This window comes from Arabidopsis lyrata (assembly GCF_000004255.2).
Source record: "Arabidopsis lyrata subsp. lyrata unplaced genomic scaffold ARALYscaffold_7, whole genome shotgun sequence".
In the NCBI taxonomy this organism is placed as follows: Eukaryota; Viridiplantae; Streptophyta; class Magnoliopsida; order Brassicales; family Brassicaceae; genus Arabidopsis; species Arabidopsis lyrata.
Window position 1 is genome coordinate 23,031,572 of NW_003302549.1, and position 138,206 is coordinate 23,169,777.

The window sequence follows — 138,206 nt, forward strand, 5'->3', positions numbered from 1 at the left end:
TCAGATTATGGTATGGTCAATGAATATGAACTATGTGTGGCTTGATCCCTTACAAGGGTACGTAGGCAGCCTTCCTTAAGGCGTATCTACTACTACATCAAAGACCATCATATTTGAAGACAACGCATCCTGTATTGCTCAACTCAAGGATGGTTACACTAAGAGGGATCGAACGAAGCATATTCTGCCCAAGTTCTTCTTCACTCATGAATTACAGAAGGACGGTCAGGTCAAAGTTCAACAGATCCGGTCAAGTGAGAATTCAGCCGACCTATTCACCAAATCATTGCTGACTTCAACGTTCCGGAATCTCATTCATCAGATCGGGATGCGCGGACTTAAGGATCGACAGTGATGCTCAAATCAGGGGGAGTAATGCGTGTTGTACTCTTTTTCCTTCACCATGGTTTTGTCCCACTGGGTTTTCCTGGTAAGGTTTTAATGAGGCAACATTCCCCAGCGCATTATAGAGATCCCGGTTTAGTATCGGGCACGGTTATGTCTTCCAAGGGGGAGTGTTATAAACCATATGGATGGACTCCATAACCGGCCCACGGCCCATTAGGGTTTTACCTTATTCTCTGTATCCTGCTATTATCCTTGTATATATATCCCTTATACTATTAATGAAAGACACAGTTCACAACACTTTATACAATTTTATATATATCAACATTTTCTTGTTTTTAAACTATAACTTTTTTAAGTCAACAAATTTCAGTTGAAGAAATTTTTACATTCCTCGTTGATCACAACAATTTTTGTAGGAACACCGCCAAATCCCACGAAAGCAAAAACTAATTAAGCTGATTTTGGTATCTTTCGTATAAACTGTCGAAACTGGTCAAAAAATTTACTACTATCAAGCAAACTGACGAAAGAAGAAAGCAAAAAAAAAAAAAACAAAATGTAATGCATGCACCCACAAAACTGTGATGACGTTTACTCAAAACTTAACTAGTATGTAAAAGATATGAATTAATTTATTTATTGCCAATTAGTTTTGAGTAAACATCATGGAAATTTATTACCAAAAAGAAAAATCTTCGACCTTGTTGAATAAAATCTGATAAAATCTCCATGGAATACAATTCTCTTGTATACAAAACTCAACTAAGTTATATATCTCTAGCTTTCATTTTCATGATAAATTTTGTAGGACAAAAGCAAACAAAAGAAAGCAACTGTGGCAGGCGATTCAAGTCTTTTACATGTAACTTCTAAATATTATAATGTTTCTTAGATATTATCAAGCCGCGATGCTATAGTTTTAGATAAAAAATTTTGAAATTTCTGAACTCTCTCATGCAATGGTAATTTAATATCTAGTTCAAAGGTTACTAAATACTAATATTCTTTTCGTGTTCTAAATTTTATTGTTTCAAAATGAAAGAAACTAGAACGGTACAAATTGTAGAAACTGATCATAATAATTGGTCAATGGAAATATTAATAATATTCTGCAAATTGAAAATGTTAAGAGATAGTATATATATAGTTGGGAATATATATATTTATATGTTTATTTCTTGGAAATACACGTTTAACAAAGAGAATTTAATAATAATAATATGTTTCAAATATGTTGAGTAAACAACTCTTTGATCTTCTTCCACGAACAAAAAATTTATTTTTGAAGCTAAAGACATAACAATGCAAGTATTGCCGGCGATTCGAGTTTCTCACTGGTATGTCGTTTAGATATTAAATTGTTATTTATGTTTTTGTTTAATTGAGTTGTGTAACGTACGCTAATTTTAGATGAATTTTTGTTAAACTTTCAACTCTCTCATTGATATTTATTATAATTTTGAAACGTTGAGTTAATTTTGTTTCTAAAGGAAAACAAGATGAGTGAAAACTCAACGATGGAAATTGATCAACAAAACGAAGATTTAAACAATTGGTTACCGGTGACAGCATCTCGGAAGGCCAAGTGGTGGTACTCCGCCTTCCACAATGTTACCGCCATGGTTGGTGCCGGCGTTCTTGGTTTGCCCTTTGCCATTTCACAACTTGGATGGTACATATTCTTTTGTTCCAAAACACATATAATCTCTCATCATCTTTTTTTTTTTTTTTTACATTTGATTCTTTCAATTATCGGCATGCAGAGGACTAAACTGTTTGTAACTCGAATAGAAATATAAATTAGGACTGAAAGATTCATCTCCTTAGTTATAATTTATTAAATTTTGTTTATCATAGGTTGACATATACATTCTTAGGATTAGAATGGATACTTGAGAGATGAATCTATTTCCTATATATGGTAACATGTATATTCAAATATAAATTAGCTAGGATTGGAATAACTAGTCTAACCGCTTGAATTAATTGTATTTTGGTACCAAAATATATAACATAATTATAGATAGAGAAATTTTTATTGTGTTCATGTTCTTGTAGGGTATCTGGAATAGTTGCAGTATTGGGATCATGGGTGATAACGTTCTACACATTATGGCAACTTGTGGAGCTCCACGAGGCTGTGCCTGGAAAACGGTTCGACCGATACCCGGAGCTTGGCCAACACGCATTTGGCCCAAAACTAGGTTATTGGATTGTGATGCCACAACAAATGTTGGTCCAAGTTGGTACTGATATAGTCTACAATGTCACGGGCGGAAAATCTCTTAAGAAAGCGATCGAGCTCTTGATCCCGAGTTTCGCGATGAGGAACACTTGTTACATTTTGATCTTCACCGCAATCCAACTCAGCTTGTCTCAAATCCCTAATTTCAACTCTCTCAAAGGCCTTTCTCTTTTGGCCGCGGTCATGTCCGTTTGTTATTCGATGATAGCCTTTGTGGCGTCAACAGTTGAAGGAGCACAACACCACCCGGCTAGCTATGGAATTCGATCACAATATTCTGTAGATATAGCGTTTGACGTGATGAATGCGTTGGGAACGGTAGCGTTTGCGTTTGCAGGACATAGTGTGGTTCTTGAAATACAAGCAACCATTCCTTCGACACCTGAGGTCCCTTCCAAGAAACCGACTTGGAAGGGAGTCGTCGTGGCTTACGCCATCGTCCTCCTTTGCTACCTAACAGTAGCAATCTCCGGGTTTTGGGCGTTTGGAAATCTAGTGGAAGACGATATTCTTATTTCCCTCCAAAAACCTAATTGGCTAATCGCGGTAGCTAACTTCATGGTGTTTCTTCATGTCGTTGGAAGCTATCAGGTCCATTATTACAACGACACCCTTCTTGAAATTATCTATGATAATTTACTTTTGGTTAATAACTCAAATTCTGAATAATTAGATAGTATAATGGTGTGGTTGATCTAAATAAACAGGTATTTGCAATGCCCGTATTTGATGGAATAGAGTCGTGTCTAGTGAAGAATCTCAAGTTCACTCCTTCCATATGCCTTCGTATTGTGGGACGTACTTCATACGTTGGTATGTAACCAAAAATGTGTATTTAACTAAAACGTACGTAGCTAAGTTCTTAATTAGATAGCGATTAATTTATGTAATGTAACATGTATCTATGTACATGTTTTTGTTCTTGCAGCGTTGGTGGGATTTATAGCAGTATGTATTCCATTTTTTGGAGGGCTGCTAGGTTTTTTCGGGGGTCTTGTTTTCTCCTCAACGTCCTACTTCGTAAGTTTATACCTAAACTAAGTTTATGCATGAGTATATGAATGGTATGCTAGTGTGTAGAACATTTTCAATATTACAAAATAATATTTTCTTTTGATTTTTTTGGCAGTTGCCATGCATTATATGGTTGGTCATGAAACAACCAAAACGTTGGAGCTTTCATTGGATTGCATCTTGGGTAAATAAGCTAATTACCTTTTCTTCCAAACATATATAGAATAGGTTAAAATGTAATGCTAATTGATATCTTAATTATGGAACATAAATTATTTACAGATCTCGATAATCGTTGGAGTTCTAATCGCGGTTTTAGCACCAATAGGTGGAGCCAGACAAATCGTCCTTCAAGCCAAAACCTATAAGATGTTCTCTTAGTTAAATTTGCAATGGTTTCTCAGTCTTTATTATTATTTGATAATGGATTATAAACAATGTTTTAAAATATTTAAGTTGGTTGCCTTAAATATATAGACGATGGTTTATGTCATTACCAAATTTTTAGTACAAAAATAAAGGCAAATGATTTAAACTCACTAGATTAACTTTTGCCGTTGGGAAGAAATCCATCTTTGGCCATTTCAGCAAGCACATCAAGAACCACATCCATATTCCCTTCTCTATGATTGATCTCCACAAGCACTTTGGCTTGCTCTGCTTCGCTCAGTTCACAGCTTCTTAATACATTCGCAATCACACTATTTAATTCATTAACCTTTCCTTCCTTGTGCAATGTTTTAACCAGAGCAATCACTGTCACAGTATGGAGAAGAAATCCGGATTTTACCATCTCTTTGTACAGACTATATGCTTTGCGGATATCTCCTCCTCTGCAATGACCATGGATCATAACGTTGTATGCTGTTCCATCGGGTTTATGGTTTTTCTCAAGCATGGATTCGAAAACTTGATCAGCTTCAGTCATCATGCCTTTCATACAGAATCCTTTAATAAGAGATACCACGCTTTTGAACTCGATGTTACTGCAGTTTTCTATGAGTGTGTGATATGTGACGTCGCTAGGGACTGATTCTTCGTAGAACAGCTTGAGCAAAAGTCTTTTTGCTTCTCTTGTTCGAGCTTGTTTGTTAAGCCCGTTGATCAGGACACTGTAAGTGACGACATCAGGCAATACGCCTTTCTCGACCATTTCGTTGTGCAACTGGATCGCTTTTTGCAGATCGCCTTCCATACAATAAGCATTGATCAAGGCTGTGTAAGTAAATTCATCAGGTGGAAGGCCAACTCTCAGCATTTCATCGAAAAGATCACAAGCTTCCTTTGTCCTTCTCTGTTCACAAAACCCTTGGATTAGTGATGAGTAGGTGATTGTATCAGGTTTAATACCTTTTGCAACCATTTTCCTTTTCACTCTAAGCGCCTCATCAACATCGTAACTTCTACAAAACCCAGATAATACTGTGCTGTAGCTCACTACATCCGGAGTCAAACCTTTCTCCTTCATATCTTCGAGAACTGCTATCGCATCTACCATTTTCCCAGCGATACAATGCCCATTAATCAGAGCATTATAAGTCACAACCGAAGGAGAAAACCCATTATCAATCATCTCTTTCAAAACCCGATAGGCTTCATTCATATACCCCTTTTGAGAAAACCCATCAACCAACGTCGTGTATGTACGCTCATTCGGACAAAGCCCTCTAACCCGCATCTGATCAAGAAACTCAGTAGCCCGGTTCATATTCCCAGCCTTACACATACTATGTATCAACGAAGTATAAGTAATAACACTAGGTGACAACCCATGTCTCAGCATCTCCGCATGCATCACAAGAGCTTGATGAAAATTACCTTCTTTACAATAACCTTTAATAAGCGTATTATACGTAACTTCATCAAGCGAATACCCTCTCTTATTCATCTCCGTAAGCACAAAACTTATCTCCTTCATCCTACCTTCTCTACATAACCCGTTAATAACGACATTATACGAAATCAAATTCGGCTCCAAACCTTTTAACGCCATTGATCTCAAAAGCTCAAACCCATCATCAATCTTACGCAACTTACAATACCCATCAATCAAAGTATTGTAAGTAACAACATTAGGTAAACAACCTTTCTTCTCCATTCGATCGAAAAACCGCAAAGCAACATCTAAATTCCCAGCTAAACAAAACCCTCTAATCAAGATATTGTAAGTAAACACATTAGGAGAAACTTGGCTTTGCAACATTTCTTTAAACACATTCTCAGCAAAACTAATGTTCCTCTTAGATCTAATCGTAGCATCTAACACCGCATTGTACGACAAAACTCCAGGCATAAAGCCATGAGCTTGAGATAAATGAACAATACTCAAAGCCTTATCAATCAAACACAAACGAGAGTAAGATTTCACTACCAAATCGAAAACAGAGGAAGTTGAATTACACAAATCGTAAGTCTCTTGTAACGAACGGAAGACGAGAGAAGCGTCTTCGTCGTCTAGGGTTTTGGCTGCGACATCTTCGGCGAGGGTTTGAGCTGTTTTGTAGAGTTTGAATCTTGTGAGGATGTGAAGAGTGATGCATTTGCAACGGAGAGTGAAGAATTGATGTGGGTTTGCCCAAGTTAGGAACTTGAGGATTAGTTCTTGATTGTTTTGAGATTTGAGGAGGAGATTTGAAGCTGCTTCTGGAGTGAAATTTGCAGAGAGATGATGAAGTTGATATGGATGACGTTTGAGAAAGGTTAAAGCTTTATCGGCGAGAAGTGAATCTGAAGGAGAAGAAGTGAAGGTTGAGAGAGATCGTCGAATTAGGGTTTTAGAGAGAAACATTTAAGAAGTTTAATTTAGGGTTTTAGGAAGAGAAATGCTCGAAGAAGAAGAAGAAGACGATGCCCAATTGATCTCAGCCGTCCGATCATTCTTCATCTGTGGCTTTTTTTTTTTTTTTTTTTTTCACTGAAAGATTCTTTATCTCTATATTATTAAAAGAGAAATACAAATAAAAATGGGTCGGGTTAGAATCAGAAAATTGACCCGAAATTCTGAAATCGGATCTTTGAAATTTTTTTGGAATATAAATTCGAATTAATAATGAAAAATCGAAATAAAATCAAATATTTATGGAAATCAAATAAAATCTGATTGTACTTATGGTAACTAATAATAAAAGCATATTCCAAACAATATTATACATTAATTACATATAATAAATTTGTTCATATATTTTTGGGACTAATTCCATAACAATCAACGTTTTTGTCATTATTCGCTCATTTTAGTCAATTATCATTAATTGAAAGATATTTTACTTGCTTCTAAAGATTTCTAGAAAATTTATCACAAATAACCCATCTGTTTTATAAATTAAATTGATATTTTTATTTTGGTCGTGTAAATTAAATAGATATTTTTATTTTGGTCGTGTAAATTAAATAGATATGAAATCCATGTAACTAATTTTAATTTAATTAGATTAAATCGAAATTATGATATTTTCATACCTATAGCTTACCAAAGAAGTTTAATTTTCAATTTATAAAAATTTCTTGAATATGATTTTAGAATTATTCAACAAGATGATAAGTATTTATTAAATTTTGTGAATCATGAAAAATAATAATTAATTTTTAATCATTATACTTCATCTTTCAATCTCTCATCTAACAAATAAGATACATATTCTATTATTACTATGTCCAAACTTCATTTTATTGTATGACTAAATAATATTCCCATTAGAACTGTCAAAGCGAGTTGATTCGTCCTGTTAAGTCCGTTTTGCGATAGACAAAAAATATTTTGACTTGTAGTTAGTCGGTCCGCACGACCCGCGGGTAGCATATATGAAATACAAACCCGTCCCGCGAATGTATGCGGATTTGCGGGATTGTCCATGGATTTTGTTTAAATAATTTTAAAGTAACCAAAATTAAAAATACTACTAAAATAAATAAATAAATCAAAATACTATTAAAAGTTTGTTTAAATTACCACATGTTGAATAAATTATAATTTTATCAATAAATACTAATATGCGGGCTGATCCGCCAACCCGCGGATGGAAACCGATTAAACCTATGACCCATTGCGAATTAATCCATGTGGCCCGCTTATTTGCGGGTTTAATATATTTTCCCAAATCTGCCCCATAATGAGATGATGTGGACTCGACTCGCGGTTTTTGACCTATTTTGACTGCTCTAATTCCCATGAATCGTCTAATTTTAGAATTTTAAAACACAAAATTCTATTTTGTAAATCATAATTAATATGATGGGTATATTTATAAACAATTTTACATTTTCTCTACAATTCGTTATTATGAATATTTATAAGTATACTACACGATTCGTTCTACTAAAAAACACACACAATATTAAACGCAACGTATGTAAACTAATATTCTCCCGCGGTGGACCGCGGATCCGATCCTAGTTATATAATACAAGGGTGAAATACAAGGGAGGAATACGTTTTTGGAATGCGGTTTTGAAATACAAAAGCCGGCGAAAAACAAAGAAATCCCCGGAAGCTAAAGCCCGATACACGGGAAACACAAGATAGAATACAATAGTCAAAAAGTAAAGCTCTCGAAATCACCGGGAAAGTCGGAGGAGAACACTAGTCGCGGAACTAAGAGCTCAAAAGTCGCATACTAGAAGACCTACAACCGGAAACGGAGTAGAACCAAGGATAGAGGAAACCGCGAAAAAATAACCCAACTAGAAACGAATATCCCGAACATAATAAGCAACGACCGCGAATCTAAAACCTAACCACCTAGTCTTCTACCGAACAAGTCTAAATCTAGAACTTTGCATCCCCACGAAAGGTTAGCCTTACAAGACCAGACAACGAACAGACCACGAGAGAAAACCTATTTATTAGTCTAATCTAGAGGCGGTGGAAAGAGACAAACGTAAAAGATTCAACGAACAAAGATGGGATAAAACGAAAGCTATCCAAAACCTAGCCAACACGACCAATCCTCGGAGCTTTCATGAGATAACAGAGAGCAAAACCATGACCCAAACTATTCCATAGGCAACACCAACAAAGCCTACCAACAACAGCTAGCAAAAGCCAAACACAAACACAAATATACAACTACTAACATCCGAAAAGAGGAGCGATAAGGCCATAAACCCGACAAGGAACAAAAACGAAATGTCTCTGTCACCTCGCAACCACCGGCATCCAAAACCCGACAGAGCCACAACCTATCATCCGCTGCAGAAGAACCACAACCCAAAGACACCACCACCAGCAAATCCTGAAGCAGAGATCTTCCGCCACCATTACCAAAATCGAGAACCATGCCTCTCCTAAATCACCACCTTGATAATCACTATCTCCTCCACAAAACCGATTTGTTCTCGAGAAAACCAGAATTGAGAAGAGACAAAATCAAAGCCTATGCCGCGACGAGGAGAGGAAACGCCAAACTAAAGCACCACACAAACCAACCTCAAGCCAGAAGCTCTATCGCAATTGAACCACCGCAACCTAGAACCCCATCACACCTTCTCTAATCTTCAATTAGAGCCGCAAACAAGAGCCCCCATGTCGCCTTGTCACAGCAAAGCCAACCACCGGGAAGAACAGAGCCTTACCGAGGCAACACTCCATGACCCGCGAACAAAGACGCCTCCATCGCCAAAAACAACAGATCTAAAAACAAGACTAAGAAGCAAGACAAAAACAAAAGACCCTCCCACAGCTCTGACGAGAAGTCCAGCCGCCGGAGAGGGAAAATCGAAAATCGCCAAAGTTTTCTTCACGGGCGGCTGGGGCTGGGATATTTTCTCCCCAAATCCAGTCTATTTGTCTCAATCATCATGAGCATATTTTTAGTCAATCTGTGGCTTTATTTCATGGGAATATATAGAAACTAACATAATTAAAAAAAAAATCAAATAACTAGTCTTGTTAGAAGGGTAGATAAAATTATCCAAAAACCTTTGATTTTCTCTTTTTTTTTTTTTTTTTTTATTTTTTTTTTTTCTCTCCTTCTCTACCTCCATTATTGCATCCACAACCATCTTTTGACAAATATTATGCCACCAATCTTTCTTTCTCCATAATCTAAACTACCAAACGCTTTCCATATTGATGAATTATCTCTCCTTCAAATTGTAGAAGATCTTTCTTTTTATTTCGTCAAATTTTAATCTTTCTTGGAATTTTCGTCGTCATGTTTTTTTTTTTTTAATTGTGTGTCATTCTCTTTTGTAACACACTACTTTCGCCAATTCCAAGTGATAGCATAAGATCTCTCTTCAACATGGTATTTTTTTGTATTACAAGTTATTTATTAACATCACATATAATTTCTTTCAAAAGCATGATTTTAATATTAAAAACACATAGTTTTTCTAAACGACACATATTTTTTTCAGTATAATATGCTATTTACTTTAATATAACACGTTATTTTTATATGTTAAATGCTATTCAGTTCATTTGTTTCAAAAACATGCCTTTTTAAAAAACCACATTATGTTGATGTAAATAACAGTGTAAATAACAGGTTATTCGGTTTGATATATCATGTTACATTTAAATGATACATGCTATTTTTAAAAAATTTACGAAAATTATTTTTTCCTCCGTGGGCACCGAATCTCTATCTCCTTATATTCAACTCCAAAACAAAAAAAATGGTTTTGTCAATTCACTCGTTTTGAAACGTGGATCCATAATCATTTTCCAATTAAAAAAAGTTTCATGGCTAATTACTTAATTTGTTTCAAAAAATTGGTTACTTTCTACTATTACCTTTATTTCATTATAATAATGAAATGCTATACTGTATCTAAAATTAAATTCGAAAATACGAAAAATTAAATTCTACTTTTAGTGGGGCATCTAATGTAGAGATAAAAAAACAAGATAAATATTTGATATCAAGTCGTGTTTTTTGGATATTTGATATCAGACTTGAAAGTTCTTCTCCAAAGTCGTGTATTTTTTTTTACGTTTATGGTTCTTATAGTTTCTAGAAAATTTAAAGGATTTAATTTGGAGTATAACTTTCTAGATTAGTATGTTATTTATTCCAAACTTCTATGTAAGAGTTACTATTTTGTCATGCACGAATTTTATACTATTAGATAAAATGATTATAAAATATTTGACAGCACAATAAAAAATTCCACTATGATTTTATAAACGAACAACATATTCTACCATCTGCACTATAATTTTTTTATTAGGATTTTATATATTTCTTAAAATTTGTACATATAGATCATGGAACATCTAATAAAACCAATATTAAAACTAAACAAATACTTAACAGTAGTATCATCAAAATATTTTAGAACTAAGACATTTTATCTTCATGAGTTGCTTTTAACAACATCGACCAAACTTATAAGGCGCATTAATTGAGCAGTTCATGGCTAAAGGAAAAATAGTTGTGCATCCTATCGTCTATACAATTTTGAGATCGTCTATACCAGAGTCGTGCCTAGCATTGTATAAACCATAAGCGGTGTTAAAAAAAAGGCCTTAATTCAAATACAAAAAAAGCTTTAAAGTAATAACCAACATAGTCCAAATAAATAATGTACAAGAGTAAAAACCAGAATATTAATTCTAAAACGTAACTTTTCTTCTCTTTTGTGTTATAAAATCAATAACCAAGCTCTCAAAATCAACGTTTTTAACCAATTTCCTTTCAATAGATAAAAAAGCCAAATCGTTCAATTTTTCTTGTGACATCTCGATCGAAGATAAGAATTTATTAACTTCAACTTTCAAAAAACATTTTCAACAGATGAAACTGAAACTATAGTCGTAACAATCTTCAACCTTTTTCAAAAATTCTAACACTTCAATTGGCCTTTTAGTTTCAGTTGGTAAAAAGCACTACAAATCTCAATTTTACTTCTAAACATTATGTTCCTTACCTAATCCAAATCAATTATGAATTTGAAATCCCTCTCTAAAATTTATTTAAAAAAAAACTGTAAGACTAATTACTAAAGAAACTTACTTGTGAATTGTGATTGTTGATGGCAATCAATAAAGAAGAAGAAAAAAAGCTTAAGACGTGAGAAATGGCAGGCAAAAAGACGTGAGAAGAATGTGAAAAGTAGTCTTTTAGTTGCCCTAATTTATTTTAATTTTAGTTTCTAATTTAATTCATAATATATGGTTAAATCTGTTTTTTTTTAAAGCCATCGTGACTTTCTTCTTTCTTTTACAAGTACAACACAACAATATTTTCTATTGGGCCTAATATAATTAAAATATATATGAAAATGAAGGCCTTAATTTTTTTTTCCAAAATAATGGGCCGGAAGCGAATGTTTCTTTATTATCCACATAGCCACGGGCCTGGTCTATTCAATTAGGAGGTTCATCAAAATTTTGAGATCGTCTATACAATTAGTCTTTATTGTGCCACCACAAATATGCCATTGTAGTCTTTAAACCCATTCAAAATTCGTTTCTCTAGGGCGACAAGAGCATCACATATGCCTGGATTTGATCAATTTTATTCCTGCCATTGTGTACTTCTTTATCCATATCAATGATAAATCTACCGTTAACGAAATCACTCACTTTGAAAAATTTACGACAAGTTTCGATCAGACCTTACTGTATGTATATATAAACTCTGATCAAACAGTGTCCACAACTATTCAAAATGAGTGATTTTGTGGGTGTTTAGTTTATCGATAACATGAATAAATTAGTTCACAATGTTATGAATAAATTTGATCAAACCTGAGTAATATGTGATGTTCTCCTTGCTTCTAAGAAGCGACTTTAAAACGGGTTTGTGGACTATTACGGCATACCTTGGATGATCCGATCCAGAATGGTTGCATTGGACGATTTCAAAAAGTTGATGAATCTCTTGGATGGAAGGAACAACTTTTTTCTGTTTAGCAAGAAGACTGCTCAATGCATCTTGCAAGGTTGGTCAATGTTGTTAAAGCAACTTATGAAGGTAAATATCATTTGCCAATCTCCGTCGCTGTTGAAGATGGTGGAAAAAGTTGTGTTGACATTGATTTAATAGATGGTGTTTGCAATCAGGGTTGCCTACATTGTAACAAATTCTTTGTACTTATACAAAATATAGAGATAGAAATAAATGATATGTTGACTATTTTAGATATACAAAAAACTATGAAACAAATAATAACGTGTATATATATATATATATATCTATACTAGTATAATCGCAGCACTTTTTGTGACGGGTGGGTAAAAAAGCTTTCGGGTATATCGGATATCCGACCCATTTTAGAAATTCCTTCACAAAAATTTGTTGGGTCGGGTTATATTTAACCCAAATCATACACCGGATATTCCATATTTAATAATTTAGATTTTTAGAAGATTTGATTAAGATTTATAATTATGATTCTCCTATCATCTTTGTTTGATTTGTTTTTAACTGTTTTGAATCATCATATAATACATAAAGTAAAAAAAAAAATCAATTTTTTTTCTGCATATACTGTGATTCGAAATTTTAAAAACGGACATATATTATCCAATTGACGAAAATGTGTGTTCAACGTTCTACATCGATTAAAATATTTAGACAATGATTCAGAATCATATCATAAATAATAGCATTAATAAAATAAATGATTTTTTTGGCGGGACGGGTTTTTGAATCAACAATAATAAAAAGATTAAAATATCATTAATCCGCCCCTTCAATACGGATTTAATCCTTATTTTTTTTAATACAAATCACAGGACGGGTTAAGAAATTACGGAACGGGTTATATTTCGGAAATGATTTATATGGCGGACGAATTTGAATCAATATTTATATACCGCTTTAATACGGGTTAAATCCTCAGTTTATTAATAATTATCTCGTGGACTCGTGGTATACCGTTACTTAATAACAATTGTAAACTATAATATAAATAAATATGTTATAAGGAGATACAATTTACAAAATATTTTTATACTAACTTTAAAATTAAATCATCCCGCGGTTAAAATCTAGTATATATATATGAATGTTTAAATTTTCCAATTTATCGTGTATATATGTTTCAAAATTAAGTATTTTCTATTAAAATAAAAAATTAAAAAACAAATCTTGCTTCAAATTTAAGTATTGCTTCATTTACATAATTATTTATATTTATAAGAAAAAGAAATACAATATTAGTCAATAATTTAAAGTCAGGAAAGTCATATGTATTGTTCTTACTATTTAAAATTACAAACTATGAAAATTATAGTCATTAAATAAAAACAAATTGTGATGAGAATCTCAATGTAGTCAAAATTTTCAAAATCTACCAATGTGCAATGTATTAAATGTTTTTTTTAACTGTTTGTTTAATTTTAGTATTGATTGTATTAGAGGTTTCACTCTGATATTTTTCCATATAAACAACTTTAAGAAATTTTTAAGAATCATATGTAGGAATTAACAATTGTTGACCATACAGATTTAAACCTTTTAGAGTATTTATTATTTTATCATGATAAATCTCAATTTAGTCAATATTTTCAAAATCAAGTTGACTAGGCAATATATAGAAAGATTTTTACCCATTTGTTTAGTTGTACAATTGATTGTATTAGAGGTTCAAAGGTGATATTTTTCTTTATATACAATTCAAAAGAAAGTATATAATATCTACAAGTAGAAATAAAATTAATTATTTGACTGTTTTATATATATAAAGAGCACTAAAAGTTTACTTTTTAGATTTTATCTTAAATATATTTATAAGAAATTTGTTCAAAATTAATTCTTGTTCAATCTAACAAGAAATAGATGGGTTTGCTTCATCATTTAGTAACAAAATGTTTAAATACAAAACAATTATAGAATTGGTCAACAATTTAAAGAAATATAAATCATATGTATTAGTCTTAAAAACATAAAACATATGAACACATTAAAAGCTAAATTTATTGTTTTAAAAAAAATTATATATATATATACACAATTATATATGAACTACAGTAAATGGTATTTTCGTAAAATAAAATAGTAATTAAAAGTTACATTTAATGATCCTTTAGCTAATAAGACTTATCTACGGAAAGCATTTTTAAATTAACTTCTCTATTGTGTATCTTTATCACTATATGACGCATATATCTGCTTATGTAATAATTTGTTTTCGAATGTTTTGTATACTGACTTTATAATTTTGACTAAATATCAACAAAATTATTTGCCGAAAAAATAATTAGAAATTACATAAATCTTGTGTTACCATCCCATATATAATATAGATTTTTAACCGAATCGAAATAAAAAATGTTTGAAAATTATTAAGTAAAAGTATTGTATCAATGATATTCACGAGAAATAAAAATTAATTCAAAATATCTCTAGAAATAAATATTTTAAATGATGTAGTTGTAGTAGGATAATATTTTAACCATCTAAATGGGTAATTGTGTTTATTTCCCCAAATGTAATAGTAATATTTTAACCAAATTAAAATAACATATATATATATATATATGTATTAAATTTACAAAGATTATTGTGCTAACGGTATTCGCGGGAAATAATACGGTAATTCAAAAAATTGGAAAAAATAATCTAATATATATATATATATATATATATATATATATATATATATATATATATATATATGTGTGTGTGTGTGTGTGTGTGTGTATGTGTAAAAATCATCTTTAGTCAATCCAAACACATGATAATTGGTGGTAGTTGTAGGATAAGATTTTCTACCTTAATGTTCTAGACACAATATAAATACATACTGTCTCCTTGGTAAAACATGTCACTAGAAAATATCATCTCTCTCTCTCTAAAAGTTTCATCTTCTTGAGAAAACTCTAAAAAATGGGCTCTCTCTCGAGCTTAAGTATGCTCACCACACAGATTTCCATACAGTAAAAGAAAGTATCACTTATCTCAACCCTAGTGATTGGACCAGTACTGTGCTCATCATAATTGAGCCATAATTCACGATTCCTCATCAGATACAAAGTCACAACCTTATATTGTCCCTTGTTTCTAAACCAATCTCACAGATTATGATGGCTTTGTTTCTGATGAAGGATTTTGGATTGTTTCTTAACACTGAGAAGCACATTGTTGGTTCAATTCCTGGGTTTGAGATAATTGACACTTCTTATACCGTATGAAAACATGTGTGGTGGGCTTACACGACCATACACATGCTAGAATTACAATGGTGGATACCTCTAATTTTTAAAAGCAACGTTGTAGATTGTTGTTTTCATAAATTTAGCTTGAATTTGTATGATGTTTAATTATTTGTTGTATCATTTGTTGTTTATTTTGAATGCTTTTGGTTTGAAGTTTACAAGTTCATGAAAGAGTAAGAGATATAAATGAGTAAAAACACAGCAAAACATTGTACTTTGGTATTCAAAAAATTGATCCATAATAAAACTTGTTGTAACATAAACATATGTTTTTACAATAACATGACCCTATTAAGAAGTTACATAGTAGAACATGTAGCAACACAAACAACCATTCCTAAGAAGGTTGAACCACATTCATACTTAAAATGAAACTAGAGAATGATTGCAATGACTTCTAACCATCAAGCTGAATCAATTCGATTATCAAGTACGGTTTAGGACTATGTCGCCTTCAAAAATCTTGCACTACTAAACTCTTTCTCAATCGCATGTCAAGCCGATTCTCAATTTTTTTTCATTTTGTGTTCACTATTTGAGGAACCTTTATGGGTTTAGAGTGTTCAAGAATTGGGGAACTAAGAGCAAACGCACAACGCGTCGTTTTAGCAAACACATTGTTGTTTTGAAACTTAAAATGCTTTGAAACTTAACTTCTCAACTCAAACCAGTATTTAAAATCATTTTTTTGTTGTCATTCTGTATTTTTCCATCACAAGTGGCTAGGTGAACATAAAATCTAACAAATCATATGATAGATAAATCATATGTATTTGTCGAAGCTAAATTAGTTAATAAATCATATGTCTATCATGGAAATCTCAATCTAGTCAAGAGTTTTAAATGTAGTTGACTATGAAATATATAGAAAAATATAAAACAATTTTGTAAGTTGAAATATATTGGTTGTATTAAATGGTCCAAGGTGATATTTTCTTTATATACAACATAAAAATATATAAAATCCATTAGTAATAGAAAGAAATCAATTGTTGACTCTTTTGAAAATACAAGTACTACAAAGCAAATTACAAGTTATAAATATAGATATAGCTTTAAATATATATATATATATATAATATGATAATTAGCTTTTAGAGTTTATCTTTGATGTATTAATATATATATATATATATATATATATATATATGTATGTATACAATTTTAAAATTGTTTTAGATTTAAAGAAGTATAAAACATATAATAATTATAATATATGGATGTCCACCTTTTATATCGTAATTATATTAATAAAAATTGTATAACAGTAATTAATTTATTAGCTAAATACAAAAGAATTGTCTATATATTGTTAACTAGGCAATCTATATAGATATATATTTTAAACTATACAAAAATACTGATGATTGTGGTATTTCACGGGAAATTAATGGTAATTCAAAAAAATATAGAGTAATAAAAACTTTTAGAGAATCTAAACACAAAGGCCTAAAGATACATGATGATTGGTGCCAGTTGTAGGATATGATTTTCTTCTTTACTTTTTACACACAAATTCAATATAAATACATTGTGTCACTTTATTAAGAAGTTCCACTTGAAACTATCACCTATCTCTCTCCTCTCTTTCTCTCTAGAGCGTTCATCTAGATCAGAGTTTTCTTAAATATTTTTTTTTCTCTGATTCTTTGTGGTTACGCCTCTAAGAAGGATCTAGAAACGAAAGTGATAGAGATTGTGGAGAAACACAAAAAGTATAAGGTTAAAGGTGACTGGAGATTGAAACTTGTTGTAGATGAATGTGTTGAAAGGAAAAGAAAGAGTGTTGGTCAACACTAGTATCCAATGGAAATTTGAGATTGCTCAACTGACCAAGACATACAAGTCGATATAAGAAACAATATGTCTTGTTTAGTTGAGCAATCTCGAATTTTGATTGAAAATCAGTTTCAACCAACAGTTTTCTTCTCCAATTATCACATAATATATAACATTAGTCAATTTTGAATCATCTTTATGCTTACAATTTTTTGTCTTTCTCCACAATCTTTGAGGCTTTCGTCTCAAGATCACTCTCAGAGACGTTACCACTGATAGTCTTTGATTGTTATGCGTTTCATAGGAAGAATAGATCAATGCAATGAAGAAGCATTGACACCTTCTCATGAAAAGAAAGTTGAGGGAACAATCATCACCGTCATCATCAGAAGCAAAAAATACAATGGCTGAGTAAAAAAATTATAGATATTTTTTCAATTAGTTAATAATAATCTAAGTGTAATCTTAATCCCTTTGATATTGAATCTTTGAAGCAATAGCACAATGAGGTTGCATTATTTTTTTTTAATCTCTTATTTGAAAGGTTGCATCGCAAAACTAAATCTCTCTAGAGAAAATCTTCAAGGTCTCTTAATCATAAAAGCCTAAATTTCTTGTCTTTTTTGGTTGTTGTTGTTGGGATGTTATATGCATGTATTCCTTTAACAAAACTATTTACTTTCAAGAAAATAAAACTTTTCACAAACAGAAAGCAAAATTTCACGATATGATGGTAATTGCTTCACGATGATCTTCTAGCTTACCAATGTTGCATGAGGTGCTGGTGAACAAAGAAGGGTGATGTTGTATCGAAGAGACTTGAGTTCTATCTAGTTTCGAATTCGTATTATAGTTTTCTTTCTTTTGGTTCTTTAAATTATGTCAAATTAGTTTTCTTTTTATTTCTCAACCTTTATTGGTTGGTCAAAGATTCATTGCAATCGAGTATATATATACTAAATATAGACCCGTGCGTTGCACGGGTTACCGGTCGAAATTGTCATTTTTAATTTTTATTTTTGTAAATTTAAATAAAATTATATAAAAATATGTTTAATTTTAAAAAATATAGTATTTTAATTATTTTTAAATATAGATTAATTATGCATAATCTGCAATATATAATAATATTTGTAAGTTAGTTTTTTATATGTTACAGTATAATATTTAATAAATGTTCATATGTGTATTATTGAATTTAATAAATTATCTACATCCATCGGAAGAGTGTATAACATTTTCTAATTTCAATATGGACAAGATGAAAACAAAATTGTAACAATATGAGACGGTCTATATCCACATCATGTAACTTTACTTGATAATATGAGAAATCCTCAAAACAAAAAGACAAATTCATAACGAATTAGGGAATATGCATTAAATAACCTAAGACTAAATAACCTGCATAACAAACTCTCTGTTGGATAAAATTCACACCTTCCTGGTACGTTACGGTTTTCAGATAGTAGTCCACTCGATATGGAGAGAGAGAAACGGGAGGAGATATGGCGAGAAACAAACTCCAGCAAGTCAGCTAGCCATATGGATTGACAAGCAGATTCGAAACAAACTATCCGCGATACGGGCTACGGGCGATCACAGATACAACTTAGGCTTCCAAGCTTGGTTTGCATCTAGACTCTAAGGCCAATCTCTTGTATTCTCAGTCTTCATATTTCTCAGCATTAGAAGTATAACAATGTACTAGCAAACGTTATTTTTTTCTTTAATTTAATTTAATATTTTATTCAAAAAAAAAAAAACGCAAAATTTCACGATATGATGGTAATTGCTTCATGATGATCTTCTAGCTTACCAATGTTGCATGAGGTGCTGGTTGAACAAAGAAGGGTGATGTTGTAACGAAGAGACTTGAGTTCTATCTAGTTTCGAATTCGTATTATAGATTTCTTTCTTTTGTTTCTTTTAATTATGTCAAATTAGTTTTCTTTTTATTTCTCAACCTTTATTGGTTGGTCAAAGATTCATTGCAATCGAGTATATATTTGAGCCAATTGCGCATGCTGTCAAATTATAGATTCATTACTGTAGGCTTTTACTATGAACATGTTGAGCCAATTATTGTTATGTGATATATTTTCATTTGAAATATTTTTTTTTGAATCAACAATTTAGTGGTTAAATAAACCATATAAAAGTAAAAATAAAAAAACATATAGCCGTTGATTGGTGGCACGCTGTAGGGACGGTGACATTATTACACACCCTTAGCAGCCTATTTTTGTCCAATCATGCTTTTATTACATTTTTTTTTAATTCCTACAGTGTAACTTTTACTTTTAGTCACATCTTCTACAATTGTTGTTGCCAATCATACTTTTAGAAATATTTTAAAGTTCTTTACAGCAAAATTCTCTGCAGCAAAAGCTTACAGTAAAAGTCCTTACCAATCGGCCCCAGAATTGGCTCAACATGTTCATAGAGACATTTTGTAGGTGGTGATAAAGACCATACTTCAGCAGTAAAATATGTTTGGTGTACTAAATTTACACAGAATACACATACTAAATTTACTACTTTTTCCGTTGAACAATAAGCAGGTAAAGCCCTAGTTCTGCTTCTCCATTTCACTATACGAATCTCCAATCTCCAATTCTCCACAGGACGATCTCTCTGATCAGGTTTTTCATCCATTTCCTCCTTATCCCCTTTATTAATCATCGCAACTAATAACAAAAACCCGAATCAATATAAACAAATTCCAATCATGTAAATATAGTAGATCTTTTATAATGATCATTACCTTGAGAAAGCCATTGCTCACGACGAAGACCTAGCTTGCTCTGTTTCAATTTGGCAGACCTGTTCGTCTCCAATCTCCAATTCGTCTTTCTCTGCTACTTTTTTTTTCATGTTTATTTTGGGGTTTAGGATTTTAGAACTTTTTTGATATTTCAACTTTATTTTTGGTTTCAATCGATCTGGGTATGCTTGAATCATTTGCTTTTCAAGGTTTTGGCTTCTGTATGCTTATTTTCATCATATTTCTGTTTTCTATCTTTGATATCTCTGTTATGATATTTTACTTGGTGCAGGTGAGGCGAGTGTTGGAAAGGCCACTAAGAAGCCTCTACATTTCAAAGGATCCACTATCCACTGAGTTATCAAAGGATTCATGGCTCAGGTATCTATGCATTATTCTTTTGCAGCCTTGTTATGGCATTTGCTTAACATAGAATTTGTTTTATCATTTTGTATACATTTGATGGTAAATGAGCTCTTTATTCATTAGTGGTTCTCTTTCTTGCAGGGTGGTGATTTTTCCAATGTAGAACATTTTCTAAAAAATTGTGAAATTATATTTTTCACGAAATTGCGAAACTACGTTTTTGAGTTTTGACAATAATAATAATGATAAATATTTGTTAAATGTTTAGTAACTAATATTTTAAATTTACTAGAATATTGTAAAGTATATAAATACAAATTAATGTATGAAGGGGGGAAATATATAAATAACTTTGTGCTCTAAAAATCTATATTTACTTCGTAAAGTTAATTTTTACTTACAACAAAATGTTAGTATATTTTTTTTTTGTTAAATATAATTTTATTTAAAAGTTTTAACCCTATCTATATATACATATTTGAATAGGTCAAAGTCAAGGAGACGAGTGATTGTTGACTTTGTAACTCTCCGTTAAAAGCTTGAGCACCTTCTTCATCATCTCTGGTTACTCTCCGTTTGGCGCCATGTCAGCCTTGTCTGTGATCGAACAACGATTGCTAAAGTGGGACAAGCTCGCGTCTTTAGTACCCAAACCAAAGAAACCTCTGTTTCCGATTGATCGTCTTAACGAGCTTTTGAAAGTCTGTGCTAATTCAAGTTATCTAAGAACTGGAGAGTCGATTCACGGTCATTTGATTGTTACCAACCAATCATCTAGAGCTAAAGACGTGTATCAGATCAATTCTTTGATTAATCTCTATGTGAAATGCGGAGAAACTGTTCGTGCACGCAAGGTGTTCGATTTAATGCCTGAGAGAAATGTGGTTTCTTGGTGTGCGATGATGAAGGGTTATCAAAATTCTGGGTTTGATTTTGAAGTTTTGAAGCTTTTTAAAAGTATGGTTTTTTCTGATGAATCGAGACCTAATGAGTTTGTAGCTACTGTGGTTTTTAAGTCTTGTTCAAGCTCTGGGAGGATTGAAGAAGGTAAACAGTTTCATGGTTGTTTTCTTAAATCTGGTTTGATGTCTCATGAGTTTGTACGGAATACTCTTGTCTACATGTATTCTTTGTGTTCGGGTAATGGAGAAGCTATACGAGTTTTGGATGATCTTCCTTATTGTGATCTTTCTGTGTTTAGTTCAGCTCTTAGTGGTTATTTAGAGTGTGGTGCTTTTAAAGAAGGGGCTGAGGTTTTGAGAAGGATGGCTAAGGAAGATTTGGTTTTGGACAACATTACGTATTTGTCTTGTTTACGGCTTTGCTCCAATCTCAGAGATTTGAATTTGGCTAGGCAGATTCATAGCCGAATGGTGAGGTTAGGTTTCAACTCTGAAGTTGAGGCAAGTGGTGCAATCATTAATATGTATGGGAAATGTGGTAAAGTCCTATATGCGCAGAGAGTTTTCGACAATACACACGCTCAAAACATTGTCTTGAATACAACGATCATGGATGCTTACTTCCAGGATAAGTCTTTTGAGGAAGCTCTGAATCTGTTTTCAAAGATGGACACTAAAGAGGTTCCTCCGAATGAGTACACCTTTGCTATTTCGTTGAATTCAATTGCAGAGCTTTCCCTTCTAAAACATGGCGATCTTTTACATGGACTTGTTTTGAAATCTGGTTATAGGAACCATGTAATGGTGGGCAATGCATTGGTTAACATGTACGCTAAAAGTGGCAGCATTGAGGATGCAAGGAAAGCATTCTCAGGCATGACTTTTAGAGATATAGTTACTTGGAACACAATGATATGTGGATTCTCACATCATGGATTGGGGAGGGAAGGGCTTGAAGCCTTTGATAGAATGATGATTGCTGGAGAGATTCCCAATCGCATAACTTTTATCGGCGTTTTGCAGGCTTGTAGCCATGTTGGTTTTGTGGAGCAAGGGCTTTATTACTTTAATCAGCTAATGAAGAAATTTAATGTTCAGCCTGATCTACAGCATTATACATGCATTGTTGGACTTTTGAGCAAGGCTGGAATGTTCAAGGATGCTGAGGATTTCATGAGAACAGCTCCGATTGAATGGGACGTTGTTGCGTGGAGAGCTTTGCTAAATGCTTGTTATGTTCGCCGGAATTTCAGGTTGGGAAAGAAGGTAGCAGAATATGCCATTTATAAGTATCCAAACGATTCAGGAGTTTACGTGTTGTTATCCAATATCCATGCCAAGTCGAGGGAGTGGGAAGGCGTGGCAGAAGTGCGTTCTTTGATGAATAAAAGAGGTGTTAAGAAGGAGCCTGGAGTCAGCTGGATAGGGATACGTAATCAAACCCATGTGTTTCTTGCAGAGGAAAATCAACACCCCGAGATTACGCTGATTTATGCAAAGATTAAGGAAGTTTTGTCAAAGATTAGGCCATTAGGGTATTCTCCTGATGTTGCTGGAGTTTTCCATGATGTCGATGAAGAACAGAGAGAAGATAACCTCTCTTATCATAGTGAGAAGCTAGCTGTGGCATATGGTCTGATGAAAACGCCAGAGAACTCACCATTGTACGTGACTAAAAACGTGAGGATATGTGATGATTGTCACTCTGCAATTAAGCTTATCTCGAAGATCTCAAAACGATACATAGTTATCAGAGATTCCAATCGGTTCCATCATTTCCGAGATGGTCAGTGTTCTTGCTGTGATTACTGGTGAAATATAAACCGAAGGTTGACTTAGTGTGGCGTAGAGCTCTTGCGCCTCTATTTGCGGCCTCATGAGTTTCGGTTATCGTAAGTTGCAATTCATTTTTTGAGATCCTTAGTCATCAATTTCTAGGTGTAAATAGTGTCTAATAACACCTTTTGCAGATTATTCATGTCTGTGACAATTGTTTCCAATCTCATTGGTTTTTATGCTCTCACAGAGCTTTTGATACGGAAGTTTGGTAATTTTATACAAGGTACTGAGACAACAATATTAACAGACACAATCTAAGAGCAAAAAAAAGAAAGAAGTGCAGATATTGATAGATTGTTACTTGACGAAATACGATTTCAGCCGAAGTTGTTCTCCATGAATTTCACAAATCCATAGAAATCGATTCTTCCGTCTTTATTTCCATCGAATGATCTGATCATTCTCCTGCAATTCTCAAGGTTAGATCCTTGCTTTAAGCCAAGGATTGTCAAAACTCTCTGCAAATCTATTGGATCGATAAACCCATCTCTGTTTTCATCAAAGACATCAAAAGCTTGCTTCACTTCCTCCAAACTCGGCTCTTTCTCTTCAAACAGATTCGAAAGCTCCTCGGAACTGTACTGTTTTTGAAGTCCCTCACATTCTTTGTCGGTGGAAAGCCCTAAGCTCTTCATAACCATCCCTACATCTTCTCTACAAAGACCATCATCATCACGATATTCTTCGTGTTTGATCGAAGTTTGGAACTCAAGATCTTTGCTCTTCTTCTCTGAAACACATTGCTGGTGTTGAACAAGAGGCCAAAACCTGGAGAAAAATGACTGAGCAAAAGAAACCCATCTGAAAAAACCGATGAGGAAGAAGTTGATCAGACCAAACAAAGGGAAAGAAAAAGAAGAAGACTGTTTGCATTTAGACAATGAACTCTTCTCCATGGTTATAAAGCTATATAATTGGTTTTCAGTCATAACTTTTGTTAGATGTTTTATTTGGAAAAGTAAAGTAGGCAAATGAATGAATCACAAAGAAATGAATGTTTTGTTGGAGATATGAGTTTGGTTCATGGCTATGTATATATATAGATGATGAATAAGTCAATGTGGACACAGTTTTGGTGGAGAGGCAAAAGAGAGGAAGTTGCAGTTGGAAGAAGAGACCAAGAAGAAGGAAAGGGAAAGGAGAAACTTTTTTTTTTGGTAGGCAGGGAAAGGAGAAACTTACAAAAAGACTTTAGTATAAATAAATTAAGAGGAAATTTCTTCAACACCTTTTGATGGGAGTTGTTTTTTTTGTACTTATTTGAAGGGAAGCTTGGTCATATGACTATTTTTTTCTATTAATTTGTACTTAGAAGTAGGATATGACCCGCGGTATACCGCGGGATTAATTATTTGATTTTTTTTTTCTTTTTTATAAACCGATGAATTTGGTGTGTATAATATTTTTCGTTGTACACTGCGGATCGATTCTTTTGTAACAAAATTCTTTTAAAAGTTTAAGTTGTATTTGTTTTGTTTAGTGTTTAAGATTGTATAATTGTATTTTGATTGTTAATTTTAGGAATTCACTCGTAGTGTACCGTCCCGTATTAATATCAAAATATTCAGACGAACTTTCGTATAAATTTTGCCAAGACTAGACAGTAAGGCAGAGATCACACATAGACTAAGAAAAACATAAAAAGCAAATGAAATTTTCTTATAGTTAATTTCCACAATTAAGTAATCGGTTCCTCACCATAATCCGTGACTTGTTTGACCAAACGTTGGAAATCAATTAAATGATGACTAATTCAATACTCTTATTTGTTGTGGGCATGAAAAAGACTAACACGAATTAATGTCACAATTGCAACTAATTTCCTTAGTAAATTTCCTGGAAATTGCAAGTCAACAAACAAGGTAGTGGCTTTCTTTTTCTTTTGGCGTTTTTCATAAACTTCTTTTATATTAATTTACTAGTTATCTCTTAATATAATATCAAAATGTTCTTTCATTGGTTGTTTTGGTCAATATGAGATAAATCTTCATGAAGCTGACTTTGTCAATCCAATTAGTGTGGGTTCTTTATCAAAACTATATATTTTAATCCTAGATTTATATATACAACAAATATCGAACAGTAGTTGGCAGCTTGCAATATCTTCTCTTCATGCATCTACACATTGCTTATGTTGTAAGTAGACTACTCTCCCCATTATGCATCAACCAAATTTTGACCATTAACTTGCAGTGAAGAGGGTGTTTGCGTTATTTTCTCGGTATTCGTGATCGCGGCTTGCTTTTCCGGGACTTGGTTCATGTCTTTTTGGGGTGATAATTAAGCTGGTTATAAGGATGACTACACGTCTACTAGAGCAAACCTTATTTACAATGGTAAACACTTGATATCGTGGTCATCTAAGAAGTTAAAGACAGTGGCTCGCTCTATTAGAGCATTCATAACAAGTCCAAGATTATGAATCTATGACATTGGAAAAGCCCAACACAAGTCCATGTAATTAGGTTATCTAAGCAAGTAGTCTCTTATATATAGTCATATAATGAGAACTTTGATGGAAACTTTGAAAGTTGTCTCAAAACAACTGTCTTCATCTTTATAAAACCATCAATTTTGAATCATTGTGTTCATGGTGACAACAAAGTAAGCTTTCCTCTTTTAGTTTCTTTGCATAATAAAACTCTTCATGATCTATCTAAGTTCTTAGTTTATTTCTATCTTAATAAGCTCTTTAAGATCATAAATCTTTTTACTTTGAGATTGCTTACACGCTCCTCCGCGGAAGCCAGAAACAAGTTTGTTTGCTGCCACTACTTCTGAAGTCCAATGAATTAAATCACTTTCACGTAAAGAATGATTCATCATATGAATGAGTCACATACAAAATCATGATCGGCAAAAATTAGATTTAAGCCAAAGATTAATTAGAATGGAAAATAAGTTATTTATTGCAAGATTTATTTAACTACAGTTTTGAGGTTTTTTCATTTATGATACAACAAACTTTTTCACTCTGCAACCCAAAAACTACTTATCCCTCACTGTGTCAACCATTATATATACACAAACATGTGTGCATATATATTTATATATAGCTATATGTACAAAAGGACTCACCTGCTTTCTTGGAACACAAGACTGAACCCAAAAACAATCAAATCAGCTGCTTAAATTTCTCTCCTTTTTATGAGCTCTCATGGAAGTTTGCTGACCTAGAAAGAGCAGCAGGATTTGCTTGCAACTCAGCTCGTCTTCCCGGAAGTTTTCCTTCAGAAAGACTGCTTTTTTCTTTGGTTGATGATCTAAAAGCTCCGAAAGTATCCGCATTTTCGTCTTTTTTGATCCCTAATGTTTCCCAGATTGAACTTTTAGCAGCTTCCTCTGGATCATCGACCCTCAGCGTCTTGGGAACCCACAAGCATCTCTCCGGTTTGCTTTTCTCTCTACCAAGTGACTCGGTTTCTTCGAAAGTGGCTCCTGGTTCAGCAGCGTTCTCATCACGGGAATGTTTACCTAGTGTAGGAGAATTTGGACCAGACCCAGAGGGTGAATTGGGTTGTGGCATCCAGGTGAAGCTGTTCCATGTCCCTGGTGAAACCCCCGGGCAGCTCCAGTAAGCAGGTGGAGGATAAAATGGTAAAACCGTCCATGAAACTCCGTTCCAAGCGTATGGCCAAGCTGGTGGTGGTGGTCCCGGAAAGCATGGAACTTTTGGTAATGGGCTGACTGTTCCGGCCTCTTCGTTTGACGGGTTTAAAGGTACCGTAATCTTCAAACCTTCATTGGGTTCTTGCAACACAGTTTGTGTCTTCAACATTGACTTCTCAGCAAGATTCAATCCAGAAGCCATTGATTCACAGAGCACCGAATCAGAGCCAAATGTGAGAAGATTTGCACCATTAGGATGTTGAAGATCAGTTCTTGCCGCCTTCTGCATAGCTTCCGCAGATGTTATGCTTACATGACGGTTATAATGAGAAGCCGGACTCTTATTCTTGCGTCTCCCTGCACCAACCGGAACATTCCTCATCGTTCCACCCGCTGTCCAATACCTCTGACATTTCTTGCAGAAATGGCGAGGCTGGTTAACATTATAGTTGTTGTAGTAACAGAACTTGGTTTCCATGCTACTACATCGCGGGCACGGCAGAATCTTGTCGGGTTTCTTTAGCTTCGCCTCTTGAGAGCAAGCAGTACCACCCGTCTCATTCTGTGACGACTCTTCATTCGTCTTCGCAGCCTTTGTAGTCTCCGTTTTTTCAGTTATACCCGATGTAGTATTAGTAGTAACATCATTAGATTCATGCCTCAATGACTCTTCCTGACACTCATTATCTTTATCTTCCTGAAAACAACATAAAAAGTGATACTCATAAGAACCAGACTAAGATCATTGTTCTGTTTCCTAATCAAACAAACAACAAACAGAATCTAGAAGCAGCAAAGAAACATCAAACAATGTATCCATACAAAGAAACTATATTGAATCAGAATAAACCCTAAAAGTTCTTCAGTAAATTCAATATGAAGACACAAAAAGCTTCACCAGCAAATAAAAACCAAATGAAACTGATTGAGATCTCAAATCACACTTAATAAAAAAAAAAAAAAAAAAAAAACTCATTTGATAATCCAGATTTACATTTTTAGAATCCCCAAAAGTTGTGAAAACCTAGTTCAACATAAACAAACCAAAAATCACAACTTTTTCATAAATACTAAAATTTTGACAAATCTAACATCAACCCATCAATCATTTCCATTTAACAAATCATGGGTAATCTTCAAAAACAATTCACAAATCCAAAAAAAAAAACTAACCTTTTTATCACTCTCGCTCTCTCCTCCACCGCGAGAACCATCACCACCAACATCATCATCACCTCCTCCTAAACCGGAACCACCCATCTCATCATCATCATCTCGGGTACACGAATCTGATAACCGAACAAGATTCTGATCTTGAGTTTCGGTTAAAACTCCGGTATAGCTAGAACAGGAATCAACAACAACAGCAAGCTCAGGTAAAGGAATCGTCTTCCCAAAGAGCTTAATCGCCGGATCAGCCATGAATGATTCTTTTTTCACTTCTCCAGCGAGAAAAAAGCGGAAACTTTTGAGAAGACAGAGGAAAAAAGTTACAATTTTTATTGTTTAAAGAGAGAGAGAGATAAACGACTGTCTTGTTATCGGTCTGAGTTTTTTTTTTTTTTTTTTTTTTTGATAGATTTGTTTATTGGAATGGTTTTGGTCTTTGCGAAAGAAAGAAAAAAAGATTACAGATTTTGCTTTTTGCGTTTGTGATCTTTCGAATTGTACAACCTTTTGATTCGCCCAGAGTGCCACGTCCTCACACGTGAGGATTCTTAGCCACAAGTTTTTTTTTTTTTTTTGTGGACTTTTTGTTTTATAGAAAAAGGGTTCTCTTTTTCGTCTCTTTTTGGCTTTCTTTTTATTTTCCTTTTCAATCTGGTCAGTGGTCAGCACTTTTTTTACTTTTACTTTTTCTCCATTTTTTAACAAGTCTGGGAATTTTTTTTTAATTCGGTTTACTATGAGTCTATAAACAAACGTTAAAAGCCTTTGGTTCAGTGGTTGATTAATAATCATTAAAATATATAATCATAATAAGCTTGTAAAAAATTAGAAAGATTAGATATAGTATTTTTTCCGTTTCATAATATTAGAATTTTTGGAGAAATTTTTTTTGTTTCACAATATAAGATGTTTTTAAGTTTTTAAGTAAATTATAGATTAATTTAAAAATTTTATGATTATTTATATTTTGTAGTTTCTTTCATGATTGGTTGAACTTTTAAAAGTGAATATTTCTTAATTTGCGTGATTTTAGCTAAAATAACTTTTTTTTGAAATGGAGGAAGTATAAGTTATTAACACAATGATTATATTTTTGTATCTAATAATGTATATTGGTTGAGTTACCATAAATACGAGTATATAGATCGAAAAAACTTAGGAAAAAAAAAATTCTATATATATCGACAAAATTAATACGAGACTTTAAGAGATAAAAAAATGTAAAAATAAGATAAAATAAAGAGATTAGAAAGGAACAAAGTATGCACTAATATGAGAGAAAGTAGCCACAACCATCAAACATCAAAAACGGTTCAAACCCGAAAACTGAAATTGATCTGACAATGAAGAAAATCCATCAACCCAAAACTCGAGATTAGAGAGATATATTCAAATCTTTTTTTATTCGAAATATTTTAAATATTATCTTTAATAAGTTTATGGCGTTCGACCTTTTTTTTTCATTTATATTCCAAATTATAAATTAAGTAGTAGAACGCATAGCAAAACAAGTATGGTCTCTTACCATTTTTGAAGCAATTGTCTCTTCGTATTTACCAGATTAGATCCAGTCTTTTGTAATGGCTGATAATTGCATAAATGATTATATCTTATGCATTTCTATTAGACAAAAATGATATTTCTCTAGATTTTAACAGATCTCATATCAATTATCTAATTTTAAACAAAATCATCTAAAAATCTATTAAAACTCAAGTCATTCAAATTTTGTTTAATTTATAATTGCTGAATTTTATCTCCATCGATTAAACTTTCAGAATATCTCATAAAATTTTAAAACTTAGTTAAATAATTTTTTTGTAATATTCATAAATATAATAAACGTCTAATATTATATATATATATATATATTAAAAATTATCATCAGTTATCGACATGTTTTCTAGTTATATTAATATTTCAAGAAAAAGCATTTATGAAAGAAAAAAAAATTACATGATATAAAACATATTAATAGTATTTAGTTACATTAGTTTGGTACTTCTAAAAATAATATGATAACAATCGAAATCCAAACATCGAGTTTTCTTTTTCAACAACTCTAAACATTAGTTTTTTTATATTTTTGAAGCGACAAGTAGTGAATCTTCAGTTTTTTTGCTCTCTTTTTTCCTTTTTCATGACATAAATCTTCAACATATCAGAGATACGTGGCTGTAATAAGTCCATGTTAGAAGTTGTGGTTACTAATGAATGCCAAGTCGATTTGGAAAAAGTGCAATAATATGTGGATAAGTATTTGAACGCCAAGTCTAACATAGAAAAAGTGCAATTATGTGGATAAGTATATATGGTACCTTTATTTCAGACCACCCCAAATCCCAAATATATAATAAAGTTTTTGCATTACATTTATTATATTATCCCACTTGGAGGCACGACTGATAAAGATTCTTAAGAAACATATTTTATCATTTTCCGACTATTGTTCCCCGAAGTAAAGAAACATTATTCAGTTTTGTTTTTTAGATTAGCATCTTTCGTATAAAAAAAGTATCCTTGATATATCACATGACATAAACATTTTCGAACTAGAACTTGAATGAACTATATTGTAAAAGTTGGCTAAGTTTATAAAGAGACTCTTGGTGAAAAAGATAATTTATTGCTAAACTAAAACATGGTGTTCGACGAATAATACGAGATTGACTATAACAAATTTTCATATGGTTACTAGGAGGAAAACATTGTATATTTCATCACTGCTAAGTAGGTAGATTTTTTATCCTCATATTTGTAGAAATTTGTGGATCAAGTTATGCTTTAATTTATCTGCTAATTTGTTCAAAATTGAGAAAAAAAAATTCATTTCTCGGCTATTTTTTTTTTCTTTCATATGTATGAATTTTTTGACATAATATCAAAGCAAAACCATATACTGATATACATACTAGTATTTTGGTTTGTTTGATCCCTCACATACTTTGATCTCTCTTCTTTTTTATGTTTCTTTCTTTCTTCTGATCTTATATTGTGTCAATTTTCTTCTTGTTGGTCGTTGATAACGTTTGTTCTTTTACTTTGTAGAATGATGGGATATAAACAAGTGATTTTTTTTTTTTTTTTTTTGTATATTGATATCTTTAAAAAAGTGCCGCATGAACAAATTAAGATTTTTTTTTTTAATCATTTTATCAAAAACTCAAGACAATGAACACTACGTGAAACTATATACAACATGACATGGCCCACAACAAAAAGACAAAGCCCACGAAGACGTCAGTTCATCACGGACTCGATGGTAATTACCTCATTACCTGCATAGTCTAAGATCCTAAAACAAACATTATTTTATTGTTCGATCAAAAATAACCAGAGATATAGCAGTTAACATTCTTTTGTATTAATCTTGTTCACTATGGTCTCACATGGAAATCAAGATCGGACCTTAAGTCCTGACCAAATAAAACTCTCAACTCAACAAGGTTTTGGGCCTTGAATCAAAACATTTCTAGATATAACTGTTACGGTTGAAACTCGAACCAGTTAGGTCTTGCGGTAGTATGGACCTGACCTAACCCTTATATCGACTGAGTGTTGCACAAGTTTAAATAAATTTGTTTGGCTAGGAAGTTTCGTTTGTTTAAATTAACAGTTGGTGTGACATTAGTGTTGAGGAAGATTATACTATATCCTAATATACTCCTATCAAACAAGTCTAGATAGTTTCAACACAACATTTTATTTAACAATACAATAACTGAAAATAGTAGAACAATGGAGTTTAATTCAGATAATCTAAATTACAAGGAAAATACGAAATAGCTAGATACTAAAATAAACCAACAACATAAAAATGAAATTAATCAACCAGTCATGCAACCAACACCATATCGAGTGGTCGGAAAAACAAGAAACAAAGCACTACAAACAATTCCAACCATTATTGGAAAACTCTCCATAACTTGATCCATCTCTTTCTCTTTCCCTGGAAACAAACATCCAGTGACTCTTCGATCCGAAAACGCAATCGCCATAAACACCAAAACGCTCATCACTGCATGAACAAAGTCATTAACCTTCAACTTATACCTCTCATCAGTCACCGGAATCTCCGCTTCCGCAATCACATCTCCGCCTCCAAACTCTGGAGGCGGCGGTTTCATGAACACCGCGAGTCCACGTGGCGTCACGAAACCGTAGTAGATTTTCCCATCTGAGGCTTTGAAACTGTCGGTGAAATGGAAGAAGAAACAAGACATTGCGCAAAGAAGCAAGAGGAGATGAATCATGAGTGTGTTGATTCCGTTACAGTCTCCGTCACGGTAGATTGATGGAAGAACCATTTCGAACATCAAGAGAGTTCCTGTCGGAAGGAAGTTGACGAGCATTGATGTCTTCGAAACCGTTTTTTGAACTCCTTGCGCTACCATGCGACGTTTTCGACCTCTTCCTCCTCCGGCGGCGGCTCCTGCCGGAAGTGTAGGCAGTGAAGAGATTGAGACGGGTTTTGGTGAGCGAGACGGTGGTGATGGTGATGGTTTTTGCGGCGTAGTCGCCGTGTAAACTCTGATTCCGACGCTTTCCTCTGTTTTCTCCATTTTTGTGTGTTTCTCTCTTATTTTTTTTTTGTGATTAAACAGTTTTTTCGTCTGTCTTGTGATATGGTTTGATGAAGAATGAGAGTTTTGTATTTATTTTAAAAATCTCGGCGGTTATTGACGGTTATAGAGTATCCATCGGACGACGGTTTATGTGGGAAATGTTTTCGAATTTTTGCATTCTAGCTCTCTGATAACAAACCACGTGGAACCAATAAAATTGGTGTAATGGGCTTCAAGTCCATGATTTGGCCCAACCAAGCCTGGGTTATTAAAGAAATTTTTTCCAAAAGTATTATTCAATAAAATGAAACATTACTTAAGAGATGATTCTGTTTGTCTGTTGTCTCTAATATGTAGGCTTGATTAAGAAACTATAAACCATATTTATATTCGAATGTTCTTGTGGAAAGCTATTTAGAGATGGACAAACCTCCAGTACCACAGCTTCGTTAACCCTGTTAGTGCGTAGGATGTAATTATATTAAGTTTATTAGACTATATATATAGCTGTAACCAAAAGATAGAACCTTCAAGGAGGCTTTAAACCTAAGTGTCCCTTATATATTAGAGAATTTCACTTCACAATTTTGAATGGACTTTTCTCCGAATGGCCACCATACTATCTGTCCCGAGTTCGGAATGTTTTTCGACTAATGTTAGGGGTAGCTAAATCGCTTGTTACTGGACTACCAAGTAAAATGTTTGCGCCTTTGGCCCAAACCCAGACTTTCCACACATGTGTGTTTTTTGTTTTCATGGTGGATCAAACTTGGGTGAGATCCTTTGATGCATCCAGTACATCTTCAAATGCATGTGATGTATCAAATTCCTGGCAATCTTCTGGTGTGTCTTTTTATTAATTTCACCCAACATCAATGACACTTTCTTCAACTCAGCGAGCACTACACTAACACTTTTGTTTGTTGAGATGTGGAGCTCTGTGAAAGAGTTTTACTTTATGTAGTTGGTACAAAATTTTCTAATGTTAAAAGGGGAGACAAAACACTTTAAAATTGCTAAAATATACTATAACTTGGGAAATTTTCTCTTAGGAAATTCAAAAGTTACGTGAGAGCTTTTCTAATGGGAATGATTTTTTGAACGAACACCAATCTTAGGGTTTGAAGAAGCAATAAATTGAACTTACCTAACGAGTCGTAATTTCACCGGACATGTCACTCTCCATGTACTACTAGTAGCCCATAATAGGTCAAAGGAAGAGCAGTGTCTATTATTTTATTATTTTAATAAATACTGTGCCTATCTATGAAAGCTATTTATAAGGTTTTGCAATGTTTGGTGATGGATATTTGTCTTATGGTTATTTAATTTCTACCCTAGCTAGATGAATTACTTCTTTTTTTTAGATGAATTACTTCTTTTTTTTTTTTGTCATCAGATGAATTACTTCTTATGTTTCTTAAAGATAAATGATTTAGTTTTTTTTTTTTTACAGCAGCTAAATGATTTAGTTTGTTCTTCACAAATATATATATTTTTAAAACTCCGTCGGTCTCCCAATGGTTCACCTACTCATAATCCTTCTCTAAGTTGTCTATTTTAGTTTCACCCTGTTTTTTTTTTTTAAAATTTATATTTTGCCACAAGAAGCTCATTCGCTAAGCAATTGTATAGTTACAAAATGTTTCTTTTGGCAATAGAAATTTACATTTTGTCTAAAAAAAAAAAGTTTAATAGATGTTTTCTGAATGATCTAAACCATTTAAATCCATAGGATATAAAGTCTAGTTAAATCGATAAAGTTAATTAATAAAGAGATGTTAGAATCGAGTTGATATCAGAATTAGTTTCTAAAAACATGTGAAATATGTGTAGATAAGTGTATATAGGAACACATGTGGAGGTACGAACGCATCAATTACATCATCGGCTTTGAGATTTTTTATGATACTCTTACTAAATATGTTTGTATTGGTAATACTGGTTTAAGTATCATAAAAAAAAAATTGCAAAATCAAAAATTAATATATTAAACATAGGATTATAAAAGGAAATATTACAATAATTTTTTTTTCTCTTCTTTCCCACAAAAACGCGTTTTTCCGACTAATCCCGAACCGCCACATCATCAGAGACTGGTATCACAAGTATCACTCCAATGATACTGTTTAGACCCAAATCAGTTGTTTTACCCATTAATTTAATGTTTTTGAGCTTATGATACCCATAAAAAATCTGCTATGTACATGGTCTTAGAGCATGTTTATCAATAAAACCCTATGAGTATCACAAGCATTTTTTTAGTATTAAATTAATTAATTGTTTAATCAATGATACTCAATCAGATTTTTGTTAAATTAGTATGTTTATTGGTGAAACTCAATGGGTATCAGTAAAATAAAAAAAAAATTTATAATTTATTTTTCAAAAATTAAATAAAAAAGAAAAATCAAACTATTATACATAAATATACAAAAATTTTAAAAAGTACAAAGTTATTATATTTTATAACATGCGTAAATTACAATTTCTTAAAATTTTAGTATGAAGTTGGGCCAAATTTTTGCCAAATATGCTCAACCAAATCAGCTTTCAATTGTTTATGCATCATTTCGTCACGAATTTGAGCTCGATTGGCCATCATATTATTCACATTTGTAGATGTTTCTGTAGAATACGTATAGTCAACTTGTGAAGTCCCGCTTTCTCCTCTTTCTGCAAATTCTTCCAAATCATATTGAGTGCATTGGTCTCGTTCGTCTTCTACTATCATATTGTGTAATATGATAGATGCTCTCATTATCTTCCCTATTTTAGCTTTATCCCAAGTAAGGGACGGGTTTCTGACAATTGCAAATCGTGCTTGCAAGACTCCAAAAGCACGCTCGACATCTTTTCTGACGGCTTCTTGATAAGTAGCAAATAATGGCGATTTCGGATCTTGTGGCTGAGAAATTGATTGGATGAAAGTTGCCCATTTCGGATATATACCATCTGTTAGATAGTAAGCCATATGGTATTGGCGACCATTGACATAGTACTTATTAACCTTTGGAGCTCGACCTTCTAATATATCATCAAAAACAGGTGAGCGGTCTAGAACATTGATATCGTTAAAAGTACCTGGGGGTCCAAAAAATGCGTGCCAAATCCAGAGGTCTTGTGAAGCAACAGCCTCTAAAACAATTGTAGGTTTTCCATGTCCACGTGAATATTGCCCTTTCCAAGCCGTGGGACAATTCTTCCACTCCCAGTGCATACAGTCAATGCTTCCTATCATCCCCGGAAATCCCCGAATCTCTCCAATATTTAGTAGTCGTTGGAGGTCTTCTGCTGTAGGCCGTCGCAGGTACTCATCTCCGAACAAATATATAATTCCATTGACAAAATGTTCTAAACATTTATTTGCAGTGGTTGCACCGATGCGGAGGTATTCATCCATCGCATCAGCTGCAAGACCATACGCCATCATCCTAATTGCGGCTGTACATTTTTGTAGGGCAGACAATCCCAACCTTCCGGTAGCATCTACTTTCTGTTGAAAGTATGGAACTTCATTGGAGAATCGCTGAACAATATGCATGAACAATGGCTTGTTCATTCGAAAACGTCGGCGAAATTTACCATCGGGGTAAACAGGATGATCACTAAAGTAATCATTCCATAATTGGATATGGCCTTCCTCGTGTCCTCTTTCTATATGTAATCGTTTTTTCTTTCTTTTTTGGCCGCTTGTTGGTGAGTGTGATTATCTACACAATCTTCATAAATCTTTTCAATTTCTTCATCAAAAGTTTCCTCTAGAATTTGATCAAAATTATCAACACTTATAGAAGTGTGAGGATGATGATACGACATTTTGTTTGCTTTGTAAAAGAAATTTGGTAATGAGAAAGAGAGAGATATGAAAGAGAGAAGACTAAAATTGATGTGGTAAATTGAGAGAAGAACGTCTTCGGTTTTATAAAGAAACACAAAGTAAAATCTTGTCCACATAATAAGTTTGAATAATTTTGCAACCACATAAAAAAGTTCATCATTTTACAACCACATAACAAAGTTCATCATTTTACATCCACATATCCAAGTTCATAATTTGACAACCAATTACACAAAAAACCAACAGACTTTTTGATGCTAGAAAACAAAAACAGAACCGAGGCTTGTGATGTTTCCACAAGCAAAAGTAAACATAGTAATCCGAGGCTTGTGACCACAACTTCTGATGCTTGTAAACTACAGCCACAATCATCCACTTCCACCTGCATCACGAGAAACAGAATCAGAATCATATACATCAACTAAAGCAGAAGCAAAACCAGAATCAAATCAACCAAACAGAAGCAAAACCAGAATCAAATCAACTAAGCACAAGCAAAACCAGAATAATAACAACCTATTTCATTGCACATTTGAGTGATTAGCTTGTCCTTAAGCATCAATTCTCCTTCTGTCAATGGCTCAGTTTTGAGAAGAAGACTATCAAGTATTTTCTCCCTTGATAGTCTTTGCTTCACATTCAAATCCTCTTTCTTAATCACCCAAACCTCCTCTAGCACCTTCAAGCTTCTTCCATCTGTTTCTTCACTCTTCCCATTTTCTCTCTTTCTCTCTTTGGCCTTAGCCGCCTTGACACCTGAAGGTCTCTGTTCTGGTTCTTCTTCCACAGGGTTACTAGTCTTGGAGCTAGAAGAAAAGTTCATCCCATCACCGACCTTAGCTCTTTTGGAACTCTGAGTTGTTTTTTCAAACAACTCACATCATTTCTGGTCATGCCTGAGCAGTCTCCAAGCATGTTCCAGGGTGAACTTCATTTGATGATCCTGGAAGTAGAGTTGGTAAGCCATCTCCATGACATTATCTTCATTCTGGCCACTCCTTTTATTCCTTTGGGCATACTCAAAGCAGCCAGCAAACTTACTGACACTCTCATTGAGTTTCTGCCATTTTTGCTTACATGTGTTGGGTTCTCTCTTTGGCAGCTTAGCCACAACAGGACTAGCAGCATACAGTGCTGCTACACGCTGCCAAAAGGCCCCTCCCTTCTGCTCATTTCCAACAACAGCATCTTTCGATGTGTTCAACCAAGCACCAACAAGCACTTTCTCTTCAGGGATACTCCATCTTATAGGTGCTGATCTCTTGGTGGGTAAATGTGACTGTGGTTGGTAAGAGGGTTGTGGAGTGTTGCTCTCGGGTTGGCTGTTCAATAGATCAGTGAAATTTGGAGAGGAGCTCAATGGAATGGTAAAATCCATATTCATTTGTTTACTAGAACCTAATCAGTTTAAGAGAAAGAAAGCAAAAGAGATCTAATCGGTTTAAGAGAAAGAAAGCAAAAGGAAGATCTAATTTGTGTGTTGTTAATGAAGTGTGTACTTATTAACCAAACATGAACAATAAATGACCAACCTATAATATGACTTCAATTCGGGTTAGGTTAGCAAATTTAAGTCACTGCCCTAAATGTGAAGTTATGATTTGTATTAGTAACTGTTTATATGTCTCCATCACCATGAATACCAAATCCACAGATATTTATATTTACTTATGATTTGTAACTTATATTTACTTTTCTTCACTAAGTTTTCATATGTTTTGTAACTAAGTTTAATTTGCTTCAGTTTTGTTACTTAGTTTAGTTAACTTCAGTTTTGTAACAGTTTATGAGACTAGCAAGTAATTGATTGCTATTTTGCTATTTAGCTATTAGAGTTAAACAAACACATTACTACTATCTATATGCAGAGAATTCAACCAAGTTATGTAGCTATTTCTAATATACTGTAAACACAGAAACACAAGCACCAATGTAAGCGGATCAAGTAAGAATAACAAGTGAAAAAAATAAAGAAAGAAGAGCTGATACCTCTTAACAAGCAGCAAAGCCTTTCTTAATTGTAGCAAAGCCACTCGTCTCTTAGTTCTCTAAAGGCAGCGTTTCTCAAATCTTCTCCCTTTTCAGCACCACCCTGTAAAAGCAGAGTTAATAAACTTATGAACAAAATTGATACCATATAGGATCATAAACTGATGATTCTCCAGCCTAACCTACTTCTCAGTTTCATATCATCACTGCGGATTTGAGATCCTTTATTGTCATTGCATTTGGTTCATACCACAGTTATATATTTTCAAATGAACAATCCCCTAAACTGTGAAATTCAACACCTCTTTAGCAAAATGATAAGAACTTTATCACTCAATACACTAGAAATGAATCAAAGCAATCCAAACCTATCGAAATTCTCAGAAACCAAAGGACTGTTATAAACCATTTTTGTAATCACAAGAGAGCTAATAGAAGATTCACCTGAGGCATCTACCATGTATATGGAACATGAATCTTATTAGAGCCGTTAAAATCTGCAAAACCAAGACCATTTCAAATCCCAGTCAAGTCGAGAAATTGTTCCAAATTAGATAAATCGATGAGAGAAGGAGAAGAAAGAAAGAAGTTACCTTTCTACATGGGCTAACGAGACAAATCCCAACTTTTTTTCGGTTACCAACCGGCGGAGACTCAACTGTTCTCCCTGGCGGCGATACGGCCACGGATTAAACCACCAGATTCTTCGAAAAAGCTTCGATTCTGCTGGAATCGACCGGATTAAACCACCGAATCGATCGGAATCGCTTCGATTATGATGTCCTCGTCTTCTTCGCCAGAGAGAGAGAAAGGAGGAGAGGAAAGAAGATGCTTCGAGAAACTTGAAATGTTTTTTTTTAATTTCCCCTGATAATTTTTTTCTCCCCCAATCAGAATATGACACCTAGTGAGATGAACCGTATCAGCAGACTCACTTCAGTGAGACGGATCAACTCAAATTCAGCCCAATCTCAATTTTTAAATAATAAAAAATGGGCTGAAACCCATCAGGGTTCAGCGATAAACATGCTCTTAGTATCAAGAAAAATATGTATTTTTCTATATATATTAGAATCCATATCCGAATTTATTTATTTTTTAAAAGAAAAAGATTAACCAATCTACTTATTTCCCATTGATTTTGAATTGTAATTGCACTATAGTATAGACTATAGACTATATATAGTTAATTTTCTTTTATTTTTGGTCAAGAAGATAGTCTAAACCATTTTTTGTTTAATAAAGTACAATTCTATTTTGCACTGCTATCTATACTCAGAGAAACCGCAGCATTGCAATATACAACAGATGAGACAATAGTGTTGAAGAAAAAAAGGATATACGATTGCATTCTAGAGAAAATCATCCGAATAAAACATGAACAGTAGTGGACAATATTAAGCTAAAAGAAAAAGAAAAAATAATGTACTCGTACTTTCTATTGGTTAAAATGTGAGTTATTAAATTAGATATGTAAAAGTGTAAATATGATATCGACTTCACATAACTCGACAACTTATTCAAGTACACACTTCCTTCTTTATACCATAGTCAGTACTTCCCTTAAATAGTATACAAATGTCCTATTTTCCTTTTCAATTCTCCACTGGTTAGAGGTGTGTACCCTATTAATATGTAATTTGTAGATAACGTAACTCAAGGCTTATCAAATAAATTATATATATATATATATATATATATATATATATATATATATATATATATATAACTCAAAGTCTGCTAACGTAAAAGTAGGTTGTTGACAAGTTTTATTACAAAACAGAACAATAATTGATTTTTTTATCTTTTAGAAAATGGTTTGGTTATCAATCATATATATGTATCACCATATCAGTATGTTATGCTCTTATTTAATAAGTAATTAATGATTTAAATTCAATGAAAATAGCTTGACTTAAGGATAAATAAGAAAATTTAGTGTAAAAATCACATTAAAAATGTAGAATGACACTTTTTGTGAAACAAAATTAAAATTTTAAAATAACACTTTTTGTGAAATAGGAGTACAAAAGAAAAATACTTTGGTTTAGTAAAATAGAAGATCATGAATACTGAATATTTTTTTTGGTTGGCTTGTTTGAATAAAATTCCGTAAACAACCAGAATAAATTCGTTGGGGTCTGAATGTTCCTTCCGTCTGCCTTCTCTGTAATTCTCAAAATGAGTCGAGGCAACACCTTTTCTTTGACTGCTCATATGCTGCGGAAGTGTGGCAGTATTTTACGAGGAAGGCACATGTTTTTCCATCTTACCTGTTTGAAGATGGAGTTAGATGGCTTAAGAATCCTTGTCATGACAAAAACATAGCTTTGATTCTTAGACTTGCCTTCCAAGCTTCTATGTATTCCATCTGGAGAGAAAGAAACTCGAGACTGCATACTGCTTCCTCAAGACCAGCCTCTGCTTTGGTATTTGAGATAAAGAACATCCTCCGTTGCCATTTGGATCCACTCTCTAGAGCTCAACGAATTACTCCTCCGGCTCCTACTCTTTTGGGTTCTTGGTTTGATGTATTTCAATAGTTATGTGCTCTTGTTTATCTTTCTTGTTGCAGGGTCATTTTCTTTTCGTCAAGACTCTTGTTGTATCCAGTTTCTAAGTTTTTAATAAAAGGTATGAGTTATTAAAAAAAAAAAAAACCAGAATAAATTCATGTGCATAGTGTAGCACCTCCTACGTGCATTATATATGCACCTTTCATTTTCCGGGATTAAATCTAGAATCTTATACATATAAGCATGCTTCATGGGTCATGGCTTCACGCTCCTCTCGAGGAAATAAAATATAAAACTTATTATTTATTCAAGAGTCAAGAGACTCAAGACTAATTGATAAACATATAAAACTGTTATAAATGTACGAAGCTATTGGAAGACGAGCCTATGCAGCAAAACCAAAACATTAATGAGCAATTGGAAACTGGTAGAAAGATCTATAAGTACGAAACACCCTTTACTTTAAGAGAACAAGACAATGCCACTTGCAAACTTGAAAGTTCATTTCATCTTTTCTCCAAATGTTTTGTTTTCCTTTGATAGTTTTCTCCAAAAATCTTGGAACAACAACTACATTCACAAACGAGAGAATTTTCACAACACCTCTTTTGCTCTCATATTTTATTTTATGGTTATTTACGTTCATTATTAGTATTATTAGTGGTTACGGAATCTTAGATAATACTGGAGAGGAGTGAATATGAAGGTGTGAATGGATTGTCTCATCTAAAGCCTTGAATGTGGGAAAAAGGCCATTGTTGTTCAGCCAAGGATGACTTGCCGGTAGCTTTGTATATTTACTCTATATTCGGTTTATATTATGGAGATTATGCTTTATATATATATATACATAGTTTTAATTGATTTTTTTTCGTACGTACGTAATCTAATACGAAAAAGTATTTACTTATTTATATGTGTGTTGGTGAGATGTGTAAACAAAGCAAGCCCGGCAAGTCATCTCTGGCTATGCAACTGCCTCTTCCTCTCATTCTAGGCTTACGATGACACGTAAAAAATCCCATAGATCTAATGAGAGTTTAATTAGGGTGATATATATCTATTTCGTTTAAACAAATACATTTTTTCTACATTTTGTTTAAGTTCTGTAAACTATATGTAAATGTTGAGAGAAAGTTATCTTAATTTAGTAGTCAAATGGATTTAATTTCGAGTTCTAGGTGGAAAGTTCATTCTCATGTCTTTGTCTGTTGACTAATTCATAAATATCATAGCAAAATTATTTTTTAATATCAATGTTTTTTCTCTTTCTTTTTTTCTGTTTCAAGAATTCTTCTTGCGCGTCCTTATTATTGTATGTCTAAAGCACGACTCCATTACATGATCTTATTAGTTGATTTGGAAGTATGGCAAGTTTCTAAAGTTTAACATACATATATATATATATATATATATATATATATATATATACATTTTATATGATTTTCCAATTAAATGTGTCGTTCTAACTTTTTGTTCTTTCTTTATTGACAGCTAAGATATAGTACAAAATCAAAAATCAACTTCGGCTCAACATGTAGGAAAGTACTGTTATGTCGGTTAATATTATTATAGTTATTTATTTATATGTTCTTATATTCACATTGATCTGGTGAACCACCCCATTTGCCCATTTGAATACAAGATTACAACATGAGGCAAAAGACAGAACTTCACAGACACACACACATGTACAAGAATAAATCCAAGATTCACAAGCGAACACAACAATTGTTCAGAGCCAGCTGAGATTAAGTTAGGAAGCCCATAGGCTTACTTGGCGAGTTTTACTAAGATTAAAGCGAACATAACAATTGGTGCAGCAGCCATTGTAAAAAATTCCTTGATCTTAATGGTTGTCACTATTGACTGGCACTCTTTGACATTGTCATCTATCTCATGAAGCTGTAACAACGACATACTATTGGTTAAAGCGATACCAAGGGTCAAAAAAATCATCTCAAACTATTTAATTAAGAGCTACTGGTAATTTATTTTCATTCAAGTATATATAATGATTCAATGAATATGAAGTAAGAGAAAGTCTTGTTCAAATGCACTAGTTTTTAGCCAATTCAATGGTGTAGTGGATAAAGAAAAGTAGTCTACTTCATGGAAGATCCCTAAAGTATCATTTATTTGCCACTTAGTTCAATTAACTTTGTTGGGAATTTTGAAAGAAATATATTTACAAAATCTAGAGGACCTATATGAATGAATCAATGAATGTGATACAAGCCAAAGCTTTAGACTTTGATCTCGTAATCGTAGCAAATGTTTAACGTGAGAAATAGAGAGATTTGTAATCTACCTTCCTCGTAACCCTAAGCTCTCTTGGATATTAAGGTTAATTCTTGGAAGTTAAGTTCTCATTAGCATAAAGACCTATATTTATATAGGCCATGATACAACTTAGATTCTAACCTAAACTAAAAAAAAAAAAAACACTTTAACATAGAAATGAAATTATGAATACCAAACTCATAAAGTAAACCACCAAAACTAATTAATTAAAACATCCTAACCGGTGGCCTAATCAACCTAAACGTAGTCTCTTATCAGAATGTGAAGTAAGAGAAAATTCTACCATAGATTGGCTGCGTTGGAGAGACTCTTTCTGACTTTGCAAGTTCTCGAGTATTGAAATACCAATGTTTTCGGTCTCCATCATTTTTCTTCGACTCTGCTTAATTATCTCTCTTGTTCGAGCCAAACCCTCGGTTGATTTCATCAATCTTGATCTTTGATCAGCTGAATCCTTAACTCAATAAAAAAGAGACCAAGATTTGTTTTACTATAAAGATCAAGATTAGATTAAATTGAACAATACTGTTGTCCTAACATACCGCCTTTTCAGCTTCAAGAACTTCTTCTCGAGTAGTAACATTCAAGTTTTCAGATGTGTTCCTCTTGATATCACTCTTAAATCTTTTTAGACTAGATTTAGATTCCCTTAATTTTTCAAGGAGGATGGATTTAATATTGGGTGGAAGGTTACTTGCTGCATGATCCATTTTCCAAATCTGGTGAAATAAAAGACAGAAAATCATCAAAAGAAAAAATGGAGAAGACTTCTATATCCACTAACCAATTTTTCTGCATTTTCCAGATCAGATGTTATTTCAGACAGCTTCTCCTTCTTCTCTCCTGTAAATTAGTTAGTAAAGTATCATCAATGTATGGCACAATACCGCATCAAATACAAACCAAAATACCTCTAAAATTCTGAAACATGTAAAGGTTGTTTTAAATCTAATTTTTTCTACATTTCTCTAAGAAAACTAATGAAAAGTCTTCAAGATCACAAGTTCAAGTATCGGTGACGGAGAGGAAACGATAATTTAACTACCTCAGTTCTCATAGCTTGAAAAGATTTTATGCCTCAGCACCAAAACGTTTCGGTTACTAAATTTTAAAAAAGCGAAGGAGAGATTTGAGATATCATTTACCTCCTTTGAGTGAAAAAGCCAAGTAACACTTCTTTGAAAGATTTACTGAGAGCTCTCTATATTGCCGATCGTATTCGTGGAACACATTACTCATTGTGCAGAATCAGCAAACGCAATAATGATGCAAACTCAATTCTCCGGTACACTCAAACCTGATAGAAAAAAAAAAAACATTGTAATAGCCCACAACCATCAATAAGAAAGACTATTGTACACTAAAACAACCCAAAACCAAACTCAAACCCTAACATATTGTGTGATATGAATGAAATAGAGAAAAAGAAGCCACATAGTCAAATTAACTGATCTCAAGAGAAAATTTACAAATAATTAACGAAGTTTTCAGGTGATCACAGAAACTAAAGAGTAGGCCGGAGCAGAAGCGAATTAAGCACAAAGTTTGGAATATTTCAATCTTTACGCAAATTTTAGAATTATTTATATAGTGTTTGAACTTTTTAATTGTTATTCTTCAGTTGAATATGCGCTTGAAGTAACGCAACAAAAATAGACGTGGATGGAGAACCATTTTTTGATCAACCAAACCATTTTGTGTCTTTTTTTTTTTGATCAACCAAACCACTTTTTGTTTCAACCAGCTAAACTTTTATTAAGTTGACAGTATTAAATAGATTATCCACCTATCACCCAATAAATATCATAACACTTGATATAAGCCTAAGGACCTCTTCGTTTTGGTTCAAATTTTAAAAGATTAAATCTTTATGACCCGTTCTCTTCTTCTTTTTATAAACGATGAATTTATTATAATCGTTTAGATTCAAGCTCAATCAAATAAATTTATTTTGTCAAACAATTTTGTAGACAATGTCCTGAAGATGAAGAAGAAACAGTATCAAAAACAATATAGAAAACTTTTCAGAAAAAGATTCAGAGAACAATCTCGTAGGCTTCTTTCTTGCGCTTTTCGATCGACAATGAGTTCTCGGCAGAAAAGAACAAAGCTGAAGATCATCCTTCTCGGAAATAGCGGGTTACGATTAAACTTTTGTCTAATATGTTTCAAGATTTCTCTTAAAATCTAGAGTTTTCACTCTCACCTTTTATGCCGATTTTGTTTTCAATTTTCAATTTCTTTTTCTTTGGAATGTAACTATTATTACTTTTTAAACGTTTCCTCGGTTATTTTTCTCTTTTCTAACTCTTTATGCAGGGTAGGCAAAACATCATTGACGAAACGGTATCCTCTTTAAAATTCATATTCCAAGCTATTACAATTCTCTCTCACTGATACCCTAACTTGTGGCCTAAGATACATTGGTGAGGAATTTAAGAGGCTGCATATGAATACAGTCGGAATGGATTTCACCAACAAGGAGCTTTGCGTTGACAAAGAACAAGTCACTTTACAAGTAAATGTCAAGCACTAGCTCCCTTTCTTCACAACTTATCTTTTTTTTTTTTAATTCAAAACTTATGTTTTGTTTACAGATTTGGGATACTGCTGGACAAGAAAGATTTCACAGTATAACGTCAGGGTTCTATCGAGACGCAAATTGCTGCGTTCTTGTATACGACGTTAATATTCTCGAATCGTTTGAATCTCTCGACATCTGGCATGCCCAGTTCGTCGAAGAGGTGCACTACCATCTCCTCATTGCGATATATAACTATTTGCATATTTGATGTGGCGATATTTTTCTTGATTATTGCAACACATGTTAATAACTTTCAGGCAGATCCTATCACACCTGACAAGTTTCGAATTCCCTTTGTTTTGATGGGGAACAAAACAGATGTAAAAGGCAGAACATCCCCAGTTGTAAGCTTTCTCTATGTATCTTCTCTTTGCAGTTACCCCCGGTTCTAAATTCTAACGTCCACGGGTTTATCTTACGCAGGTTGAAAAAGAGAAAGCAGTCCAATGGTGTGAGACAAAGGGGGAAATAGCCTACTTTGAGACCTCGGCAAAGGAAAAGAGCAATGTTGATGAAGCTTTTATGGAGGTTGCTCGAAAAGCTCTCTTATATGTGCGTCGTACTACAAAGATGTGAGTGTGTGTTATGCCAAATAAAAAGACTACGTAAACATATGCGAACTGGGGGTGATTGAAACAAACCACCCTGGTTCAATTAAACTTTAAAACCTAGGGCTGCATGTAGCGTTACACCTATATTATAGGAGTTCAACTCCTATCCACTTTTATTTTCGTCGACCTCTGCCCAGTTCATCATGTACTTGTCCTAAACTTCTTGATTCCACCTAAAGTATTAAATTCTCCATAATTAACAAAAATCAACTATTCTCCCTAATTGCGATTAAAAATCCTCAAATCGCGATCACTGTAGACCAACCCGAGGTATAGACCCGACAAAACTTTGCAACCGAAGTGAAGCCTTCTTGTTGAAATAGAGTATTCGATTGTAGAAAACAAAATCGAATTTGCCCCAAATCATTTTAGGGTTCTTCTTCTTAGTCTCCATCTTCTGCTGGAGTTTATCCCAAATCATGAGCAACGTTTCTGCCTCTAGTATTGGATGAATCAACTACATGCAGCCCTTAAACCTATCAACATTTTGAATAAACGGAAAATCCTACACTAAACCCTCCACTAATCTCAACGTCTTTAGAAAAAGTCAAAAGTCTTGTCACTTATAACTCTACGGTTGGTAAGAAAGTTGCCAACACTGGATAATTTACCTTCTTTGTACATCCATTATTATTTAAACCATTCAAAAGTTATCATTCTTGATTATTGTTAAGAACGATTTTTGGGTTCACCCATAGGGGCGAACCTCTTTATTCACCATTTTTAAGTAGTCAATCAAAATTTACCACATAATCTAATTAAATAAATAAAAACAATTAATATTATCTAAAAAAATAATTCATTAAAACCCTCTCAATTGAATTAATTGTAAAATCTAAATCCTCACATTTCTTTTATAAACCCAAACCGACATATAATTTCATGTAATTGTATAATCTAAACCCTAACCACTATTTTATAAACCCAAACCGACATATAATTTTATTTATTTGTAAACTCTAAACCCTAACCACTCTTTTATAAACCAAAACTGACATAATTTTTTGGTTTAATTATAAAATCTAAACCCTAAACCTCTTATATAAACCCAAATCGACATAGAATTTTGTTTAATTATAAAATCTAAATCCCAATCACTTTTATAAACCCAAACCGACATATAATTTCGTTTAATTGTAAAATCTAAACACTAATCATCATTTGTAAATCCAAACCATCATATAATTTTGTTTAATTGTAAATCTAAACCCTAATCACTTTTTTTATAAACCCAAACCGACATATGATTTCGTTTAATTGTAAAAATCTAAAACCTAATTCAAATTTATAAACCCAAACCGATATATAATTTTGGGTGAAACCAAAAATTTTTCTTTAATGAATTTATTTATTATTTATTTAGATAATATTAATTTTTTAATTTATTTAGTTAGATGACATGGATAATTCTAATTGGTTAATTAAGAGGGGGTGAATGAAAGAGGTTCACCCCTAGGGGTGAACCCAAGAATTGTTCTTATGTAAAAAACTCGTGTCATGCGCAGATAAATCTAATATGTGTTATTTAATTTTATGAGAAAATGATTTTAAAAAACTCATAGTTTTTATATTAAATCATGAGATGTCAAAACTAAAAATTTTAAATGCGCTAAAATATTTTAAATTAAAATAATTAATAGTATATAAACATCATGCAATAACACAACAATTTAGTCTATAAATAAACTTACAATTAAATTTCAAATATTTTAATGATTTATACATACAAATAAAATTGCATTTACGTCATTAATAAATTTATACTTATAGATTTGCGATTTTAATTTACATTTTTGTAATATATAAAAGCTTCTATGTAATATCATGATTTCTGGAATATGGTGGTGCATGCGGATATGTTTACAAGAATTAATTTGGCCACCTATGTCACCAACGTGCACTTATCTTTTCGGTCAAACATTCTGAGAAAACTCCACAGTTAAGCGTGCTTGAGCTGGAGCAATTTCAGGATGGGTGACCTTCTAGAAAATGATTGTCGGAACCGTATGAGTGAGGAAATTTTTTGGAAAAAAATCATGTGGTGATTTGTTAGGTCCGGTGAACAAGTATTTAAAGTCTCCAGAATGTAGCAGACCGGCCGTCGGACACGGGTGGGCCCATGTGCAGAAAGATGACTTGGGGCCTATTAAACATGGTGGTCAAGATGTTACATTCTATTTTCATATTTAATGTTAAAAACTAAAAATTATCAACCAAGAAGTTTGTTTATATAAATGAATGCCAAAACAAAGAAGTAATTATATACTATCCAGTGTATGTGGAGAAAATCAAAATTTTGATATTTAAAATGTTCATAGTGACTAACCATAATTTAAATTGCCTTGAGAGAATTTAAATGAAATTATCTTCCTATATTATTTGTCAACATATACCCTTACTAATATAGTAATATCACTTAGGATTTCACGTATTTTTTCTCAACACTCAGATATAGCAGCGACAGTGAATCAGAGGAGGAGCAAGCAAGAAGTTGTGCCTGTTAAATCATAATTAACATATCTCATTTGTTGTTGAAGTGTTATAATATTATTCCAATATAAGGGATTTACAAATTTTGGCTCCATTGAACAATATGTATTATTTAAATTAATTACTGAACAAATACAATGTATATGTAAGAAAAAATTAAAGGGACAGATTTTGAGCAGCAAGTATGTTACTATTGGATTCATAAGTAATTTAGCTTCTTCGTAAAAAGGCTTACTACATGAAAATACGTTCAAAAGAGCAGTAGCAAGTGGCCAACACGGAAATGAGTGCTTTAACTACGGAAAATAGCAGTTGACTTGAGTTGTATTTCGATTTGGAGGATAAGTTTAAAGTAAAGATTTCATATATTGAGAGGTTGTTAGTGATATATTGTATTTTAGTATTTTTAACCTCGTGTATTATGTACGTTTTGTGTTTTTTTTTTTTTTTAATCGTGTTTTTGTTTGTTTTAGTATTTTTTGTTTTGATGTGTTTTTAGTCATGTCCAATTTTTGAGACGATATGTTGGAAATGAACGTTTTTGAACATGTTCGAGACAAGAACGTGCAAAGAAAAAAAGAGACCGTTTGACCCTCTCAATGGATCAAACGTTCATCTACACGACATTCCAACTATCCAATTAGAGAGTTTGCAAGACCGATTGATCCCTCCTTGAGATCGATCGATTGGTTCATCCACGTATCTAACTTATATTCATAGAGTCTGCATGACCGATCGGTCCCCTCTTGGACGTCCACTTAAAATATTAAAACAGTGTTTGAGACTCTCCCATACACTATTTTGAAATCTTTATTCCGATCGTGTTTTCCGATCGGTAAAACTTATTCTTTTTTTTTAATAATTATCTTTAAACGCTTAATGCAATAGAAGCTGAGATCAGTGACCTGCATCACATAGGTAGACGTGTTGAAAACGATATCTTTCTTTGGAGGTACTCAGGGGATAAATTCAAGAAAACATTCAGTACAAAAGCAACCTGGAACATTATTCGAATTCCAAATCCCAGAACAGATTGGTACAAGGGTGTTTGGTTCTCATATGCAACACCCAAGTACTCTTTCCTAGCGTGGTTAGCAGTTCATGATCGTCTCTCAACTGGAGACTGCATAAAACATTGGAATTCAGGGCAACGGTTGATTGCATTTTGTGTGACAGAAACGAAGAGTCAAGAAACTATCTATTTTTCACTTGTCAATATTCATCAGCAGTATGGAGATCATTATCACAAGGCCTACTTGGAAATGACTACTCGACAGACCGGAAACAACTAGTCACTATATATTACCTTCAAACCTGCCAAAAATCATGAATTCCTTATTAGGTACGTCTTTCAGGCAACCTTGTACCATCTTTGGCGAGAAAGGAATGCTAGAAGACATGGAGAAATCCCTATACCTCAAGCTCAACTAATAAAAAAGATTGATAAAAACGTCTGCAACCACTGGTGGCTTTGAGGAAGGTCTCGTTTGCCTCAAGAACGTAGCTGCAACAAGTGAATCTTCCAAAACTCTCTATTGTAATATCAAAACATCAACAAAACAAATGCATTTATTGTAACACGTTTTTTGGTTGAATATAATTTTACATTCATTTAAAAAAAAAATTATTATTATTTTCAAAAACCAAATTTTCTTACTTTAGCGTAAGTATGATTGTACGGTTGAAGGGAGCGTAAAGAATGAAAAACGAACTTAACAAAGTAATTCATAGTGCCAATGCAATATATTGAACAAAAAATTGTACGTCAAAGTTTAGGAATCCAACCACACATAAAGATTTTTTTGTTAAGAATAAGGAATTGCAAAACTGCGGGATTTACACATTTTATGGCGGTCAAAGCGTTACAATCAATCAAGAGTATAAGTTTTATTTCCTAATTTTACTTTTTAAAAATTCTTTATTCTTAAAAAATTATCTTTAAACGATTTTTGGTCTTCAACTCCTTCTCTCAATATGTCTGAAATCGATATAGTGAATTGGTTGAAGCCGCGTCTTCATTTAAACGTTCTCAAAATCAATGTGATCTTGAGAAATTTCCTATCACGTGACTTAAATTTTTTGAGTAAGATTCGATTTCTCAAACTAAGCTAACATCACAGATTTTAATTAAAATTACATAGGAATTAGTATGTACGACAAAGCAAACTTTAAGGCTAAGTGTTGACCATGATCCTGTTATCAAATGATTAAATTATATAATAATTTAGTATATCTACAAAAATTGGATCGCCTAACTTTATTTTTTTTGACATTGGATCGCCTAACTTAACAATACAAAATTTACATTATCCTCTTTGTAGAAACCAATGAACTCTCGACTCGTGTCTTGTTCCCTCTCGAAAGCCCATGTTTCGGCCAAGGAGGCATTAGTCAAACTTCAAATCCCAACTTAGAGTAATTAACTAAATTAGTTCCTTTCAACTGTTTTAATTATGATAATTAAGAATAGTTTTAGAAGATGCTTTACCATTTTCTCTTCACCATTGCTATTGAACCACGTGTTTATTTTGGAATTGTTTGTACGTGTGACGTGTCCATGAGAAGGTTGGCATTGCCAATACGATTAAAACTCTTGCCGTTTCAAAGAACAAAGCGACACGTGTGTTTTGGGCTCACCAATACCTAAGATATTTATAGGAATTTTTTTTAATATTTCCTGAAAACGAAATGACGACTGCTAAAACAAAAAAAAGAAAGGATTAGCTTTAAAATGATTGATTTGATTTCATTAGTAGCCAAGATTACAAAATATCTCAATGAGAGTCCAGCTATTGATTGCTTTTAAGAAGGGGTACTTGTGGTCGACTGGTCGTATATCCTCCGTTGATTAATAAAGAATTTAGTCTACAAGTCACATGATTAATACACTAATAGTATACACTACACATTTCAGTGAATTCATGATTGTGTTATATGAACTTTCACCAAAAGTTATATTCTTTCCCTTTAATAAAAGTTCCTTTTTTCATAGTTCATATCTATTTTTGTTATGATCTCTACAAGTGTCGACTATATTTTCAAAACATTTTGGTATTGGAAGAGTATCAAAACTAGGCATGAGCATTAAAACTGGAATCGGAAAACTCAATCCAAATCATCCCTAAAATAAAAGGTTTGGTTCAGTTTCAGATAACCAAAAATGCTTGAATAAATTTTAAATAATTTATTTTTGGTTTTCATTTTTTTTAGGAGAGGATCCAAAACTCGAACGAATACTCAAAAAAAACTAAAACTCGAACGGATACCCATAAAATCCGATAGTACATTACACATGATATAAGACCTATAATTCTTATGTTACTATGGCATTGAAATGTTTAGTGTTTGTTTCATTTTTGTGTGTGAGTTAATGTTTATACTCAAAAAAATTCTCTTCAGTTTGGAAGATCCGAAAGCAAGGAAAAATAAATTTTACGATATGACATCAAATGTTTTTTGGTATTTCGAGTTTTTCCGAGGTTATTGGATATTTCGAGTTCAATAACCGGACTAAAATATGGTTATGTTCTATGTCGATTTTAATTATCTTTTGAGAACTAATCCGAATCCGACGAAATCCGAACCAAATCGAATTTTTTGGTTCTGGGTCCTAAATTTTTTTACCTAAAATCTGAATAAACCGATCCGAAAACCCGAATTTCCAGACATAAAAAATAAATAAAAAATATATTAGAATGGATGACCATTTTTGTGAAATCAACGAAATGCGTTAAAGGTAGAAAACAACGTAGTATGTAAAGAAGGCAACGACACCAACTACAAAAATGATTCGAAAGTATTATTCTCTTAAAATCAATGAATCTGAATTGGAATAAAATAAATAAATAATAATTTTACGCTGTATTAAACTTCATATCCTACTGCGATTCTTCTTTAAATATTGTTGAAAAAATTCATACCTTTTTTATATCTTAAAATAATGAGAATTTTTAAGAAATGCTCTAAGATAACCAAATATTTTCAAAAAACAATGTGTGGAATAAAAAAAAAATAAGAGATGTTTTCTTCAAGATCTCTTTTGGATTTTATTTATCATCAAAAAAGTGACAAAAACACAAAACTAACGACGGCTATTTATAAGAATCAGGACTAAGTCCTCTTTTAAAATTGACCAAGTCTTTTCCTAAGAGAAACAACAAATCAGAAACAAAACCAAGTAGGATTCTACGTACTTGTGTTAATGAACAGAACTAAAGCAATGAAAAAGGTCTAAACTAAAACAACAATCAACACCAAAAAAGAACAGAGATTATATGTACGTAAGAGACACAACCTGGAGCTTCTATTGATTGCGTGATTGTTGGCGAATTCAACAAATCATATTGCCTAATGCCTGATTCGCCACTTATGAATATGTATAATACACATAAGTACTCATCATGTATACAACATCTACTATAAAGATTTGAAAAATATATTTCTCAGTTACATGAAGAATGATTAGTTATATGGTTACACATTCAAACTAAGACTATAAACTCGTAACTACACCGGAAATAAATAAATGCACAATGACATGCACACAAAAAAACGGAAAATACATATTCAACAACACCTCTTTTAAATCAGCAAAGATTCACATCTAACCTTGATGGTACCCATTAATAGAGGATATAATCAATTACAAGAAAAATCAAAATCTGATTAGAATTCGAAAGAAAGTAAATCCGACCCGAGTGAATTGACAAAAACTTAACCCAAAAATAATATCGATTCTGCCACACGCTATGTCTTGAAATGGTTTGTATTAAGGATGTCTTGAAATGGATCTTGAAAATCTTCCAAGAATTGTTAAAATATGTCATGATCAATAAATAAAGAGTGATAAATGACTACTTTTGAATGTATGCATCTAACCTTCTAGAGTCTTACATTCTTTTTGGTTCTCTCTTTTTTAGGGCAATTTGTCAAACCTATATATCTTACTCGTTTTGAGAAAATCAAATTTTTCTTTTAAGAAAAAGGAGTATGAAACACATTATTATTATTTTTTTGATAAAAAAAAAAGAAACACATTATTATTATTAATTCACCTTCCAATAACGATCCAAATCTCATTCCAATACATATATACATGGATTTTATATATAATTTATAATTCAAACGAAATGAGGCTAAGAAAAAATTAAGTGCACACATGTTGTAGCAATGCAAATGACAACCTCGTATGAACAAACACGTGATTCGATCATGAAAAGAAAACACTTGACATATAAATATGGCGAAGGTAAGTAAAAGTTGTTCAAAATGTCTTTCAAAGTCTAACAGAATTTCATCATCACCATCCTCATCATTCATCATCATTACCCATTTTCACATGGAAATCGTTTTTCTATCGAATTTTTCATTGAACTTTAAAATATCATTTTAGATATTATTAATATAATTTCTTATAACGGTAGACATTGGAATAAGACAAAAGGACCAGTTGCTTTAATATATAAAAATATACTTTCCAAGGTTCATGCATGCATACATTTTTCACGAGATGGATAACATTTTGTTAAACAAATAAAACAAATTATCTCTAACCATGTGAACTTTTTTGCTTTTGTTCTAATACTTATCCTAAATAACATAACACCAATAATAGTGACCCATACCGTAAGAATAGTAAATGTAAAAAAGTCATTCTTTTCGTTAAAAAGAAAGACTAGTAAAAAGTCATTAATTCTTCAACCATTCACACTGAATTATTATATTTACAATATATATAATTAACCTTACGTATTAGTACCAAATTTATAATTCCAAATTACCATAATGAATAATCACGTAGTTTCAATTATAAATTGTTACCAAATCAATAATCACAGTTTACTAAAAAAGTAAAATCTAACCGTTGATAATGAGATAAAGAATGGACAAAAACATCACGATTTAATGTGATAAGATTGTTCTTATCACATTAACAAAAAGGGCCAGGGAGTTACAGGTGAAGTGTTCCTGGTCAAATTGAAACTTGGAAATAATAAAGTTTTTGAAATAGAAAGGTTTATTTTTAATTGAAAACGATATTTGAGAATCACACATCTTAAGTTGCCTAACAATCTACGCATCTTCTTCTTTCCTCTATCCTATTAAGTAAACTAAAAATAGCATTTTCTGATTTATAATATTATTTGATAGTTATACGAGATTTAAACGCGAAAACCCATTTATATACATATAAAATTATTATTAGAAGTAAGATAACAGATTTTCTTTTTCTTTATAGTAGGTGAAAACTCTTGAATTTCGATACAAATAATTGTTCTAAAGAAGAACTTAATACGGAAAAAATTGACCAATAATTGGTCAATATATTAAAAATAATAATAAATTTAGTGTTCTTAGCTTATTTCTCAAATGAAAAACTAGTATATAGAGAAGAGCTTCGTTGCTCAAACCCTTTCCTCTCTCTTAAAAACCCCAACTTTCTTCTCTCTCTTCAAAAACCCTTTTCTTCATAAAATTCTTACAAGAAGATCAAAACTTGTATTGTTTCTTAGAAACCCTATTAGGATAAAATGGATTATGAGGCATCAAGAATCTGCGAAATGGTTGAAGATGATGAACAAATTGATCTACCACCAGGATTCAGATTTCACCCTACTGATGAAGAACTCATAACTCACTACCTCAAACCAAAAGTTTTCAACACTTTCTTCTCTGCTACTGCCATTGGTGAAGTTGATCTCAACAAGATCGAGCCTTGGGACTTACCATGTAAGTTTCACACCTTATCTTTCTATTTCCTCAGTCCTTTTACAATTAAACTCATAGATCTGATGATATGGCTGGTTTTGATGGAACAGGGAAGGCTAAGATGGGTGAGAAAGAATGGTATTTCTTTTGTGTGAGAGACCGGAAATACCCGACCGGTTTGAGGACAAACCGGGCGACAGAAGCCGGTTATTGGAAAGCCACAGGCAAAGACAAAGAGATTTTCAAGGGAAGATCACTTGTGGGTATGAAGAAAACTTTGGTTTTCTATAAAGGAAGAGCTCCTAAAGGAGTTAAAACCAATTGGGTTATGCATGAATATCGTTTAGAAGGCAAATATTCTATCGAAAATCTTCCCCAAACAGCTAAGGTAATAACATTAAGAGATTTTGTGTCTTTTTGTTTTGTCTTTTTTTGGACTTAAAATTAATTTTTTTGTTTGTGAATGTAGAACGAATGGGTTATATGTCGTGTTTTCCAAAAACGTGCCGATGGTACAAAGATTCCAATGTCAATGCTTGATCCACACATTAACCGAATTGAACCAACCGGTTTACCTTCGTTGATGGATTGTTCTCAACGAGACTCCTTCACCGGTTCGTCGTCTCACGTGACCTGCTTCTCCGACCAAGAAACCGAAGACAAGAGACTTGTCCAGGAGTCCAAAGGAGGTTTTGGTTCTCTGTTTTACTCTGATCCTCTGTTTTTACAAGACAATTATTCGCTAATGAAGCTGTTGCTTGACGGTCAAGAACCTCAATTTCCCGGTAGATCATTTGACGGTCGTGATCCGTCCGGTTTGGCCGGTACAGAAGAATTGGATTGCGTTTGGAATTTCTGAGTTGTATAACTTCTGTTGTAGATTTGTAGTCATGTGTTCGTGTGTGTGAATGAATATTCTTGTTACATTTTTTGTAAAAAAAAAAGGAGAAAAAAATATGCTAGAAAGTCAATTGCTTTTGTTATGTAGCATTAGTTTTTTTTATTTTATTTAATAGACTTCCAAATTAATTAAATAATGTCTTGATTTATTTTGCCATGTAGTACAATGCCAAAGCCAAGTTAATACATTTAAATTAATTTTATTTTTAAACACATAGAAGGTAAGAAAATAATATGACATTATTAAATACACATTAATGTTTTATTTATATTGGGGTGAAGTAATAATTTAATATTAGTAATTTGAAACTAGAGTAGTTAGAAGCCAAATTTGTTTACTGTTCTTCTCAATGAAGAAATTTTAAATGACATATGTTAGGCCACCAACCAAAGAGTTGATATTATGACTTATGAGTATATTAACAAAGTTTCATAGATATTTTATCATTATTATATTGTTATGTCAAACTTAACATGTTTAGGTGATCATCTTGTTTTCATACTACCTAAATTATTAAACCAAATTTCTAGTTTGGATATTTTTTATTTAGCAAAGTCATAACCCCTTCCCAAGGCAACCCTAAGATCGATCACTTGTGTTTGTAAGAAAAATACTTAAAGTTACATTAAAATGAAACATGAACATGTGTGATATAATTTATAAAGAAGTAAAACACATGTGCGAATTAATTTTTCAACGCCGCCAATATAACATGAACAATACTCAACTTTATACCAACGTTCTCATCGGATCATATTATTATGTCTCCAATCTTCTTGCGTTCGATCTACTGGCCATTGATAAAAAAAAAAAAAAATTGGGTATAATGGGTTTGTGAATGTTGTTTATTGGTTTGTGTGTTTGTGAATGTTGTTTATTGATAGAAGGACACTACAAAAAAAGAGGTGTTTTGTGTCATTTATTTTGTATATTTACATTACTTATAAATGATGCAAATAAGTTTTGCATCACTTATAAAAGTGACTCTGAAAGTGGTGATGCAAATATTTTGAATCGGTTGCATCAAATATTTGCATCGATTATTATAATTGATGTTGTTTTGTATCATTTGCAAGAGACGATGTTAAATTTGCATCGGTTAATAAAAATGATGTAATTATTTGTTACGGTTATAGTAAGTGATGTTAAGATTAATATCATTTTTGATAACTGATACAAATAATTGTATCATTTGTAATAATCGATGTTAAATATTTCTATCAATTATAAATAATTGATGTTAAATTTAATATCAGTTTTCATGAACAAATATAGCAATGATATCATTTTCAATAAAATAATAATATATAAAATTAATATTAATAAAATAAAATTAAAAACAAAAACTTAATTTCATGGAAGAAAACACGTTTACACGTTTACAACTTTACATTGTTGAAAATTCAAAAACAAACTCTAAAACCATAAACTACTTTTGTTCCTTAATTAATTCTCAGAAATATCAATCTCGATCACATCCTTGAATTCATGCTGAAAAATCTTTTGGGTCTTTTTCATCAATGGTGCATCCCATGCATCTCTAAATCTTCTTCACGATCCTCACGGTCAGATCCTCATGGGCCTCATAATCCTAGCAACCTCAGTAACATCATCGTCCGTGTGCTTTATTTTCTTAACCGTCTTTCTGTTTCTTTCCGGGTCCTTCAACGCCTTGATGATAAAAGACTGGATCAAAACAGCACAAAATAAGTATGGAGATCAGCCTAAGATCAGCATAAAATCAAAGAGATAACAAAATAGAACTTCTAATTAATCTTTGAAAAGACACATATTTCTAAAGCCACAAACTCTTGTGGTCGTAGATTTATTCTATGAGTAGCTTTTAGCCTTTTACTTTTGTAAATTGAATGACCCAAACAAAATTTAGAACATTAAGTGACCTACAGTTTTGCGAAGAAGACGAGCCACCAAACCTCTGCTTCTTAAAGTAATCATCTTGGCGAGAAGAAGTTATTAACAAAAAAATATATATCTTAGATATTTGTATTTGGCAAAGAAAGTGTAGATTTTGTAGATTAAAGAAGTTAAGATTCCGGAGAGATTTGTATTTTGATTTACTTAGTTTTGGTGAAAAGGAAAATAGATATTTTATTTCCAACTAAGATTTTAAACTGAGGAAACAAAAAAAGAGGCGGCCAATGAAAAAATTCAAAAAGAAAAGAGAATTTTTTTTTATGATCGTCTAAATTTTGTTTTGTGTAATTAAAGATTTAGTAATAAATAGAGGATGCATGATCAGTGGATGTTAAACCACAAAATTAGTTTTAACGTAATTAGTGTAAACTTATTAAAAATTATATCATTTTTCAAGTGATGTTAATATAAATTAAGAAATACATCGATTGTTTAAATGATGTGAATTTATAAATTTGTATCAATATGTAAAAATGATACAAATTGATCTAGATTTGTATCAATTTTAATGAATTGATGCCACATAAATTAACAATAGCATCAGTTACAACAATTGATGTTAAATTATATTTTTTGTATCAATTATTAATAAGTAACTCAAATTAGTATCGTTTAACTTTTTGATGCAATTTAAGTGATGCAACCTAGCCTTTTTTTTGTAGTGGGACTAATGGGTTTATATAAAGAAACATTGCAGGATTTGGTTTAAGGTGATGAAAAAGGGATGGAGTTGTTACTATATGAGTTTGCTTAAGCTCTCTCTCAATCGTTTGGGTCTAGAATGTAAAGGATATAAAAATTGGTTTCAATCTGTTCGCTTCAAGCTTTATAAATATAAAGGATATATAGATAATTTGAATTTATTCTTTTTTTTTTTTTTTGGCAAAGAATTTGAATTTATTCATGTATTGAAGTAGTTGTCTTTTTGACTTTGGAATTATGATCTAGTTACGTGAATATGAACTTCTTGCTTTGGAAGTTACGTACGTGTACGTGGAGTCTCTGTTTTTAATTGCGTTGGCTTGTTCTGTAATTCTAAAACTTTACTTGGATAGTTCACTTGGAGAATTCTCAGAATTGAAAAATCATTTCTTGTAGTGTGTTCCTAATGTATTTTGGTACACAGGTAGTTGATGTTAATAATGTGTGTAGGAGGGTCACAGTCTAGTTGATCCTGTAAGAGGGTCACAGTCTAGTTGATCCTGACTTCGAAAACGGGACTGCAGTTCTTGCTAGTAAGTTTACTGATATGTTGTGTTTTTATCGGTTTTGAGTCTTTGTTTTCTTTCCTACATCATATGTTTTATAGAGTCAAAGTGTGTTTTTAGAGTCTTTTAGTTTTTTATCGAGTCTTTACAGGTTTTAGGTTGCTTTGGAGGAAAACGAGCTGTTTTGGGATATAAACACACATTTGGAGATGCAGTTTTATTTAGAAGTGTCAGACGTTTGGCCTCAGATGGAAGACTTCCCACCGTTAGATCTTTCTGAATTTTTGACACAAGCTAGATGAAGATGTTAGCTTGATTTTACAAGTGGTTTGACGGAAATCTAACGGTGCATCAAAGAGTTACACCCGAATTAGTGAAGACAGGTCAATCTGGCGAGCATTTGAAGCAGGTGTAGAGCTTGACCCCAGGAGCTTCGGGATCGATCGATCCCAGGAGGGGATCGATTGATCCAACTCTCGTCCGTCGAAGAAAAATCATCCGCCAGCTCGGGATCGATCGATCCCAGGTGGGGATCGATCGATCCCTTCCCCAGACGTATTTTTGGCCCAGATTTGACCCGAGTCACTCCAGATCCGACCCGGCTCGTCTCCTATTGTTTAAAACCCTAAGCTCGACTTTTGGAGACATTATCTTTGATATTTTTGAGTTCTAAACTTTGTTCTTTGGTTTGTAAACAACTTTGGGCAAAGGAATCCATCCTCTTGACACTTGGAGAAGATTTCTAAACCCTATCTTGTTATTTCTACAATTTCATCATGTTTTCTTCATTGATTTTTGTTATCTCTTTTTCTATGTGTGAGTAGTTCTCCTATTGGGTTCTAGGGTTCTAATAGGAGATTCAATGGATTGATGGATTGATTGTTGTTTGGAATTCTCATTCTCTAGGTTCTTTGATTCACATGTTCTTAATGCTAGAATAGGATTGATCACCCTGTTGTAGATTCTAGGTTTTTCTATGCATCAAAAGTGTTCAATAGAATGCCTGAAAGAATGTGAATTGAGCAATGTATTTCTAGCCAACGAAAGTTGAAGTTAGGACGCATTGTGAACTAAATGAACTTGTTTGATAATGCAAATTTGACTAGGAAATTACATGCGAAAGTTTAGTAATCGAGTAGTCAAATTTAGTGATTAATATCTTGAAAGAGAATTAGTCTAGTTGTGTTCATGTTCAAGAACGGTTCTTAATTGTTGAATTCCTTGTCTCATGTTTCCATTGTTTATCGATCTCTGAAATACCCTAATACCCAATGTCTTTAATTCATAAGTTTAATCGTTTAAATTACTTGCATTTTTATTTTAAAATCTGAAAACCAAACAAACAACCTTTTAGCTTTAGCTAAAAACGAGTCTCAGAAATCTTTAGTGTACCATTGGTTCTTGTGGATCGACCCCGTATATACTACCTTGCGGTTAAGTGTATCGGGTAATTACTCGAGCAATCATTTACCATCTTTTATGACAGAAATACTTATACTTTGAGAATGTATAAAACTAACAGTCTTCTTTATTTTGTGTACATAGTTTGCCTCTGGATTCAAGTGAACAAAGAGATCAAACAAGAGGCATCGTTTGGAAGCTTTTGTCTAGCCATCTAGAGGAAAAAGTAAGGGCCAGACACTATATTTTTTTTTTTTTCTGAAGGGTTTTGAGTGTTTTACTAGAGATGAGTTTGTTTTTTTGTGTTTTCGCAGCTTGTCGCAGCTGAGATTTTCTTTGTGAAGTTGAACCACCGGGTTATCCGACAGTCCAGAATAAGACGACGAACTCTGGCGAAGACGACGAACACGAGCGTAGATGACGATGACGACGAGACTCAAGAGTAGATCGATTAGGATTTCGATCTTTATATTAGAATGACTTGTACAATAAATTTTAATTTGTATGGAGTTTAATTTTAAATTTAATTTTAAGTTTCTTTTGAATTTTAAATTTAATTTTTTCAAAAAACCAAAATTTGCAACAAATAAATAAATAAATATTTTATTAAAATTGGGTCTGAAATTTCGAAGGATAATGGTAGGAATTTGGTAGGAGGCGAATCGTAGGAAACTGGTAAGATAATTTTGGTAGGTAATTGGTAAGATATATTTCGTAGAAAAGTTGAAGGACTCAATTTCCTACGAAAATTTGGTAGGAAAATGGTGAAAGAGGCCCTACCAATTTCCTACGAAATTTTCTACGTGATTTCCTACGAAACGGAAATTTTCTACGAAACGGAATTTCCTACCAAATTATATTTCCTACGGGCGATTCCCTTCAAATATTTTTCGTAGGAAATTGGTAGGAAACGTCTATTTCCTACCAATATCCTACGATTTTGGCCGTAGGAAAACACTGCATTTCTTGTAGTGGCCATTGATAAAAAAAAAAAAAAATTGGGTATAAAATTGCATATTCCTCTAAATAGTTTGAGATGGTCCTGGTATAAGTCCACGGTTCTCTAAAGTTTGCGATTGACCAAACAAAAAATAAAACAATAGTGATAAATGGTATAACATTTTTTTACGTTTTAAAAAGACATGATTCCTCTTTTTATATATTATTTGTCATATTAATTATGTTTTTGTATTTTTAAAAATGATTGAATTATATACGACGACTACGTGAAAAATATTACTAATATTAGTTTTTTTTTTTCACTGTTTGTGATTATTTTTTAAAAACTTCTAAGTCATTTTAGTCTCCTTTTTTTTTTAATAAATGTAAAATTTATTCAAGCAAAAAAATATGTTTTGCGTTAAATGCATCTCCCAAACCTGAGATGAGTAGCCGCAAAAAAAAAAAAAAAAATGATCTGGTGTTTCCATTAGATCTCGACATAATATACATTTGGAATACACACCCGCATTTCAAGCACACATTCTATCACCCGCGTAGGCTGTAGTCAATTTATTATGTGTAGCAGGCCAAACAAGAAACGAGTATTTGGGAGTGGCATGAGAAACAAGACTCCGTTGTTCCATACCTTTGTTTGCAAATTGCGACACAGTACTACACACTTGATTCCATGTGTCTTTAGACAAAAATCACGGTTTGAAATTGCCTTCTTTATTTCGCCAGAAAGCTAGATCCATGTCAAGATATAAAGTCCCCTTACTCTTAGTTTCTCAATCTCTTCTTCTATATGATTTTGAGTATTTTAACCGGAGGTGGTTTACCAATGCTGAAGTGTTGATACCTAAATCAATACAAAATCTACTACAAAATAAAAATTCTGAAATTAGCTAGTGTATAAAATTTACTACAAAATGTTTTAACATTTCAATTCAACCTACGATCGGTACGTCATTTATAAACCAGGAAATCGACAATTCTGGTAAGAAAAGGATTATGATTGCATTTGGCTTATCACAAACCGAACCGAACCAAAGGGAATTAAGAGAAAGGGTAATATCGTCATTTAGCAGAAACCCTTTCTTCAGTCTTCTCCTACGTTCTCTTCTTCACTTCCCAAATCTCGCCGACAATCGTCACCGGAGAGCTTCCGTCGACCGGTAAAATTCTAATCCTTTCCTTCCGTTGAAAATGCATTTTATGAATCATTTTTCGATGCGATCTATATATCTCTTGAATCTGGAAGTTACGATGTTGTTGTTATCTGAATATCAAATTTCTATAGAAGATTCGCAATCGTTCTCTGTTTTTCATGAATCTAATGCGAAATTTGAAAGATTAGGGTTTTTGGAAATTCTCTAAAATGATCTGTATAATGGCTGATTTAGGTCAAGTGTTTGATATCGAAAGAAGATGTTGAAGTTTCTATCAAAAGTAAGAGTTGAGTACAACACATTGGATCCAAGACTTGCTTCTTGTGTTGAATTCTTAGCTCAATGCAATGCAAGGAAGGCCAAAGAGTCGAATCCGAATTGTCAAGTTTTGGTGAAACGTAGAACTGATGAACAGCCGCCGCAGATCACAGTCACGTTTGTTAATGGTGTTGAGGAAGCTTTTGATGCAGCTGAAACATCGGCTCAGTCGATTAGAAAGATGATTCTTGATAAAGGTCAGTATCTTGAGACAGAGCAAATGTTTCGTGAAGCGGGTGAACAATGGCCTGTGATTATCCCTGATGAAGAACTTCTCCAAGAGGCTCTTGGTGTTAAGGTCTGTGATTGTACATTTTCATTTGCTCGTTTGAGTGTAGAAAGGAGAAATCTTTGGAAACAGAATATGAAATTTACGCTGACATGAATGGTCTGCAAGCAAAAACATGTCTAAATCATTAACATTTTCGAGCATTTTCTTCAAGCGTAGTGTTTTCGGGTATGTTACTGACCTTTGTGTTTGGTTTTAATGGTGTTTTGCAGCCGAGAAAAGCAGAAGACAAGAAGTAATGCTGCGCCATCTACCATCTATATCTCTTGGTGTATTCTCAATGAATTGACAAATCTTGCTTTTGGGAATGTAAGATAGATATGTGTCTCAAGCTTAGGGTATCGGGTTTGGACAGATAGATTTGTATTGTTTTCTTGTTTATGTGAACCGACAATGGATGAACTTTTTGGTCAGAAACCAGGACTATGACATTGTTATGGAAGCTCTGGGAATAAAAACCAATTTTTATGGGCAGATATAATCAACAGGCCGGTTCGAGTTTGGGCAACGATAGTATACATAACTTACACATTGAATCCACGAGTACATAAATAGCAGAAGAGTTTCTTGCTTATATAGTTTACAGACAAAATCTCGAATATAAAACGTATGTGTGTATATATATCAAACAAATCCTCGTTCTTCATTCGTTCATTACCTATCTTCCTTTCTAGGAGCATTAGGATTACCCATCATATCCATCATCATTTTCTCAGGTGAATCTTCCCAGTTCGTAAATGTTTTCAAGTCGATCTGCAGATAAAACAAAGGTGCCAAATTTGAAAACCTTAGTGCATTGCATAATAGATGTTATGATCTTTTGGTGTTTTTTGTTTACCTTTCGACGTTGGTTAGTGAAAAGCTCTTCTCTTTTCTGGTATGCTTGTTGAATTTCCCTAGCCTTATTTCCACCTAACCCCCATGCTTCAATATCTAAAACCAAAGCCTCTACTGGTAAATAACCCTGCAGCAATAATGTATAACAAGAGATGTTATAATAAGATTCAAGAGCACAAAATTTGACAAGCATAAACACATATATATACTCATTTTGTTCTTTATTGTGATTTGGTTTTTCTTGAATCTAGATGTTTCGGCTTTACCTGGTTTGGGAAAAGAGAGCCTGACTGGTAAGTTTTATCAACTGCATGATGACGGACTGTGATTTTAGCAAAGTCTTCATCAATGAAAATTCTCTCGTTTCCAAGTGTTCCCCCGAAACCAATTCCAACAGGCTTGGGGTGTGCGTCGTAGACTCCACCAGAGGGATGCAGATGGCTATACGCAAAGTTTTTCTCCTTGCCTGAAGATTATTAACACATTAGTATGAAAGACTGAACTAATGGAAAAGCGAGTATGCCGAAAAAAAATTCAATTTTGTGCAATACCAGAAGATGAGAATGCGTGAAAGACTGGACTAATGGAGAACAAATTCCCAGAGCTTCCATAAAACGCGTCTCTGTTTTCAAAACCATGCTGCAAGATTGCACCAATAACCCACTTCCTCTCGCTTGAAGTACCCTCATGTTCGACTTCACAGCTTGCAGAAATTATCACTAGGATCGGAGCATGATACCCTTCAACGTTGGACCACAGTCGATTCATGCCTTTCCCGTGATGGTATGAGCTGAAAGAGATATGAACATAACTTAAACACACAGTAGAGACAGAATGTTCAACAAACAAACAAATGTACACATGAATGGCAATTTTAAATCAAATTCAACACTTGAAAGATGAGTCAACAAGTTGTCCAGAAGTAAGGCAGTAGGATACCGGTATAGAAGATGTTCATTGGTTTCATTGCTATTGCAGGGAAAGCATGAACTCAAAATCTCCTCGCTTAGTATACTTTTGCTCGTCAAAGAAATCGCCCATGCCCTTCCACATGTTAGAAGGGTGTTTTCGCTTGTCTTGGACGCCGAATCATCTACAGCAGTGGACTTCGAAGGTCCAGAACCATCCTGCAATTCATAAATTCAAACTTCACATGTCTCAGCTTTCTTTTAAAACTTCAATACAATTTCCTACGTAACCACACAAACAATTGTACTAAGAAAGACTCTTTAAAGAAACGACTTCTCAGGTTAAATGCAAAGCAGCAAGTAAAAAAGAATACCTCAACACTTGTCAAATTTTGAAGTCTCGAATTACAAAAGTGAGAAAGGCACTCAGTGAGGCTAGGAACTGTCATAAACGCCCACGTTAAGAATTTCCCGATAGGAAGTTCGAGTTCTAATCCAGAAACATCAGTCTCCCAAACATCCAAACTCTTTCCAGATTCAGAATCAATGCAAGAAACAACTGCTGATAGAATCAAATGACTTATATCCGGAAGAAACAAACAACCCTTCATTTCAGCGACTTTAGAACTTCGACCATCCCACGACATTGTCCAACAAATCCACAGAAACACAAGCAATTCTCTAATCGAAATCGACCCGTTAATCTTACAATCAGCTTCATCAGATTCAAACTCAAGCTTTGGAGAAAAGCCTGCATTTTTAGCTGTCACATAGTAAACTCTCAACAAAGTGTTGAAAGACATAGAAGCCGACATTCTTCCACAACATTTAACATAACCTCTAGCAAACTCAACCCAACTCAATCCTTCTTTATCAGGCACGAAGAACAAATCTACTAAAGATGATCCTAAATGCTCCAACAATCTGGGAAACAAGTCTGCAACTTTTTGACCTCCTTCAGTAGTAATTGAATCGTAGCTCAATCCAAAACTTTGCTACAAGAAGAGACATCAAAATTGAAGCAAAGATTCAATTTTTATAACCCTAAGTTAGATTATTCACGATTCCATCACAAACCCAGATTAACGGAAATCGAATTATACCTTGAAGGATTGAAAAGGAACAGTATTGGTTTGAGAATCGGAAAGTTTGGAGAAAGATCGTTGAAGCAGAGGAAGAGCTCCGGTTGAAGCAGCAAGGCTTTCGATTTCTCGTTTCTCCGATGATTCTTTGTTGTCTGTTGAAGATGAAGCACCCATAGTGGTGAAGATGATCGGAGAAGATGCAAAAATTCGAAATTAGAGGGAATAATCAGAGAAATTGGAGTCCATGATTGGAAATCTTATTATATGATCTTTAAGAACAAAAAGAGACGTTTTTGAACAGTTCCATAGAATTTTTCACGATTCGCCACGTAATTAGAATCAATTATGGATTGATCCGGTTCCGGTTCGAGAAAAAATTTGAACCGGACTGATTAGTAAATGGGTTTAAACCGAATACCAATTAAATTTAGACTTCACAAAAAATTCGTAAATAGAAATGTCCAATGATTAAACCACATAATTTACTTTAGAAAATTACTCAAACATCAGCTTGTTTTTCTTTTTCTTTTTTTTTCTTAAGCTTTTATAATATCATTAGAAAATGAAAGGTAAGGTATTACCTAAGATAGAGTAATTTTGACAAAAAAAAAAAAAAAACCAAATTACAACAATGTTAAGAATATTGAGGGAGAGAAAACAAATTATCAAATCTGGATAATCATTAGCTTTCTTACTCTCGTCCTATGTCTTTTTTTCCGATGTAGTATTGCGGATCTCTTGGTCTATCTTTTTGAAGATAGTTAAAGGTAGGTCGGCGCAATCATATTTGTTATCGAAAGCAGAAAAAAAAAAACATTAGAAGGATTCGAACGTGGAATGTTGTTTAAAGGAGAAAGTCCTTACCAATAGACTAAGAAACAACTTCTACCCTAAATATATAAAAAAAATATTTTGGTGTCTAAAGCCTTTGTTTTGTGGGCTTTAACTAGGCCTGGATATTTGGATCCGCGGGTCAGATTCGGGTAAAACCCGATCGGGTACGAATATGTCGGATATGGTACTCTGGGACCCAATTAGGTAAACTGAAAACATCGGTTCGGATTCGGTTTGGGTAAGGTCGGGTTGGTCGGGTTCGGGTAAGGTCGGGTTTGGTCGGGTTCGGGTTCGGGTTCGGGTTCAGTTCGGGTATGGTCGGGTTTGGGTAAGCAGATATAGGACTCATCAATATAAAACTCATATAACCGTACCCGCTTCAAACCGGTTTTTTTCGGGTCGGTTCTGATTCGGATACTCGGATTCGAATTTTTTGCCCATGCCTAGCTTTAACCCAGGGCTGGCATTGGTTAAAAGAGGGATTAATTGGTTATTGGTCGTTGTACTTTAGTTTATACGAATCATCACGGTCGACCCGTCTAAAAGACAAGTAAAGCACTTGCTTTAAGCCACAAGATATAATACTTCAAGAAAGGCAACATATTTTATATTATTTTTGGTCTGTAGTCAAATTCGAATCCTTCCTTTGCCATTCATGTAATTTTTTTTTTTTTTTTTTTTTTTTGTTAAGGGAAGACCTTAAGCATAGCACCCTTCCAGTATGTGCAATGGAAGTCACCAGCCTAGGCCACTCGTCTTCTTGATCACGAGCTGACCCCGTCCAGGTAAGTTCTTTTTTTTTTTTTTTCAATGGGCACTTTCCTTTATTTTCTTCTTCGGTACACTTATTAGTTATTACTTGATTGTTTGATTCTTTTTTCTTTGGTGAAAAAAAAACCTTTAATATCTAGTTATTATAATGATTTGTTTATTATTCAAAAACAAAAGACAAACCTCAACAAATCAATAAATTTGTTGCAAATAATTTAGAAGAGTTAATTTTCATAAGGAATAGAATGTTTTACACTTCATTAAAAACAGGTAATGATTTTTATATTGTTTAATATTTTAATATTTTTTATTGTTAATATTTATATAACAGGCCACCTAAAACATAAAGATCGATCCTGCGAATCATCTAACACAAAGCATCTATATATTTTTATGGTTCATCGAACTAACCCAAAAGGTGTTTGAGATCGACTCTACGAGCGTTGGATGGACTTTCTCGACAAAAAGATTTGAGATCATGAAAAGGAAAAAAAAAATCCAATACAAATAAGATTTGCGCGAAATTTTTGACTAAATCAAGTGTAACTGAGAAGGATTTTGGCAACTCATGGGAAATTATTGTTGTCCGTATGAGTACAAAGAAAAACCCAATGGGCCGACTCAAAGTCAGGTTATCTAGTCTTAGAGCATCTCCATCGGTACAACTTTTGAGAGTATCTCCTAATTTAAATAATAGAAAAAATTCAAAAAGGAGAAGAGAAGGTGAGGAGAATGTCTCAGAGTTTCTCACTGCAGAAACTCTGAGACACTCATATGCATATGTGTCAGTTTTTAATTGGTATAATCTAAAATAACAGAAAAACAATTAATTACAAAATTAAATTACAATAAAATATTAATATATTTTTCTTTAGACACTCTTTTTGGGTATGAGAGCGATGGAGATGGTCTTACAATCTTATTGTCTCGTTTGATGCTAAGACGATCACTAAGAAGCCCCATGAATTAGAATTTAGCTTTGATACCATAAAAACAAAGTTTATATATAGACCGTCTGGATTTTTTATTAGCTTCTTTTTTATAACTATAAACGTTAATATCATTAGAAATAAAAGTTGGTTGTTACAAAGTAAACCTTTTGGCTTTAAAAGCTTGGCAAAAAAAATTAAAAACAAGATTTCAAGATTGGGAAATCACATAAAGTAAGCTCATGATATCGAGAGTTACCAAGAGGCGAAAGCGCTTGTAGTACCGTCTTGCATTGATGATGTTTCTGATTTCTAAGTTTAAATGCTTGAATATCAATGTGAAAGCGCTTGTAGTACCGTCTAAGTATTTTCGATGTGAAGTATATATATCAATGTGAAGTATTTGTACAATTTTCGATGTTTTGACAGAAACTACAATGAATAAAAATAGCAGGAAAAAAACTAAAAACTGCAGAATAATCAGACAATAACAAAAACAAAAAGAAAAACGAAAACCCAGAGCGGAAACAAGAGAAGAAACACCAATTTTGAAATGCCAAACTCAAAAATTTGCTTTATTTCCACAACTCTAGAGTTTGGCATTAAAAGTGTAGAGTTGGGACTGTCCCATCTTTTTTCCTGCAAAGTATTCATGTCTCTTTATCAAATTACATCATTCTATATAGTAAACCGAGTAGAACCGACCCTATATAGTAAACCGATCCTGATCAAACCGAACTTTTTTATTTACCAAATCGAACTGAAAAATTCGACATCATGATCCTTCCATTACCAGATTACTAGAAATTCGAACTAAGCAAACCTAACCAATCAAATATCTAATGTACAAAGCCTAATCGTTAAGAAAACCCACTCTACTATTTTCTTATTTGTTTGTTTGTTAAAGACTTAGACTATATGTTCCGGTCAATACTTTAATCTCACACGATGGATCGGTCAGTGGACTTTTGTTGAATAGTGAATGTTCGTGTTTTGGATATTTTATATATTCGAACCAATCCAAAGTTGCTGCATTCTAAAATGAAAATCTTCATGGGTTATAGTTGAATAAAACTTTAATTCCTACAAAAAGAATATTTTTACTATCACATTCAAAGTATATGATTACAAAATTAATTATTAGGATCAACTTCAAGGAAACGAACAAAAGAAAAAACAAACCCAACATGATCTACAATCGTCAACGCGCGTAGCCAGCTCATGATCAATCACATAACGCGCTTTTCCGTCGTTTTATCAAATTACCTCAACACTCTAGCCGATTTCATTGACTTCAACATCACCATTTGACTTCTCAATCTTTCTATAAGTAACTGATCACGGTCTCGTATCACTTTGCATGCATCTAAAACAAACTCTATCTACTTACTCAAAACACACTTGCGATCTTATCTAAAACACAAACCAACAAAAGGAAAAAATGGGTTTGGTCCGATTCTTTTGTTCGTTCCTAGTCTTCCTTAGTTGTCTCATCGCGGTTTATGGTCAAGGTACAAGGATCGGGTTCTACTCGACCACATGCCCCAATGCCGAGACGATTGTTCAGACCACTGTGGCATCTCACTTTGGTTCAGATCCAAAGGTTGCACCGGGGTTACTGAGAATGCACAACCATGATTGCTTTGTCCAAGGTTGTGATGGTTCAGTGCTTTTATCAGGACCTAACTCTGAAAGAACCGCTGGCGCAAACGTTAACCTTCGTGGTTTTGAGGTCATTGACGATGCCAAGAGGCAGCTCGAGGCGGCATGTCCTGGTGTTGTCTCTTGTGCTGATATCTTAGCCTTGGCGGCTCGTGATTCCGTTGCTCTCGTAAGTATACAAACTAATACAAATATCATACATAAGCAAATTAAAGAATTAATCTCGATTGTTTTAAATGCCAATATGTTGTGTTTGCATTTAGATATGAGTAAGAAAAGAGAATTAAAAAGGCAACACAATTTTTTTTTTTTTTTTTGTTTTATCATTATTTCTGTGTTTTGTGTTTACGTTTACAAATAAACTAGATTTTAACCCGCGGTACACCGCGGGGCTATATTTTCTTAAAAAAATCAAAATGTAATTTGTTTGATAGATTATTTTGATTGTTAATTTTAGAATTTCACCCGTGGTATACTATCTTTTATAAATATCAACCCAAACCCGTCCCATCATATTACCCGTCCCGTGAAATTAAACATCATTTAGTTATTTTTCTTTTTAATAATACTTTTATTTAAAAGCTATATAATTCAAGTCAATTTAAAAATTTCTTTTAAATGGTTCCCATAAGATATATATACATATATATTAAATTTGTATAGAGTTGAAATAATATTAATATTACAAACTTTTTATATAATTTAAATATTATAAATATTTTTAAAAATATGCAATATATATTTTTTGTTATTGAATAAGAGGATATTATGTGTAAGAAATGTAGAAAATAAGAGTTTAATATTTTTATTATGGAGTCGCAAGAAAAATCTTTTATTTCTATACATGTTATTCGTTTATTAATAATAAAAGAAAACAAATCCTTTAAATTAGATATTAACTAAAATAAACGCACCATAATTACTTATTAAGTAACAACCAATAAATTTCACCAAAAAATATGTAACAACCAATAAATTCTAAAGGCAGTAATTAAAGAATGAGATATTAAAAAAAAATATCAAATAAGATATAAGAATCTTAAAATAATTGAATATCTAAATAATTTAATTGTTAGTGTCGATTTTAATGCCTTCATTAATGTGGATTTTTTTTTTTACAGAGAAATATTTCCTAAAGATTATCACATTAATGACTCAGAAAATTAAGGAAGATATGAATTTATGATTCTCGAAATCGTGTTGGTAATATCTTTAATTAATATTTTTCAAATTTAAATAATTAATGTCAATGGCATTCATCCGTAAATACATTCCAACTCCAGGATTTATTTGCTAAAAGTCATCCAAAAATGTATATATATATAGATTTTTTGGTTAAATTACTAAAAGTTGTTGTATATTTGTTGAAAGTAGTTACATCCTACATGTTACAAAACTTTGATATTAATTAAAAACATATATATAATTGAAAATAGAGATATTTTTTATATATATAATTTTAGATTTAAAAAAATTTACATGCAACATTTAAGTTTATTTTACTTGGTGACATCTATAATATTAAATAAGTATTGGTTACAAAAAAAAGGTAATAACAAAAATAAGGATTAACGTTTTTGTTTGGCTTTGTGTAGACGAACGGACAAAGTTGGCAAGTTCCAACAGGACGTAGAGATGGACGAGTTTCCTTGGCATCGAACGTTAACAATCTTCCTTCACCAAGTGACTCTCTAGCCATTCAACAAAGGAAATTCGGCGCTTTTCGCCTTAACACTCGCGATCTCGTCGCTCTTGTTGGTAAGTAATCTATTAGAAATCAGAATAGTTCCAAATAGATTAGTGTTGTGCACTGCATCATGCATGGTTCATATAAATATAATCAAACTCGTATGAATTTAATAGGAGGACACACGATCGGAACAGCTGCATGTGGGTTTATCACGAACAGGATATTCAACTCGACCGGAAACACAGCCGATCCAACAATGGACCAAACATTTGTACCACAACTTCAAAGACTTTGTCCCCAAAACGGCGACGGATCAGCGCGTTTGGATCTTGATACGGGAAGTGGAAACACTTTTGACACATCTTATTTCAACAATCTCAGCCGTAACAGAGGAATTCTTCAATCCGATCACGTTCTTTGGACTAGTCCTACCACGAGACCCATAGTGCAAGAGTTCATGACTTCTACAAGCAACTTTAATGTCCAGTTCGCAAGTTCAATGGTTAAGATGAGTAATATTGGTGTGAAGACTGGGAGAAATGGAGAAATTCGTAGGGTTTGCTCTGCTGTTAATTAATCAGTGATTAAGGTTTTATGGCTAACTTGTTCAAAGGGTTTCTTTTTTTATAGTTTGATTTTAATTTTAAACCAATAGAATAAAAAGGATATGAGAGATACCCAAAAGTGGGTTGTTCATTATTTGTATTCCATTTCTTTCGGTTTGATTTGGTGGAATTAATAAGGTTTAATTTCGTTACATGAATATAATTGGTGTTTTATTTATTGTCAAGCTTCAACAATTGATGAGTTCAACCTCCCAGTTTGATAAGCCTACATTTCACCTATCGGCGAAACACCGTAACACGGAGTACTTTCAGGTCGAGATGTTTCCGTCAGCCTTCCTCAAAAGACCGTTCTCTTGATACTGATTTATACATACATAAATCATTGTAACACTATACTAGTCATCATGGGGTCCCAACACACATATATGGGAAGTATGGAAGGATATAGTAATCAGCATAATCATAGTTAGGTAGGGTTGATACTCGTTTGCATATAATCCATTCCATATGCCCAAACAATCATTCCTATTCCTATTCAATTTTTATACTAACCGATCACAAGAACCAAATCCAATATTCGATATGGCTGAGCACGATCGATCTTCCTTTGATTATAACAATATCAACCCTCTTGGTTGAGCACGACCAAACCTTCTTTCCCAAAATAAAATTGCATTTAATTACAATAGTTAACGGTTCAGTATCACAAACCAGCCATTAGAATGCAAACTCCACCGTCGAATACAAAGATTGCCGAGTCACAAAGCTACCCTAAGAGTTTCGGCTAGTCTTATCAAAACATAGATGAGCCTCTGCTCGGTGTACTGAAAATTGCGTGAGAACCGGGTTTTCTCTTTCTCTCTTCTTCTCACGGTCTTTCTATCACTGTATAGTGTATAGAGTTTTTGATTTCGTGTGTGAGAACTCAGAGGCATATAGAAGAAACCTTATAAGGCGTGACCATCTCACACTATTTGATTTATTTTGTGTGGGAGACTAATGTGCCCTGTATCCCTCATAAGGCATATCCCTTAGTATAATTAGTTTTCCTAACTTAGGCTTGATTCCTGTTTCTAGCTACTTGGTTTAGACCCGCCAATACTATTGAGAACCCCACAGTCCAAGACTTGGTGTACTTGATTCCTAATAACTAGAGATCGCATGACAACAAAGTGAAACTGGTTGCAAAAGGGTTTCTCTAAGTACTGTACAAGGTGAACATTACTCAGATATGTTTGCCTCTGATTAAAAAGTATTGTATTATTCGACAAAATCTTACAATTAAAGAAGTTGAGGAAATAGTACCACCAAGAGTTTGAGCTGAAGTCAATGAGAATGAAGAACATGTACAAATTTCGAAAACAAAAAACATTATACGGTCGGAAATAAACAACAAGACGTGATATTTTCTTCAACAAAGTTTCCATATGATTCCAATTCATGCAAAAAACACATTGTGATATTACACGAAATGAATCATCATAATCATATAAGGATATAAAAGTAAATCATAACACAAACAATAGATAGATAACGAAACAGAGTAGCACCAGTTACATGGTGACCCAATACAACTTCAAGGTCTTATTATGAACCAGTACAAACTCAGACTCTGCAGTAATACAGAGATTCAAACAAACACAACACCAACATCGAAAGATATTATGTAGAAAGATATGTGACTTAGCTCTTTATTTAGTAGTTATTTGAAGCTAGGCAAACACACTTTCTCAATACACTCTCAAGTACTGAGAGGTTTTAGTCATCGTCTTCATCACGACGTCTCTGGTGGTGATGCTTGTAACGGTGCTTCTTCTTCTCCTCATCCTCATCAGAGTCATTGTCACCCTGTAAATTTTGTATAGAGATGATTAAGTTAAGAAAAAACAGTATCATTTGTAATATTCTATAAAATGACATCGATTCAATCAAATATCCTACAAGCTGTCCAAATTCAACCAAATACCGAACCAGGGAAGTCATATGGGATCCTAGAACTAGCTTTTGATTCAAGCAAACTCAAGAAAATCCTTTTCAAAATGTGAAGCAGAGAGATAATTGTTGACATGTATCCAGACAGAGACTTTAAAACAGGGTTCTTCGTAATGTATGTTCATAGATAGCTAGATCATGAATGAAGATAAAATTATCGCTAAAGATATAAACTTTAAACAAGGTTCTTTATAACGGACGTTTATAGAGATGGCTAGATCATCAATGAACCTGAATTCATCACTAAAGATATAAACTTTAGATGATTAGATCACTCTACACTATGATCAACAAAGGGTTTTAACCAATCAAACTTATTTTCCACACAACTTAAATCATCAATGAACATGAATCATCACAAAGATATCAACTTTAGATCAATATGGAGATCGATCACTCTAAACTATGATCATCAATAAAGGGGTTTAACCAATCAAACTTATTCTCCACACAATCTAGATCCCAACTATGGAAAGTTCACTAAACAAAAAAAGGTTCTTCAACTTACATATTTCTTGCGGCCATAGCTCCCTTCCTCATCATCACCAGAACCAGAACGGTTCCTACGCTGCTCATCATCATCATCGTCATTTCCACGGCCATAGCTAGGCTTCCTGTAACTCCCCTCTTCCTGCTCCTCAGACCTCCCATAGCTAGGCTTCCTATAACTTCCTTCCTCCTGTTCCTCAGATCTTCCATAGCTAGGCTTAATGTAACTCTCCACCTGATCCTCAGACCTCCCATAACTAGGTTTCCTGTAACTTCCTTCCTCTTCCTCAGATCTTCCATAGCTAGGCTTCCTATAACCTTCCTCTTCTTCCTCAGATCTTCCATAACTTGGCTTCCTATAACCTTCCTCTTGTTCTTCAGATCTTCCATAACTTGGCTTCCTATAACCTTCCTCTTGTTCCTCAGATCTTCCATAGCTAGGCTTTCTATAACCTTCTTCTTGTTCCTCAGACCTTCCATAGCTAGGCTTACGCTCATACTCAGTCTCCGATCTCCCACCATATCCAGATTCAGGTCTCCGACCATACTCAACCTCAGTTCTTCCACCACCACCAGATCCATACTCCGATTCAGTCTCCGTCCTTCCACCATAACCAGATCCATAACTCTGTTCAGGTCTCCGACCATACTCCACCTCCGTTTGTCCACCGTATCCAGATTCAGTCTCCGTCTGACCACCATAACCGGATCCATACTCCGATTCCGGTTTCCTCCCATAACCGGATCCAGATCCATAACCAGGATTTGGTCTTTCACCTTGAACATGGCCACCACCACCTGAATCGGGTCGAAATGCGGGTCGTGGCTTGGGTCGAGAATAGCTACTGTACTCAGTGTTAAGAGCTTCATCTCCGTAAGCAGAAGGCTCATGGATCTGAGTAAATTCAGGTCTCTCGTATTCGAAATCATCATCGACACCAGATGAGAGAGGGTAACAAGTCTCATCGGAAGGTGGAATCGGACGGCCGTAAATCACCGTGATGTCGTAACCACCACTGTACGGCGTTGGATCAAACTCATCGAAATCGTCGACATCGTCTTCGTCTCTTGTGTAGTACGGCATCGTTTTAGAAGAAGCTTCTCTGTGTTTTTTACTTTTTCCTTGGATCTAATCAAAATGATAAAATGAGAAATTTATACGCAGAGGAAGATGATGAAGAAGACGAAGAGTTTAAAAACGCTGCGTTTTGAATTATTAATTGTGGATCCCATTTTCCTGGTGTTTACATGGAGACCACTACGATTCGGGAAAGCTGTGCCACGTGGCTTTATCTTAATTGGTATAAAAGCAATTTGATTGTACCGATTGCCGACGGATCGAACCGGGAGTGGGCAAATGTATGATTTATAAGAAATTAAGGGACTATATTACAAATAGGAATATAATTTATGAATTAGTGTTGTCTTGATTTTGTTGGTTTATGATTTTGGAAAAGAAAAAAATGTGTCTCATATTTTTTGGTTTATGGTTTTTCCCTTTTAAATTTAGGTTTATTTGTAGATTTTAATTTCCTTTTTGAGTATTTTTTTTAAGGCTTGTATATATTATATTTTAATTATTTATAAATTATAACCATTTTTTACCTTTTAAAAAAGAAAAAAGTCTTTTGGGCTATTTTTAAACGGGAAAATCCCATAAAGAACCTTCAAAGTGACACCAACTCCCACTTTAAACCTTTAAAGTTTTACACTTCCATTTTAATACCACAAGGTAAAAACATTAGCAACATAATACCCCAAAATAGCTTATATATTCGTGGTCCCACAATATATAACGGAAAGAAAATTTCCGGAACAAATAACAAGAGTTACTCCGTTTGATTTATTGTCCATGTGCTTGATTTTTTTAATTAAGAGGGATAATTTAAAATTAAAAGGGATAACTAAAATAATAGAAATAATAAAAAATAATAAAAAGGTTAAAGTAAAACCCCCAAATCGTTGGGATCTAGGTTTCATGAGAAAAAAAAAAAAAACAAAAGAACAAGAGAGGGAGAGAGCCGGCCGTGAGAGAAGAAAGAAGAATCCAAGAACGTAGGTCGGCCATTTCAAGTGTTTGGCGACAAGGCGTATGATATGTCTAACAATGACCCTCAACGTCCATGACTTTGAATGTTTTTGTCTTTCAATTTCTGTTTTGGGATTCATAGTTTTTGTTATCAATTTCTGGGTTTTGGGACAAAGTCTGTCTTTTGATGTATGTTCCGTGAACTTCCCGTATCTATGAATGAAGTTTTTTTTTTTTTTTTTCGGCAAATCAAATATATTGATATCATAAAAGTTTACAAGGTACATAATAGATACAAAACAACCATTGTACGCAAATGTATGAATGAAGTTTATTATTTTAAAAAATTTTCTTCTTTTTTCCTTTTTAATTTTAAATTATTCCTTTTAATTATATAAAGTCACGTTTGATTAAAAAAATACTCAAGAAAACAGATTTAATCAAACAGAGGTTAATGGTGTTAAGTGTTCTGTTAACAGATTCAAAAATTCTGTTAAATATTGTGAGCCTACAAATATATAAGTCATTTTGGGGTATTATGTTGCTAATGTTTTTACTTTGAGTTATTTAAGTGGAAGTGCAAAACTTTTAAGGTTTAAAGTGAGAGCTGGTGTCAATTTGAAGGTTTTTTGTGGTATTTTCCCATTTTTAAACAAATCTTCACTGTTTGCTTCTACTATTTATGTCGATAAAGTATAAACAAATCTTTGGATAATGAATACAACTAATTTATTTCCACAATATTTATCAGTGGGGATGGTTTATGTAAGCTAGATATAACCCTAATTTATCATCTTTCTTCTTCACTGCTTGCTTCTACGTACTATTTCCGGCGACCATGATCTCCGAAGTTGAACTACCGCAGAAAGAGAAGAGAAATTTGAGTTCTGAACCACCGTCGTTTTCATCGCTCCCAGACGAAATCATAGAGAACATTCTTGCACGTATCTCTAAATGGACTTACCCTAATCTCTCTCTCGTCTCCAAAACATTCCTCTCTCTTCTCTCTTCCCCGCAACTATACAAGACGCGATCTCACATCGGAACCACCGAACCATGCCTCTATCTCTGCTTAAAACTGCGTTATGATTCATCTCATCCCCAATGGTTTACTCTTTGGATGAAACCTGATGAAAACCTCACCAGTAACGGCGAGACTATGCATGACTATTCGTTGATTCCGCTACACTCTTCTTCCTATTCTTCACCCGTACTATATAAGAATTCCACCGTATCTGTTGGTTCGGAAATCTACGTAATCGGTGGACTCCTCCAGGCTCCGTCTTCTTCTGTTCGGATCCTTGATTGTCGGATTCACATGTGGCGTGATGGGCCTAACATGACGGTAGCTCGATCCGAGCCAACCACTGTTTACCTCGATGAGAAAATATATGTCATAGGAGGTTGCAAGAATGATGAGTCTACCAATTGGTTAGAGATATTCGACATAAAGACTCAGTCTTGGAGAGCTTTGCCTGGTCCTGTTACTGATCAAGAGTTACGTTGCAAATATATTAATGTCCCCGTTGCTTTTAAAGGAAAGCTTTACGTAGCGGCAGAGACAAAAGACTACACTTACGAGCCCAAAGATGGTACATGGAATGTCGTAAGAGAGAAATCGATATTCAAAGATATAAGACATTGGTGTGTGATAGAGGATGTAATGTACTCTTGCACTTACGTTGGGTCTTTAATGTGGTATGACTTTGAGGGTAGAGAGTGGAGAGAGATCAAGGGTTTGAACGAATTTAATGTCGGCCTTACATGGTATTTAAAAAAGAGGTCTGTCCATGGAATAGTTAACTATGGTGGGAAACTTGTAGTTATATGGAGGCAGTGGTATAATGATGACGGCAAAGGATGGAATACTAAAGTTGAGTTCTCTAAGATTGCATTAGAGAAGCGCCATAAAGATGAGATTTGGGGTAAGACGGAGTGGGTTAATACTGTGCCTGAGATCCCCAAGTCATATTACTCCTTAACTTGTGTAGGCGTGTAGCTGAAATTTGGAAGTTATAGGTAATGTTGAGCGGGTTAATGTTTCTCGCGAGTCATAAAAATTCGTTGCATTGTCGTTCTTTTTAGCTTTGAACGTGTTATATATGTTGTTCTTTTTACATTGGTTATTGTGCTTTTTTTCATTTGAAGAATTTGACTTGCAAGTGAAGTTAATATTATAATCTTTAACAAAAAATAACTTATCACTGGAAGAGTCTGAATTGGAATTGCAAGAATGTATTATATAGGACACTAGATAGTCGTCTTTAAGAGATAGCCTCTATTTCTGCTTGGAATAGTTAGGTATGGTATCTGGAGCAAGACAGTGAAGAAGGGAAAACTGAAATTTGGTATGCTAAGACTGCCTTAGAGAAGCAAAATAAAGTGGTATGCATCAACAGATTACATTTGGGTAAGATGAAGTGGGTTAATTCTGTCCATACAGTTCCCAGGTTGTGTTACTTCTGCTTCACTTGTCTGGCCGTTTCAATTTGATGATTTGTAAATGATGGTATAAACAACATTATGAAATCATCCCGTCTTTGTTCTTTGAAGCAACATTTTGTTGTTGTTTTTAGGGTAAATTGCATGTTATGGCAGTTGACCAAGTTTTAATTTCAAGTTTTGGCAAACTGAGAATGGCCTTTCATGTTTTGACATTTTGGCGAAAATCTGACCATTTTACCCCTACCAACGGACCGATGTACTGTTCACTGTACGGTTCAGTTAAGCGGTTCAGTTACGTACACTGTTCCGGTTAAGCAATATATTTCGTTCTTAATTGATTTGTGCGGGAGTACAGTGACAAGTTGGGATTAAAAACATTAAAACACAATGAGACATCAGTATTTAATGCCCAAAAAGTTTAGACATGACTCATGTCACAATTAATGCAAAAGTCATCATTACTTTTTCTAATATTAGTTTATATGCGTGAATAGTTGTAAGAGACAAACATGATCCATGAAACAAACAAATTTTTCTGAACGAATGTGATTCTGCATCGGTTTGATCTTCTTGATTTACAAAGTTTGGAGCCAAGACAAGCATTGAACGTGTAAGTAATGAAATTGGTTAAGAAGTTTTTTGTTTTAACACACTAGGGTCTTGATTGTGTGCTAAGATCAACATTGTTTTTATATAAAAACCCAGAATATTTTTATTTCCACTTTTTTTAGTTGAAATTGCTAAATGAGGATAGATTTATGTTTATAAGTGTGTAGTTGGGAATTCTTTTTGTTTTTTGTAGATATAATCATGCTTTCATTTGCATTTAATGGGGTTCTGCTGAATTTATGATGCAGGTTGGTAATGGATATTCCCGTATTTACTATGGTGGGTGAGTGAAAATGCAAAGAAGAAGAATGGAAATTTGAACCATGGGAAGGCTGGTTTGGTCGTTGTGTACGTGTTAGGCAAAACATGACGTACACGGCATTTGTACGTACATTATGCGAGGTTTTCAGTTTGAAGTGCACTGAATGCAATCCAATAATTAGTTACTGGATGCCGGGAAAGATGTCAGTGATGATAGAAAGTAAACGCCCTCCTGTATACATTGACAATCAAATGAACCTGGATACATTCTTTTTGATTCGTGGTGGGGATCCTAGTGTCACCTTGTTTGTCTCTTTCATTACAACCGTCAATACTGTCCCTAGGACCGATGGTGAGAGTTACCGTGTGTGTGGGAGTGCAACGACACCAAATCCCATCCTAGCGGCTTCAAATGTAGATGGAAATAATGAGGCCGTAGATGAGCATGACGACGTTGAAGACGATAAAACAGATGAGGATGAAGAAGAGGAGGAGGACAACGAAGATGGTGCTGGGTATGATGATTATCAGGGTGATGATGGATCTATGGGGGGAAGTACCCTCGATCCTACTATAGACGGTAGTGAAGGCAGTGGCGAAGATTACGATTACAACAAGTGGAACGATTTAATTATTGAAGAATATGGAATAGGGAATGTTGAGGAGGACGTCATTCTCACTCAACAAACGGTTCAACATCCAGGGGAATTCAGTCGTCTATTGGCAGAGTGTACGTACACAAGTCATGGAGGAAATAACTCGGTTGACCGTACACCAACGGTGACTCCAAGACGTACGTGTCAACATGGTTTGTACCAATGTACGTACACAACAGAATGTGTACAAGATACAGGCAGCAAAGGTAACACCGATACCAATATTAATGGTATAGACGATGTCTCTGGGGATGATGTTATCGACCGTGGTATTGGAGATTCCCCAAGTGGGACACTGAATGATAATCGGCTAGTTACTGCACCTGGCGGAGATAACATTTCTCATTCGGGTGACCGTACACCAACGGTGACTCCAAGACGTACGTGTCAACATGGTTTGTACCAATGTACGTACACTACAGAGTGTGTACAAGATACAGGCTGCGAAGGTAACACGGATACCAATATTAATGGTATATACGAAGTCACTATCGACCGTGGTATTGGAGCTTCCGCAAGTGGGACACTGAATGATAATCGGTTAGTTACCGCAGCTGAGGCTTACGAAGTGTATAATGACTTTTCTACATTACATGGTGGCGAGTTGGAGATTCTCGATAATGATGCTACTCCGGTATTCGATGATTTAGCCAATTTACGAGATGATGAGACACAAGTCGAACTGAGTACGACAGGTGAGACTTTGTATGTCGGGAGTGTTTTTATGAACAGAAAAGTCATACAACAAACAATGTCTTATCTCGCAATCAAACAATGCTTTTGCTACAAGCAACGTAGGTCATGTCCTACAAGATTGGAGATGGTCTGCGTTGATGATACTTGTCCATGGCATTTGACAGCTCAAGTTGTCAAGAATTCAGAATGTTTCAAAATCACATCGTATGATACCACCCATACGTGTGACATCGACACTCGTAAGAATTATAATAAACATGCTAGTTATAAGCTTCTCGGAGAGGTAGTGAAGAGCAGATACAGTTCTACGCAAGGGGGTCCGAGAGCTGTCGATTTACCACAGTTGCTCCTAAATGATCTCAATGTTCGGATTTCATATTCTACCGTTTGGAGAGCTAAAGAGGTTGCAGTGGAAAATGTAAGGGGGGATGATATAAAAAGTTACAGGTTTTTGCCTACCTATTTGTATCTTCTTAAATTAGCTAATCCGGGTACGATAACTCACCTACACTCTACACCTGAAGCTGATGGTACGCAGCGCTTTAAGTATGTTTTTGTATCTCTCGGGGCTTCTATAAAAGGTCTGAAGTATATGAGGAAGGTAATTGTCGTAGATGGAACGCAGCTAGTAGGACGTTACAAGGGATGTCTCCTCATTGCATGTGCCCAAGACGGGAACTTCCAAATATTTCCAATAGCGTTTGGTGTTGTGGATGGTGAGACTGACGCTTCATGGGTGTGGTTCTTTGATAAATTAGCTGACATTGTTCCAGACAATGAAGATTTAATGATTGTATCGGACAGACATTCTTCAATATATAAAGGCCTCAGTGTGGTTTATCCGAAAGCTCATCATGGTGCATGTGCAGTACACCTTGAGCGAAATATCTCCACCCATTATGGTAAGTATGGTGTATCTGGATTATTCTTCAGCGCTGCTAAAGCTTACAGAGTGAGAGATTTTGAAAAATACTTCGAACAGTTAAGGGCTAAGAGTGCTGCATGCGCAAATTACTTAGAGGAAATTGGATTTGAGCATTGGACAAGAGCTCACTGTTGGTGTCGGATCCCGCACCAGAAGTCCGCGACCAACCAAAGATTGCCACGTAGTCAAAATAATGGCCCATAAAGGATGAAGCCCATTGGACCCATGGGCCGAAGGAGCGGTCGAAGTGGTTGTCACTACCTCGAGAATCCGAAGTGACTGCACTGTGACACGAGTTCGGTGTAGAAGACACGGGTAAGCCGGCTCAAGGACACTTGGGCCAAAAAGGCGAGGCCCATGAAGATCAGAGTCAACTCAAAATTCAAACGTTGAGCATTAAAGTCAAAGAATCAAAACGGACACATTTAAGAAGGAATAATTGTACTTAATTACTCATTTTAATGTCGTTTCTCTATGTATAAATATAGAGGCCAATGGCCATGTAAGGGGGATCTTCCTCTCAAGAGAGAAATATTATAGCAATTTTCGTAGCAATTCACAAGTTTTTATACATTCATTTTTATCCCTCAAGAATAATCTTTCCCACTTAATAAAATACTTGAGTGTGTGTGAATCCGACATCCACACTCACTGTAAAGGGGAACGCTACAATATCATGTCTAGCAACAATTCGGAGTCTATGAATAATGTCTTAACAAGAGCCAAATCATATCCGATTGTGTACATGATAGAGTTCATTCGAGAGGTCCTAATGCGATGGTTCGCAGCGAGGAGGCAAAAAGTGGCTAGGTGTAAGTCTTTAGTGACGCCTGAGGTTGATGAGCGTTTTCTCCAAGATTTGCCTGCGTCAGGGAAATTAGCGGTTAAGATGTCTGGACCGTGGAGTTATCAAGTTACAAGCAAGTCAGGTGAGCATTTTCATGTCGTTCTGGACGAGTGTACGTATACGTGTCTTAGGTACACAAAGTTGAGAATCCCATGTGAACACGGTCTAGCAGCTGCAATCGAGTTTGGAATAGATCCGAAGGTTGTTGTAGGATGGTGGTATGGACTTCAAACGTTTTCCGATTCTTTTCAAGAACCGATTCTACCTATCGCGGATCCGAAGGATGTTGTCATCCCACAACATATATCGGATTTGATACTAATTCCTCCATACTGTAGACGACCACCAGGAAGACCAACAACCAAACGGATTCCATCTAGAGGTGAAAACCGGGTAAGTGCTATCATTCAAACGTGTACAGATTTTTCAAACATTATGTTTTTAGTATAAGATACGTAGATTATTAACTTATTGTTGTTGTCATTTCAGAAAAAGAGACAGAAAAGACTTATTCCGAATCAGTGCACACGATGTAGACAAGCAGGTCATAACAAGAAGACTTGCAAAAATCCTATTTAGTTCTCCTCATAAGCTTTATGTCTCCGCGATGACAGTATACGTTTATGTGTGGACAGTGTGTACCAAAGTGTTGTGACGGTGTACGTACGTTTAATGTTTGCCATCGTATAACTATGTACGTTTTCTGAGTGTACGTTTTTGTTAGTGTACGTGTTTGTTGTGTCTGTGTACGTATAATCTTCATGCAATAAACGGTTACAAACGGTTACACACTTTTGTATCTCAACCGTTGGAACACTTTCGCACTACCCACCGCGTCCGTTACGGAATTTCCTTATTTAAGCCACATCTCCTCCTCAATTTTATCCACGTTCCTTCAAACGAAAACCCTTTCACATTCGGCAGTTACATCAATCAAACACAAAGTCTTTCGATTGTTCTTGCTAACCGTGTGATGGACGGGTATCACACCATCTCCGAATTGTGTCCTCAGATCACTGGGTGGACAATTTGTGTATTTGTCGTGAGAGTGTTTAAGAAGTTTGTTGCGCCCAACATCTTCGAACTCGGCCTTATCTTGGCAGATAATTCGGTAGTTTCCCTGTGCCGTGTTTGTGTTTTTTTATCATACGTTAGGTTCAATTCTATATAAATCTGTTATATATCATATTCTGTAGGGATCCCTTTCCCGTATCGAGGCCACCATTGATCGTCGCCTTGCTCCTTTTTACATAGACCGAATCAAAGAAAATGAGTGGAAAATTGTGACCACTTTCTTGGTCCGTAACGTCGCTGACCCAGTGAGAGCAACATCTCATGACTACGGCATATGGTTTATGGATCGGACCGTCGTTACTAACGCCTTACGAAGGGACCCAATATCGTTTTACGATTTCACTCAATTCGACTACATTTTGGAGAAAACAGTTGATAAGAAAGTTTTAGTCGGTGAGATGTTTTTTAAGTTACGTTTTATTTACACATTTTTGAAATTAGAAGTTTGTTTCTATTTTTTGGCCCTTGATGTAGATGTCATTGGAGCGTTGTTGGAGGTTGGCCACTTGACCGGAGACTTCTACGGTCTCAAGCTTCCTTTCAAGATCAAAGATAGATAGTAAATGTTCTTTTCACATTTGATTCACTTACACTTTTTAATCTAAACGCTGACTTGATTCTTCTTTTAATCTAATGTAGCAACGAAGTTTTGGAATGCGAAGCACACAATGAACAGGCGTTGGAATTCCAAACCTTCTTTCGGAGTCTAGGTCAGCGCAATGTTGTTGTCGCACTCGTCTTCTGGCGTTTAACCGACAGAGCTAATCCTAAGGTTGTGAGTCATGGTCCTGTGTCAAAGGTCTTTGCCGATCCGGACACACCGGAAGTGGAAGAGATCAAGCAGGTCATTTTTTAGATAGGGGGATTTGTTTTCCCCAGTCTTCTTATTATTAAAGACCAGATTTATATTAAGTATTGTAAAACTACATAAACTTGTTGTTGTTTTCTAATTACTTGCATTTGTATAATAAACTATTGGGTAACTGTACGTACATTTTATACGTACAGTGTCTACAATTACAATTAATTTGCCAGTGTACGTTTTACTAGCTTTTTGGTTCTTCAATCAGCAAATTGTACGAAACCCGTGTTCGTACACGAAAACATACATATATCATAATTGTTGTCCTCAAACAACAAAAATTTCATTCATTCATAATTAAATGCCCGAAGAAGGACATACATTCAAGAAAGACAAACTATATATTAGATGCGGAAGCAATAAACTAAAAAGTAGAGCCCGAAGCATACACATGAGCCGGAAAATTGTATGCCTCATCCGTCATTATCAAAGTCATATCTAATAGAAGACACACATCTCCCTCGCGTACCAGTAAAAGAAACACGCTCTGCAGCCGGAACTGTACGTGCAACGGCCAAGACATGCCGGTGTGTGCACATACCTCCATGAACGTTGCCAGAGCCGAGGACCTTCGGTGTGAAGCTGGCTTATGTGATACATCACCATCTCCCCCACTGCGTGAGCTGCCGCTAATGTGGGTGTCATCGCCCAGAACATATCGCTGACTGGAAGAAAGTCGACATGGTTGCCAGTACAAGTTAGGAATAAGCCGGTCGCGAAGCAGGCGAGAGGGTTGGATGGAGCGACGGAGTTGAGTAGTGTAATGCTGTGGGCCACCGTTAGGAAGCTGCTTGCCTGGCGGACACCTTCGAGGTATATAGCCGGGATCGCACCCCTTTCCAGCAAGAGGCTGAAGTAGGCCCTGAAGGGAGACTCCGGCTGCACGAAGTGAGGCCATGTGATAAAGTCGTCCATCACTATTGCGTTTACGTCACTTGCTTCGACCAAGTGGCGGAGGGTCTCGATGGGAGTCTGGGATACGGGCAGGTAGTTGATGAGGACGGAAATCGGGTTTGGCAATTGTATTGCAAGGTACATCTCGGTTGCAGGGGTTGCGGGGAAAGCCATGTTGTTAACAAAGGAGGTTTAGAAATAATCTTGCAGTTGATGAAAGAAGGAAGTTTTAGAATAATGTGAGCAAATAAATTTGTGTGTGTGATATCGTTTATATAGGGCCTAAATATTGAGTTCATGTACATGGCTACATTTGGGGGGGGGGGGAACGCATTAATAAAGTGTCATTATTTTAAAGTTCCTCTTGTCTGACAAATGCAAGTGTACATTAATTGCAAACCGTGTACGTAAAGTAAGGAGATTTATGGGAAAAGATAGAGGTCATTCTATGAATAGAGCTTGACAGTATGCATTAAATAACCACTCCAAAACTTGTAGATATGGGTTATTACAGGTCAAATCAATCAGCATTGCATCATCATTTACTACCATCTCGAAAGTCGCTTCTCATATTTCTAGTTTCAAACCAACTAAAATACGTGTACACAGTAACGTATACCCGTGTACGTATGTCTACCCTTATTACGTTCTCTGACTAAAAGTTTGAGTTGATGTCTGTCGCCGAATTAGGGGAAAAGATTGAGTTCATGTATATGGCTAAATCTGGAGGAAACACATTAAAAACCAAATCTCTTTCTTTTGCAATTTCGTTTTATCTGACAAAAGACAGTGTACATTAATTACAGGGATGTGTACGTATATATGTACATTAATTTACGTTTTTTTTTTTTTTTTTGAAAAGATAGAGGTCATTATCAATGGCTAAATCATGTCAGTATGTATTTACTGATAATTCGTAAGCCTGTGTAGACAAGGCACCATTATCTAACATTAAGAAACTTGTTTCTCAATTTAATATAAAATATTACAATTATTTGTAACCATTCATAAGATTGAGTAGTATATGAGAAACAAGCAAGGATGTAGATAAAAAGATATTCATTACTGATAAGCCTATTTACAATTGCAAAGGCCACATATTATAACATAAAAACTTAGAAATTCAGATAATATTACGTAAGAAATCCCTAGAGAATTTGACTAATTCTTCTCGCACACCACCAGAGGTAACATACGTTGCACACATTCTTGAAGGGTCCAGATCTGATGTAACACATCATTGCGCAAGGAGGCGTTTGAATACCACGTTCCTCAGGGTACGAAAAGGTTGCGCCGTATGTGTTGTTTAACCTAATTCCATAATTTTTTATTTCTTCTAGGAGTTCCTCACACATGTCACGTGTTTCTTCTGATTCCAAAGCGTAATGGTTGTTTGCGAACAGGCGTAGGTACACACCACCCATGTGAGCATTCCCGTCGCATATGCACAGAATAGCGCAGGCCAGGGTTGCATCGGCGTGCCTTGGTACATTCCGCTGTAAAAGTACAATGGCGCCCTTAATGTCAGACTCATGGGTAACTAGACGCAGTCCTTCATGGTAAATAGCAATCGGGTTACCAGCCTCTAGACACCTTTTGAAAAAGGGTCTATATCGACCTTCAGCGTTGATGTCATTCGGATCATGGCCTGCCGCATGGAAGTCATCGGGATCACTGCACATGCTATAAATATTAGCATCTTTCAAGACATCCGGCCTGTAGACAATGTTTCTTCCACCACGCCCTGATCTTAACAGAGGTCCGAGGTACCACCAACATTTTTCAGCCATTTTTTTGGCTATCTTGGCTAGCAAATCTTCTGGTAGATTTGGTGTAGACATTTCTTGGAATTTGGTGTTTCAAAACAATGCAATTCCTACTCTTAAATAAAGAACAATGAAGTTAGTTGGTTAAGTTATGGTTGTAGTTAATGCAATCTTACGTAAGTGATGATGCAGTGGGGGAGGGTTGTCAAATCAATGTAAGTAAAGAAATAGATATCTTATTATGAGAAAAATCGACTTTGTGTAAAAGACGTACGTTATATAAGATGTACGTACACATGTTGGTTTTTGAATAAGTGTACGATGTGCAGATTGTTTAGAGAAGATAGTTATAACGATTACATAAATATTTTGAGGATCTTCATAATTAATTACGTTGTTCTAACTAGGTTGTTGAAATAAGGAAATAAGTACTAGGAAATAAAAATAATTCAACATCCAGGGATGATTACAATAAACGCCGATTACCACACTCGCGCTTGCCGTGCTCGTAGATTTCTGTTGCGTACACCTGACGGTAGGTGGCCATATCTGCTTCTTGAATATTCACCAAGTCTGACATTGGGTTACCAAACGCCAGCAACTCCAAGAACTTCATTGCGTAAGGCCCGCAATCTCCTGTACTTGGGTTTTGAGCGACCATAACATTTCTCTCATAGGCAAAAGGTTCAACTGAGTACTTCGCAGGCAATACATCCGCGCACATCGCTCTCACTAGGTACGGCATCATCTCGCAGACAGGCTGCATCTTTGACCATGCAACAGACTCCCGTGTGTGTTCTATGAGAGCGTCATAGACAACTATATTCCGGGCTCTGAGGTGGATTGCCAACCCAACCCAATGATCACCTTTCCAGTTCATCGGAGCATATACCACGTCGACATCCTTGAACCACCTAAGACTAGGTTCACGGTGTATGTGTATTCCATTGGCCATGTCGTATAGCCGGTCGCCCCATTTGAACCCAAGCTTATTTATACAATTCCCGAAACTGACAGCACGCTTAGTAAGCTCATAAAGCAGGAAGGAGTCCAAAACAACGCATCGGTTTGCTATCATTTGTTGACCGTTCTTGTGCCACATCAAGATTGCGAGCATTTCCAAGACCTGAAATGATAATAGCATAGGCAGTCAGTGTACGTACAATTCAGGCATATTTAAAAAATGTACACAAATGTACTATTTCAACTTACCATATTATCCACCCAATGTCCTTGTGCTATAAGCATGGAGAAAAACTCGTTGTCCACTTTGCGATACCCGAAAAGAGTGTGCTTCCTGTATATCCAATATTATAGTATGACTGGTTGTTATAGAAAACCAATGTATCAATTAAGGGATAATTTTGATAATGCACGATACTTACAAATTCGGACCGCGGAGGACATTGGTTAAGAGCTCTAATTTGGAAGCATCAACCTTCTCCAAGGGGTTGTAAGGGACATTTCCAGCCGCTATAACCACTTCTGTATCTTCAGCTCGTCCAGGAACATCCTCCACGAGGACTGTTGTTTCCTTAAAACCTTCCGGAAGGGCGTCATCCATCTCAACAATTATTTGCTTCTTCACTTTTTTGGGTACAACCGGCGTAGGAATTTTAACTGCTTCGACTGCAGCATCGTTGTTTGGTTCATCCTGTAAAGAAGTAATATTGTAAACAGCATGATTAAACAATTTCAAAATGTAATGATAATATTTACTGGGAAGATACTCACAATATTTTCTAGTGTACCAACTGTCGTGTCTGCTTCATCTAACCCTGGGTTTGAATCCTCTTGTTCTTCCACCCCGTCGATAATCCCCTGCTGCTCCAACACTCCCTTTTCAAATTAACGTGCAGAATTATTTAAATGTACGCATACAATCCTATGTACGTATGTTAATAACTGTGTATAATTTTAAACCAAACACGAGATTTTTACCTCCTTTACATTAGCTGCATCCACATCCATGGAGGCTTTCGCTGCCAACTCCTGTAACACCTGCATAATAGAAGATTATAAATTTAAACAAGCCTACACTATTTTATTTAAAAATATAGTTAGCTTACATTCCTAACTACTGCAAATGGTGAAGGGGGATCCCCTAGGGTGCCCTCAAGTACTGAGTCATCCACTTTACTCTCTGCAACTACATTGGGTACATCTCCCGCATCAACCTGTGGCAGTAGTTATCAACTTCATCGGCTATATACTCTATTTTGTGATGTCTGAAACAATCATTACTTATACGTACACGGGAAATAAGAAAGACAAATGTACGTACACTTACACCGGGTTCCTCGGTGTATTCAGCCTGAGAAGATGTATCTCTATCATTATCCTCAGAAATTTCTGGTTGCTCCCCAACATTTGCTTCACTCTCAAGACCGGCACCATGTTCTTCTCCCTGAAACAAATATACCATACACGTCATTCAGTGAGTACACATATGGAAAACTACATTTGACTATTAGCAGACCATATACCTGTCCAGATGTTGCAGGTAAACCTGATGGATTTTCTACCATCTCTGTGTCAGCAGTTGGTTTTTCATCTGTCCCTCGCTGTGTACCAACTACGACAGGCTCACCACCATCAATTGGTCCTTTATCCTAAAATATAGTATACCATACACTTCTTAAGCTATATGTACGTGGAGAACTGAAAATAATTGATAATGGTACACTTATGGAAAACAGTATGTGACTATTAGCACAAGACATACCTGTACAGAGGTTGAAGGTACAGGAGATGGAATTTCTTCCATCTCTGTGTCAGCACTAGCTTTTTCCTCGGTCCCTGACTGTGTACCAACAAGGACAGACTCACCACCATCACGTGCTCCTTCATCCTGAAACATAGTATACCATACAATTCTGAAGCCTATGTGTACGTACACAACTGGAAATAATTGAAAAAAATATTTGTACACGACATACCTGATGGGAAGGTGTAGGTCCACCAACTGAAATGTTAGCTACTCCAGTGTCAACCATACCTTCGTCTCTGTTCGAAAAATCTCCTCCATCATTTACAGAAAAACCACCTTCATTGTTGGCTTCATCCTGTACCATAGCAGACAAGTTACAGTTATTAATCTTCATGTACGTACATTTAAAATACTATATATAAATGTACGTACATGCCATACCTGGTCATCTTCCTCAGAGGAAGAGTTACCATCAGAAAGCTGAGTAATCTCAGCAACTGACGTCATTATATTCTTCAGCCTTGAAGACTTTCTTGTTCCAGACTTGAAGACTTTCTTTGTAGACATCTTTTTAGATGCCTTCGTCACACTCATCGGTGCCTTAACCACCGATTTATTTGGGCCCTGTGAAGCATGGGAAGTTTTGGTTGGTTCTGTCTTTTTGACCTTTGGAACTAAGGCAGCACGAATCTCCTTACGGACAAATTTCTTCAAGTCTTCTTGCATTTGTTTATTTTGTGCTTCCTGCCTCTTGAAACACCTCCTAAGTTCAACTACAAACTTCTCAAACTGGGGATCTTCAGAACAATCCTCAGCAGTGTCCTCATTTTCTTCTTCCACAACAGATTTCTGTTTTTTCAAAGCAGGTGCATTCGGGGCTGGTACATTTCTTTTCCTCTTCTTCACACCTACGATAGACCAGTTTAATCATTGATTGGTCTTCAAGGGACAATAATCAGAAAGTATAAAAACAACATTTACACTCACGTATCTCTCCAAGTTGTGGTGGGCGCTCCTGCTTTGGAAATGCAGCATTACCTCCAACCCATTCTTCCTCCTTCCACTCATGACCAGCTAACAACAGTCGCTCAATGTAAGCAACTCTTGGATCCTCAACTTCATCATCCCATGACAGGGATGGAGGACAAATATTGTCCTCTGGTTTCACAAGATAGGTTACCTCAACCTACACCAATAAGTTTGTTAACCACTTAGAGAATGTACACTTACTTTTTAAATAATGTACGTACATAAACAATTGTACATACCTCTTCAGCAGCCTCACACTCCAAGATGCTGGATGTCCTGATTGCCCGCAGAGAGGCAAGATGATGGATAGACCTCTGAGTAAATGTCCTGTTAGCTTCATCATCAGGTACTAGCTTAGCAAGGGATGGGATTGTTTCGAACGCAAACAGCTGGAGTGCTAATGGGAATCCATGTAGTGCATAAGACCCATCCTTTACACACCTTATCAGTTTTTGAGCATCTGAAGGGGTTTGGAATTTTGCTATCCTCTCCAAAGTACGGGTAAAAGACACCCTTCCCCAAGGGTATTTGCAGAAGAATTGCACGTCCTTCGTCATCTCAATAGTGAACTTAGAAGGCCTTATGGGGTTATTATGGCACCCTATCACACCATCTACCAAAATTATAAGAGATAAGGCCAGCTGCTTCCACCCATCCATGGTTTCCTCCTCCTTCAGCCAGACCACCAAATCATTCACTGTTGGATTCGGCTTCTCCCCAAACTTCTCCTCAAACAGAGTTTTCCAGACACTTTGACTACCAGCTTTAACCTTTAGCACATCCCTCACGTCTTTCTTGTTGGGATATGTCCCACATTCTAGACCAGTTACCAGACTAAATTCTCTTAATCCGAATTTTATTGGATGACCGCCGAAGACCATCCACATCTCATTCACTTTACTCGTCACTAACTGACGACATATTAGTCCAAGAACAAGCTTACCTGAGAAGGAAGACTTGTTAGCAGGTATCCTAAAAAGGTCCCCAAATGGAGACTCGAGAAGAAACTTCATCTCCTCTTTTCCCTTAAGAACTTGTGCTATGTCAGAAAGGTACTCCGGTTTGGAGTACGCGTTCATCTTCGTCTTCACAGGGTACCGGTCTAGGGCAAAGAGTCTAGGTGGTAACTCTTCAACTATAAGATCTTCAGTCGGAGCCACGCTTGTACTGCCTGCAATTACAAGTGATATACAATTAAGTACGGATGTATGAATTCGTGTACGTACACAGTAATTATCAACATTATATACTCAACATCTGAATTTTGGCGGAAAAAGAGATTTCCAATTCATCTTCTCAAATTTTCAAACTACAGATTTAGCAAAATCCGGCAACTTCTATCCCTTTAATTAAACAAGCTTTACGATTCCGATACACCCAAAGAAACTACAAACGAAATAATATCAGAACTTACCCAATTCCTCCGGCGGCTTTGTCGGAGAGAGTTTCCTCCTCGGGGATACTCTGAGTACCCGCTTCTCCTTCTCGGGGCCTTCCCGCGTATGCTGCTTCCTCGGTACTTCGTCGTTTTGTTTATTCCCAGCCATCTCGAAGGTTTCTATCTCGCCGGAGGTTTCTCAGGTCGTCTTCGCCGGAAAAACTTCAACTTTCTATTCGCCGGTTTTTGGAGTTCAATGCGATGCCTCAAATCAAGTATCCAACAATTCGAACGGTGATGTCGAAAAACGAAGATGGATGAATGAATTTCGAACTGATTTCAACTTCTCTCTCGAATCTCTCCGTCTCTCTCTCCTTCTTCTTCTTCGTTTTCTTCGACAGTTTTTTTTTTTTTTTTTTAAAACCGCAACAAAAATCAAAAGAAACTAAACCGGTCAGTAACTGTGCGGTTTGGTTTAATTTGTTAGGGGCATTTTCGTCAAAAAATGTTGTAACTGTCAAAACATGAGATTGAAATCTCACTTTGCCAATCTGTGAGACAAAATCTTTTTTTCACCCCAAACGTGAAAATTTCTTTTGTTTTTAATGGTTTTTACTTGTTTTGGTACTTATGATTGGCGCTTCATCATTGGTTGAGGAACAATATTAATCTATTCCTGAAAAGTTATTACTTACTTTCTATGATCCTTCCAATTGGTACCGGGTAAAACCCTTTCCTTGTGGCTTGCTTATCTCATGGATACGGACTTTTCTTGAAAGCTTAATCTGGGCTAAGGCCCCATGCCTCAACTTCATCATTTGCTAATTTAAGAACATCATGTGAATCTCTCTATCCAAATTGTTATAATTTTTTTTCATTTCCAGCTTTGCATATATTCCAAAAAATCCAAGAAAAATTAAAAATGTGAAGTCCCATTGACAATGGCCAAAACAAATGATTAATATTCGCAAATAGTAATGATGAGATAAAAAATCCTGATGCTGACATAATTTGTGATAAACCGAGCTTTAAGTATTGAGAAATACTCAAATAAAACATGATTTTTTGTTTTCTCATTCGCACACACCTATTGCATTGTGATTTGCAGCTAACCAATATATAATTCGCGGATAAGTTTTTGTTAATACAATTTTAATTAAATCAGTCTAATTTGAAATGTCTAATAATATTGGCTAGTGTAAACAAAATAATAAATTAAAAATTTAACTCGTATTGAAGCATTATGCAAATGATATTTTAATTTTCTATTAATGTTGATTTAAACGCATCCTATGTTATTTTCAACTTTTTATATGTATAAATATTCATATATTTTTTTAACTTTTAGTTAATTTTAAATATATCAATTATAATATTTCAAAATTGAAAAGTTTAAAAGTACTATATCCAATACAGTTATACAGCTAACCTTTTTTTTTCCAACTACCTTTTTTTATATAGAATAAGTTTAACTAAGAAATTAAACTTTATACACACTTTTAAATTTGGATGCTTATTAAGTTAAGTTTCTCATTCATTCGGATTTGGATTCATTTTGATATTATTTATAATATGCATTTTAATCATTGTTTAAATATTTTATCCGATAGGGGACTTTGAATACACACTTTTCACTAATTGAGTAATATGTGTTCACTTTTAACAATTCGAGTCACAATATATGCAGAATTTTTTTTTAATTTTTTAATAATTTAATGTATTATTTGATGATTCAAAAAAATAAAAAATAAAATCAAACAAAGATGATAGGAAATTATAATTTTCAATCTTAACAAATTTTTCTAAATAGATATATTATTAATTATAGCATATTATATGAATATTTTTAGTTTTATAATTAATTTTAAAGTTTTTTAAATGTGTTTGATTATGTGGATAGCAGAGAATTAATTGTAAAGTTAACTGGATAAATAGATATAAGTAATTGCATGCTATATATATACTAGATAAGGTTCCGTCCGATAGACGGGTTTAATTTTAAGAAAACTAAAATCAAATTTAGCAAAAGATTAATTAACAACGTTGTAAGTAGAAATTTTCTTACAAAAGTAAAAAATATTTACTTTTTCACTGTTGCATTGTTTCTTTAACCACTAAAATTATTAATTCAAAATTTTTTCGAATGAATGATATATCACATAGCAATAACTCATAGTATACTATATGAAGAACTAAATTTAAAAATATTCATCATAACGTTGGCGACTGAAACTAAAGTGGTTTTTAATTAGACACGTTAAAAATATAAATATGATAAATCGACTAAATCTCTTAGCCTTCCAAGCTAACGTTGCGGATTCGATTCCTATATACTCGATTGTAATGACTTTATTGATCAATCAATAAAAATTGATAAATTCAAAAAATTATAAGCGCGATGATATATGAATCTTATATAATTCAAATATGAACATAGAAATTTAAATAAACAATTTTGAAATAGTATAATTAGATTCAAAATATCAGAATCAAAGAAGAAGCATATAAGTTCTAACATATTCAAGAATTTCAAATAAACAATATAAAAAATTTACTTAAAATCATCATATATTTCTAATTAGAAAATAAAATTGATATAAATAATCTAAATTTGTAATTTAAATCATGACACTGTCGCTATCTAAAATCATTAGAATTCTGATATATTATAAATCTTATATAATTTAAAGTGAACGTAGAAGCCAAAATAAATAATTTAAAGATACAACTATTAAACTAAAAATAAAAAATTATAAACACGATCATATATGAAACTTTGATAATTTAAATATGAAAAGAGAAATTGATATAAACAATCTAAAAATACTACAATCATAATTGAGGATAAACAAAAAACACAGTTAAGTAAAAAAAAATTACAAAAAGGAAAAAAAAGGACTCACAAAAATGCCCATTTTTCAATACACCTTTTCAAAATCCAATTACACATGGGCTGTATATTGGATTTGAGATTTGAGAAATGGATTTATGAGGTATAAGATTATTCTTATTTTTCTAGATTATTTTGATTTAAGTTTTTTTTTAAATCAACAAATATCTTCCTTAATATTAAGTTGACGACAATTAAGTTCTCCTCATTAGTGCGTGGATGTCGAGCTCTTTACTATAAAGTCATGGTTATTGTCTCTCATTCTGATGATCAAAAAAAGCATCAAAATCCCTCTCTTCTTTCTTCTTTTCTTGTTTGTGTCTGAGAGTACAACACAAGACTAGCGTTCGATCAACTTTTGATTTTGAGTGTTGCGAATCGAAAGGAGAGACAGCTTTATCCTAGGACTCTAATCGTCATCAAACCGTCGCATTACGAAACGATTTTTGAGTTAAGGAGAGAGATCATCAAAGTTCTCGACTCTGTTTACCACCGTCAATCTCCGTTCCTCAACTATCTTTTTGATATTGTTCTATTTTATTACTTATTCTTTGTTACTTATTTTACAAATATTAGATTGTGTCTATGTGCCAATTTTCAGGTCCAACAATTATTGCTGTCCCGTTCGCTTTAACATTGTATAAGCTACAACAATGTATAGAAACATAAGTATTACGTACATAGGAACATTTTGAGGTCTAAAGTAGTGTAAGATAAACAGAAGTGATCGACAAACAACAACCTATATGAAACCTATACACAACTATTGGAGATACCAAGGAAGTAAAGATACGACACTCACACCTATATGCAACGGGGAAAATCTAAGAGTATTGACTAAAATGATTTCTTCAACATTCTTGCACATTTCTTTAAATGAATTTACTGATGAGATCCTCCCAAGGACTCGACACTCTTAAGTTGAGCAAATGATAGATTTGACTGTGCAGCCGCGATGATGGATAGATTTAAATGCTCAATGGATTATACAGAAGTTTTTAGAAGAGTTTCACGATACCGAAACTTAAATCTTTTGGATATACGCACCAAAAGAGACTAAAGATTTTGCTGGATATACACATCAACAAGAGGATCTTCTTAAAAAAGGTTTTTGATAAAAGGAAAGATAAGTTTTCGTAAGAGATTACAAAAGTATATAAAGAGAAGAAGAAGAGAAAAAGAAGAGGCTGCATATATAACACAACATAAATTAAAATACAGTTTGAATTTGAAAATTAACCTTCAACTTCTAAAACCCACACAATTGTCTTCTTATTTAGTGGGTTTAGGTCTTGAATCATCAAAATGAATTATATGAAGTGAAAAACATAAACCTCATTAAAAAATTTCCTTTGGAAAACCCATTAGAACAAAGCCAAAGGCAGGAAAAAAAACCACTCATGAATCACTTGTCCATTTGATGAGGCCCTTGAGCTTGGATCAAAACCAGAGAAATATTAACTTGGCTCAAGTCATTTGGTCAGCCCCAAATGTGGTTAAGCATCCCTCCAATGGCGTGGTTGTATAGCTTAACTCTAGAACGAGTCATTGGGCCAGCTGGTGCAGTCAAATCTTTCTCGGCTTCAAGCTCCTCTTTAGCTACAATTCCAGCTCGTTGCTCCGGTTCATGCTTCACGTCCTTAGAGCTGTCCAGAATCATATCACTTACCCCAATCTCTCTCTCGTCTCCAAGAGATTATTCTCTCTCCTCTCTTCTCCCCAACTCTGGAAGACGCGATCTAACCTCAGAATCACCGAACCATGTGTTTATATTTACTTAGAATCGTTTAACTCCCAAGTTCACCAATGGTCTACTCTTTGGATAGAACCTCAAGAAATCTCACCAGCAACAACAAGATTTTAAATGAGTATTCGTTTATGCTGCTACCTTCTTCTTCCCATTCTTCATGTGTACCATATTTCTCCACTGTAGCTGTTAGTTCCAATATCTACGTAATCGGTGGAATCTACAAAGCGTCGTCTTCCTCAGTTCGGATCCTTGATTGTCGGAGTCACATGTGGCGTGACAGACTGACAGGCATATCTAGAATCGAAAATTAAGATCAAGGATTATAAAAGCACTTCTTTTATTAACTTTAGAACTAACTCAAACTAAAGCTCTCCTTAATCTCTCACTCAAATCTCTTAAGGTTTACCACAAGCTTTGGCAACTCTTATATAGAAAAACACAAGACCTAATCCTAAACAAACTATGACTTGTTTTAGATAACTCCTAAAACTAATATCTATGGATAACTCCCAAAGATATGACATTATCTCTTAATAAAACAACTAACTTATCGCCCAAGTTACTTCTTCTTCAAGCTTACACCAACATTCTCCCCTTTAAGCTTGAAATCTTCTATTGACACATCATGAACTCCAATGAGATCTCTCATCTCCTTATGCTTAGTTCTTCCAAGTGCCTTGGTTAAGATATCTGCTCTTTGTTCTTCACAAGGAACATGATCCACCTCAATCTGACCATTCTCTACGCATTCACGTATAAAATGATACTTTCGATGAATATGCTTGCTTCTTCCATGAAATACCGGGTTCTTCGTGAGTGCAATAGCTGACTTGTTATCAACCCTTATAGTTACTTTGTCACACTCTACTCCAATGACTTCCGCAAACAGTTCTTGTAACCATATAGCTTGCTTGGCTGCCTCCGTAGCTGCCATGAACTCGGCTTCGCAAGAAGAGAGAGCTACCGCTTGTTGCTTCTGAGAACACCATGTAATAGGACATTCATTGAGATAAAAGACGTGACCAGCGGTGCTCTTTCCATCATCAAGATCTACATTGTGACTGCTATCGCTATAGCCCACTAAACCTGACTCGATTCCTTGCTTAAAATGTAGACCATGAGTTAAGGTTCCCCGAATGTATTTTAAAATCTGTCTCAATGCCGTTCCATGTGATTCTCTTGGTTCCTGTAAGTACCTACTCAAGATCCCAACGCAGAAAGAAAGGTCAGGTCGTGTATGAAGTAGGTACCTAAGACATCCGATGTTCCTCCTATAATCTTTCTCATTGACTCGCTTCTCTTCTAGTGCCTTAGAAAGTTCAAGACCTGAAGTCATTGGTGTATGAACCGCGTTACACTCACTCATCCCAGCTTCTTCAAGTATCTTCTTTGCATATCTTTCTTGCCTTAACACAATCCCATCATCTCCTTGAAACACTTCAATTCCGAGATAGTAGGTGAGTTTTCCCAAGTCGCTCATCTCAAACTTACCCGCCATTCCTTTCTTGAAATCAAGTATCACATCCAAGCTTGATCCCGTGACTAGTAAGTCGTCAACATAGACAGCTACTATGAGAAGGTTCTCCTTTTCTTTCTTTCTGTAAAGCGAAGGCTCTTTAGAACATTTTTCAAAGCTCAATTCTCTGAGAATTTTGTTTAGCTTAGTGTTCCATGCCCGAGGAGCTTGTCTTAGTCCATAGAGAGCCTTGTGTAGCTTGTAAACTTTTCTTTCACTTCCTTTAGTCACAAAACCTTCAGGTTGACTTACATACACATCTTCTTTCAATTCTCCATGGAGGAATGCAGTTTTAACATCTAAATGGTGCACTTCCCATCCGTTTGAAGCTGCTAACGCTATGATGAAACGTATTGTCTCAATTCTTGCTACCGGAGCAAATACTTCTTCGAAATCAATCCCATGTCTTTGCACATACCCTTTTGCCACAAGTCTTGCCTTATGTTTGTTTATGCTTCCGTCGGAGTTACGTTTTAGTTTAAAAACCCACTTCAAGCCAATTGGTTTACAACCAATGGGAAGATCAACAAGACTCCATGTTTTGTTTTTTTCTATTGACATGATCTCTTCTTCACACGCATTCCTCCACTCTTGTAACTTATTTGCTTCTCTGAAGTCACTTGGTTCCTCGTTGATCATGAGCAAAAGATGTTCTCCTTCGATTTCTGCCATTAACACATAGTCACTAAGATAACTCGGCTTTGTGACTTGTCTTCCTGATTTTCTCAATAAAGGTACCATCGGGGTTTGCACTGTCGGGGTCTGCTCTGTTTCAACACTTTCAGACTCCTTATCTGCTGCATCTTCATCTTCTTCGTCATAACCATTGTCATCGTCTCTGTTCACTCTGTTTTCCTCTGTTTCTTGAATGCTCTCATCACTAATCCCGTGATTTCCAAAGTCTCCTAAATTGAGAGTGAAAGTTCCTGATTCTTGGCTAGATTCTTCTGTATTACTCCACTTCCAGCCTCTGTTTTCGTTAAAAACGACGTCCCTGCTCACTGTGATTTTTCGAGTTGTCGGATCCAAGAGGCGATATGCCTTTGAACCGGGTTCAGTCCCAAGATATATAAGAGCTTTTGACCTGTCATCAAGTTTTTTCAGATGTGGTCCATCTATCTTAGCATAGCTCATACATCCGAAAACTCTCATGTGTTCTACATTCGGCTTCTTGTTTTTAAACACTTCATACGGTGTTTGATTTGTCAAGGCTCTTGTCCCTACTCTGTTTATGATATAAGTTGAATGTCTCACAGCTTCTCCCCAAAGATAGTTAGGCATGTTCATGTGTTTAAGTAAACTTCTAGTCATTTCCATGAGAGTCCTATTTCTTCTCTCAACTACTCCGTTTTGCTGCGGAGTGTATGGAGCCGTTAGATGCCTATTGATGCCTTCTATCACACAGAACTCTTGAAACTCACGAGACATGAACTCTCCTCCTCTGTCGGTTCTAAGTGTCTTGATTTTAGCTCCACTCTCTTGTTCAACCAGCTTCTTGAATCCTTTGAATTTGTCAAATGCCTCACTTTTCTCCTTTAGCAATATTGACCACATGTAACGAGAGTGATCATCTATTAGAACGAATACATATCTCTTCTTGGCAGCTGTAGAAGGTGATATCGGTCCGCAGAGATCACCATGGATGAGTTCTAATACTTGTGATGCTCGATAAGAAGTTGAACTTGGAAATGTTTGCCTTGTTTGTTTTCCTAGTAAACAAGATGCACACGCTTCTTTTTCTTTTGGTACACTGTGAATTCCTGTGACTAATTCTTTTGCAACCATCGACTTTATAGTTTCAAGATTGATGTGTCCGAGTCTAGCATGCCATAGTGTTGAATCGTTAGACTCCACAAGCTGCAAACAATCCGTTTCTTCCACTTCCAGGTTCACTTTGTAGAGTCTGTTTCTTGATCTTGTTGCCTTGACTAGCAAATTTCCATCTCTGTCATGTAAGGTTAAGTAATCATCTCTCATTCTAACATCGCAACCTGCTTCAGTGGCTTGTCCTAAGCTTATGATGTTACTTTTGAGGTCAGGAATGTAGTATACATCAGCTAAGATCCTTCTTTCTCCGGTTTTGCTTACAAACAAGATTGATCCCTTCCCTTTTATGTCAATTCGTGAGTCGTCCCCAAATCGCACCTTTCCTGTGACCATCTCATTCATTTTACAGAACCAAGCTCGATGTCCTGTCATATGGTTACTGGCGCCATTGTCGAGATACCAAGCTTTGTCGGAACACGTCTCAAAAACTCTTGGCATCACATTCCTCTCATTCAAGTATACTACCTCATGCATCATAAGAGATTCGGCTTCTTGAGTGTCTTCTTCTTCCTTTTCTTGAAACTTGATTAACTTGAGAAGTCGATCAGGACAATTTGAGGCATAGTGCCCTGTTTTATCACATCGATAGCATGTTACCTTAGACTTATCTCTCTGTTGATAGCCCTGTTGATACCCGTAATCTCTGTTTTGATATCCAAACCTTCCACGGCCTCTTCCAAGGCGACCACGACCTCGTCCTCTTCCTCCATCTTGTGATTCTGAGTTCACAAACATGAGCTTACTCTGATCTTCTTGTGAATCTTCGTCTTCATCACAGACTCGGTCTTCGTAAGTTTTAAGCCTTCCTACAATGTCTTCAAAGGTTGTGTTCTTAAGATCTAGAACTTGTTCTAGAGCTGCAGTTATATGGATGTATTTCTTCCTAGGCAAACTCTTAAGAAACTTCTTAACAACCTTTGTCTCTTCAATGTTTTCCCCTAAGGATGCTGCTTTTGTAGAAATCTCCGAGATTCTCCCTGCAAAGTCGTCGATTGTGTCACTTTCTTTCATCTTCAGCCTATCGAACTCATTCATAAGCGTTTGTAACCTAGCTTCTTTCACTCGATCAGCTCCAAGGTTTCTGGCTTTGATGGCATCCCAGACACCTTTTGCGGTTTCATGTTCTCCAACTTGTAGGATCATCGACTCTGGTATAGATTGGAACAATAAAGCACGGGCCAAATCGTTCTTCTCTAAGTCAGCGGAACCGGGATCGATTGTTTCCCACGCCTTATGGACTCGGAGAGTTGCCTTCATCCTCATGGTCCAAACTGTGTAGTTGGAATTTGTTAACATCGGACATTGTATGGATGAGGATACTCCCTCCTTTGGTTTGTCACCCGTCGTGGCCAATTCACTCATATCTCTAACGATCTTTGTTCTTAATCACGTTTTGAGAAACAAAGTTTATAGGCTCTGATACCAAATCTAGAATCGAAAATTAAGATCAAGGATTATAAAAGCACTTCTTTTATTAACTTTAGAACTAACTCAAACTAAAGCTCTCCTTAATCTCTCACTCAAATCTCTTAAGGTTTACCACAAGCTTTGGCAACTCTTATATAGAAAAACACAAGACCTAATCCTAAACAAACTATGACTTGTTTTAGATAACTCCTAAAACTAATATCTATGGATAACTCCCAAAGATATGACATTATCTCTTAATAAAACAACTAACTTATCGCCCAAGTTACTTCTTCTTCAAGCTTACACCAACAGCATAACATGACGGTAGCTCGAGTAGATCCAATTGTTGTTCTCATCGACCAGAAAATATACGTCATGAGAGGTTGTGAGGATGATGAGTCTGCCAATTTGTTTGAGGTATTTGACATAAAGACTCAGATTTGGAGATCCTTGCCGAGTCCTGGTGCTGATCATGAGTTATGCACATATATTATGGTCTACCCAGTGCTTTTGAAGAAAAGCTTTACGTAGCTGCTGGGACAAAAGACTGAAGTTATGAGCCCAAAGATGGTACACGGAAAATCATAACAGAGGAACCGAGTATTAGAAATATTATGGATTGGCGTGTAATAGAGAATGTAATGTACTGTTGGACTTGCCCGGGATTTTTAAAGTGGTATGATTCTGAGGGTAGAGTGTGGAGAGAGATCAAGGGTTTGAATTGCGTGAGCAGTCTGAGCACCCTATAAGGGGTTTAAATTCAGGGGTATTGAATGCCACGTGTGAATCTGACAATTAAGGGTTTGAAAGAATTGCGTGAGCACCCTAATTAACTATAGTGGGAAACTTATAGTTATGTGGAGCCACAATATGTTCATATAATCATATATGAAGCTGCCTAGGCTTATATCCACTTGAAACTGCTCCCACAACTTCATTATGGCCTGAGTAATTCTCATTAGCTTGGTTTTAAGGATAGCCCGAATCATATCGAGGAGACTGAACATTTTGAGAGTTCATCTGAAAAACCTTTGAACCCGGTTGATGAGTCTGCTTTATTTTCTGTTGATGTTCATGTTAAACCACCATGTTTAATGTTTTCTCTAGGTCAAGCAACAGATCAAGCATAACAATCGATTCTTTGACATGTTCATAAAAATCACTGAGACCAAACAAAACTTAATCACACAGTTTCGTTCAAACAAATCCATCCATGTTTTTTTTATCTAATTCACAATCACAAGCACCACATTGACACACTGGAAAATCTTGTGCACTCTAAACTTCTTTCCAAATTGTTAATATTAAATATTCACTTAGGAGAGGTATTTATATACCCTAATCATATTTTATGTAGCCCTAATTTTTAGATGATGGCTATTTATAATAAAGGGTTTTGACTTTGACAAAATAAAAACTCAAATAAGCATGTTTATGAATTTTTCACTTTAAACAACCCTAATCATATTTTATAACCCTAATTTATCACTCTAAACTTCTAAACCCTAAACCCTAATTTTTCACTCTAAACTTCTTTCCAAATTGTTAATATTAAATATTCACTTAGGAGAGGTATTTATATACCCTAATCATATTTTATGTAGCCCTAATTTTTAGATGATGGCTATTTATAATAAAGGGTTTTGACTTTGACAAAATAAAAACTCAAATAAGCATGTTTATGAATTTTTCACTTTAAACAACCCTAATCATATTTTATAACCCTAATTTATCTATCTTTCATCTCCACCGCTTGCTTCTGCAATTTAGGACAATGATCTCCGAAGTCCAACTACTGAAGAAAGAGAAAACAATGTCGTTCTTGTCACTCCCGGATGAAATCATAGAGAATATTCTTGCACGCATCTCTAAATGGACTTACCCTAATCTCTCTCTCGTCTCCAAGAGATTCCTCTATTTCCTCTCTTCTCCTACTCTATACAAGACTCGATCTCACATCGGAACCACCGAACCATGCCTCTATTTCTTCTTAAAACTGCGTTATAATTCATCTGATCCCCAATGGTTTACTCTTTGGATGAAACCTGATGAAAACCTCACCAGTAACGGCGAGACTATGCATGACTATTCGTCGATTCCGCTACACTCTTCTTCCTATTCTTCACCCGTACCATATAAGTCCACCGTCGCCGTTGGTTCGGAAATCTACTTAATCGGTGGAATCCCGGAGGCTCCGTCTTCTTCTGTTCGGATCCTTGATTGTCGGATTCACACATGGCGTGACGGGCCAAACATGACGGTAGCTCGATCGGATCCAGTAGCAGTTTACCTCGATGAGAAAATATACGTCATAGGAGGTTGTGGGAATGATGAGTCTGCCAATTGGTTAGAGGTATTCGACATAAAGACTCAGACTTGGAGAGCTTTGCCTAGTCCTGGTACTGATCATGAGTTACGTTGCAAATATATTAAAGTCAACCCCAATGCTTTTAAAGGCAAGCTTTACGTAGCGGCAGAGACAAAAGACTACACTTACGAGCCCAAAGATGGTACATGGAATGTCGTAAGAGAGAAATCGATATTCAAAGATATAAGATATTGGTGTGTGATAGAGGATGTAATGTACTCTTGCACTTACGTTGGGTCTTTAATGTGGTATGACTCTGAGGGTAGAGAGTGGAGAGAGATAAAGGGTTTGGACGAATTTACTGTCTGCCTTACATCGTATTTAAAAAGGATGTATGTCCATGGAATAGTTAACTATGGTGGGAAACTTGTAGTTATGTGGAGGCAGTGGTATAATGAAGACGGCAAAGGACGGAAAATTAAAGTTGGGTTCTCTAAGATTGCGTTAGAGAAGCGCCATAAAGATGAGATTTGGGGTAAGACGGAGTGGGTTAATACTGTGCTTGAGATCCCCAACTCATATTACTCCTTAACTTGTGTAGGCGTGTAGCTGGAATTTGGAAGTTATAGGTAATGTTGAGTGGATTAATGTGTCTCGCGAGTCATAAAAATTCGTTGCATTGTCGTTCTTTTTAGCTTTGAACGTGTTATATATGTTGTTCTTTTTACATTGGTTATTGTGCTTTTTTTCATTTGAAGAATTTGACTTGCAAGTGAAGTTAATATTATAATCTTTAACAAAAAATAACTTATCACTGGAAGAGTCTGAATTGGAATTGCAAGAATGTATTATATAGGACACTAGATAGTCGTCTTTAAGAGATAGCCTCTATTTCTGCTTGGAATAGTTAGGTATGGTATCTGGAGCAAGACAGTGAAGAAGGTATAATGAAGTTGGGTTCTCTAAGATTGCGTTAGAGAAGCGCCATAAAGATGAGATTTGGGGTAAGACGGAGTGGGTTAATACTGTGTATGAGATCCCCAACTCATATTACACCTTAACTTGTGTAGACGTGTAGCCGAAATTTGGAAGTGAGGTTTTTGGTAATGTTGAGTGGGTTAATGTTATGCTTAATGTCTCTAGCGAATCATACAAATTCGTTGCATTCCTTAACCCTTTTAGTTTGATGACTCTAAGAGATGATGGTATGGTTAGTCTTACAAAATTCACCGCATTGTCGTTCTTTTTTTTTTTGCTTTGAACGTGTTGTTTTTGTTCTTGAATTTGAGACAAGCCCTCTTATATTGGTTTTTTTTTTTTAATGGTTTTTCATTTGATGAATTTGAATTGCAAGTGAAGTTACTATCATAATCTCAGTTTTTATTTATTAATCTTAACTTGGTCACTGAAATTGCAAAAAATGTAGAGGACACAAGATGATTCTCTTCAAAAATAGATACAAACATTTGTGATGCTTTAACACATACTATGAGTTTTGTCAGTTTCTTCAAGATTCTTTCACACTCGTGTCATTCTCATCCACGAATGTGAAGGTGAAGGAGCTAAAAGCAAAGAAGACCCTACAGATTCCAAATCTTGATGACGTGGATAAGCTATTGACATGCCACGTGGACATAGAAGCCCAAAAGGCTGATTTCTCTTATCATCTTCTTAATCTCTCTCTCTTTATACAACTTTACTCTCTCTGTTTCTTCTTCTAAATTTTTTCACAAAGTCTTTGAGAAAGCAAGAAACTTTACTCGGAGATTAGGGACAAAGAGATGTTGAAGAGTTCAAAGATCTGATCTTTGAGATAGATAATGGGAGAAATGACGGCGAGGTCTGCAGTTTTATCGTCGGGGATGTTCAGAAGTTACCACCGGCCGGTGACGACGGAGGTGAGATCAATAATACGGTCTAGAGTGAAGTGCCAAGTGTCATCCGTAAAACCCGCCACGTATTCATCAAAACTCTCAACAGATATTCCTCTACACGAGTCTCCTCAGGTCTCCTTCTCTAAAATTGTGTATATATCGATGCTTATTTTGGTGGGTTTGATTGTGAATTTTGTGGAATTTTTCAGGCTTTGTTCGATGAGTATTTGGAAGATAAGTCAAGATTATTCGAAGCAATGTTTCCGGATAAACCCAGAAGCTATAGGCTTAACGAGGTACTAAAAATGTTTGGAGGAAGTAATGTTGTCAAAAACGGGCATTTGGTCTAGTGGTATGATTCTCGCTTAGGGTGCGAGAGGTCCCGAGTTCATTTCTCGGAATGCCCCCATTTTTGTTTTTCCTTCTTTTTTTATTTTCTTGTCTTTTTAATTTGAATGAATTCTAATTTGTGTTTAGGAAGAATGGAGAATTCAGATGTTACCAATAAACTTTCTCTTCCTTACTGTGTGTCCTGTGGTGGATATGCGGTTAAGATGCAAATCCAACGGTCAAGATTATCCGCCAGATGTACCTTTAGATATAACCAAAGTTCTTGAGCTCAACATGGTAATCAACACACACATATGTCTCTTTCTTTGTTTCTTTAGCTTCAAATTTTTAACTAGGAGTAGGCACGAAGTAGATATTTACTTGCTTTTGAATTTTAGTATTTGTGATTTGCTCGGTTTCTAACGGATATCGTAGTAACGGATATTATGGATATTTTGTCCAACCATGTTTGTAAGTTGTAACAAAGTCTACATATTTGAAATTACGGTTTTTTCAGATGAGATGGAAGCTTAAAGGGCTTGATCGAGTAATGGAACCGTCTGATTTCAGTTTGGAAGTCAAAGGAGCATTGTACCCTGACCGAAGAGGAAAGCAAACAAGGCTCAGAGGTCAACTAGAGATGAACATAAGCTTTGTGCTTCCTCCGGTTCTTGAGTTGGTACCTGAAGATGTTCGGAGAAACTTGGCCAATGCGGTTAGAAATTGTTACATAAAACTCTATTGAAGTATCTTTGAACTCAATTTAGACGCTATGTGTCCGGCATTGTACATGATCTCTGTTTTTCTTTTGAACCTTTTACAGGTTTTGACCGGTTTAGTGGAGAATATGAAGCATAAGGTTAATGGGAGCTTGCTTGCTGATTATAGCAGGTTCAAGAATGAAAGAAAATTACAAAAAGTAATCGAGTAAACCCGATTTTTTTCGTCACTGTTCGAGTTCGACCATGTATAGAGTTTTCAATCCGTTCATATGTCAGGTGAAAAGGAGTCTCAAATTCTTTACGTGCAAAAACCTTAAACGTCAAGTATTTTGAAACAGAAAGAGTATTAGCTAGAGCTTCGTTCAAACCTTAAAACATCAAGTATTGGTACAGTTTCGTTCGGCTGGAAATGGTTAAAAAAAGATTGGACTCTCTAGACAAATTTGAAATTTGAGAGAGATAAAAAGATAAGGTCTAAGTTTTGTCAACCCTCTCTATGAAAGCGAGGGTTTTAGTTCCTTTCAACTTTGAATGTTGTCTGTCAGTCTCATCCACGACCGAATGCGTGAAAGACTGAGTAAGCAATACAGATTTCACGTCTTTGATGACATGTAACGTCTTTGATGACATGTAACGTCTTGTAATTACAACACGTGGACGTAGAGGACCAAATAAACAATATTCCAAAACTCTACCGTGACGATTTTAATCTCTCGGTCTCTTTCTCAATCTTTCACAAAAGTCTCAACGTATAGAGAGAAACCAAGACGCAATCTTTTAGTATAGATAGATTGAGAGATATAGATATGTGGGAAAGATCAAAGATCCAATCTTTGTGAAAATGGCGGTAAGTTCTGCGGTGTATTCGTGGCCTGCGATGCTAGGAAGTTTCCGGCCAGTGAGATCAAAACGGTGGAGAGTGCAGTGTCAGTTGTCACCTGTAAAACCTGCGAAGTATTCCTCTAAAATATCAACCGATATCGCTCTCCACGAGTCTCCTCAGGTCTTTATCTCATCCTATAATGGGGTATGTATATGTACACACATGAATGTTTTAATATCGAATATCCTGCCGATCTTTGCAGGCGTTGTTCGATGAGTATTTAGAGGACAAATCGAGGGTTTTCGAAGCAATGTTTCCGGATAAACCCAAAAACCATAGGCTTAATGAGGTACCATTCTATTTTTAATTTTTTCAGGCGATCCTCAAGACTTCTTTTCCTTACTTTTACTCTAAGGCAGGTGTTTAAAAGTGTTCCTATTTTATTTGACTATTTTTAGTGATTTGAAAATTTGAAAACCTTTTGAGTTATTCGACCATCGACTTTGAAAGTTTGATGATATTGGGATAACAAAATAAAATAGGGGAAACATTTCAATTGAATAAAACCACTAACACCAAACGTTAGAAACTAGTTATGTAAATTATTGGAATGTAACATCATTGTTCGTTGAATGTTTTGGTTTTCCTTAACTCATGTTTTTTTTTTTGAGGCTTTGTTACATACCGATGAAATTATTATGCAGGAAGAATGGAGAATCCAAATGTTACCAATAAAATTTTTCTTCATCACTGCGTGGCCAGTGGTGGTCATGCGGATTAGATGCAAATCCAACGGCCAGGATTACCCGTCAGACGTACCTCTACACACAACCAAAGTTCTTGAGCTCAACATGGTAATATCACCACATGAATTACAAATTCACTAGTCAGATTTTTGTTTCTTTTAACATTTGAATTATGATTTTCAGACGAAATGGGAGCTTCAAGGGCTTGACCGAGTAATGGAACCATCTGATTTCACTCTTGGAGTCAAAGGAGCATTGTACCCAGACCGACGTGGAAGACAAACAAGGCTCAAAGGTCGACTAGAAACGAGCATTAGCTTCGTGCTTCCTTCAGTTCTCGCACTTGTACCAGAAGATGTTAGGAGAAACATGGCCAATGCGGTAAGAAACTGTTTCGTATATGCATTTGGAAACTCAAAATGCTATGTTCCGGGTTTATACATGATTTTTTGTGTTTTTGATTGACCCTTTACAGATTTTGGCCAGTTTGGTGGAGAACATGAAGCACAAGGTTATAGAGAGCTTGGTCGCTGATTATAGCAAATTCAAATATGAAAGAAAAACACACAACTAGTAATTGATATCGATTGTCATGTATAGTTCTAGATCCAATATATGAACAATCGGGCGAGATGTAGACCTCGATTGTTTGAAATAATTGAGGCTTTTAATCTCAATGTTTAACCATGTATCGTTCTGGATTCGATATGAACAATATACACAATATACGTGACACAGGCCGAAGCTTTACTTGCTTAATGTATGTATAGTCAAATTTAGAATACAAAGGTGGCAAAGACAAATTTTCACACAGAAAGAAGAAAGAAGATAAATCAAAGATTCACAAACGAACACAACAGTTCTTTGATTTGGTCGGACTTAGTTACAGAGGCTTACTTGGCGAGTTTGAAGTACAAGATGACGATAATGGCGGCAATCAAAGCAGTGATAATAGCTCCAATTGTCCATTTGTTCTTGTTCATCCTCCTCGTCATGCCTGTCAATATCTTCTTGCTTTTTCCAACGTTATCATCTACTCCATGCAACTGTCGAGAGAGTTCTAAATTCTGGTTAACGCGATTTCCAGAGTAGATAAAGAAAACAAGAAAACGTAGTCTTCTCATCTTATTTTGTTACTTAGGTTTAGAATACCGTTTCATGGGCTCGTAGGAGAGACTGTCTCTGACTGTGCAAGTCTTGGAGGATTGAAACACCAATCTCTTCAGTCTCCATCATCGTTCTACGGCTGTCCTTGACTCTGTCAGTGGTTCGGCCCAGACGCTCAGTTGACATCATCAATCTTGATCTTTGATCAGCCGAAGCCTGACCTCAATGGTGTATCAATAAAAAGAAACCAAAAGTTGTTTTACTTGCAAAGATTGACATGAGATTAAATTGAAACAATACTACAGAGTCCTTTACATACCGTCTTTGTGTCAGCCATACCAGCTTCTAGCAACTCATCTCGAGCAGCAGCGTTCAACTGTCCAGATGTGATTCTCTTCACTTCAGTTTTAAAATTGTTCAGATCAGACTTGAATTCTCTTAATTTGACAAGGAGGCTGGACTTAAGGTTTGGTGGAAGGCTCCTTGCCTCAAGATCCATTTTCCTAATCTGGTGTTAAAAAGAAAAAAAAAACCATCATCGAAATGCAAATGGACAATAAAGAAACTTCTATATTCCATTCAAGTTATGCCTATCACATACCAATACTTCTGCATTTTCCAGGCCAGATTTGATTTCAGACAACTTCTGCTTCTTTTGTTCTGCAAATCAGTAAGGTATCATCAATCCATTTTTAGCTATGCAATCAACAGAACATACTAATCCAGGGAATAAAAAACAATGCCAATGATCAGCCACCACTACTAAATCACAAGCTCTCTTCTCAATCAGTGACCAAAGAAAGCAAAGGAAAGGCACATTACTATGTCCTAGCAACGCATGAAGGAGACAAGATTTTAAAAAGTCATGAAAGGATCTAAAACACACAGAACTAAAGCATCAAACACAAACCAAAGTATCTATGATTCGTACATTGTTACATTCACGAGCTAAACCAGTAGGTTGTTTCAAATCAACTCTTTTTTTTTTTTATTTCTTTAAAACTCTCTGAGGAACCTAATGCAAATGCATGTGGAGTAAAAGTATCATATCTTAGAAAAGATTCGAGAGATATCAGTTTTACCTCCATCAAGCGCAACAGCAGAGGAACACTTCTTTGAAAGACTCGCAGAGAGCTCACAGTATTGCCGCTCATATCCATCAAATGCTTCACTCATTGTTTCAGGAGGAATACTACTACAAACTCTGCAGAATCAGCAACACACAATGATGATGAACAAAACAAATTAAAAACCCAATTCTGATTAAGATCAAATTCATCAACAAGAATAGGTTACTGAAATTCTTACAAAGATTCAAAAGAGAAAACTAAAATCGATTGATTGATTTCTAAAACAATCCAAAACCCTAAGATATTGTGAATTCAGAGGAATGTCAACACGCGGTTTACGGGGAAAAAGGAGAAAAGTAAAATTGACGGATCAAAAGAGAAAAATAATGATGAATAATTGACGAAAATTCCGGTGATCGGAAGAAATGGAAGAGTTTAGCCGGCACAGAAGCGATTGAAGCACAAAATTAGAAAGCAAAATCACAATCAGAAAATAGGGACTAGGCGAAAAAATAAACATGAGGTAGGTTAAGACCTGATAAACGAACGGGGAAGGAGAGGTACGTCGGAGAAGGTCAATCGATCGGAGGAGGTCCGGTGAAGAAAGTTGTGGAAGACGACGATGAATTGATTTGATATGAATGTTCGACGGTTGAGTAATTATATCCTACATCTACAAATACTTTTCTTCGTACACCCCACCACCTGTCTTTTTTTTTTTGTCTAATAAATTATTATTTGAAAATACTTTGATGTCTCTCTCTATTTACCTAGAGTTGGGTCTTTAGGTGGCTTTGGTTGGATCTAGGAAGGTCCGTGTGTAAGGATGGGTGGTCTTATTTGGCGTTTCCCCTCTCGGATTCCAAGGATCTTCCTTGATCCTTCACCTTCTCATTTTCATTGGCACTAAAATGGTCGTGGTGGTTAGGTTCTGTATTCTGATCTTCTTGTTTCGTTGTCTTCGTTTCTACTATGGAGGTGGTTGTGTAAGCTCGGACTTGTTCGCTTCTCGGACCTCAGTTTGTCTGATGGCAATCTAATTTTGGGTTCTTTCCGAGGCTCCTGTCAGTAACCTCTTTTCAGCTCTAAAGTGTTTTATGGGTGTGTTAGCCGGCTGCTTGTTGGGAAGAGTTTGCAGTGTGTTTGTTTTGGAGTCTTTAGCTTTTTTACTTAGTTGTTTCCATGTAATCGTTTTTCTAAAGTTTTTGCTATTAATTCGCCTTTTTGGACTTTAGTTTCTGGGGGTTTCTATGTACCCGCCTGCCGGCTTTGTCTCCGAAAAGATTTCAATCTTTGTCGTCTCGATATAATTCAACCGTATTCTATCAATGATATCTTTAGACAAAAAAAAAAGAGTTGGGTGTGCTTCACAATAAGCCCTCGGTTTGTCTTAAGCCTCTGTATAAACGGTGTACGTAGGCCTAGGCAAATAAACCGAACCGAATGTACCGAATCGAAACCGAAGCAAAAAAGACCGAACCGAACCGAACCGAAAATTTAAAAATAACCGAATAGATACTAAATTCTATAACCGAAATAACCGTAACCGAATCGGTACCGAACCGAAATACCCGAAATACAATTATATTTTCAAAATAATTAGTTATTTATAAACCAAATAATCAAAAATACTTGAAAAATATATAAAAATAGTAAAAAATACTCGAAAATAACCGAAACATATCCAAAAATACTCAAAAATAACCGAAATATCCGAAAATATCCTAAGCAAATAACCGAATGGATACTAAATTTTAAAACCGAAAGAACCAGAACCGAACCGAAATTTCAAAATATCCGAATGGATACTAAATTTTGAAACCGAAAGAACCGAAACCGAATAGACCCAACCGATAACCGAACGGTTAACCGAAAGCCCAGACCTAGGTGTACGCCCAACAATTTCCAAATCGCCTCCAAATATATTTCCAATCAAACCCATACTTTCAACGCGACATTCCATAAAAAACCCCCAAAAGTTCCAGACTCCAAAGTATTATATAATCCCATATATTAAAAACAAAAAAGCTATACTGCAAAAAAAATTTCGATATTCTTGAATATGCTTTTTCATCTGTATAGAACAAATTTTCTCTATTCCACCACCGTCTCTCAGGCCTCGTTTTCCGGTACCGGAGAATCCTCAGGCTTTGCGTTTCGTCTCTGAAACTGATCGAGCTCCTCTTGTGGGAATACTTCAGATTGCAGAGAAGGAGAAATCTTCTTAACGTGAAGCCACGTTAGTTGCCAGAAACTGTCACTTCCGATATCATCACCTGGTAATAAAACTCCCGTCGCCTTCATTACCAGCAATGTGTTCTTGAGCAGTTCAGGGATGAGTTCATGGACTTTCTCGCTGCGTTTTCCTCTGAATTCAGTTGACATGTAAGTTTCCAAACGGTTTAAGACACCAACCCAAAGTCTGCAGAAAGACGGTTGCTGTGAGATATCTTGAAGAGATTGAAGAAAAGCTTTTGACATGAGCTTTGTGGCGAGAACAAGCGTTTCTTCAACTGTTTTCTTGAAATTCTTCCTTGAATTCTCGATCGCAAAAGCGAGCGATTTGTCTAGCAATGGGAAGACTGCGGAATCAAAGCACTGGAACCATATAGGTTGTGGTAACATGATCCCGTCTGCACCAGCTATAGCTCGTTGCAGCATCAAAATTGCATGGTTTCTCACTTGGTCGCGTTGATCATAACATACTATTTGGAGCTTGTTCACAAGTGCGAGCCACATTTCTCCAATATCTTCACTTAGTTTCATCATGGCATCAGTTTCACCAATCGAGTTTTTCGCCTCTTGAGACCATCTTGCAAGACAAAACACAGAGTTTGACATTAAGTCAATTGCTGAGATGGACCGATCGATTTCACCAACTCGGGATATAGCAAAGTTCTTAGCTGCATCCAAACAGAGCTCGTAGTTTGATGGTAACAAGTGAGCTCCTTCTGACATTATAAACCGGAGGGCTTCGAATCCCGCATCAGAAGCTTCTGGATGCCGAGCTGTGATTGATAGCAGAGATATGATCGTTCGCCAACCAGTATGGGATCTAATGTGAGATGCGTTTGCTTTTACAAGATGGACAACTTCTTGTGTAATGCGTTCGCAGTATGCATCAGCCACTCTTGGTTTAAGCTTGAGAACCAGTTGGAGTGATTTCAGAAGTTCATCTGTTAGATTTTCCTTGTATGGTAATAATCTCTGGCAAATCTTCAGTACACCAAAAACAGCCTTTTCAACAAGCGTGCATGGTGTTAATGTTGGTTGTACTATACCCAAGATATGCTCATAAACAGTTTGCCAAATCAGTAGGATTCTGTCTCGGTTGTTCAGAGTTACTGCAATTAGAAGCTCCAGGCAAAAGACTGAACTAGCTTCATCTTTCCCGGATGCTTTTATAAGAGAGTTAACAAGCTGCTGCAGAGACTCAGCTTGGAGAAACTTGCTGTCTGAGAATATGCTATCAATATGACAATCTTTCACTATCCCACGAGCATGTTTATAAGCTGCCAGTTCTTCCTCGGTTGGTAATGGCTTTGTCTCCTCAGAATCAAAAGACATGAGAAACCGACCAATAAAACTAGATGATTTTCGAGGCGTCGCTGAGGGTTGTGACTGTGATATGACTGGCAGGGGATTTGCCGAAGGTTTTTCTTGCTCCAAGCTACTAGTTGACAGCTCTGGGTCATCCGCTGCATCACTAGCTATATGATCTGGTAAAATGTGGAGTTTATTGAGGCTCAAGACACATTCCAATATGTTTTTCCAGCCCGAACTAATATAGTCACCATATTTATTTGCAATCAAGAAAACAGCTTCAGTAGCCATTCTGGCTCTGGCATCTTCTCCTAGAGCAAGAACAGCTTCATCAGCAGATAATGGGGCGAAGAAGGGTGTGAATTTGCAGAGAGACACAACCAGATCATCCAAAACACTATTCAAATGATAATATGCTGAAAGTTTTGCAATGGCCAATAACCCATCAATACATCTCTGCAAAACATCTTCTTGCTCTGTTTGCTCAAAAACCACTGATGTAGCAGCAATAGTGGGACCAGACACGATATAAAACATGTCACGGTCCAGATGGGATGCAGTGTCACATTGGATATAGGGACTGGTTTCTTTGGATTTGTAAATCACACTAATCCAACGACTGGCTGTCATCAGTTGGAAGCCGGTTCCCTCATCTGGGTTCATCTCAATCTCAATCTGACTGTGGCGGATTGAATGATAAATCTCAGATAGGTACTCTCTAGGAAGGTCTGCGCCTCCATTTATTGTCCTGTTGTTACGGATGAAATCTTCTTCAGTCATCCTTGTCCTCACCTGGGCGTTGTGCTGATCTGTGTTCAGCAAGATAATCGAGTAAGCTAACACAAAGGCAGCATCTTTATCAATCAGTATATGTGGTGACTGCTCATAGTATCTCTCAGAAAACGCCTCCAGCACCCTCTGTATCTTCTGTGCCTCGCCAGGCAATCTAAATGTACCGACAAAGAGACGCAGGGCGGTAGCAAGATTCATGTTCTGGAAGTCAAACGTCTTGGCAAACTCATGAAGCACCTGAATACAGAACTGGTCATGATTTCCAAGGAAATCTCCTATAAGATTCTTATCTAACCCACATGTATACCTGAAGAAACATGCCACACTCTTTGGATCAAGTTCCTCGGGCAACAAGTGCATCCCTTGAAGATACTGTAAGCCTTTTTTAGGATCACGGTTAAAATGATCAGCCCCAAGCATCAACTTTTTCTTTATATGCTTTGCCTTTCGGACAAAGGGAACCCAAAAATTAGGATCTCCGTAATTCTCACATCTCACTGTCCAGAATTCTTCATATCTTTCTTCATGTGTAGGAACATCTGAAGCCGGAAATTCTTCACCCACTCTCTCAGCCATTCCCTGAACCATAGAAATTAACCCATCCAATGCAAGTATATGCATAGCAGATATAGGCCCATTAACTGGGAAGGCACTCTTTGATAGCAGGTTTGAAACATCTTCAAACACATTACTGTAGGTTATATCACAATCGAAATTTGCAAACATTTCAGCTATGAAAGTATGTTGTCTGCAAAGATCAACCAGAGCCTCCATAGCCACCTCCTGTTGCTGATAAGAAGAGCCATGTTTGCTCTGTGCAATCCTCAGAAGTACATATGAAAAGAAAGCTTCAAGCTGTACCTTAAGCTCAGTACGGAGATTCAGGTAGAGATTAAGAACGATGCTGCAAACTGTAGAAAGAATCAGAGGGCTCATGGACATACCAAACTGCATCAAGTTACAGAATAACTCATCCTGAATCAAAGTCAACAGCTTTGGGTGGTCACGGAAAAAAGGCCCTCCAAGTTCTATAGCAGAATTAATTAAACCCAGAGCGAAAAGAGGAACATCTTCATCAAACGCTATTGGGTTGGATCTGGAATTGACTTCACCGTTTTCTCCAACATTCAACAGCGTACACAAGAAATGAAAAATCTCTACCATGCATGGAATACCAAAAGGCGCCATCATTGCATTTTCACCATTTGCATCAGCATTCAAGTCATCGCTGACCTCAGTTTTCTTTTCATCATTTCGAAGTTCTGTTTCTGGAATAACCATCTCAGAACTTGGAGAATCTTTGTCAGTGCCGAGAGTATCAGATACACTAGCAATATTTCCATTTTCAACCCTTTTTTCTCCAGAATTCTGATCCCAGTCCACTATTCCCACCTACACAAGAAAGAACAGCGTTAGAACTTTGTGAACAACAAACTGTCTTGTCAAGATGGTGAATACAGTACACCTTAAAACTTAGTCATCTGCATAAGTTTTAAGATGAGCAATCCTTTTATCAATCAACATGCTTAGCAGAACGTAATACAATTTTGTGCCTGTTGAATCTTCCATCTATAGGGGATAAACATGTATAACAAACAAAAAAAAATGTTGGCAGGAAAGATTAATTTGATATACCTTATCGTGGACATGTAATTCACTTTCATTAGCCAAGGGGCTGATAAAAGGAAGTTGAGAGAAGATACATCTAATCAACTCATGCATTGTGTGGCGAGCTATACGCTGCAACAATTCACTTTTGGAGCTTGATTGATGAACAACGCGCAAACAAGTGTTGACGATGGTGCAAATGTCTTGATTACTCAATCCATTAGACGCCTTACTCTTTACGCAAGCCAGCAGAACTTGAAGTATCTTCATCAGAACCACTTCCTCTGAGGCTGGATCAGTAACCTCAAAACGACAGCTTTTTACAGCATCAACTATGATATGCATTGCCTCTCCCACATTCACGGTTTCAAGGGTAAAAATCTCAAGAGTTAAGATCTTGTAAACGGATGACAAAGCAACGCCAGTAATTGGAGCACCAGTTTCATCAGACAATATAACATCCAAAAAGGGCTGTATGTACAATCTAGGGTCAACATATTGCCAATTGCTTTGCCATGAAAATATCTGCTTACGCAATTCTTTCAAAGAATGGATAAGAGAATGCTCTAACTGATCATCATCTGCAATATAACGAACACCCCACCGTACATTTCTCCTCATCACAGCCAAAACTGCACCAATTTCAGAATTAATCATGGATGCCACCGCACCCTTAGACGGTTTGGAGTGACATCTCTTGAACTCTCCATGGAACGAGTTACTTCCCGAAGGATGATTCTGATACCCCATACTCGTCCCAACTTCTTGTCTCAAACACAAGAACACACTCCAAGCATGCAGGCTGCAATAGTCAAAGCTCTTTCAGTAATCATGATATTCCTCCTACTTTTGCTACTCACAAATCATTTCAATTTCGCCAAATTCGGATATATACAGTAACTTTTCCGATCTATGTAACATCATTGGTTCAGAATTCTCAGTGACTAAACCTAAACTAAGTAACACAAATTCAGATCTAACTGAGTTCATTAGAGGAATAGCAAAAAAATCAGCAAAAACCACGAAAACTTGAGAGCTAATCACAGTTCTAGAGGGAGATTTTGAAAACGAGAAGCTTAAGAGGAAGTGGATCGAGACAAGTTCAGTGTACCTGGCTGCAGATCACGACGGAGGTACTACAAAAATGGCGGAGTTATTGCAGGAGAGATCGGGATCGAAGGAGATCCAAATTTTGCCCAGCTTCTACTATGAGAGACAATAGTGATAGAGAAATGGTGAACGGAGAAGAAGCTCTTACTGGAAGAGACAATGGTGAAGGCTCGAGGATGTGGTAGAGTGATGAGAGCTTGATTTCAAAACTCAATTGAGAATCAGATCTTTGTTCTCGTGAGTCAGAAGAAACACATCAAACGTGGATCCTTCTCTGCAATTGGCTCTGTAAATGGAGATCGGAGAAGCATCGGATGTGTTCTCTGAGGGAGATGATCGAAGTTGTGAAAGATGAAAGCGGAAGCTCTGAGATGGGCCGTAATTTGGGCTTATATTTTGTTAGGGATTCTAAGAATCATGGGTCAAAATCGGTCAAGATTCATGAATCAACCCAATTCAATTCAACCCATAAATTCTAATGAGTTGAAAATTTTGACTCAAATGAGTTGATGGATCAAATGAGTTATTGAGCCAAATAGACTGATGGATCAAATGAGCTGGGTTGTAATGGGTCAATGGTTTAAATGGTTTATCCATTTAACCCATCAATTTTTGTTAAATTGAATCAAACCAATTCAAATCTCTAAATCGACTTTAATTTGAATCCAACCAAAACTTCTAAACCGATTGAATATAGTTCTTAATTTTCCCACCAAAAATGTGAATACACAATTTTCCTATCAACCCATCATATGGAACCTCCAACTGAACAGAGTCAATCTTTGACTGTTGATCATCTTATCTGCCCAATAACAAAGACCTAAAATAGAGAGAAAATCAGACTTTTGCTCCAGCCTATGAAGATGAGATTTTAGCTATCAAAACCATGACCAATGATACGTAAAACCCGTTCAACATCCTCTTCAATTATAAACAAATATTAAACTCTATAAAAAATCTCCCACGATCATAATTTGGAAACCACTTGAGAAATTATATTTAATCAAATGGTTAAATATGCATTTCTATGGTTTTGTTCTTTCATAGTTCGACGCCATGTATTCGTATTATAAGGTTTAAATGGCCTCTAAAAAGTTTATTCAAAAAAAAATCCCACAATCATAATATTGAAATTCACTTACGGAAGAATTCCTCACATCGTCGACTTTTTGCCTTTCTTCTTATGTTGAACATTTCAACTTTTTTCCTTGTGTAATCTGAAAACCATCGTGTTCTGTTTTCATTTTGATAGGTTATTGTAAAGTTTGATTCTAAACTATCTGATTCAAACCTAAACGACAATCCAAAGGCTGCGTTTCTTGTTTGGTAAGGCTGTTACGTTACTAGTTTAAGTACTGTTAAATTTGATTTCTAAGTATCATCAAATCCCTCAGTTGTTACCGTTGAATACGTTTCGTTTCTAAATCTTTTTGTTTTTGTATGTGTGGGTTTAGCTTTGGTGGTTTTGTAGCGAATTGGACTCGTAGTACATGATGAACACGGAATCATTTGGTGCTTGCTTGCTTCTTACGCTTCCAGAAGATGTGTTTACTGTTATCTCTCGTTTTCTTTCACCAAGCGACATTTGCAATCTAATCTTGTGCGGCAAAAGTCTTTGTGCCCTTGTCGATTCCGAGAAGACGTGGCTTGTGCAATGTGAAGAAGTAAAGGTTCTTCCTTTGTTTGAAATAGTCCAATGGCGAAGCGGGATCTCTTCTTACAAGGCACTTTGTAGGTTTCTTGTAGAGGTGGTGAAGCCTCTTGTTGGGATTTGGGTTCAACAAAACCCTGAACTTGGGAATGTCGTTTATGTCATGCCTGGTTTCTTGTCTGTTGTTGGGTGCCGGATAATTCCACAAAAGGTTGGTCCTTTGTGGATTCAAGAGGGCCGAGTTAAGTGGTCACCTGTGTTTGAGATAATCTGCGGTTTTGATGGCTCTACCGGGTTTTTCCTTCATGGAAGAGACAAAGAAGGCAGTTGCTTGTACCCTGGTTTTGTTATGGGCATTGAGAAGAGTTGCAATTTGCTTCAACTCGAAATTGAGCCGAGGCGAGAGAAGAGTTCGTGCAATGAGATTGAGAGAGGAGCCTCAAGAAAGGGGGAAAAGGAGGGAGAGGTTCCATTTTGGATGCTCGCTTTTAGCGATAGAAAAAACTTACTCAATATTGTGACAAGCCATGTAGGTATACATGTGGTGGAGCCATTAAATGGAAGGTTATTTCCCACATCAAAAGATGATGAAGCAATGTTGGTCGAACGCAGAACCATGCTCTTTAAAATGCACAAGTTTGGTGGAAAGTGGAAGAACATGAATTTGGAGGAGGATGATCAGTTGTGTTACAATCCTATGCAGCTAGACATAAACGAGATGTTGGAAAATCTTGGTGATGACTGGTTTTTTGACATGGAAGAGGAGCTGATAGAGGTCACACCAACGGAGAGCACGCATGTTTTAGGGGAGTCTAGTTCTTCAAAGAACACAGCACCTTCGAGCAGTGAGATTAGACATTCGAATCGCCAAAGCTTTCTTAGCTCTGGTGATACATTTGGTCTTAGTCTCAAAGCTTCCTACTCTGAGCTAAATTCTTACGAAGGGTGGCCATACATGTACGCTCATCACTTTTCACTTTATAAACTACCGGTTAAGAAATTCGTTGATCACGAAGTCGAAGTGTATGCCGGTTTGTGGGGAGGAACGTTTGGCTGGCCAGCTGGGAAATGTCCTAAAAGTAAGCCCGAAAAGTCTCTTTACTTACTGATGCTCACTTATGAAGAATCTGAAGAGTATAATGAGAGAGTTCTCATTGGGACAAAAATACTCGAAGGAAAGCGCTATGTGAGGCGTCCCAATGGAACTGCAATGTTTATTGTAAATATCGATACACCTACCCTTGAGCCCTTTCCGGTGGATGCAGATGAAATAGATTTTGAGAATTCTTACTCGGGAAACGGTATCGCAGAAGGTTACGGATTCCGCTATCCCGGTTCAAAACCTGGTTCCCTTTTCGTGATCACTAATGATCTTCTTGCATTCGTTTGGCAAGAAACCAAAGATGTGATTACGTTGCAAAGACTAAACCTTGCAGAGATCTTGAAGAAGGGTTTGGGTTCTTGTGTGCCGCCTTTGCCTCCTACGAAGAATTTTACTTATATGAGAAGGTCCTACATAAACGAGTTTACCAAGTCATCGACCGATCCGTCTTACTCCGACGAGTAAAGAACATTGTAGGAAACACATCAATGTTTTGATTGAAACCACTCAAAACTCTCATATCTTGTCTTATTTTTGAGATACAATCTCAAAATTAAATGTACTGTGACGTCATTTGCTTTTCACAAATTACAATTATCCTATACTCAATATGCTTGTAACGTGTGTGTAATTTACTAGTAATACAAACTATGTATTGTATCAAACGTGCTGGTACCTCCTAAATTGTCATCTTACTATCCGACCACTATCAGCATAAAGAAGTCATACAAAAACAAAACTAATACTCCCTCCGTTTCATAATATAAGTCGTTTTAGGTAAAAACACGCCGATTAAGAAGATCTATTTTTTAAAAGTTCAACCAATCATAAAAGAGACTGCATAATATAAATAATCATAAAATATTAAAATAATACTCCCTCCGTTTCAGTTTAGTTGTCGGTTTAGGATTAAAATTTTGTTTCATAATAGTTGTCGTTTTAGGTTTTCAATGCAAATGTTTGGTGAAAATTAATGTTTTGTCATTAATGTTTTAGTGTTTTGACCAATGAAAAAATTATAAAATATATTAATAAAGGGTAAAACAAAAAATTTAATGATTTTCTTAATTTGTGTGCAAAAACCTTAAACGACAACTAAAACGAAACGGAGGGAGTATATAATTTGCATCGAAACTCGAAAACGACTTATATTGTGAAACAAAATACTTTATCCAAAACGTCTTATATTATGAAACGGAGGGAGTAAAACTTAGACCTGTCAAAACCCGTTCAATATCCTATTCAGTTTTAGACAATTATTAAACACTATAAATCTTCCACTATCATAATTTTGAAACCACTTGAGAAATTCCATGTATTGTAGTTTAAAATTTTAAAACCACTTGAGAAACTACATTTAACTAAGTGGTTAAACAATTTTCAAACACTTAGTCGCCTCCAAAAATTTAAATTTTCTCAGGAAAAAATCCACTTACGGAAGAATTTTCGTCACATGTCGCCTTCTTGCCTTTCTTGTTATGTTGAAGATTTCAACTTTTTTCTTGTGTAATCTAAAACCACTCGTGTTCTGCTTTATGATCTTCAAGAAAACTCTATAACCTTGTTACCATATTGATGGGCTATTGAAAAGTTCGATTCTTTTGCCATCTGATTGATCAAACCTAAACCAGAATCCCAAAGGCTGCGTTTCTTGTTTTCAAAGTCTGAATGTGGTAAGGCCGTTGCTAGTTTACTCTTTGATTTTTTAGTACTAATTATTTTGTAAAAAAGCAAAAAAAGTAAAAAAAAAAAAATGTCATAATTATTTTGTAAGTTTGTGGGCTTAATTACGTTCGGTGATTTTATTGCTCTTTGGACCTTTTAGTACATGATGAACAAGGAATCGTTTGGTGCTTGCTTGCTTCTTACGCTTCCCCAATATGTGTTTGCTGTTATCTCACGTTTTCTTTCTCCAAGCGACATTTGCAATCTGATCTTGTGCGGTAAAAGTATTTGTGCCCTTGTCCATTCCGACAAGACATGGCTTGTGCAATGTGAAGTCGTAAAGGTTATTCCTTTGTTTGAAATAGTCCAATGGCGAATCGGGATCTCTTCTTACAAGGCGCTTTGTAGGTTTCTTGTAGAGGTGGTGAAGCCGCTTGTTGGGATTTGGGTTCAAAAGAACCCTGAACGTGGGAATGTCGTTTATGTGATGCCTGGTTTCTTGTCTGTTGTTGGATGCCGGATAATTCCTCAAGAAGTTGGTCCTTTGTGGATTCAAGAAGGACAAATTGTGTGGTCACCAGTGTTTGAGATAATCTGCGGTGTTGATGGCTCTAACGGTTTTTTCCTCCATGGAAGAGACGAAGAAGGCAGTTGTTTGTACCCTGGTTTCGTTATGGGCATCGAGAAGAGTTGCAATGAGCTTCTACTCGAAGTTGAGCCGAGGCAAGAGAAGAGTTCGTCTAATGAGATTGAGAGAAAAGACTCAAGAAAAGAGTTATCGGGGAAAATAAATGAGGGAGGGGTTCCATTTGGAAATCTAGGCTTTAGTGATAGAAGGAGCTTACTTGATATAGTGGCAAACCATGTAAGTCTACGTGTCGGTGAACCATTAAGAGGAAAGTTATTTCCCACCAGGTCGAAAGATGATGACGAAGCGATGATGTTGGAACGCAGAACCATGCTCCTTAAAATGCTCAAATTTGGTGGGAACTGGAAGCACATGAATTTGGAGGAGGATGATCAGCTATATTATAATCCTATGCAGGTAGACATAAATGAGATATGGGAAAATCTCGGTGATAACACTGACATCATGGACGATAGAGAGTATCAGAGAGAGGCTACACCAAGGAAGAAGAGCTTTAGCATGTTTTTCATAAGTGGCATCATGCATATTCTTGGGAAGTCTAGTCCTGAAGAGAACACGCCGCGGCCTTCGAGCAGTGAGATTAGACGTTCGAATCGCCAAACCTTTCTTAGCTCTGGTGATACATTCGGCCTTAGTCTCAAAGCTTCCTACACTGAGATGTCTTCTTACCAAGGGTGGCCAATCATGTCCCAAAACCGCTTTTCCCTTCATAAACTACCAATGAAGAATCCCATCAATAATCAAGAGTATGCCGGTTTGTGGGGAGGAACGTTTGGCTGGCCACCTGAGCAATGTCGAGAAGATAAGTCCAGAAAGGCTCTATTCTTACTGATGCTCACTTATAAAGAATCTGAGGAGAATAGTGAGAGAGTTCTCATTGGGACGAAAATACTTGAAGGGGGCCTTGTGAGGCGTCCCAATGGATCCGTGTTGAGGATTCTTCGCCGACCTTAGACAGCCCTCAAGCTTTATGCTATGTCACACACACACCAAACATCATAACAGACCAAGCAATATAGAGAGAAAGAAGAAGATAAAACAGAGCAGAGAAGAGGGAAGAAGAGAAGCACACAAACGATTGTTCACCCTGAGTTCACCAAGTTGGCTACATCTCAGGGGAGGGAGACTGTCCCCCAACTGCATCCACTAATAGAAGAAGATAACAGAGATTACAAGTGATTCACTCTCAAGACTCACTCGTCGGCCACTCTCTGTTCTACTTGAGAAAATCCCACCCAAAGCTTAAGCCTTTACATGTTTTCTCTCACCCTTCTATCTCCTAGAGCTACATTGTGTCTATCTTCTTGTGGCTTCCTATCTCTCATGTCTTCATATCACTTTATATATGGGAGACAACCTCAAACCCTAGTGCGCTAGCAAACGAGTCCTCATCTTATTCACAAGAGGACAAAGTATCCTTCTTGACCATGAATTCAAATGATCCTCCTTGTGGTCCCAAAAGCTCTTCTAACTTTAGTTAATATAATCAACCTTGGTTAGGACTTGAGTTTACCTTTGGTTTGCACATGATCCTTGTTTGGTTGCTCATCAAGTTCTCATATCTTCACAAATCTCCACCTGAGAACATGATGATCAAAACCAAGCAACCTGCACAAACTTGAGAGAGTATCTTCTTCTACTTTCTTGGATCCCAATCTCGGCTCTTGAGTATCATTACTCTGCCTTGATACTTAGCAGTTTAAAATGCCATAAACTTGCTTGATCCTCGCTGCATTTAGCTTACGTTCAATGCACTTCAGCTGTGACTACTCACATTGCTGAACCTGAGCCATCAACACATCCTTAGATCACTAGAGTTGTGAAAACCAGCTTCATACAAACTTGTATTAAGCTCAACTCTTCAGTGATCACTTCATGATACATTCAACACTTGAATTATGATGTTACCACTCAGCAAAAATTTATTAACAAGTCAAGAAAACACCTCCAGCTTGTCAATCTCAACAGAAAACTCCATAAGCTCCACCACCTATGAGCTGTTCAATCACACATTCTCCACCACGGCTTCTGTTAATGCCATAAGCATGTTACAGTGATTGAAGTACCACTTATCCCTCTGCAAAACCTGATTCCCTTGCTAAAGCTTCTAGGATTTACTCATGCGCATTGAGATTAAAATCCTTTGAATTCACTTGAATCAATTGCAGAAAACTGAATCAACTTAGCCTCAGACTTGAAGCTCTTGATTCACCAGGTGAACAGCCTCACCAACCAGCTAAATATACACTATATAGCTATAGACTGAACCTTTCACCTCCTGTTTAAACAACCCAGTCTTGAACATAAACCTTGATCAAACTCTCTGTTAAAACAGAACCACCACCAGCAGATTTTAACCACTACTAGTTATCTTTACACCTGTCTCATATCAGCAAAACCTTGTGATATCCCTGAGACAAACATGTACAACTACTTCTGCACCAAATCTAGAACCCTTGGTGCCCTTCCAGCTGTAACCACAGACCTGCAAAACCTGCAGAACTCCACCAAACGACTTGAACCTTACCTCATTCAATTTCAAGACTTAAGCCAAAGCCTTTCCCTTCTTTATCATCAATACTTGAAGATACTTTACTTGAATGACCTGCAAGCGTCTGGTCAAATGCAATTTGAATTTCCTGCATTTGCGTCTCTTCTAAGACTCCATTTCAGTTGCTAACACCAGCCTTGAGATGAGTTGTTTATCAAGCTTGATACACAACACTTTCACAGTCTTGAAGTGAATAGCCTTGAGACAGCCCCTGCAACACTTGCAATTGTCTCTTTCAGTTTCCTCCTTAGATAATTCCCCTGAACCACTTCATTTTCTTCATCTCACACCTTAGTGTCTTCTCTGAAATTTTCAGAAAAAAACCTGCAACTCACTTTCAGAAAATCCGCAGTTCACAACTTGAAACCTGCAACTTGTTTCTGAAATCCTTACCAATCAGCCAGCTTCAAACCAAATATGTAAGACCCTTTTTTTACCTTCAGATTATAACCCAATCTGAGCTGAACACCTGTTGATAACCACCTGTTCTTGGCTTTCCCTTCTTCTTGATACAATGAACTTCCATGAACCTTAAACAACAGTGATATCCAGCCTTTTAACTCCATGCTACTGAGCTAAACACCCAGACAACCTCCACAAATAGCTCCACCAGGAACCATAACCATTTGAGTTACAATGTCTATGTAAGCTCAGCCTCACTTCTCTGAGTTAAACTGTTCTTCACTGTTCTTCTGTTCACTCACACTTTCTTATGTATTAGAGTGAGTTCCCATGGCCTCTTTCTTGAGAAAACCGTACTATAACTTGTAGCACATCTTCTTCTTCATGTAACCACTCCATCTTATTCATATGTACCCAAAGAACCACCAAGAACCTTCTTTTATTTCCAGCAGCCTTGTCATCTCTACTTGGAGCATTCTTCATAATCTAATAGTGCAACAACTTAAGCTGATACGCCATCAAATCATACCTCCATCCCAGAAAACCAAATCTTGTACTCTTCTTTAGCAAAATCAACATATACTTATCTTGCATCGCTGTTCAAATGAATAGAACACGCCGCCTAACTCTCCTAGCTAGGAAGAATTTCGACACGAGAAAATAATACGGTCAATTGCGTACCATCATATACTTCTTTTGTCGCTTGAAGATCTGATTCAAAACACAAGATAACCACTGAGAATTAAATGCTCCACCCGAGATAAGAACTCCTTGTTCTCTTACATTCATTCCAACAGAATCATCATGTGTTATACCAAACACAAATCTGTAGAATTTATGAATCTTTGCTACTGCCATCTTGTCTCGAAAACAAGAACTCTTACGCTATCCAGCTTACACCAAACAGTAGATTTCCGGAGCCACACTGCATTCCCTCTGAAAATAGCAGCCTTGTAGCTTCACGATCTCTAAAGATCCACCAACTGAAGACTTTTAGATTCACAAGAATCTAACCATTACCACTGAGACAGAACTCTGCAACAAATCATCACCCAAACTCAACCAACCACTGAAGTCTTGTCTTTAGAACTGAATCCAGAAAACCCTTTTACAAATACCCCACAGCCTAATACTCATAAAAATTTCCAAGCTTCTAAGGCGTCCCTCAGTCCCATGGAATTCTATGAGTTTCCGAGGCTGTGGTAACACTAGTATTCGAATACCAACTGTAAAAGACTGTACCAACCAGATTCAAAACTCCCTGAAAAAACCAGCATGAAACCCAATACTGAATCTTTTCAATCTCTTGCGATAACAGTGGAACGAGACTTGAAGCCTCCAAATTTTGAGTCTTGAGAAATAAGAATGATTCTGATCCAAAGATTGTAGTCAAAGAAATCCGACTTACACGTTTCAAGGATCTTAATCAAACTTCAGCCGATGATGTTACTGTCTCTCTTCCTTTCCAAACAAGAGTAAACGAAGACACAAACTTGTGGCATCGTCTTTCTTACTCACTGTAACCTCCAATTTCTTTACAGAAAATCAGAATTTCTGGATTTACCGGAAGATATCCGAGCCTTGCAAGCTCCAGTCTTCAAATTTCTTTAGCTAATTTGAGCTCCTTTCTTCTCGAGAACACTTTCTTCTTCAATCGTCACTTCCTCCTCCGACGAGAATCTCGATATGGTTTACCGATCCATCTTCGACTTCATCGCCGAACCTAATCGCTCCCAGTCATAAAACCTCAACTTACGATTTGACGATTGCTTATGTCGTGACTGTCTCTTAGCTTCAGCTTCAACACTTCCGAGAAAGAAGCATCAAGAGAAACGTACCATTGTTTCTCTTTCTGACTTTTGGGCATTTATGAACTTAGCCCAAAAAACAAAATATTCATTAATGGGAGGACAGGCCCATCTTGGCCCAACTGAAGAAAGAAAAAAGAATTTGTCGTGACCCATCTTTTCTCTTCTTCTCACCGTCGCTCACCATCAAACTTTCTCCGGCGAGAATCTCGGTGCTCTCCGGTGACGCCTTGGTCACCACACCTCCGCGACTCTCTCTCACCGCGTGTCTCTTCTATTGGAGATGGTTTGATCCGGTTAACTCTGGTTAACTTGGTATTGGTTTAATGTCGATTATTAAGTTGTATATATAAGCTTAAGATTACAGTTTTATTTTTAACAAGTTTTGTAACAAACTCTGTTTTTAGACTGTTGAATAAAGATTCTCTTTGACTCCGATTCTTCTTTGCTCGTGTTCATCTTCTCCGATTCACCGGAGTTAATATGGTATCAGAGCTTATCAACGAAGCTTCCGCAATCTTCGTCGGAGCTGAATCTTCCAGTCCTTGTTTGTTTTCTTTCTGATTCTTGCGTTTTGCAAATTGTTCATCGGATCTTCATTTTGAATCTGATTTCTTCTTTTCTTTCTTTCTTTGACCTCCTGTGTTGACGAATTTTGATTTTCTTTCACTGATTTCGTCTCACATTTCTTGACTCTTATGCAAATTATGAGTTCTTGTGGTAATACTGCGATTCCGATGACTTTCCGTCCATCATCAAGTATTCCGACTGATTCGATGTGTTATCCAACAGATCAATACGAAAATCCATATCATCTACACAGGAATGACCACGCAGGTTTGGTTTTAGTCTCTGATAGACTTAATACTGCTTCAGAGTTTCATTCATGGCGTAGATCTGTTTGGATGGCTTTGAATGTTAGAAATAAGTTGGGATTTATAGATGGAACGATTGTGAAACCAGCGAGTGATCATAGGGATTTTGGTGCTTGGTCACGTTGTAATGATACAGTGGCTACTTGGTTAATGAACTCAGTTTCCAAGAAGATTGGACAGAGTTTACTCTTTATCCCTACTGCTGAAGGAATTTGGAAGAATTTGTTGTCTAGGTTTAAGCAAGATGATGCGCCTAGGGTGTATGATATAGAACAAAGACTCAGTAAGATTGAGCAAGGTTCTATGGACATTTGTGCTTATTATACAGAATTGCAAACCTTATGGGAAGAGCATAAGAACTATGTTGATCTTCCGGTTTGCACATGTGGTAAATGTGAATGTGATGCTGCAGTGAAGTGGGAGAAACTACAGCAGCGAAGTCATGTTACTAAGTTTCTAATGGGTTTGAATGAGAGTTATGAGCAGACTCGTCGTCATATTTTGATGTTAAAGCCAATTCCTACATTAGAGGAGGCTTTCAATATTGTGACACAAGATGAAAGACAAAAGTCAATCCGTCCTTCTTCTAAAGTTGACAATGTGGCTTTTCAGACGATTGCTTATGGTACTGAAGCTCCTGTGATGGAGAATGGAGATATGGGATATATTGCAGCATATAACACTGCAAGACCAGCTCAGAAACCAATCTGTACTAATTGTGGAAAGACAGGGCATACAGTTCAAAAGTGCTTCAAGATACATGGTTATCCTCCGGGTTATAAGATTCCTACTACTTATAGGAATGCTCCTCAACAGTTTCAACCAAGGATGCAAATGTCACCTTATCAACCCCGGATGCAACAACCACTTGTAGCTCAAATGCAAATGACACAACCTCAGATGTTCATGCCTCAGTCTCAGTTACAGATGGTGCCTTATTCTAATGCAATGCAGTCTGCAAATGCAGCTTACTCTGAAGCTGGATCTTATATTCCTATGTTGCCACATGTTACTAGTGGGGGAAATAATCTCAATTTGCAGGATCTTACACAAGATCAGATACAAAATCTTATTTCACAATTCAATACTCAAGTTAGGATTCCAGAGCCTGCAGCTACTTCTACTGGTGCTTCTAGTTCTACTGCGACTATCACAGAGCATGGTCTTATGGCTCAGGCTTCTACTTCTGGTACTATTCCTTTTCCTTCCACAAGTCTTAGGTATGAGAATAATAATCTCACTTTTCAAAATCTTACTCTTTCATCTATACAAAATTTTTTGCCAAGTGATGCTTGGATAATAGATAGTGGTGCTTCTAGTCATGTCTGTTCAGATTTAGCAATGTTTAGAGAATTGATACCTGTGACTGGTGTAACTGTAACTTTACCAAATGGTACTAGGGTTGCTATCACACACACAGGAACCATATGCATCACTACAACACTCATTTTATATAATGTCTTGCATGTACCTGATTTTAAATTCAATTTGATTAGTGTTAGTTGTCTTGCTAAAACTTTGCTTTGTTCTGCTCATTTCTTTCCTAATTGTTGTTATATCCAGGAACTTTCTCAGGGCTTGATGATTGGGAGGGGTAAACTCTACAACAACTTATATATTCTTGAAACACAGAATATATCCCTCTCACCATCATTACCTAAAGCTAGTTCTTTCTCTGGATCTGTTGTAGCTGATAGTCTCATTTGGCATCAAAGACTTGGTCATCCGTCTTCTCCTGCATTAAAGAAACTTGTCAGTATCATTCCTTCTTTAAAAACAGTGTCTCCTGATGTTTTACATTGTTCAGTGTGTCCATTAGCAAAACAGAAAAGATTAGCATTTGTTTCAAATAATAATCTAGCAAAGAATCCTTTTGATCTTGTTCATTTAGACATATGGGGTCCTTTTAGTGTTGAGTCTGTAGAAGGTTTTCGTTATTTCTTAACTCTTGTTGATGATTGTACTCGGATTACATGGGTTTATATGCTGAGAAATAAAAGTGAAGTTGTTACTGTTTTTCCAGTGTTCATGAAACTCATTTCTACACAATATAATGCCAAAATTAAAGCCATTCGTTCTGATAATGCTCCTGAATTAGCTTTTACAAATATTATTAAAGAACATGGCATGATTCATCAATTTTCTTGTTCTTATACTCCTCAACAGAATTCTGTTGTTGAGCGCAAGCATCAACATCTATTAAATGTTGCTAGATCATTGTTATTTCAGTCAAATGTACCCTTACCTTACTGGAGTGATTGTGTTCTTACAGCTGCTCATTTGATAAATAGATTACCTTCCCCATTGTTGAAAGATAAATCTCCTTATGAGTTACTTTTAGAAAAACAACCTGATTATACTTTGCTAAAAACATTTGGTTGTCTTTGTTATACTTCTACTAATAATCATGAAAGAAACAAGTTTTCCCCAAGAGCCAAACCATGTGTTTTTCTTGGATATCCTTCTGGTTTTAAAGGATATAAAGTCTTGGATTTAGAATCTCATGCTGTTTTGATTTCTAGAAATGTGATTTTTCATGAAACTCAGTTTCCTTTCAAAACCAGTGAGTTACTTTCAAAATCAGTAGATATGTTTCCTAATAGCATTTTGCCTATGCCTGCTCCATTGCATTTTGTTGAAACATTTCCATTAGATGCTGCATTACCAGAAGATACATCATCATCATCTGCATCATCTGCACATATAGCACCTAGTACTGATAATAATGAACAAAATGCAGCTACACCAGATACGGATATCTCTTCTGTACCTATTGCTAGGCCTAAACGGGTTACTAAAGCTCCCGTATACTTATCTGAGTATCATTGTTCCCTTGTTCCTTCTATTTCTTTTTTACCACCTGATACTTCTTCCACATTAAATACCACTACACAAAATAATCATATCCTATCTACTTCTTCTTCTTCCATACCACTTAAAAGAACCACTCCACATCCTATTACCACTACTATTTCATATGATAAGCTTACTCCTCTTTTCAATTCATACATATGTACTTATAATCTAGAGACTGAGCCTAAGACCTTTGCACAAGCTATGAAATCAGAAAAATGGACTAAAGCAGCAAATGAGGAGCTTCAGGCTCTTGAACTTAATAAGACTTGGGTTGTGGAATCTTTACCTGAGGGTAAGAATGTTGTGGGTTGTAAATGGGTATTCACAATAAAATATAACCCAGATGGAAGTGTGGAAAGGTATAAAGCAAGGTTAGTTGCTCAGGGTTTTACTCAACAAGAAGGTATTGACTATATGGATACTTTCTCACCTGTTGCAAAGCTTGCTAGTGTGAAGTTATTACTTGGACTTGCAGCTGCAAAAGGGTGGAGTTTGACACAGATGGATGTATCTAATGCATTCTTACATGGTGAACTTGATGAGGAAATTTATATGCGCTTGCCTCAAGGATATACACCACCAACAGATACTGTTTTGCCATCTCAACCGGTATGTCGTCTTTTGAAATCTCTTTATGGCCTTAAACAAGCATCTAGACAATGGTATAAGAGGTTTTCTTCAGTTCTGTTGGGAGCAAACTATGTACAATCACCTGCGGATAATACTATGTTTGTGAGAATGACTTCAGATAGTTTTGTTGCTGTGCTAGTCTATGTTGATGACTTAATGATTGCCAGTAACAATGACAAGGCTGTTGAACAGTTAAAAGAACTTTTGAGATCAGAGTTCAAAATTAAAGATTTAGGACCTGCTAGATTCTTTTTAGGATTGGAAATAGCTAGGTCTTCTGAAGGAATCTCACTGTGTCAAAGAAAGTATGCTCAGAATCTCTTGGAGGATGCAGGATTACTTGATTGTAAACCAAGTTCAGTACCAATGGATCCAACTCTGCATCTAACTAAAGAGATGGGTACTTTGTTACCAAATCCTACTATATACAGAGGTGTTATTGGACGTCTTCTGTATTTATGCATCACCAGACCAGATATTACATATGCAGTGAACTCTCTGAGTCAGTTTCTTTCAGCACCAACGGATATTCATCTTCAAGCTGCATATAAAGTGTTACGATACATAAAGGCTAATCCTGGTCAAGGATTGATGTATCCTGCAGATAATGAATTGTGTTTGAATGGTTTTGCTGATGCTGACTGGGGAACATGCAAAGATAGTAGAAGATCTGTGACAGGATTCTGTGTTTATCTTGGTAATTCACTGATTTCTTGGAAATCAAAGAAACAGAATGTGGTCAGTAGAAGCAGTACTGAAGCAGAGTACAGGAGTCTTGCACAGGCTACTTGTGAGCTTATTTGGTTGCAGCAATTACTGAAGGACTTACATATCTCGGTTACTTGTCCTGCAAAGTTGTTCTGCGACAACAAATCGGCTCTTCATTTGGCAATGAATCCAGTGTTCCATGAGCGTACCAAACATATAGAGATCGATTGTCATACAGTGAGGGATCAAATTAAAGCTGGAAAACTGAAGACATTACATGTTCCTACTGGCAATCAACTTGCAGATATTCTAACCAAGCCTCTTCATCCAGGACCATTCCATGGTTTGATCAAGAAAATGTCTCTGTCAAGTCTATATCTTCCAAACCAGACACTTAGAAGATAAAGACTTGAGGGGGGTGTATTGGAGATGGTTTGATCCGGTTAACTCTGGTTAACTTGGTATTGGTTTAATGTCGATTATTAAGTTGTATATATAAGCTTAAGATTACAGTTTTATTTTTAACAAGTTTTGTAACAAACTCTGTTTTTAGACTGTTGAATAAAGATTCTCTTTGACTCCGATTCTTCTTTGCTCGTGTTCATCTTCTCCGATTCACCGGAGTTAATATCTTCCTCGACAGCGAAACCCGAAGCTTCTTCTCCGACTCGTTCTGCTTATGACAGCGCCGTCTGCTCTTTCACGACGTCATCGGAAGCTCGAGCCACTCCACCGGAATCTCAGCCTTCTCCGGTAAGAATCTCCACACTGTCTCTGTCATCGAACTCTCTGAGAATCACCTGAGCTCGTGACAAACATCCTCTGTTAACATCCGAGATTTCAACAGAAATCTCTATCTTCCTCCATCTTCTTCTCTCAATGCTTCAGCAGATCTAGTTCTTCTTAGATGGACAAGACACGCCGTCTTCTTATGAGATATAATCTCTAAATCCATCGTTCTTCTCTAGAGCTGCACTTCCCGAAGCCATTGCTTATAAAGGTGTGATCTTTCTTGACAAAGCTTACATTTTCCTTGTAAAGCTTGAATCTTTCTCACCGAAACTTGAAGATTCTGGATAAAGCTTGAGTCTTTCAGCACTAACCTGTGCTCTGATACCATTTGTTGAGGATTCTTCGCCGACCTTAGACAGCCCTCAAGCTTTATGCTATGTCACACACACACCAAACATCATAACAGACCAAGCAATATAGAGAGAAAGAAGAAGATAAAACAGAGCAGAGAAGAGGGAAGAAGAGAAGCACACAAACGATTGTTCACCCTGAGTTCACCAAGTTGGCTACATCTCAGGGGAGGGAGACTGTCCCCCAACTGCATCCACTAATAGAAGAAGATAACAGAGATTACAAGTGATTCACTCTCAAGACTCACTCGTCGGCCACTCTCTGTTCTACTTGAGAAAATCCCACCCAAAGCTTAAGCCTTTACATGTTTTCTCTCACCCTTCTATCTCCTAGAGCTACATTGTGTCTATCTTCTTGTGGCTTCCTATCTCTCATGTCTTCATATCACTTTATATATGGGAGACAACCTCAAACCCTAGTGCGCTAGCAAACGAGTCCTCATCTTATTCACAAGAGGACAAAGTATCCTTCTTGACCATGAATTCAAATGATCCTCCTTGTGGTCCCAAAAGCTCTTCTAACTTTAGTTAATATAATCAACCTTGGTTAGGACTTGAGTTTACCTTTGGTTTGCACATGATCCTTGTTTGGTTGCTCATCAAGTTCTCATATCTTCACAATCCGCAATGTTTGTTGTAAAGATTGATAGACCTTCCTTTGAGCCCTTTCCTTTTGATGCAGTTGGAAGGGACATTAAGGATTCTTACACGGGAGACGGTATCGCAGATGGTTACGGATTCCGCTATCCGGGTTCAAAACCTGGTTCGCTTTTCGTGATCTCTAGCGATCTTCTTGCTTTCGTTTGGCAAGAAACCAAAAATGTGATTACATTGCAAAGACTAAACCTTGCAGAGATCTTGAAGATGGGTTTAGGTTCTTGCGTACCGCCTTTATCTCCTACGAATAATTTTACTTATATGAAAAGGTCCTTCGGAAACGTGTTTACTGAGTCATCGACAGATATTTAATCTTTTGGATTCTGATAATATTTTGAATGTATTGCGACATCATTTACATTATACATTGACAATCACTATGCTTGTAATTAATTAACGTGTGTATAAACAATGTATTGCTTTGATAAAAAAAAAATAAAAAAAAAAAAACTTGTGGAATTCTTCGATCTTTCTTTTTATTATGAGTAATCCAATCCTTGAGAGTTTAGACAACATACGAATGGAGAGTCCATATCACACTAAAACAAAATCAGCTAGACAAGGAAAATATGTTTATAAATCTACTTGAACATAGTGCGTGAATAGAACCCACACATAAGTAAACCGGGTGATAAATCAAAGCGTTTTGAGGAGAATTTCAACAAGGTTCGATCTCAACGATGAAAGAAAGATGTCAAATTGGGATTTAGTTTATGTTATAGCTGCACAAGTTGCCTACGTATCTTTGTAAAGGGATCAAGTCATTCGTAATTCATACTAAAAAAAGATTTTCAAGTTTTTGTGTGAGTTTTTCCATGTGAGATTCGATGTGTTCTCCGATGAGATTACAATTTTTAAGTTGTTAAATACAAAATTTTATTTTTTTCTAAGTAAATACAAATTTTTGTTTGCCACATGAAAAATCTCTTATTGAAATATAGGTACAATTTTCTTATAATTATCTTTTTACATTTAAAACTGTTTAAATTATAATTTTCTTCTAAACATCTTTTCTTTTTAAATTTTTAAAAGAAAATATGTATTTGACACATGGCAAAATCACAAATCGATAGGTTTGACACGTTTTATGACCATACTTTATATAATAAGATATTTGAAATATTCTTTAATGGTTTTGTATGTGATTTTCAACAAATTTAGGACAACACTCTAATTTTAGAACCAACATATGGTCAATCTTATATTTTAAATTCTTAAATTTTATAGATACAAATAGTATACTTTTTATGTTTAAATTTTTCCGTTACAATTGCACAACAATATTATGTAATAGCTTACCACACACGCAACACAAATTATTTAGTATATATATAGGGTATACTTTGATGTTGTATGGGTTCATTGCAACACAGAAAAAAACACTTGCGGAAGTCCGGGAAAGGTAGAATGGTGTGGGTGGGGTTATTTTCAGAAAACATTTTGATGCTCAAATCAGTCAAATAGATACAAGTCTTTGTTATAAACCAAAAAAAAAAAAAAACCAAAAATGTGGTGGGAAAATGAGTAGTATACATGAGGTATGGAGTTTGAGATTGCAAATTATTATAGATTATTGAAGATAATTTTATCAGAAATCTGTAGTGTAGTGTATGTAGAGCCGTTTGTCGTGTTCTCATCTACCGTGGATCTTTATTGTGAGGGTAAAGCCATTAGTTATAGAAATTTCCAGAGAATCATCGCTCGCCATAAAAAACTATAAAATTTTACTAGTTAAAAAGGTTTAAATTGGAGCATGAAATAAATTAAAGGTCTACATCGTTATCTGTGGTTTAAATGAGCTCTTTGATTGTGAAGAGTGAGAGAACCGAAATCTTTACATGTAAAGATGATCAAAAAAATTCTTAGAAAGTGGTCGAGACTAGGTCTCGAGGTAAAGAAAAGCTCTAAAACTCCTGTCAAAACTAATATAACTTAGACCTGTCAAAACCATGACCAATGATAACTAAAACCCATGTTCTAAAAATCCCCGCCTAGCCCCGATTACTCCCCGATTAATCGCTAGGCCCACCCTATCCGCCTCGATTAATGACTAATCCCCTAAAAAATCAGTAACCCGATTATTCTCCGCCTAATCCGATTACTTCCCGCCTAATCCGATTATTTTCCACCTAATCTTATATACCCCGATTATTTTTTAGATTGCAAGTATAACAAAACTTTTTATTTTTGTTATTCAATCATTTGAATGGGGAGTTTG

At 35.5% G+C, this 138,206-nt stretch overlaps 25 protein-coding genes, 4 long non-coding RNA genes, 1 other non-coding gene and 1 pseudogene across 34 annotated transcripts; 19 read left to right on the top strand and 12 right to left on the bottom strand.

Moving 5' to 3' along the window:
• Positions 1-1,868: 1,868 nt before the first annotated feature.
• Positions 1,869-3,421, top strand: LOC110226573 (lysine histidine transporter-like 5). Its single transcript, XM_021018521.1, has 2 exons — positions 1,869-1,973; positions 2,375-3,421. Exons 1-2 carry the CDS (start codon positions 1,869-1,871, stop codon positions 3,263-3,265), a joined length of 996 nt encoding a protein of 331 aa, XP_020874180.1. The 3' UTR covers positions 3,266-3,421.
• Positions 3,277-3,978, top strand: LOC9306837 (the record flags this gene model as incomplete). Its single annotated transcript, XM_021018522.1, is given in 5 exon segments — positions 3,277-3,409; positions 3,525-3,556; positions 3,559-3,616; positions 3,726-3,794; positions 3,893-3,978. Coding segments are annotated over 5 exon segments (378 nt in total), but the record flags the coding sequence as incomplete, so codon positions are not given.
• LOC9304775 (pentatricopeptide repeat-containing protein At5g39710) lies at positions 3,800-6,504 on the bottom strand. The gene is made up of 2 exons (XM_002870721.2): positions 4,151-6,504; positions 3,800-3,972 (listed from the first exon to the last, which is right to left on the bottom strand). The coding sequence occupies exon 1, from the start codon at positions 6,396-6,398 to the stop codon at positions 4,155-4,157; it is 2,244 nt and encodes a 747-aa protein (XP_002870767.1). The 5' UTR covers positions 6,399-6,504; the 3' UTR covers positions 3,800-3,972; positions 4,151-4,154.
• A 14,594-nt stretch (positions 6,505-21,098) lies between these two features.
• Positions 21,099-23,538, top strand: LOC9304776 (pentatricopeptide repeat-containing protein At5g39680). Its single transcript, XM_021017261.1, has one exon. The coding sequence runs from the start codon at positions 21,216-21,218 to the stop codon at positions 23,346-23,348; it is 2,133 nt and encodes a 710-aa protein (XP_020872920.1). The 5' UTR covers positions 21,099-21,215; the 3' UTR covers positions 23,349-23,538.
• Positions 23,514-24,486, bottom strand: LOC9304777 (probable calcium-binding protein CML45). The gene has a single exon (XM_002870723.2). The coding sequence runs from the start codon at positions 24,299-24,301 to the stop codon at positions 23,690-23,692; it is 612 nt and encodes a 203-aa protein (XP_002870769.1). The 5' UTR covers positions 24,302-24,486; the 3' UTR covers positions 23,514-23,689.
• Positions 24,487-26,253: 1,767 nt separating this feature from the next.
• On the bottom strand, positions 26,254-28,610 carry LOC9306840 (cyclic dof factor 2). The gene is made up of 2 exons (XM_002870724.2): positions 28,155-28,610; positions 26,254-27,678 (listed from the first exon to the last, which is right to left on the bottom strand). Exons 1-2 carry the CDS (start codon positions 28,401-28,403, stop codon positions 26,518-26,520), a joined length of 1,410 nt encoding a protein of 469 aa, XP_002870770.1. The 5' UTR covers positions 28,404-28,610; the 3' UTR covers positions 26,254-26,517.
• Positions 28,611-31,835: 3,225 nt separating this feature from the next.
• Positions 31,836-32,918, bottom strand: LOC9306841. Its single transcript, XM_021017321.1, has one exon. It carries the CDS (start codon positions 32,711-32,713, stop codon positions 31,979-31,981), a length of 735 nt encoding a protein of 244 aa, XP_020872980.1. The 5' UTR covers positions 32,714-32,918; the 3' UTR covers positions 31,836-31,978.
• A 7,757-nt stretch (positions 32,919-40,675) lies between these two features.
• On the top strand, positions 40,676-41,356 carry LOC110226574 (the record flags this gene model as incomplete). The annotated part of the gene is made up of 1 exon (XM_021018523.1): positions 40,676-41,356. A coding segment is annotated over one exon (414 nt), but the record flags the coding sequence as incomplete, so codon positions are not given.
• Positions 41,357-42,492: 1,136 nt separating this feature from the next.
• Positions 42,493-45,016, bottom strand: LOC9306842 (vesicle transport v-SNARE 11). The gene is made up of 5 exons (XM_002870726.2): positions 44,512-45,016; positions 44,151-44,209; positions 43,909-44,085; positions 43,650-43,820; positions 42,493-42,967 (listed from the first exon to the last, which is right to left on the bottom strand). The coding sequence occupies exons 1-5, from the start codon at positions 44,603-44,605 to the stop codon at positions 42,836-42,838; spliced, it is 633 nt and encodes a 210-aa protein (XP_002870772.1). The 5' UTR covers positions 44,606-45,016; the 3' UTR covers positions 42,493-42,835.
• Positions 45,017-45,276: 260 nt separating this feature from the next.
• Positions 45,277-49,513, top strand: LOC9306843 (ras-related protein RABG1). The gene is made up of 7 exons (XM_002868659.2): positions 45,277-45,505; positions 45,686-45,712; positions 45,785-45,884; positions 45,964-46,110; positions 46,208-46,294; positions 46,374-46,522; positions 49,011-49,513. Exons 1-7 carry the CDS (start codon positions 45,351-45,353, stop codon positions 49,063-49,065), a joined length of 720 nt encoding a protein of 239 aa, XP_002868705.2. The 5' UTR covers positions 45,277-45,350; the 3' UTR covers positions 49,066-49,513.
• A 5,944-nt stretch (positions 49,514-55,457) lies between these two features.
• LOC9304778 (NAC domain-containing protein 92) lies at positions 55,458-56,793 on the top strand. Its single transcript, XM_021017310.1, has 3 exons — positions 55,458-55,780; positions 55,870-56,147; positions 56,229-56,793. The coding sequence occupies exons 1-3, from the start codon at positions 55,582-55,584 to the stop codon at positions 56,616-56,618; spliced, it is 867 nt and encodes a 288-aa protein (XP_020872969.1). The 5' UTR covers positions 55,458-55,581; the 3' UTR covers positions 56,619-56,793.
• Positions 56,794-57,988: 1,195 nt separating this feature from the next.
• On the bottom strand, positions 57,989-58,617 carry LOC110226297. Its single transcript, XR_002330373.1, has 2 exons — positions 58,566-58,617; positions 57,989-58,346 (listed from the first exon to the last, which is right to left on the bottom strand). It is a non-coding gene; the product is annotated as an uncharacterized LOC110226297 (long non-coding RNA).
• A 2,721-nt stretch (positions 58,618-61,338) lies between these two features.
• Positions 61,339-61,646, top strand: LOC110226285. The gene is made up of 2 exons (XR_002330354.1): positions 61,339-61,430; positions 61,519-61,646. It is a non-coding gene; the product is annotated as an uncharacterized LOC110226285 (long non-coding RNA).
• Positions 61,647-63,215: 1,569 nt separating this feature from the next.
• Positions 63,216-64,396, top strand: LOC9304779. The gene is made up of 3 exons (XM_002868661.2): positions 63,216-63,321; positions 63,550-63,931; positions 64,135-64,396. Exons 2-3 carry the CDS (start codon positions 63,575-63,577, stop codon positions 64,159-64,161), a joined length of 384 nt encoding a protein of 127 aa, XP_002868707.1. The 5' UTR covers positions 63,216-63,321; positions 63,550-63,574; the 3' UTR covers positions 64,162-64,396.
• LOC9304780 lies at positions 64,373-67,022 on the bottom strand. Its single transcript, XM_021017278.1, has 7 exons — positions 66,771-67,022; positions 66,042-66,662; positions 65,699-65,886; positions 65,311-65,549; positions 65,026-65,225; positions 64,761-64,886; positions 64,373-64,675 (listed from the first exon to the last, which is right to left on the bottom strand). Exons 1-7 carry the CDS (start codon positions 66,924-66,926, stop codon positions 64,577-64,579), a joined length of 1,629 nt encoding a protein of 542 aa, XP_020872937.1. The 5' UTR covers positions 66,927-67,022; the 3' UTR covers positions 64,373-64,576.
• A 3,618-nt stretch (positions 67,023-70,640) lies between these two features.
• LOC9306844 (peroxidase 62) lies at positions 70,641-73,401 on the top strand. Its single transcript, XM_021017303.1, has 3 exons — positions 70,641-71,117; positions 72,544-72,706; positions 72,812-73,401. The coding sequence occupies exons 1-3, from the start codon at positions 70,728-70,730 to the stop codon at positions 73,213-73,215; spliced, it is 957 nt and encodes a 318-aa protein (XP_020872962.1). The 5' UTR covers positions 70,641-70,727; the 3' UTR covers positions 73,216-73,401.
• Positions 73,402-74,666: 1,265 nt separating this feature from the next.
• On the bottom strand, positions 74,667-76,834 carry LOC9304781 (uncharacterized protein At5g39570). 3 transcript variants are annotated; one of them, XM_021017297.1, is made up of 3 exons: positions 76,139-76,834; positions 75,705-76,093; positions 74,667-75,052 (listed from the first exon to the last, which is right to left on the bottom strand). In XM_021017297.1, the coding sequence occupies exons 1-3, from the start codon at positions 76,767-76,769 to the stop codon at positions 74,963-74,965; spliced, it is 1,110 nt and encodes a 369-aa protein (XP_020872956.1). In that variant the 5' UTR covers positions 76,770-76,834; the 3' UTR covers positions 74,667-74,962. The 3 variants fall into 3 exon arrangements, with proteins under 3 accessions (XP_020872956.1, XP_020872957.1, XP_002870774.1); XM_021017298.1 differs by having other exon boundaries at positions 75,705-75,961; positions 76,094-76,834; XM_002870728.2 differs by having other exon boundaries at positions 75,705-76,832.
• A 1,562-nt stretch (positions 76,835-78,396) lies between these two features.
• On the top strand, positions 78,397-80,279 carry LOC9306845 (F-box/kelch-repeat protein At5g39560). Its single transcript, XM_002868663.2, has 2 exons — positions 78,397-78,407; positions 78,489-80,279. Exons 1-2 carry the CDS (start codon positions 78,397-78,399, stop codon positions 79,711-79,713), a joined length of 1,236 nt encoding a protein of 411 aa, XP_002868709.2. The 3' UTR covers positions 79,714-80,279.
• Positions 80,280-83,978: 3,699 nt separating this feature from the next.
• On the top strand, positions 83,979-84,945 carry LOC110226276. Its single transcript, XM_021017328.1, has 2 exons — positions 83,979-84,546; positions 84,643-84,945. Exons 1-2 carry the CDS (start codon positions 83,983-83,985, stop codon positions 84,730-84,732), a joined length of 654 nt encoding a protein of 217 aa, XP_020872987.1. The 5' UTR covers positions 83,979-83,982; the 3' UTR covers positions 84,733-84,945.
• Positions 84,946-85,028: 83 nt separating this feature from the next.
• On the top strand, positions 85,029-86,160 carry LOC110226281. Its single transcript, XM_021017337.1, has 3 exons — positions 85,029-85,620; positions 85,702-85,786; positions 85,867-86,160. The coding sequence occupies exons 1-3, from the start codon at positions 85,509-85,511 to the stop codon at positions 86,081-86,083; spliced, it is 414 nt and encodes a 137-aa protein (XP_020872996.1). The 5' UTR covers positions 85,029-85,508; the 3' UTR covers positions 86,084-86,160.
• A 4,333-nt stretch (positions 86,161-90,493) lies between these two features.
• Positions 90,494-90,731, bottom strand: LOC110226295. Its single transcript, XR_002330371.1, has 2 exons — positions 90,691-90,731; positions 90,494-90,573 (listed from the first exon to the last, which is right to left on the bottom strand). It is a non-coding gene; the product is annotated as an uncharacterized LOC110226295 (long non-coding RNA).
• A 7,545-nt stretch (positions 90,732-98,276) lies between these two features.
• On the top strand, positions 98,277-104,059 carry LOC9304782 (annotated as a pseudogene).
• Positions 104,060-104,967: 908 nt separating this feature from the next.
• On the top strand, positions 104,968-106,498 carry LOC9304783 (F-box/kelch-repeat protein At5g39560; the record flags this gene model as incomplete). The annotated part of the gene is made up of 1 exon (XM_002868665.2): positions 104,968-106,498. A coding segment is annotated over one exon (1,209 nt), but the record flags the coding sequence as incomplete, so codon positions are not given.
• A 545-nt stretch (positions 106,499-107,043) lies between these two features.
• On the top strand, positions 107,044-108,868 carry LOC9304784. Its single transcript, XM_002868666.2, has 5 exons — positions 107,044-107,573; positions 107,651-107,737; positions 107,919-108,068; positions 108,289-108,486; positions 108,595-108,868. The coding sequence occupies exons 1-5, from the start codon at positions 107,388-107,390 to the stop codon at positions 108,700-108,702; spliced, it is 729 nt and encodes a 242-aa protein (XP_002868712.1). The 5' UTR covers positions 107,044-107,387; the 3' UTR covers positions 108,703-108,868.
• TRNAP-AGG lies at positions 107,777-107,848 on the top strand. The gene has a single exon. It is a non-coding gene; the product is annotated as a tRNA-Pro (tRNA).
• A 208-nt stretch (positions 108,869-109,076) lies between the features above and the next one.
• LOC9304785 lies at positions 109,077-110,798 on the top strand. Its single transcript, XM_002868667.2, has 5 exons — positions 109,077-109,496; positions 109,579-109,665; positions 110,021-110,170; positions 110,246-110,443; positions 110,538-110,798. The coding sequence occupies exons 1-5, from the start codon at positions 109,335-109,337 to the stop codon at positions 110,634-110,636; spliced, it is 696 nt and encodes a 231-aa protein (XP_002868713.1). The 5' UTR covers positions 109,077-109,334; the 3' UTR covers positions 110,637-110,798.
• LOC9304786 (vesicle transport v-SNARE 11) lies at positions 110,740-112,915 on the bottom strand. Of its 2 annotated transcripts, none has more exons than XM_021017324.1 (6): positions 112,775-112,909; positions 112,252-112,373; positions 111,771-111,829; positions 111,489-111,677; positions 111,215-111,385; positions 110,740-111,108 (listed from the first exon to the last, which is right to left on the bottom strand). In XM_021017324.1, exons 2-6 carry the CDS (start codon positions 112,343-112,345, stop codon positions 110,956-110,958), a joined length of 666 nt encoding a protein of 221 aa, XP_020872983.1. In that variant the 5' UTR covers positions 112,346-112,373; positions 112,775-112,909; the 3' UTR covers positions 110,740-110,955. The 2 variants fall into 2 exon arrangements, with proteins under 2 accessions (XP_020872983.1, XP_020872984.1); XM_021017325.1 differs by having other exon boundaries at positions 111,028-111,122; positions 112,775-112,915.
• A 1,247-nt stretch (positions 112,916-114,162) lies between these two features.
• Positions 114,163-119,710, bottom strand: LOC9306846 (ARF guanine-nucleotide exchange factor GNL1). Of its 2 annotated transcripts, none has more exons than XM_021017256.1 (3): positions 119,294-119,710; positions 118,210-118,984; positions 114,163-117,966 (listed from the first exon to the last, which is right to left on the bottom strand). In XM_021017256.1, the coding sequence occupies exons 2-3, from the start codon at positions 118,930-118,932 to the stop codon at positions 114,352-114,354; spliced, it is 4,338 nt and encodes a 1,445-aa protein (XP_020872915.1). In that variant the 5' UTR covers positions 118,933-118,984; positions 119,294-119,710; the 3' UTR covers positions 114,163-114,351. The 2 variants fall into 2 exon arrangements, with proteins under 2 accessions (XP_020872915.1, XP_020872916.1); XM_021017257.1 differs by lacking the exon at positions 119,294-119,710 and having other exon boundaries at positions 118,210-118,866; positions 118,972-118,981.
• Positions 119,711-120,018: 308 nt separating this feature from the next.
• On the top strand, positions 120,019-122,595 carry LOC9306847 (putative F-box protein At5g39480). The gene is made up of 2 exons (XM_002868668.2): positions 120,019-120,618; positions 120,747-122,595. Exon 2 carries the CDS (start codon positions 120,783-120,785, stop codon positions 122,508-122,510), a length of 1,728 nt encoding a protein of 575 aa, XP_002868714.1. The 5' UTR covers positions 120,019-120,618; positions 120,747-120,782; the 3' UTR covers positions 122,511-122,595.
• Positions 122,596-123,824: 1,229 nt separating this feature from the next.
• Positions 123,825-136,396, top strand: LOC9304787 (putative F-box protein At5g39460). Its single transcript, XM_002868669.2, has 2 exons — positions 123,825-125,282; positions 135,952-136,396. The coding sequence occupies exons 1-2, from the start codon at positions 123,874-123,876 to the stop codon at positions 136,298-136,300; spliced, it is 1,758 nt and encodes a 585-aa protein (XP_002868715.2). The 5' UTR covers positions 123,825-123,873; the 3' UTR covers positions 136,301-136,396.
• LOC110226292 lies at positions 125,401-129,389 on the bottom strand. The gene is made up of 2 exons (XR_002330366.1): positions 128,721-129,389; positions 125,401-128,573 (listed from the first exon to the last, which is right to left on the bottom strand). It is a non-coding gene; the product is annotated as an uncharacterized LOC110226292 (long non-coding RNA).
• Positions 136,397-138,206: the final 1,810 nt, after the last annotated feature.

Excerpts from the sequence above, each read along its gene's own strand:
- LOC110226573 (XM_021018521.1), top strand. The coding sequence starts at position 1,869 with ATGGAAATTGATCAACAAAACGAAGATTTAAACAATTGGTTACCGGTG. Across the intron at positions 1,974-2,374 it reads TCCACAATGTTACCGCCATG|ATAGAGAAATTTTTATTGTG; the intron begins GTTGGTGCCGGC and ends ACATAATTATAG.
- LOC9304775 (XM_002870721.2), bottom strand. The coding sequence starts at position 6,398 with ATGTTTCTCTCTAAAACCCTAATTCGACGATCTCTCTCAACCTTCACT.
- LOC9304776 (XM_021017261.1), top strand. The coding sequence starts at position 21,216 with ATGTCAGCCTTGTCTGTGATCGAACAACGATTGCTAAAGTGGGACAAG.
- LOC9304777 (XM_002870723.2), bottom strand. The coding sequence starts at position 24,301 with ATGACTGAAAACCAATTATATAGCTTTATAACCATGGAGAAGAGTTCA.
- LOC9306840 (XM_002870724.2), bottom strand. The coding sequence starts at position 28,403 with ATGGCTGATCCGGCGATTAAGCTCTTTGGGAAGACGATTCCTTTACCT. Across the intron at positions 27,679-28,154 it reads AGAGCGAGAGTGATAAAAAG|GAAGATAAAGATAATGAGTG; the intron begins GTTAGTTTTTTT and ends TGTTGTTTTCAG.
- LOC9306841 (XM_021017321.1), bottom strand. The coding sequence starts at position 32,713 with ATGGAGAAAACAGAGGAAAGCGTCGGAATCAGAGTTTACACGGCGACT.
- LOC9306842 (XM_002870726.2), bottom strand. The coding sequence starts at position 44,605 with ATGAGTAATGTGTTCCACGAATACGATCGGCAATATAGAGAGCTCTCA. Across the intron at positions 44,086-44,150 it reads TGGAAAATGCAGAAAAATTG|ATTTGGAAAATGGATCATGC; the intron begins GTTAGTGGATAT and ends TTATTTCACCAG. Across the intron at positions 43,821-43,908 it reads TTCTTGAAGCTGAAAAGGCG|GATTCAGCTGATCAAAGATC; the intron begins GTATGTTAGGAC and ends TATTGAGTTAAG.
- LOC9306843 (XM_002868659.2), top strand. The coding sequence starts at position 45,351 with ATGAAGAAGAAACAGTATCAAAAACAATATAGAAAACTTTTCAGAAAA. Across the intron at positions 45,885-45,963 it reads AAGAACAAGTCACTTTACAA|ATTTGGGATACTGCTGGACA; the intron begins GTAAATGTCAAG and ends TTTTGTTTACAG. Across the intron at positions 46,111-46,207 it reads ATGCCCAGTTCGTCGAAGAG|GCAGATCCTATCACACCTGA; the intron begins GTGCACTACCAT and ends AATAACTTTCAG.
- LOC9304778 (XM_021017310.1), top strand. The coding sequence starts at position 55,582 with ATGGATTATGAGGCATCAAGAATCTGCGAAATGGTTGAAGATGATGAA. Across the intron at positions 55,781-55,869 it reads CGAGCCTTGGGACTTACCAT|GGAAGGCTAAGATGGGTGAG; the intron begins GTAAGTTTCACA and ends TTGATGGAACAG. Across the intron at positions 56,148-56,228 it reads ATCTTCCCCAAACAGCTAAG|AACGAATGGGTTATATGTCG; the intron begins GTAATAACATTA and ends TTGTGAATGTAG.
- LOC9304779 (XM_002868661.2), top strand. The coding sequence starts at position 63,575 with ATGTTGAAGTTTCTATCAAAAGTAAGAGTTGAGTACAACACATTGGAT. Across the intron at positions 63,932-64,134 it reads AAGAGGCTCTTGGTGTTAAG|CCGAGAAAAGCAGAAGACAA; the intron begins GTCTGTGATTGT and ends GGTGTTTTGCAG.
- LOC9304780 (XM_021017278.1), bottom strand. The coding sequence starts at position 66,926 with ATGGGTGCTTCATCTTCAACAGACAACAAAGAATCATCGGAGAAACGA. Across the intron at positions 65,887-66,041 it reads AAAATTTGACAAGTGTTGAG|GATGGTTCTGGACCTTCGAA; the intron begins GTATTCTTTTTT and ends TATGAATTGCAG. Across the intron at positions 65,226-65,310 it reads TCACGCATTCTCATCTTCTG|GCAAGGAGAAAAACTTTGCG; the intron begins GTATTGCACAAA and ends AATAATCTTCAG.
- LOC9306844 (XM_021017303.1), top strand. The coding sequence starts at position 70,728 with ATGGGTTTGGTCCGATTCTTTTGTTCGTTCCTAGTCTTCCTTAGTTGT. Across the intron at positions 71,118-72,543 it reads CTCGTGATTCCGTTGCTCTC|ACGAACGGACAAAGTTGGCA; the intron begins GTAAGTATACAA and ends GGCTTTGTGTAG. Across the intron at positions 72,707-72,811 it reads CGATCTCGTCGCTCTTGTTG|GAGGACACACGATCGGAACA; the intron begins GTAAGTAATCTA and ends TGAATTTAATAG.
- LOC9304781 (XM_002870728.2), bottom strand. The coding sequence starts at position 76,769 with ATGCCGTACTACACAAGAGACGAAGACGATGTCGACGATTTCGATGAG. Across the intron at positions 75,053-75,704 it reads GCTATGGCCGCAAGAAATAT|GGTGACAATGACTCTGATGA; the intron begins GTAAGTTGAAGA and ends CAAAATTTACAG.
- LOC110226276 (XM_021017328.1), top strand. The coding sequence starts at position 83,983 with ATGTCTAGCAACAATTCGGAGTCTATGAATAATGTCTTAACAAGAGCC. Across the intron at positions 84,547-84,642 it reads CATCTAGAGGTGAAAACCGG|AAAAAGAGACAGAAAAGACT; the intron begins GTAAGTGCTATC and ends TTGTCATTTCAG.
- LOC110226281 (XM_021017337.1), top strand. The coding sequence starts at position 85,509 with ATGGATCGGACCGTCGTTACTAACGCCTTACGAAGGGACCCAATATCG. Across the intron at positions 85,621-85,701 it reads TGATAAGAAAGTTTTAGTCG|ATGTCATTGGAGCGTTGTTG; the intron begins GTGAGATGTTTT and ends CCCTTGATGTAG. Across the intron at positions 85,787-85,866 it reads TTCAAGATCAAAGATAGATA|CAACGAAGTTTTGGAATGCG; the intron begins GTAAATGTTCTT and ends AATCTAATGTAG.
- LOC9304784 (XM_002868666.2), top strand. The coding sequence starts at position 107,388 with ATGGGAGAAATGACGGCGAGGTCTGCAGTTTTATCGTCGGGGATGTTC. Across the intron at positions 107,574-107,650 it reads CTCTACACGAGTCTCCTCAG|GCTTTGTTCGATGAGTATTT; the intron begins GTCTCCTTCTCT and ends GGAATTTTTCAG. Across the intron at positions 108,069-108,288 it reads AAGTTCTTGAGCTCAACATG|ATGAGATGGAAGCTTAAAGG; the intron begins GTAATCAACACA and ends CGGTTTTTTCAG.
- LOC9304785 (XM_002868667.2), top strand. The coding sequence starts at position 109,335 with ATGGCGGTAAGTTCTGCGGTGTATTCGTGGCCTGCGATGCTAGGAAGT. Across the intron at positions 109,497-109,578 it reads CTCTCCACGAGTCTCCTCAG|GCGTTGTTCGATGAGTATTT; the intron begins GTCTTTATCTCA and ends CGATCTTTGCAG. Across the intron at positions 110,444-110,537 it reads GGAGAAACATGGCCAATGCG|ATTTTGGCCAGTTTGGTGGA; the intron begins GTAAGAAACTGT and ends GACCCTTTACAG.
- LOC9304786 (XM_021017324.1), bottom strand. The coding sequence starts at position 112,345 with ATGAGTGAAGCATTTGATGGATATGAGCGGCAATACTGTGAGCTCTCT. Across the intron at positions 111,830-112,251 it reads TGCTGTTGCGCTTGATGGAG|AACAAAAGAAGCAGAAGTTG; the intron begins GTAAAACTGATA and ends ACTGATTTGCAG. Across the intron at positions 111,386-111,488 it reads GTATGGCTGACACAAAGACG|GCTTCGGCTGATCAAAGATC; the intron begins GTATGTAAAGGA and ends CATTGAGGTCAG.
- LOC9306846 (XM_021017256.1), bottom strand. The coding sequence starts at position 118,932 with ATGGGGTATCAGAATCATCCTTCGGGAAGTAACTCGTTCCATGGAGAG. Across the intron at positions 117,967-118,209 it reads AATTACATGTCCACGATAAG|GTGGGAATAGTGGACTGGGA; the intron begins GTATATCAAATT and ends TTTCTTGTGTAG.
- LOC9306847 (XM_002868668.2), top strand. The coding sequence starts at position 120,783 with ATGATGAACACGGAATCATTTGGTGCTTGCTTGCTTCTTACGCTTCCA.
- LOC9304787 (XM_002868669.2), top strand. The coding sequence starts at position 123,874 with ATGATGAACAAGGAATCGTTTGGTGCTTGCTTGCTTCTTACGCTTCCC. Across the intron at positions 125,283-135,951 it reads CTTGTGAGGCGTCCCAATGG|ATCCGCAATGTTTGTTGTAA; the intron begins ATCCGTGTTGAG and ends CATATCTTCACA.